The following is a 104,315-nucleotide window of genomic DNA, read 5'->3' on the forward strand; positions in this document are numbered from 1 at the left end:
TTGATCTCTGGGCTGGGATGATCCCCTGGAATAGGAAATGGCAACCCACTCTAGTATTCTTGCCTGGAAAATTCCATGGACAGAAGAGGCTGGCAGGCTACAGTCCACGGGGTCACAAAGAGTTGAACACAGCTGAGTGAGCACAGCAGAGCATCCATTCTAAATGTATTGAAAACACCTGACTGCAAATCTGTTTGCAAAGCAAAGTGATGAGGCCATATGGAGGATGTGCTTGAATGAAGGGGGATATCATTTTGTCATTTTACCATGACACACTACAGCATTAGTCTCCTGTAGCTGCTGTAACAAAATAACACAGGCTAGGTGGCTCAAAACAACAGAAATTTATTCTCTCACACTCTGGAGGCCAGATGTCCCAAGTTGGCATCACTGGGTGGATACCAAGTTGTCAGCAGGACCACACTCCCTCCAGAGGCTCTAGAAGAAAATCGATTTTTTGCCTCCTCTAGCTTCAGGTGGCTGCCAGCATTCCTTGACTCACAGCCAGTCCAATCACTGTCTCCATGGTCACATTGTCCTTTCCTTTTCTGTTTTGAATCTCCTTCTGCCTCTCTTTTATGTGGACACTTTTTTTTTTTTTTTATTGCATTTAGTGCTTACCCAGATCCAGGGTTATGCCCCCATCTCAAGAGCCTTAACCATATCTACAAAGATACAACATTTACCAATTCCAGGGATTAAGACTTGATACATTAATATTTGGATGGCCCACTATAATCACATTTCCACATTCCCTCTTTCCATCCTGTTTTACATCGTTTGTTATAAAAGTAATAGGTGTTTGTTACAGAAAATCAGAATATATGGGTAAACAAAAGAAGAAAATTTAAAATTATCCCCAAGAGATAAGTACTGTTTATATTGTTGGTGCCTATCTTTATAGTTTTTCTCTGTGAACATACATTTACATATGGATTTAATTAAAAGTTCAAAAATCCAGGCTGATAGCACAGCTCCTGGTCTCACTTCAGAGAAACCCTTCTCATAAGTTGGGAAACACTTGTTAATCCCATAGAAAACCAAGAATGTTGAATTTATTTAGGGTAAAACTTCAGTGTCCCTCTATATCAGATAAGTTAATGTCAGAAAGCTCTTTTTGAAATAAGTTTTGTAACATAAAAAGTTCCTGATTGTGCCAAGGTAGGGGAAACATTATGCAATAACGGCATTCTAAAGACAACTGCTGGGGGAAACGTCTCCATTACTGAAGCCTGGTGTAAACCTGCTTCCTGGAGCTTGTGCTTACAAGCTCTTAATGTGTATGTACAAGCAGGAGCCAGTGACTCTTCAAAGTCAGGAGGATGCCCTGAATACCATCATGGGACGGATCAACGGTGGTGGTCCATTTGCTCTGTGTTAATCTTGCTCAGGACTCTGGTGACAGAAAGTATGCATTTGCTAAAGTCTCCTGGAATCCGAGGGCTTCTCAGGTGGCGCTGGTGGCAAAGAAGCCACCTGCCAGTGCAGGAGACATAAGAGACACGGGTTCGATCCCTGGGTCAGGAAGATCCCCTGAAGATGGGCATAGCAACCTACTCCAGTATTCTTGCCTGGAGAATCCTATGGATAGAGGAGCCTGGCAGGCTGCAGTTCATTGGGTCACACAGAGTTGGACACAACTGAAGCGACTTAGCACACACACACTCTGGGACCCAAGGTATAGATGATAAGTATGACTTTGGCTGTGGTAGCAACAAACTTTAACTAACTAAATCAGCTCATTTCATTTCTCTTGCTTTCTGTCTTGGTTAACAATAAAATTAATATACATTAAATGTTCAAAACACGTTATTTTCATTTTAAGCTATAGAATGATAAACTAACAGCAACAGGACTCACATTTTGTGAATAAACAGGGAAAAAATGAGTAATTCCTTTCCTGATGTGAATTTCCAGATTTGCATCTTTTAAGCTCATTTCACTTGTACTTACACTCATCTTCTCTTTTTGAACTGGAAGTTCATACTGTGTCCAAACCATTATTACGATGCTTTGAAGAAAAAGAGGAACTTGTCAGTGTTTGCCCTTCCCTTACAATCCCCTGCCGGGAGTGGAGAGACTTCGGACCTATAAGAATACTGGATTTTGTGATGAAACAGAAAGCAAATGAAAACAAATTTTATTTTCATTTTTAGCCACACGATGAGAAACTTTTATTTTAAAAGTGTCTTTTGATCCATCAAGAAGAGGGCAACCGGATTGCTCAGCCAGGTACTGTGGGGACAGAGAATGGGGTATTAAGTGGGTTTTGGAACCAAATATTGACATTTGGATTTACATTCATTTAAAGTTTGCTTCTGGTGGGTATGAAGCCTTAACTCTAAAGAGTGCAGTGTTGCATGACTGGTTGGATTTGCAAGCCGGGAGACTTTAGGAGTCAGGAGTCTGGTCTGCTGGGGTTTCATCCAGTTTTTCAAAACTGAGGTTTAAACTAACGTTAAGTCAGAGGGGTGCATCTGTGTTTACTGTGAGACACAGTGAGGGGAAGGACTTTAAAAATACTTTGGGGCTTTATAGATATGAAACTTACTCTCATTCATGAGACTTCTGTTACAGTTGCAAAAGTTCAGAGCTGAAAAGCTGTGGGGGCACTGCTCAGTCCATCCACTCCCCTGAATTAGGAGAAAGCTGCTATCTAGACAGAGAAGTGAAGGATGCTTGGAGGACCCCTGTTATTGATAGGGTCTTTACAGACTTTATCTCAGTTAATCCTTACGACCCTGGAGGAGAGAGGTGGAAAATGCAGACAGACGTCAAGTGACTTGCTGCAGATTATGCAATGATTGTCTAAAGAATTGTCTAAAGATGGGATACGACCCCACTTCCTGCCACTGTTCTCTTAACAGTTCAGCGACCTTCTATAATACTAATTGTGTTAGCCTGCTCTGGCTGCCATAACTAAATACCACAGACTGGGTGACTTAAACAACAGAAAGTTATTTTCTCACAATCCTGGAGGTTGGAAGTCCAAGGTAGACAGAATGTTGGCAGGTCTGTCTTCTAAGGCTGCTCTCTTAACTTGCAGATGGCTTCCTTCTCCCCGTGTCCTCCCATGATCTCTCCTTAGGGCATGCATCTCTCAGGTCTCTTTGTGTGTCCAAATCTACTCTTCTTATAAGGACACCAGGAAGATTAGAGCTTCAACATATGGATTTCAGGGGGGTGGGGTGAACACAATTAAGCCCATAACATTAACAGCAACAGTAATCTGTGAGATTTCTGGAGTCTACTGGAGATCTAAGTACATTCTAGACTACAACCTTTTTGCTCAAAAGGGAGACAGATAATACCCACTGGTCAGCTCTGTCCCAACTGCTTTCCTGTTTAATTTTATTTATTTGTTTATGACTGTGCTGGGTCTTCGCTGCTGCGTGGGCTTTTCCCTATTTGTGGTGAGTGGGGCTACTCTCCAGTTGCGGTACATGGGCTTCTCATTGCTATGGCTTCTCTTGTAGAGCACAGGCTCTACGGCTCTCAGGCTTCAGTAGCTGAAGCACATGGGCTCCGTAGTTGTGGCTCCCGGGCTCTGGAGCACAGGCTCAATAGTTGTGGCTTAGTTGCTCTACGGCATGTGGAATGTTCCTGGATCAGGGATCGAACCCATATCTCCTGTATTAGCAGGCAGATTTCAATTCACTGTACCACCAGGGAAGTCCTAACAGCTTCTTTCTAATTTTATCCATAAACTGTAGAATGCTCCATAGACATGAGTTTTATGGGTCCTGAGGAAATTCAGTTCTCTAAAGAACTCATGTAACCATTTTGAAGAAAATACGTGTTTTTAGAATTAGTCTAAATATTATTTTCCAAAGCACAAATATAGGAAAAGGACTTCTTCTATGTAATTCAATTATTCTCTGGACATTTTGCTTCAGGGTGAGGGCTGGGGGTGTTCAGAGCTCTAGTCAGGGTCCAAGGGAGCAGCTGCTCACAGTCTTATTCTTTATGCCAGTGGGCAACAGAGTGGGTGACCTGAGCTTTGGACTACAGGCAGCATTTATTCTTGAGAGAAATAAGTAACAGGTCAACAGTCTGACTAGGTTTTCTAATCTAGTCACAGACTTCTCTGTGGGTAGGAAGACTCTCCAGTATCCAAATTGAATATGAATTTTTAACATCTTTAAAATCAGCTGAGATTCCTGCCTGATGATCCACGTAAAGTTTTAATCACTTTTGCAGACAAGGTGACTGGATGGCTAACTTTGGGTCTAGTTTATTCTGTTTATATATGAATATAAAGAACTTCTTGGCTCATTCCTGTATCTTCTTCCTCTTTTTTCTGTTCTCACTTAAACTCTGACCCATTCAATGGGAGTCTGATCCACCAAGGGCTGTGTAGGAAGGGAAGAAAGAAACTATAGCAGCTGTTATCCTTTCTGTGTACCAGTCACTATCCCTTGATTGAGGATTCCCAGCCTGTCAGTGCTAGAGCTGGAATTTACCTCAATCCAGGCATCAAAATACAAAATAGGCCCTTGCTCACACTCAGGAGTTGTCCCAATCCTTGTTTTCAGGCTCTTTTCCCCATTGCTCTTACCCTGTGCAATTTCTTCTGCCTAGAAATAGCCTTTCCCCTTTCAGTTCAGATCAGTCGCTCAGTCGTGTCCAACTCTTTGTGACCCCATGAATTGCAGCACGCCAGGCCTCCTTGTCCATCACCAACTCCTGGAGTTCACTCAGACTCAAGTCCATCGAGTCAGTGATGCCATCCAGCCATCTCATCCTCTGTCGTCCCCTTTTCCTCTTGCCCCCAATCCCTCCCAGCATCAGAGTCTTTTCCAGTGAGTCAACTCTTCACATGAGGTGGCCAAAGTTACTGGAGTTTCAGCTTTAGCATCATTCCTTCCAAAGAAATCCCAGGGCTGATCTCCTTCAGAATGGACTGGTTGGATCTCCTTGCAGTCCAAGGGACTCTCAAGAGTCTTCTCCAACACCACAGTTCAAGAGCATCAATTCTTTGGTGCTCAGCCTTCTTCACAGTCCAACTCTCACATCCATACATGACCACAGGAAAAACCATAGCCTTGACTAGACGAAACTTTGTTGGCAAAGTAATGTCTCTGCTTTTGAATATGCTATCTAGGTTGGTCATAACTTTCCTTCCAAGGAGTAAGTGTCTTTTAATTTCATGGCTGCAGTCACCATCTGCAGTGATTTTGGAGCCCAAAGAAATAAAGTCTGAAACTGTTTCCACTGTTTCCCCATCTATTTCCCATGAAGTGATGGGACTGGATGCCATGATCTTCGTTTTCTAAATGTTGAGCTTTAAGCCAACTTTTCCCCTCCACTTTCACTTTCATCAAGAGGCTTTTTGAGTTCCTCTTCACTTTCTGCCATAAGGGTGGTATCATCTGCATATCTGAGGTTATTGATATTTCTCCCAGCAATCTTGATTCCAACTTGTGCTTCTTCCAGCCCAGCGTTTCTCATGATGTACTCTGCATATAAGTTAAATAAACAGGGTGACAATAAACAGCCTTGACGTACTCCTTTTCCTATTTGGAACCAGTCTGTTGTTCCACGTCCAGTTCTAACTGTTGCTTCCTGACCTGCATACAAATTTCTCAAGAGGCAGATCAGGTGGTCTGAAATGCCTCCCATCTCTTTCAGAATTTTCCACAGTTTACTGTGATCCACACAGTCAAAGGCTTTGGCATAGTCAATAAAGTAGAAATAGACGTTTCTCTGGAACTCTCTTGCTTTTTCCATGATCCAGCGGATGTTGGCATAGCTGTGAAAAGAAGAGAAGTGAAAAGCAAAGGAGAAAAGGAAAGATATAAACATCTGAATGCAGAGTTCCAAAGAATAGCAAGGAGAGATAAGAAAGCCTTCTTCAGTGATCAATGCAAAGAAATAGAGGAAAACAACAGAATGGGAAAGACTAGAGATCTCTTGAAGAAAATCAGAGATACCAAGGGAACATTTCATGCAAAGATGGGATAAATAAAGGACAGAAATGGTATGGACCTAACAGAAGCAGAAGATATTAAGAAGAGATGGCAAGAATACACAGAAGAACTGTACAAAAAAGATCTTCACGACCAAGATAATCACGATGGTGTGATCACGCACCTAGAGCCAGACATCCTGAAATGTGAAGTCAAGTGGGCCTTAGAAAGCATCACTACAAACAAAGCTAGTGGAGGTGATAGAATTCCAGTTGAGCTATTCCCAATCCTGAAAGATGATGCTGTGAAAGTGCTGCACTCAATATGCCAGCAAATTTGGAAAACTCAGCAGTGGCCACAGGACTGGAAAAGGTCAATTTTCATTCCAATCCCAAAGAAAGGCAATGCCAAACAATGCTCAAACTACCGCACAATTGCACTCATCTCACACACTAGTAAAGTAATGCTCAAAATTCTCCAAGCCAGGCTTCAGCAATATGTGAACTGTGAACTTCCTGATGTTCAAGCTGGTTTTAGAAAAGAAAGAGGAACCAGAGATCAAATTGCCTTTCCCCTTTATAGCCTGGTAACTTTAGTTTCATTTAAGAACATTCAAAACTTACCCCTTCCAGGCAGTTAAATATCCCTCCATGGAAGACCTGCTGCTGCTGCTGCTAAGTCACTTCAGTCATGTCTGACTTTGTGCGACCCCATAGACAGCAGCCCACCAGGCTCCCCCGTCCCTGGGATTCTCCAGGCAAGAACACTGGAGTGGGTTGCCATTTCCTTCTCCAATGCATGAAAGTGAAAAGTGAAAGTGAAGTCGCTCAGTCATGTCTGACTCTTTGCGACCCCATGGACTGCAGCCTACCAGGCTCCTCTGTCCATGAGATTTTCCAGGCAAGAGTACTGGAGTGGATTGCCATTGCCTTCTCCGATGGAAGCCCTACTGACATTCAAACTTTTATTGACTTCAATTCACAATAAGTAAGACATCACTACCCAGTGCCAGGATATATAAATAACTGAAACAAAACTTTCACGAAAAAATATAGAATAGTTACAGCATTCTGATAGTTTAAATTTTATTTCACTTTTTAAATTATATTAACCATAATAAACTTCAGAAAATATCAGTTCAGTACAGTCACTCAGTTGTGTCCAACTCTTTGCAACCCCATGAACCACAGCAGGCCAGGCCTCCCTGTCCATCAACAACTCCCGGAGTCCACCCAAACCCATGTCCACTGAGTCGGTGATGCCATCCAACCATCTCATCATCTGTCTTCCCCTTCTCCTCCCACCTTCAATCTTTCCCAGCATCAGGGTCTTTTCAAATGAGTCAGCTCTTCACATTAGGTGGTCAAAGTGTTGGAGTTTCAGCTTCAACCTCAGTCCTTCCAATGAATATTCAGGACTGATTTCCTTTAGGATGGACTGGTTGGATCTCCTTGCAGTCCAAGTGTCTCTCAAGTCTTCTCCAATACCACAGTTCAAAAGCAGCAATTCTTCGGCACTCAGCTTTCTTTATAGTCCAATTCTCACATCCATACATGACTACTGGAAAAACCATAGCCTTGACTAGACGGACATTTGTTGGCAAAGTAATGGCTCTGCTTTTTAATATGCTGTCTAGGTTGGTCATAACTTTGCAAGGAGCAAGCGTCTTTTAATTTCATGGCTGCAGTCACCATCTGTAGTGATGTTGGAGCCCAAGAATGTAGTCTCCTACTGTATCCACTGTTTCCCCACCTATTTGCCATGAAGTGATTGGACCAGACGCCATGATCTTAGTTTTCTGAATGTTGAGTTTTAAGCCAACTTTTTCACTCTCCTCTTTCACTTTCATCAAGAGGCTCTTTAGTTCCTATTTGCTTTCTGCCATGAGGGTGGGTTCATCTGCATATCTGAGGTTATTGATATTTCTCCCAGCAATCTTGATTCCAGCTTGTGTTTCTTCCAGCCCAGCATTTCTCATGATGTACTCTGCATACAAGTTAAATAAGCAGGGTGACAATATACAGCCTTGACGTACTCCTTTTCCTATTTGGAACCAGTCAGTTGTTCCATGTCCAGTTCTAACTGTGGCTTCCTGACCTGCATACTGGTTTCTCAAGAGGCAGGTCAGGTGGTCTGCTGTTCCCATATCTTTAAGAATTTTCCACAGTTTGTTGTGACCCATACAGTCAAAGGCTTTGGCATAGTCAATAAAGCAGAAATAGATGTTTTTCTGGAACTCTCTTGCTTTTTTGATGATCCAGTGGATGTTAGCAGTTTGATCTCTGGTTCCTCTGCCTTTTCTAAAATCAGCTTGAACATCTGGAAGTTCATGGTTCACATATTGCTGAAGTCTGCTTGGAGAATTTTGAGCATTTCTTTGCTAGCATGTGAGATGAGTGCAATTGTAGGGTAGTTTTGAGCATTCTTTGGCATTACCTTTCTTTGGGATTGAAATGAAAACTGACCTTTTCCAGTCCTGTGGCCATTGCTGAGTTTTCCAAATTTGCTGACATATTGAGTGCAGCACTTTCACAGCATCATCTTTCAGGATTTGGAATAGCTCAACTGGAATTCTATCACCTCCACTAGCTTTGCTCCTAGTGATGCTTCCTAAGGCCCACTTGACTGCACATTCCAGGATGTCTGGCTCTAGATGAGTGATCCCACCATCGTGATTATCTGGGTCGTCAAGATCTTTTTTGTATAGTTCTTCTGTGTATTCTTGCCACCTCTTCTTAATATCTTCTGCTTCTGTTAGGTCCATACCATTTCTGTCCTTTATTGATCCCATCTTTGCATGAAATTTTCCCTTGGTATCTCTAGTTTTCTTGAAGAGATCTCTAGTCTTTCCCTTTCTGTTGTTTTCCTCTATTTCTTTGCATTGATCACTGAGGAAGGCTTTCTTATCTCTCCTTGCTATTCTTTGGAACTCTCCATTCAAATAGGTATATCTTTCATTTTCTCCTTTGCTTTTTGCTTCTCTCTTTTCACAGCTATTTGTAAGGCCTCCTCAGACAGCCATTTTGCCTTTTTGTATTTCTTTTTGTTGGGTATGGGTTGATCCCTATCTCCTGTACAATGTCACGAACCTCCGTCCATAGTTCATCAGGCAGTCTATCAGATATAGTCCCTTAAATCTATTTCTCACTTGCACTGTATAATCGTAAGGGATTTGATTGAGGTAATATCTAAATGGTCTAGTGGTTTCCCCTACTTTCTTCAATTTAAATCTGAATTTGGCAATAAGGAGTTCATGGTCAGAGGCACAGTCAGCTCCTGGTATTGTTTTTGTTGACTGTATAGAGCTTCTCCATCTTTGGATGCAAAGAATATAATCAATCTGATTTCAGTGTTGACCATCTGGTGATGTCCATGTATAGAGTCTTCTCTTGTGTTGTTGGAAGAGGGTGTTTGCTCTGATCAGTGCATTCTCTTGGCAGCATTCTATTAGCCTTTGCCCTGCTTCATTCCGTATTCCAAGGCCAAATTTGCCTGTTACTCCAGGTGTTTCTTGACTTCCTACTTTTGCATTCCAGTCCCCTATAATGAAAAGGACAACTTTTTTGGGTGTCAGTTCTAGAAGGTCTTGTAGGTCTTCATAGAACCATTCAACTTCAGCTTCTTCAGCATTACCGATCAGGGCATCGACTTGGATTACCGTGATATTGAATGGTTTGCCTTGGGAATGAACAGAGATCATTCTGTTGTTTTTGAGATTGCATCCCAGTACTGCATTTCGGATTCTTTTGTTGACCATGATGGCTACTCCGTTTCTTCTAAGGGATTCCTGCCCACAGTAGTAAATATAATGGTCATCTGAGTTAAATTCACCCATTCCCGTCCATTTAAGTTCACTGATTCCTAAAATGTCAATGTTCACTCTTGCCATCCTCCTGTTTGAACACTTCCAATTTGCCTTGATTCATGGACCTGACATTCCAGGTTCCTATGCAATATTGCTCTTTACAGCATTGGACCTTGCTTCCATCACCAGTCACATCCACAACTGGGTGTTGTTTTTGCTTTGGCTCCATCCCTTCATTCTTTCTGGAGTTTTTTCTCCACTGATCTCCAGTAGCATATTGGGCACCTACCAACCTGGGGAGTTCATCTTTCACTGTCCTGTCTTTTTGCCTTTTCATACTGTTCATGGGGTTCTCAAGGCAAGAATACTGAAGTGGTTTGCCATTCCCTTCTCCAGTGGACCACGTTTTGTCAGAACTCTCCACCATGACCCATCCGTCTTGGGTGGCCCTACATGGCATGGCTCATAGTTTCATTGAGTTAGACAAGGCTGTGGTCCATGTGATTAGATTGGTTAGTTTTCTGTGATTGTGGTTTTCAACCTGTCTGCCTGCCCTCAGTTGATATCATGACCTGCTAATGAGTTCAGCAGTTTGAAAAATTGTCCTCAAGGACACTCTTTCATCCTTTGACAGGTTTTCTTGCTTCTCTTGTCTCTGAAAGCCACAGATGCTTGGCACCTCACACAGGTGCAGTGGGGTCCAGTTCTCTGGTGTCCCATACATTAGCCATCTAAGAAGCTCCATTTTAATCTCATTTATTTGTCCAGTGATGAAAAGTTTGGCCCTAAGAGCATGACTATTTGTATCTTAGCTGGGTGTTCGTCACATATTTGACATTTAAACAAATCATTTCAGACACCTCCCTCCTTTATATAATTTAATTTTTAATAATAGTCATATGACAGGATTAATGATAGTAATGGCAAAAAGGAAACTCAGTGACAATTTTCTTTTTTTTAAATTTAATGTGGCAAAATACATGTATGAGGATATCTACCATCTTAACCATTTTTTAAAAATAGACATTGGATTTTATTTTATTTATTTTTTGGCCACGCCATATGGATTGTAGGGTCTTAGTTCCTGGAACCAATGCCTCTGCAGTAGAAGCAGAGTCTTGACCACTGGACCGCCAGGGAACTGCCCTATCTTAATCAGTTTTAAGTGTACAGTTCAGTAGCAGTTATGTATATTCACACTGTGGTAGAATCTCCAGAACTTTTGCATATTGCAAAACTGAAATTGTCCCATTAAGCAAGAATGCCCCATTTCCATTCTCCCATTTCCTGGCAACCACCATTCTACTTCCTGTTTCTATGAATGTTTTGGCTACTCTAGACATTTCATGTAAGTTAAAACACACAGTTTGCATTTTTTATGACTAGTTTATTTCAGTTAACATCATGTCCTCAAATTTCAGCAGTATTGTAGCTTATGACAGTAGCTTCCTTCCTTTCCTTGGGACAAGATAATCTCTAAATCTGTCCATGTTGCAGCAAATAGCATAATTTCATTCTTTTTTATGTCTGAGTAATATTCCATTGTGTATATATACTACAACTTCTCCATCCATTCCTCTGTTGATGGACATTTAGTTTGCTTAAACCTAGGAATACTATTCAACCATAAAGAATGAAATGATGTCATTTGAAGCAGTATGAATGGATCTAGAGATTATCAGAGTAATTGAAATAAGTTAGACAGAGAAGACAAGTATCATAAGATACCACCCATATGTGAAATCTAATTTTTTTAAAAGAGATATAAATGAACTTATTTACAAAACAGAAACAGACTTACAGATAATGACGACAAACTTATGGTTCCAAAAGGGAAATGTCGGGTTAGCAGGGAGGGACAAATTAGGAGCTTGAGATGAACATACACACCAGTGATCTTCCCAACCCAGGGATCAAACTCAGGTCTCCCACATTGCAGGATGATTCTTTACTGTCTGAACCACCAGGGAAGTCCCAAACATTCACGCACTACTATATGTAAGATAGATAACCAACAAGGACCTACCGCATAGCACAGTAGGTTCTACTCAATATTCTATGATAAACTGTATGAGGAAAGAATCTAAAAAAGAATGAATATGTGTATATGTATAACTGGATCACTTAGCTGTAGACCTGAAACTAACACAACATTGAAAATGAACTATACTCCAATAAAATTATAATATTTAAAAATAAATAAAATATGATTCCAAAAAAAAAATATGATTCCAAGGTTTCAGGCATCAGTCCCAGTGTTCTGTGTCTTGCATAGCCCTTTCTGCCCTGAGAAATAGAAATTATATAACTTGTTTTCTACTACACAGACTAGGGAGGATTCACAAGTCTGGCCTGGTGAGCTTCCAGGAAATAAATTTTAAGTGTTTATATAAAGCTTATTCACACTTTCTTGATCTAGAAGTTACACAAGAAACAGCAGAGAACTGAAATAAACCAGGCTCTGAAGAGAGGGAACTCTAAATGTAGGCAGAAGGGTTGAACTGCGACACCCCATAGCATCCACAACTTGGGAAACAGGAGGTTTGATTCTAGGCCTTAGGTGCTTTAGGAGCTGCATCATGATTAATGTTCACCATCATTTCCTGTTTCTCTGTTCTGATTGCTTTTGCTATGTAATAAACTGCCTTAACTTGGACGGTAAAAATAAAACAAAACAAAATAAAATAAATATGGGAATGCAAACAATTCTCAAAAAGAGAAAAATTGAAGAATTTACACTACCTGATTTCGAGAGTTACTATAAGGATACAGTAATCAAGACAGTGTGATATTGGCATAAAGACAGACATAAATCAGTGGAACAGAATAGAGTCCAGAAATAGATTCACAAATTCAATGGGTAAAAAATATTCTTCTCAACCAGTCATGATGGAAACATTGTATACCCCAATGGAAAAAAAGTGAAACTCAACTCCTTATCTCACATCATAACCAAGAAAATTATCTCACAATGGATCAGTGGGGATTTCCCTGGTGGTCTAGCAGTTAAGAGTCTGTCTGCCAGTGTAGGAGACACAGGTTCAATCCCTGGTCCAGGAAATAAAATCACACGTGCTGTGGAGCAACGAAGCCCACGCACGACAACTACTGAGCCCACAAGCTCTGGAGCCCATGTGCCGCAGCAAGAGAAGCCACTGCACCAAGAAGCCCACGGATCACAGCTAGAGCACAGCCTCCACTTGTTAAAACGAGGGAAAGCCTAGGAGCACCAACGAAGACCCAGTGCAGCCAAAAATAAGCAGACAAATAAATGAATGGGACCCAAATAAAATCTAAACTTACAAAACCTCTAGAAGAAAATAGGTGAAAATCTTTGTAACTCAGTATATGAATGCTTTTGTTGATAGGACACAAAAAACATGAATCAAAGAAGAAAAAATTAGTAAGTTGGGCTTCATAAAAACAAAAATGTTTTGCTCTCAAAAGATGCAGAAGAATAAAAGGCAAACCGTTGTACTAATCATATTTTTTATTTTCCATATTTTATGGAAATAGAAACATATGTTTATAAAGATACTTGTCCATGAATGTGCATAGAAGCTTCATTCATGACACCGAAAAACTGGAAACAAACCAAATGTCTATCAACAGAACTAATAGGTAAATGGAACTTTTCCAACAGTGAAATACCGCTCAGCCATTTAAAAAGGACTGAACTATCAACATCTGCAAACAATAAGGCAAAATTTAACAGCACAATAGTAAGTGAAAGGAGCCAGACACAAGAGTAACACTACATTTGTCCATTTACATGAATTTCCAGAACAGGCAGGGGGTTCCCAGGTGGCTCAGTGGTAAAAGAGTCTGCCTGCCAATGCAGGAGACTCAGGAGATGTGGGTTCCAACCTTGGGTTGGGAAGATCCCCTGGAGGAGGAAATGGCCACCCATTCTAGTATTCTTGCCTGTAAAATTCTACAGACAGAGGACATAGGTGGGCTACAGTCCATAGGGTCGCAAAGAGTTGGACACAACTGAGCACACATGTTGCCCTAATGGTCTGGTAGCAAGCGATGAGAATGAAGACAGAACACGAAATCCGGTGCAATGGGTCAAGGAACCTGCAGCCTCTATTGGACTGAGGTGCAGAGTCCACTCTGAGTCCAGGTTTTATTCCTAATTGCAGACTACAAGACTTTCTTTGATCTTATCTTTCTCAAGACACTACACTGACATAGTCCAGATCTCCTTGTTTTCCCACCCCAGGCCTTCCCCTTCTCAGCTAGTCTTGGACAATTAGCAAGTGTGTAGGCAGCATTCACGGAGAAGGCAATGGCACCCCACTCCAGTACTCTTGCCTGGAAAATCCCATGGATGGAGGAGCCTGGTAGGTTGCAGTCCATGGGGTCGCTGAGAGTCAGACACAACTGAGCGACTTCACTTTCACTTTTCACTTTCATGCATTGGAGAAGGAAATGGCAATCCACTCCAGTGTTCTTGCCTGGAGAATCCCAGGGACGGGGGAGCCTGGTGGGCTGCCGTCTATGGGGTCACACAGAGTTGGACACGACTGAAGTGGCTTAGCAGCAGCAGCAGCAGGCAGTGTTCATGCCTGACTCTGACCCGGTGTTCCAAGGTCCATGCTTTCACAATCCCAGTCATACTCCCTTCTGGGTCTGGTCTTGGGGTTTGTAACAAGGCAATTATTCTAAGAAAAACATGAAAGATAATCATTAACACAGTTTCTTAATATATGCTGTATTTCCAGGTGCTATTTCTGTGAAATTTCTCAAGGCTGTGAAAGTACATTATTAGGAATTCCCACTACACACACACACGTGCTAGAATGGGCAAAAGTAATTTATAGTTAAAGAAATCAGATCAGTGGTTGCTTTGATGGGGACTATAAAGAGGCACAAGGGAACTTTCTGCACTGATGGGAATTTTCTAAATCTTGACTGGGGTAAAATTAACTTTGGTGTGTACATTTGTGAAAGTTCCTTATATTTTATTGCTTGTAAAGCATATGTCAATGGGATTGATTTTTAAAACGAGGCAGTTTTGGGACTCCCCTGGAGATCCAGTGGTTAAGATTTTGCCTTCCAGGGCAGGGAGTGTGGGTTCAAGCCCTGGTCAGGGAGCTAAGACCCCGTATGCCTCGGCCAAAGAACCAAAACATAAAACAGAAACAGTGTTGTAACAAATTCAGTAAAGACTATAAAAATGGTCCACATCAAAAAATCTTAAAAAAATAAATGAAGCAGTTTAATACTTAACTGGTACAGAAAGGTCTCAAAAACTTCAGTAGATGAAAAAAACAGATGTCAAACATTATGTAATCCGTGTTCTTCTTGGTGTTGGAAAAAAAGGACAGTGACAAGGGTTGCCTCCTGATAGTTTCTGTCTTGTTAGTTTTACAGAATGAGGAGCCATTTTACAGAAAGAAGAGGATAATATTGGAGTCATTATTGGATTTCTCCATTTGGAAATAATATTGTCTTTTAGATACAGAAAGCTGGGAAGTTTTTATTCAGAAAAAGTAAGTATACTAAAAATCAAATCTGCCTGGTTACATAGTGTGCTTTCAAATATGGGTGGTATTGAATAGAAAAATCAATTCATGCCTTCCTTCGATCAGTTATATATGGAATTCCCATCATATATTCTGTGACTTGGAGAATTCAGTTATAAATATGGTGGCCTGTGATAAATGGCAGAACCACAGATAAGCCACAAAGAGTGATGGTTTTAAAATATTGGTTCCCTGCCATCACCTGCTCTAACATTGTGTAGATCTAAGTGGCAACCAAAATGTAACTCTTTCCACCTTGATGACAATGTCTAGAGTATGCTGTCCAATGTAGTTAGTAGCAAGTAGCCATACATGTCTATTTAAAATGTGAATTTAAATAAACAAAAATTAAATAAAATTTAAAATCCAGTCACACAAGCCACACTTCAACTGCTCAATAGCCACATGTGACTAATGGCTCCACTGCTAGACAGAACAAGTATAGAACATGTGTACATCTCAGAAAATGTGGTGACATTCCAGCTGAGGTTAGCAGTAGGGATCAGCAACAGAGACAAGGGGGACCTTGGATGGGACTCTGGAGGTCTGAGCACCCAACGATGCAGTTCAGATCAGAGGCCTTGGGGTGTTTGGGAGCAGATATCCATGTGGATTTGTCAAGAAAGATTTGAAAAGCAGGAGCTGCCTAGCCCGGGAGAAAAGTAATGCAATGTCTGAGAGTACGACACCAGAGAGACATTTCTCAGAGCTGGCAGGGACTGCCTGGGAGAGTTAGATCTTGGCAAATCAGACATGAGACAGCTTTTCCAGAGAACCTCACCATGAGAGATGAGAGTTTTGCAGTGATACTCTTCAGAAAACACCAAATTTCACCTCAGATAAAATGTGCTACTCCTTTGAGTGGTGGCAACAGAATAATGGCTAACAATAGTAGCTAACATTTATTGAGCTATTACTTTCTATGAAATACTATACATGAATTCTCACTACAACTTCATAAGTAACTTCTCAACTCCATTGTACAGATAAGGAACCAATGGTATACTGGAGCTGGTTCTTACTGTTTTATGAGATCTGATTGCTGAATGTTTATGCTTTATGCTAGCCAGCTGACATCCATTGTTAGCTTGAAATTGGCCACAGTGGAAATATTTATAATGTGCACATCGGTATGTGTTATATATGAATTTGGGCCTTTACCCTCAGAGAGGCAGTGTTTTCAATGGTTAGCAGCACAGCACTGAAACAGGCTCAGAGAGGCTTAGCAACTTGCCAAGGCTTCCCTGTTGGCTCAGATGGTAAAGAATCTGTCTGCCAATGCAGGAAACCTGGGTTTGATCCCTGGGTTGGGAAGATTCCCTGGAAAAAGAAATGGCAACCCACTCCAGTATTCTTGCCTGGAGAATTCCATGGACAGAGGAGCCTGGCGGGCTACAGTCCATGAGGTCACAAAGAGTCAGACTTGACTGAGCAACTAACACTTTCACTTTCTCAAGGTTACACAGACAGTAGCAACTGGCAGATTGTATGCCAGTCTCCTTGTTTGAAAGCCCAACATCTTGCCCCTCTGACCTTACTCTTGTACAGCAAGGACAAGATTACTCACTTTACTTTGTTATCAGAGAATAAAACATCTTGTTCACCAAGGACTCTGATGTTAGGAATGAAGGGCTTTACAGAGCTCTGCTTGAAGGCCTGGAATTCAAGCATTCAGTATTCCCATAATTCAAGATAGGTCCAAAGGAGGTGGTGGTGGGTGGACAAATGACCCTAATGCTCTGGCAACATGATGCTAGTATACATATTTTGTATAAATGAATAAATATGTGTATTTCCTCTTACTCCCTCAGTGAATTTCATAAAGGAGAACAGTCAAGTTCTCATTCAAAGGATGGGAATGACTGTGATAAAGCAAATTTTGGATGAGCTATTTGTATGGAATGTTATGAATTACGAAGAAGTAAATGTCATTTGCGGCGAGAAGTTTGAGCAGGACGCTGCGAGAGGGGTCATTCACATGATTTTGAAGAAAGGTTCAGAAGCCTGTAACCTCTTTCTTAAATCCCTTGAAAAGTGGAACTATCCTCTGTTTCAGGAATTGCATGGACTAAGTAAGTATCAGTTTGCTTTTATATTTTCTACAAATAGAATAAACCATGAAGAAGATCCATAATCCCCATGACAGAGCCTCTGCTCTCGTCCCTTTTCATATTCCTGGGCTGTGAGCTTTGGTCACATTCAGGAAAAGCTCAGACACTCTCAGGAAAAAGAAAAACACTCCCACTAGATTACTTGATGGTGAAGCCAAATAAGAAACTCCAAGGTCAGGGAATAAATGATTTAGCATAGTCTGACTTCAGAATCAAACTGGATAATGAAGGTACTTAAGTAGTCAAAGCAAGGACTCACCTGGCAGTTCAGTGGTTAAGACTCCACACTTCCACTGCAGGGGGCACAGGTTCAATCCCTGGTCAGGGAACTAAGATCCATCATGCCAAGTGCCCACACCCCTAAAAAAGAGGAGTCAATGCAGTAGTAGTTTTCAACATTCCTCAATCTGATGAGGACCATCTTTGGACAAGTGGCCCCATGACTACCTACTCTGATCCAAGCTCCATGCTAAAGAGAGCCTGACTGACTAAAGCAGCATGATTCTGCTTTTCATGAAATATTAATCAAGGTTAACTCTTGATTTGCTGGGTGTCACCCCAGGCCATCATTCTAAGCCATTTCCCCACTAGACTCATGTACTTTCCTTATCCCAAACACTGGCTCCTCTCCTTTCCAATCAGCTGCTACAAAGTTTGGTGGTGGAAATGAAGAAACAGAAGGGGAATGAGGGTAAAGGGTAACAGGGAAAAGCAGGAGTAAATATCTGGAACCCTTTCTGCCAGTCCAGAACTGGGGAAGGAAATTAAAGTCAGATTCTCAGCACCACCCTTTCCTTCCTCCTCCTGAACGCTAAGTTCTGAGGAGACACAGAACCGGGTCCTTTTTAACCTCACCTCTTCTCTAACAGGTCTTTTTCATCAGATGTCAGAAGAAGACTTAGATGATTTGGCTCAGGAATTAAAGTACTTCTATCAGAGCCCATCTTTTCTCAACTTCTATCCCCTGGGTGAAGATATTGACATCATGTTTAATTTGAAAAGCACCTTCACAGAACCGGTGCTATGGAAGAAGGATCAACACCATCACCGCCTGGAGCAGCTGACCCTGAGCGGCCTGCTGGACACTCTTCAGAGCCCCTGCATCATCGAAGGGGAATCGGGCAAAGGGAAGTCCACTCTGCTGCAGCGAATCGCCATGCTCTGGGCCTCTGGAGAGTGCCAGGCTCTCACCAAGTTCAAATTAGTCTTCTTTCTTCATCTGAGCAGGGCCCAGGGTGGACTCTTCGAAACCCTGTCCGACCAACTCCTGGATATACCTGATGTGATCAGTAAGCAGACTTTCATGGCCAGGCTGCTGAAGTTACGGCAAAGGGTTCTTTTTCTGCTTGATGGCTACAATGAATTCAAGGCCCAGAACTGCCCAGAAATTGAAGCCCTGATAAAGGAAAACCACCGCTTCAAGAATATGGTTATCGTCACCACCACCACAGAGAGCCTGAGGCACATCCGGCAGTTTGGGGCACTGATTGCCGAGGTGGGGGATATGACTGAGAGCAGTGCCCAGGCTCTCATCCAGGAAGTGCTGAGAAAGGAGTTCGCTGAAGGCTTGTTGCTCCAAATTCAGAAATCCAGGTGCCTGAGGAATCTGATGAAGACCCCTCTTTTTGTGGTCATCACTTGTGCAATTCAGATGGGGAAAAGTGAGTTCCACTCTCACACACAAACCACACTGTTCTGCACCTTCTACGATCTGCTAATAAATAAAAACAGGCACAAACGTAAAGGGCTGGCTCCGAGTGAAGTCACTCAGAGCTTGGACCACTGTGGAGACCTAGCTCTGGAGGGTGTGTTCTCCCGCAGGTTTGATTTCGAACCAGACGACTTGTCCAATGTGAACGAGGATGTCCTGCTGACAACAGGACTCCTCTGTAAATACACAGCGCAACGGTTCAAGCCAAAGTATAAATTCTTTCATCAGTCATTCCAGGAGTACACAGCAGGACGCAGACTCAGCAGTTTACTGACGTCTGGAGAACCAGCGGAGGTAACCAAGGGGAATGGTCACCTGCAGAAAATGGTTTCCATTTCAGACATTACATCCAAGTACAGCAACTTGCTCCTGTACACGTGCGGCTCATCTGCTGAAGCCACCCGGACTGTTCTGAAACACTTGTCATCAGTGTATCAACATGGCAGTCTCCTTGGACTTTCCGTCACCAAGAGGCCTCTCTGGAGGCAGGAATCTATGCAAAATATGAAAAGCACCACTGTGCAAGAAATTCTGAAAGCCATAAACATCAATTCCTTTACAGAGTGTGGAATCAACTTATTCCATGAGAGTATATCCACATCTAGCCTGAGCAAAGAATTTGAAGATTTCTTTCGTGGTAAAAGCTTATATATCAACTCAGAGAATATCCCTGACTACTTATTTGACTTCTTTGAAGACTTGCCTAACTGTGCAAGTGCTCTGGACTTCGTTAAACTGGACTTCTATGGGGGAGCTGTGAGAGACATAAGCGGGAACCAGGATCAAGAGTTCTCAGGAACCTACATTCCCAGCAGAGCTGTGTCTTTGTTCTTCAACTGGAAGCAGGAGTTTAAGACCTTGGATGTCACACTCCGGGATTTCTGCAAGTTGAGTAAGAAAGATATCAAATATCTGGAGAAAATATTCAGCTCAGCTACAAGCCTCAGGTTGCACATTAAGAGATGTGTCGGAATGGCTGGAAGCCTCAGTTCAGTCCTCAGCACCTGTAAGAACATTCATTCCCTCATAGTGGAAGCCAGTCCCCTTACCCTAGAAGACGAGCAGCATATCACATCTGTGACAAACCTGCAGACCTTGGGTGTTCATGACCTACAGATTCAACGGCTGCCAGGTATTGTGAATACCAGCAGTTTAAGCTGTAATCCAACCTGGTTATTTACTGCAGAAATATTAGCCATCATTTGTTTTGCCTGAAATTTTCCAATAGTTTCTACCAGGAGTCAGGACTTAGAAGGGAAGTGGGAGGGCTTAAGAGAGAGTTCCTTGCTGGGAGAAGGCTGTCAGGTTGGGAGGCCCTAGGGTGGATTCCCAGAACTGAAGCCCTAGAGTCTGACTGCATAGCTATGTGGTAGCGTGTATGGTGGTGTGTGAGTGTGCGTGTGTATGTAGGTGTGTGTGTGCATGTGTATGTATACAGTAGGTTAAGCTTGTTTTCTGTGATCCCTCCATCTTGTCAGCATCTCTGTCTCAACCCAACACTCACTCCTTTCCTACCAAGTAGCACCTGTCCTTGGAGAAGGCAATGGCACCCCACTCCAGTACTCTTGCCTGAAAAATCCCATGGACGGAGGAGCCTGGTGGGCTGCAGTCCATGGGGTCTCTAAGAGTCAGGCACGACTAAGCGACTTCACTTTCACTTTTCACTTTCATGCATTGGAGAAGGCAATGGCAACCCACTCCAGTGTTCTTGCCTGGAGAATCCCAGGGATGGGGAGCCTGGGGGCTGCCGTCTATGGGGTCGCACAGAGTCAGACACGACTGAAGCGACTTAGCAGCAGCAGGAGCAGCAGCAGCAGCACCTATCCTTCTTTGAAGTCTGGGAGGAAAACCACCCATTAATCGATCGCCTGTAGAAGCTAGTGGCCAGTCGTGTCATTAGACTCTTAACTAGGACATTGCAGCACACACCCAGTCCCACCTCCACCTCAAGTATCATTTATTTTGAAAGAAAATTTGGGGAACAGGTTTTGTCTAACATGAAGAAATTTGAGACATCAGACACAATACATATGGGGTAAATCTTTCTGGGTAAAGGGGAGTTTTCACCAAATTCAAAATAGCACTAAAGGTCTACCTGTGTAGACCCTTACCTGTGTAGACCAGCCACACCTGTGTAGATCCCTCCTGTTGACCAGAGCAGGGGCTGCTGAGTTCTGTGTAGTTATGGGTGGATAGGAGCCTTGCTTTATGTGCCTGTAATCTGAGATTGGTTTTCATCCGCAAATGATTTCCCTTTTGGCTCTGCCTCACTTGTCACCACGTAAGGGGATAAGCTTTGCAACCTTCTATTCAATGCAAGAGTCCCTTCTATGAGGTTCTGGATAGTTACTCAGACTATTAGTCTACCTTCTGTGCTAGAAGGCTTACCGTCTCCTCTTGATGGCAATTCCTTTGTGCCAATTTGGCAAACTGGTCACTTATAGGCAGAATTTGATCTACATACTATTTAAAATTTATTTTTTAATGTTGGCCAATATTTTGTTCTTAATAGTTTACATTTATTTTTTGAGTAAGGTATTCACATGGTCCAAATTATAAAATAATCTATAATGAAAAGTCTCCTTCCTTTCCCTCTCCCCTCACAATGATTCTTTTCCTTGAAGGAGCTGTCAGCATTTTGAAGTTGGGAGATGTCATATGAAAATACAGGATTTTCATTTCTCTTAAAACTTACAGACTTGACAACTGCACTTGGTAACAACTGGCTAGAGCTTCATGATCGGATCCTATGCTCTTTGGACAAGACACATACTCTCCAGTAAGACACAGAGGTCACCTGTTCTACTTCTTGTAATAACATCATCTCTCTCACCCTCACTGACATTTGAGTTTGTAATCAGCACTTATTTTTTCTTACAGCTAGGATCTAGTCACTCGGAGAAGGCAATGGCACCCCACTCCAGTACTCTTGCCTGGAAAATCCCATGGATGGAGGAGCCTGGTGGGCCGCAGTCCATGGGGTCGCTAAGAGTCGGAGAAGACTCAGCGATTTCACTTTCACTTTTCACTTTCCTGCATTGGAGAAGGCAATGGCAACCCACTCCAGTGTTCTTGCCTGGAGAATCCCAGGGACGGAGGAGCTTCGTGGGCTGCCGTCTATGGGGTCGCACAGAGTCAGACACAACTGAAGTGACTTAGCAGCAGCAGGATCTAGTCACTACTGAAGGGCATGTAGGTTATTTTCTGCTGGGGCAATTATAAGTAAAGCTACTATAAACATTATTATGCAAATTTTTATGTAAAAGTCAGTTTTCAGTTCACTTGGGTAAATATTTAGTGCTGGAACTGCTGAACCATGCGACAAGTGCTTGTGTAACTTTGGAAGAAACTTCCCAGCTATTTTCCACTATGTAGCTTTTACATTTTCAATAGCAATACATGAGAAATTTAGTTGTTCTGCATTCTTACTAGCACTTAGTATTCTTCCTATTTGTCTCTTTTTTTTCATTTTATAATAATAATAAAAAAGGAAACAATAATACCAAGTGCTGCTGAGGATATGGAGAAACTAGAACTCTATGCATAATGTTGTCTCATCAGAGTTGGCTGATAAAAGTTGAAAATTTTTCATGCACTTATTTGCCAACTTAGTGAAATGTCTGTTCAAGTTTTTCCCCATTCTTAATTGGGTTAATTTGTTTTCTTAGTGTTGAGTTTTAAGTGTTTTTTTTAATACATTCTGGATATAAGTCCTTTGTCAGATAAGTGATTTGAAAATATTTTCTCCCAATCTGTAGTCTTTTCATTCTTTAACAGTGTCTTTCATAGGACAAAAGTTTTATTGCCGTCCACTTTTTCTCTTTGTGAATTACGCTTTTGGTGTCATGTCTAAGAACTCTTCGCATAATCCCAGGTCAACATGATTTTTTCCATATTTTCTTTCGAAGTTTTACGTTTTACATTTAGATCTGTGATGCACTTTGAGTTAACATTTGTGTAAAGTGGTAAGTTTAGATCAAAGTTCATTTTTCTTCCCTATGGATATCCAGTTATTCTGTTTATTGAAATGACAGTTCTTTCATGTTTGAATAACCTTTTTATCCTTGCCCAAATTATTTGGCTATAGTTGTATGGGTATAATTTTGAATACTATTTTCCACTGATCTTTCATTTGCCAATACCCATGCCTATTTCTTGTCAATACTCCATTGTCTTAGTAACTTTTGCTTTACAGTAAGTCATAAAATTGGATAGTATTATTTCTCCAAATTAACTTTCCTTTTTCTAAAAAATTACAAAATATTCCAGTTCCTTTGTTCTTCCATATAAATTTTAGAATCACTTTTTTTTTGGCTAGGGCTTGTAGCCTGTGGGATCTTAGTTCCTCAACCAGGGACTGAATCTGAGCCCTTGGTAGTGAAAACATAGAGTTCTAACCACTAGACTGGCAGTGAATTCCGAAGAATCACATTTATATCATCAAAAATTCTTCCTGAGATCTTGGTTGGAATTACATTGATCTATAGACTAATTTCGGAGAAGGCAATGGCAACCCACTCCAGTACTCTTGCCTGGAAAACCCCATGGATGGAGGAGCCTGGTAGGCTGCAGTCCATGGGGTCGCTAAGAGTCGGACACGACTAAGCGACTTCACTTTCACTTTTCATTTTCATGCATTGGGGAAGGAAACAGCAACCCACTCCAGCCTGGAGAATCCCAGGGATGGCGGAGCCTGGTGGGCTGCCGTCCCTGGGGTCGCACAGGGTCTGACATGACTGAAGCGACTTAGCAGCAGCAGCATACACTAATTTGGGGCTCTCCAGGTGGTAGAGAACATGCCTATCAATGCAGGAGATGTGAGACACTGATTCAATCCTTGGGTCCAGAAGACCCCCTGGAGGAGGGCATGGAACCCACTTTAGTCTTCTTACCTGGAGAATTCCATGGACAGAGGAGCTTGGAGGGCTACAGTCCATAGCTTCATGAAGAGTCAGATATGACTGAAGTAACTTGGCACACACATGCATAGACTAATTTAGAGAGAACTGACATAATTTTTATGTTGAATATTTCAACCTATGACCATGGTTTCTCTTTCCATTTATTTAGATTTTTCTTAATTTTTTTTCATTATTTTGAATTTTTCATCATGTTGATCCTGTATATGTTTTATTAGATTTATACCTTTTACATTCTTTTGGAGCTATTGTAAACGGTATTTAAAAAAATCTGGTTAATGGGTTTTCCCTGGTGGTCCAGTGGCTAAGACTCCTTGCTCCCAATGCCAGGGGCCTGGGTTCAATCCCAGGTCATGGAACTAGATCCCAAGTGCCACAACTAGGAGTCTGCAGGCTGCAATGAAGATCAAGATCCCTTGTGCTGCAACTAAGACCTGGTGAAGCCAAATATAAATAAATACATATTTTTTAAAAATCTGGTTACCAAAAAAAAAAAAATCTGGTTACCAATTATTTATTGCTACTACAGAAATTCAGTTCAGTTCAGTCACTCAGTCGTGTTTGACTATTTGTAACCCCATGGACTGTAGCACACCAGGATTCCCTGTCCAACACCAACTCCCAGAGCCTGCTCAAACTCATGTCCATTGAGTCAGTGATGCCATCCAACCATCTCATCCCCTATCATCCCCTTCTCCTCCTACTTTCAATCTTTTCCAGCATCGGGGTCTTTTCAAATGAGTCAGTTCTTCACATCAGGTGGTCAAGGTATGGAAGCTTCTGTTTCAGCATCAGTCTTTCCAATGAATATTCAGGATTAATTTACTTTAGGACTGACTGGTTGGATCTCCTTGCAGTCCAAGGGACTTTCAAGAGTCTTCTCCAACACCACAGTTCAAAAGCATCAATTCTTCAGTGCTCAGCTTTCTTTATAGTCCAAATCTCATATCCATACATGACTACTGGAAAAACCATAGCTTTGACTAGATGGACCCTTGCTGGCAAAGTAATGTCTCTGCTTTTTAATATGCTGTCTAGGTTGGTCATAGCTTTTCTTCCAAGGAGCAAGCTTCTTTTAATTTCATGGCTACAGTCACCATCGGCAGTGATTTTGGAGCCCCGAAAAATAAAGTCTGACACTGTTTCCACTGTTTCCCCATCCATTTGCCATGAAGTGATCGGACTGGATGCCATGATCTTAGTTTTCTGAATGTTGAGTTTTAAGCCAACACTGTCACTCTCCTCTTTCACTTTCATTAAGAGGCTCTTTAGTTCTTCTTTGCTTTCTGCCATAAGGGTGGTGTCATCTGCATATCTGACGTTATTGATATTTCTCCTGGCATCTTGATTCCAGCTTGTGCTTCATCCAGTCTGGCATTTCGCATGATGTACTCTGCATATAAGTTAAATAAACAGGGTGACAATATACAGCCTTGACATACTCCTTTCCCAGTTTGGAACCAGTCTGTTGTTCCATGTCCAGTTCCAACTATTGCTTCTTGATCTGCATACAGATTTCTCAGGAGGCAGGTAAGGTGGCCCGGTATTCCCATCTCTTTCAGAATTTTTCAATTTGTTGCAATTCACACAGCTAAAGGCTGTGACATAGTCAATAAAACAGAAGAAGATGTTTTTCTGGAACTCTCTTGCTTTTTCGATGATCCAATGGATGTTGGCAGTTTGATCTCTGATTCCTCTGCCTTTTCTAAACCCACTTGACCATCTGGAAGTTCATGGTTCACATTCTGCTGAAGCCTGGCTTGGAGAATTTTGAGCATTACTTTACTAACGTATGAGATGATTGCAATTGTGCTGTAGTTTGAGCATTCTTTGGCATTGCCTTTAAAGTGACCTTTTCCAGTCCTGTGGCCACTGATGAGTTTTCCATATTTGCTGGCATACTGAGTGCAGCACTTTCACAGCATCATCTTTTAGGATTTGAAAGAGCTCCACTGGAATTCTATCACCTCCACTAGCTTTGTTTCTAGTGATACTTCCTAAGGCCCACTTGACTCTGCATTCCAGGATGTCTGGCTCTAGGTGAGTGATCACACCATCATGGTTAATCTGGGTCATGAAGATCTTTTTTTGTATAGTACTTCTATGTATTGTTGCCACCGCTTCTTAATATCTTCTGCTTCTGTTAGGTCCATACCATTTCTGTCCTTTATCGTGCCCATCTTTGCATGAAATGGTCCCCTTGGTATCTCTAATTTTCTTGAAGAGATCTCTAGTCTTTCCCATTCTGTTGTTTTCCTCTATTTCTTTGCACTGATCACTGAGGAAGGCTGTCTTATCTCTCCTTGCTAATCCTTGGAACTCTCCATTCAAATGGGTATCTCTTTCCTTTTCTCCTTTGCCTTTAGCTTCTCTTCTTTTCTCAACTATTTGTAAGGCCTCCGCAGACAACCATTTTGCCTTTTTTCATTTCTTTTTCTTGGGGATGGTCTTGATCACTGCCTCCTGTACAATGCCACGAACCTCTATCCATAGTTCTTCAGGCACTCTATCAGATATAATCCCTTGAATCTATTTATTACTTGCATTGTATAATCGTAAGGGATTTGATTGAGATCATACCTGAATGGTCTGGTGGTTTTCCCTACTTTCTTCAACTTAAGTCTGAATTTGGCAATGAGCTCATGATCTGAGCCACAATCAGCTCCCAGTCTCATTTCTGCTGACTGTATAGAGCTTCTCCATCTTTGGCTGCAAAGAATAAAATCAGTCTGATTTTGGTATTGACCATCTGGTGATGTCCATGTGTAGAGTCTTCTCTTGTGTTGTTAGAAGAGGGTGTTTGCTATGACTAGTGCATTCTCTTTGCAAAACTCTGTTAGCCTTTGCCTGGCTTCATTTTGTACTCCAAGGCCAAATTTGCCTGTTACTCCAGGTGTTTCCTGACTTCCTACTTTTGCATTCCAGTCCCCTAAAATGAAAAGGACATCTTTTTGGGTGTTAGTTCTAGAAGGTCTTGCAGGTCTTCATAGAACCACAACTTCAGCTTCTTCAGCATTACTGGTTGAAACACAGACTTAGATCACTGTGATACTGAATGGTTTGCCTTGGAAACGAACAAAAATCATTCTGTCGTTTTTGAGATTGCATCCAAGAACTGCATTTTGGACTCTTTTATTGACTATAAGGGCAACTCCATTTCTTCTAAGGGATTCTTGCCCACAGTAGTAGATATAATGGTCATCTGAGTTAAATTTGCCCATTTCAGTCCATTTTAGTTCACTGATTCCTAAAATGTCGATGCTCACTCTTGCCATCTCCTGTTTGACCACTTCTAATTTACCCTGATTCATGGACTTAACATTCTAGGTTCCTATGCAATATTGCTCTTTACAGTATTGGACTTTACTTCCATCACCAGTCACATCCACAACTGGGTGTTGTTTTTGCTTTGGCTTCGTCTCTTCATTCTTTCTGGAGTTATTTCTCCACTCCTCCAGTAGCATATTGTGCACCTACCGACCTGTGGAATTCATCTTTCAGTGTCCTATCTTTTTGCCTTTTCATACTGTTCATGGGGTTCTCAAGGTAAGAGTACTGAAGTGGCTTGCCATTCCCTTCTCCAGTGGGCCATGTTTTGTCAGAACTCTCCACCATGACCTGTCCATATTGGGTGGCCCTATACAGCATTGCTCATAGTTTCATTGAGTTAGACAATCGGAGAAGGCAATGGCACCCCACTCCAGTACTCTTGCCTGGAAAATCCCATGGATGGAGGAGCCTGGAAGGCTGCAGTCCATGGGGTCACTGAGGGTTGGACAGGACTGACGGACTTCACTTTCACTTTTCACTTTCATGCATTGGAGAAGAGAATGGCAACCCACTCCAGTGTTCTTGCCTGGAGAATCCCAGGGATGGGGAAGCCTGGTGGGCTGCCATCTGTGGGGTTGCACAGAGTCGGACACGACTGAAGTGACTTAGCAGTAGCAGTAGTAGTGGTCCATGGGATCAGTTTGATTAGTTTTCTGTGATTTTGGTTTTCATTCTGTCTGCCTTCTGACAGATAAGGATAAGAGGCTTATGGAAGCTTCCTGATGGGAGAGACTGACTGTGGGAGAAACTGGGTTTTGTTACTGTGGGAGAAACTGGGTTTTGTTATGGTATGCTCAGTAAATCTATAATCCAATTTTCTGTTGATGGGCAGGACTGTGTTCCCTCCCTGTTGTTTGACCTGAGACCAAACTATGCTGGAGGTAATGAAGATAATGGGGACCTCCTTCAAAGTTCCCATGCTCGCACTGCCACAGTCAGTACCCCTGAAATGTACCCCTGCAGGGAGTCAGTCGCTACCCTGCAGCAGAAGTACAATTGATTTTTGTGTGTGTTGATATTGTACTCTGTATCTATGATAAACTTATTTCATGTCCCCTCCAAAAAGAATATCTTTATTTCTTCCATTCCAATTTGTATACTTTTCATTTCATTGTCTTGCCTTATTGCATTATGACTTGCAGTACATAGTGCTGAACAGAAGAGATGAGAGTGAATATCCTCCCTTGTTTCTGATCTTAGGGAGAAAGCATTCAGACTTTCACTATTAAGTATGACATTCATTGTCAGTTTTGGTTTTTTTGAGATGCCTTTTGTCAGGTTGAGGAAGTTTCCTTCTATTCCTAGGTGGCTGAGAGTTTTTCTCATGAATAGTTATTAGATTATGACAAATATTTTCGCTGTGTCAATTTATATGATCATTTCATTTTTCTTCTCTAGACTATTAATATAGTGAATTACATGGATTGATTTTCAAATATCAAAACAATCCTGCGCTCCTGTATGAAGCTCACTTGGTGGTAGTATAATATTCTTTTTATGCATGACTGGACTCCTTGGTAATATTTTGTTGAGAATTTTGGCTTCTATGTTCATGAGAGATACTGCTTCAAAGTTTTCTTTTGTTTTATTTTCTTGGTCTGAGTTTCACGTTGGTTAATGGTAGCTTCATAAAATGAGTTGGGAAGTGTTGCCTGTGTTTCTGTTTCCTGATAGTTATTGTGTAGAATTGATGTTATTTCTTCTTTGAATGTTTGGTAGAATTTGCAAGTTAAATTATCTGTGCTTGAAGCTTTCTTTTTTGAGAAAATTTTAAACTACAAATTCAATGTCCTTAGTTACATAGGACTATTCAGGTTATTTATGTAATGTTGGATAAATTTTAGTAGCTTGGGGCTTTCAAGAAATTGTGTAGTTTTCAGTGCAAGTTTGATGTATGAAGCAGGGTACTCAAAGTCGGTGCTCTGGGGTGAGGTGGGGAGGGAGGTAGGAGGCAGGTTCAGGACAGGGAGACACATGTGCACCCGTGGGTGATTCATATTGATGTATGGCAAAAATCACCTCAATATTGTAAAGAAATTATCCTCCAATTAAAATAAATTAATTAATTAAAAAAAGAAATTGTGTAGTTTTATCTATAAAAATCCTATGGACAGAAGAGCCTGATGGGCTACATACAGTCCACGAGGTCACAAGAGTCAGACACGACTGAGTGACTAAAACACACACATCTGTGTTGTCAAATTTATGCATATTTTTCTTTGTTCTTTTAACATCTGTGATTTCTGTATTGTTATCTTCCTTTTCTGATATTTGTAATTTCTTTTTCTTCATTTTTTATTTATCAGTCTTGCTAGAAATTTATCAAATTTATTGATCTTTTCATGGATACAGCTTTTAATTTACATTGATTTTCCCCTATTGTTTATGTTTGCAATTTTTTATTGATTTCTGCCCTTTATTATTGCATTGCTTCTTCTTCCATTGGGTTTATGTTCTCTTCTCTGTCTAGTTTCTTAAGTAAGCTTAGGTTACTGATTTGAAAATTTTCCTTATTTCTAATATAAGTATTCAATGCTCTAAATCTCCCTTTAAGCAACTGTTAATCTGTGATTTTGATATATTTTAGTTTTTAAAAAATTTTTTTCAAAATATTATCCAATTTTCCTTGAGACTTATTTGATGCTTGTATAGAAGTGTGTTGTTTAATTTCCACCTGTTTGGAGATTTCCCAATTACCTTTCCAGTGTAATTCCATTATATTGGGAAGACACGATTCTATCTCTGACCAAAAATTATATATTTGTGTTTCAATTTCATGAACATTTCTTGCCCATGGTAGAACAAAATTCTTTTGATTGGTCACAGAAATCTAGTAAATGACAGCTGAACACCAATCCCTTTTCTTTTGGCAGGTGGTCTGACTGACAATTTAGGTAATTTGAAGAATCTTATGAAGCTCATACTGGATAATATTAAGATGAATGAGGAAGATGCTTTAAAACTAGGTCAGATTTTTGTTTTCTCTATTATTTTTATTAATATAAGTTTAATAATAAGAACAGTTAAGACTCTGACACTGTGTTTATACACTGCAAGAAGGCCTTTATGTACTTGCTGTCCTAATGCATTTCCTTTCCATTGGTTTGCAGCTGAAGGTCTGACAAATCTGAAAAAGATGTGCTTACTTCGTTTGACCCACTTGTCTGATATAGGGGAAGGAATGGATTACATAGTCAAGTCTCTATCAGCTGAACCCTGTGACCTTAAAGAAATTCAATTAGTCTCCTGCTGCCTGTCAGGAAATGCTGTGAAAACCCTAGGTAACTGCTGCCTATAATTGAATGAAAACAGTGTAAGAAAACATGTGATATGTTTATACCAAGGCATGCTAAATCTCTCAAATGGAAATTTAGTCTTTAGAGAAATTGGAAAGGATAATAAAGACTGCTAGGTAATATCTAACCTATTTTTATGATCTCTGTGATTGGAATGAAAATTTATTATGGATGAATAATAGGAGAGAATTTTGGGATAATTGAAGATGTCATTTTAAGAGAGGGTAAGTGAAAGTGAAAGTCACTCAGTTGTGTCCTACTCTTTGAGACCCCATGAACTATATAGTCCATGGAATTCTCCAGGCCAGAATACTGGAGTGGGTAGCTGTTCCCTTCTCTAGAGGATCTCCCCAACCCAGGAATCGAACCCAGGTCTCCCGTACTGCTGGTGGATTCTTTATCAGCTGAGCCACCAGGGAAGCCCAAGAGAGGGTAAAGAGGAAGAAAATAACAAATGAGTGATTGAAACTTGGCACATTCTGTTATATAATAACTGCTTAATAAAATTTTGATTGAATGGATAAATAAGTGATTGAGAAGCAGAGAGAGAAGGATTTTCTTAAATGTTCTCTGTCCTAATTCTTACCTATTGCCTGGTTAAGATGGAGGTAATATGCATCAATATAAGAGCTGAGTCTTGAGTTCCTAAAGGGTGTATATACCAAGTATGGAGAAACTTTTGCATATTTCTGGATAAACTAGATATAGTCAATTTAGATGTTTTTTTTTAATTTAGGATTTTGGGGAAAAGATGGTCTAACCCTTTAAAAAACAGAATAAACAACTGCTAAGAATCTGTAAACTTTCCTAAGAAAATTATGTATACACCAGTGTAAACCAAAAGTTGGAGATACCTAGGGATTAGAAAAGGCCAGACAAACAATGAGAGGCATAAGAATGATGAGCACACTCCTTTACTTCTTCACTTGCCCTGGGGAGAGACAGGTTTAGAACTGAAAATACTAGCTGTACCCTTTTTAAGAGGAGCTCTGCAGGTTTTAAAAAATTATTTATTTGTTTAGGCTCTGTTGGGTCTTTGTTGCTGCTTGGGCTTTTCTCTATTTGCCATGAGTAGGGGCTACTTTCTAGTTGCTTTCTTACTGAAGTGGCTTCTCTTGTTGAGGAGCACAGGCTCTGGGGAACACAGGCTTCGGTAGTTGTGGCTCCAAGGCCCTAGAGCATAGGCTCAGTAGCTGTCGTGCACGGGCTTAGTAGTTCTGTGGCATGTGGAATCAACCTGGACCAGGGATGGAATCCATGTGTCTTGCATGGGCAGGCAGATTCTTTACCACTGAGCCACCAGGGAAGTCCCAGGCTTTGTATTTGAAACCAAATCACAGAAGATACTTTACTCTAAGAAAAGGGTTCATATGATTGATTAAAAATAATAATAGCTAATATTATAACAAGAGTATGTATTCATTAAAAAACTGACTAATTTCTAACGGGGATATTTCCAATCAGTCTTGATAGGAAAAACTTCAACTAAATTAAACAACCATGATAAATATATGAAAATGAAGAAAAGAATTAAGCAGTTCCTCACTAGAATGATAGTGTCAGGAGAGTGTAATTTCGTCAGTTCTGTCTTGCCGCAACAAAGATTTGAAATGGTGGACCAGTGTTACAGCTCAGAGTTGTATTCAGCAAACAAAGGATAGTACACCCTTGAGGTGTGAAGGCGGGCTGACCCCAGAGGAGAGGCCCCACCTGTTTTGACTCCCTCTTTTTCACGTTTTTGTCTCCTACCTTCTGAGCCTGCCATATGCAAATTAGGGCTAGCCAGGAAGAGGGTGTGTTTGTTTCACCTGAGGTTCTCACTCCAGTCCTCAAAATTTTCCTTTGTTCCTTTTTCATGGGCTTTCCCCTTTCTTGGACTCCTTTTTCCTATTCTAACCGCCTAACAATGGCATTTATGATTAATGTTTACATGTAATATAGTTTCCCAAAATTTTAACCTCAATATATTTGTATTTTTGTTATTAAAATACCTCTCTTATAGATAGCATGGAGTTGGGTCTTGCTTTAAAAAAGAAAATCTAGTTTTATTCATCTTTGTCTTTAATTGGAATGTTTAATCCCGTTAATATAATTATTTATATGAATAGATTTCCAGCTGCCATCTTGCTATTTATTTTCTGTTTTTCTCATCTGTCTTTTTTGAATTTCTAAGTTTTTATTATTAGCATCACAACTATGACATTAACAAAATTACCTAAACTGAGTACACAAAGAACAGCCCATCTTATCTGGTTTTGTTCCTTTGTTTCTCCTGCATGATAGGGTATTTAGAATTGTAAGCAACCTCAAGAGTTTATCCATTTCAACTTCCTCATTCTAATGATGAAGCTGCTGAAGCCTAGAAAAGCAGAGTGACTTTACTAAAATGACATAAAAACTGTCTTCCAGGCTGCATTAGGCTTATGGTGAATTGAAGTTTTTTAATCAGAACTTAGGACCAGGAAATATATGTGCATCAATCATAGTTGTGGCAAGCGGGGGTTAAATCTTTCCAGAGACGTTTTTGGAATAATTATATTAATCAAGTGAAATAATGTTTTGTATGCTGCCAACAAAGAAAACAAGGACTCAGAATTCTTCTAAGGATATTTTAAAATGCACTTTAGTTCCCTGAAAGTCTTGTTTTGGATTGAAATTTCTTTTTTCCAGCTCAGAATCTTCATAACCTGGCCAGACTGAGCATTCTTGATTTATCTGAAAATCATCTGGAAAAGGATGGAAAAGAAGCTCTTCAGCAACTAAGTAAGAATGACAATTTAGCCAAAACCAAATACTCAAAAGGTCAGAAAAGCAGAGCCTGACTCCTGCAGTTTCGTTTATCCACATACGCCTTACTAGATGGACCTCAGTGAAAGTGAAAGTCATTACATAAGTCAATGTAGCCCTTTTCTAAACTACTCTTGAAGAATACGGGCCAATGGTTTTTGAGTTATTAGTTTTCCCATATCATTGCACCTGAGATTCCCACTTGCTTGCCTCCTTCCAGGGAGCTAGTGTCTGAGAGTGACATTCCAGGCAATTTTGCTTAAGAAGTTAGTAATAAGATTTTTAAGCTGTGATAACAATTCTGTGATTATGTTAAAATAAAACAACCTGGTACTTACTGTCTGAGATTTGTTTCAAAATAATATAGAAGGGAAGGAATTTGATGACAATGAAACAAGATTATCCATGATTTGGTTTTTGTTGAAAGTTGGCATATTAGTACATATAGTTTTATATATTTTTGTATATTTTTGAACACGTCCCATAAAAATATTAACAAAAAAACAAGTAGATTCTTGTTGCCCACTGAGCAGGCTTCAGAGATAATAGTCATTCCTTCTCTCACATCCCTTCATCCTTTATCAATTTTGAGATGGATCCAATTTCTGAAACTGCTCCCTCGTTCTTCAAGTTGACAGGCTGCATATCTTAGAACAGCTAACCGTTCTGATGCTGCCCTGGTGTGGTGATGTACGAGTCAGTCTGGCCAGACTGTTGGAGCAACTGGAGAGGGTCCCACAGCTCGTCAAGCTTGGGCTGAAAAACTGGAGACTCACAGATGCAGAGATAAGAATTCTAGGTAGGTATACATACAGAGCTAAGAGAAAGGAAGTTAGCCCTCACAAAGTTCTTCAATTGGCTTGTTCTATTTAGTTAGCTAGCATCTGATTTGTTTATTTGACTCCTCTTTTTTATACAAACATATTGGAAGAGTGTTCACATATGTTAAAGAGTAAAATGATTGAAGACACTAGCCTGTCTTCAAGCATTTCACCTAAAGTGTTTAAAGGAAAAACATTCACATTATCTGATAAGATGTATTATGTTAGGAATTGCTCTTCCTGGCCTTAACTATCTGAAATTCAGCAAGGCCCCTCCAATCTTGGGAAATATGTTTAAGTCACTTGTTGGGTATTCAAAACAAGTAAGGAAAAGAAAGAAAGAATGTGTTAGTCGTTCAGTCGTGTCCAATTCTTTGTGACCCCATGGACTGGAACCCCAGCCTCCTCTGTCCATGGAATTCTCCAGGTGAGAATACTGGAGTGAATAGCCATTCCCTTCTCCAGGGGATCTTTCCAACCCAAGGACTGAACCCATCTCTTATGTCTCCTGCATTGCAGGCACATTCTTTACCATCTGAGCCATCAGGGAAGCCCAAGTGCAATTTTAATGTAAATGGGATCATGGAATACATTTAAGAAGCTGCAAAATTTCCCAGGAACAAAAAAAGATACATAGATGACTGAAGACACAACAGCCTCGGGCAGTTGAAGTGTCCCCACGCTCTCTGTATTAGTTATCATGTCTGTGTAAGATGACTCCAAAATTTGTGGCTTAAACCAACTATAAAACAAACAACTATAAACATTACCTCACATTGCTGTGGGTCAGGAATTTGGAAGCAGCTTAGCTGGGTGGTTCTGGCTTTGTGTCATGAGGTTGCAGTACAGATGTTGACTGGGGCTGCCGGAAACCTGCTTCCAAGGTGGCTCCTCACTTGGTTGGCAGCTTCGTGCTGGCTGTTGGATGGGGCATTAGTTTCTCATCCCTGGACCTCTCCATACACTGCTTGCATGTCCTCAGAACACGGCAGCTCACTCTCTCTAGAGCAAGAGATCCAGAAGAGAAATCAGTTAGACGTTGCAATACCCTTTATGACCTAGCCTGGGAAGATCATTCTGGGGTCATCTCTGCTGTGTCCTATGGTTACTCATGTCAGCCCAACCCAGTGTGGGAGGGGACAACACAGAAGAGTGGATACTAGGAGGTAAGGGTCACTGGAGCCAACTTGAAGGCTGACTACTATATTACCTAAGGCAAAGGATTGGTGAAAACAGCCTTGACTGCCTTCATCTCCCTCACAGATTGTCTAGAAAGTACTAATAGGATACATATCATAAAACTTACCATTTTAACCATTTTAAAATCTACAGTTTTGTGGAATGCACGTTCTTAAGCAACCACCATCACCATCCATCTCTAGAACTTTTTCATTTTCCCTGGCTGAAACTCTGTACTCATTAAAGACTAACTCCCTCTTTTAAAAATTTCTCTTAGAGAGGTGTATGTCTTTAATTCCTTAGGCTGCCCAAAGATTCTGCAATTCTTAGTGGTGCTGAGATTCTGGGTCTTTCCTTCCCTTGATTCTTTTATTTATTTTTGGTTGCACTGGCTCTCTGCTGCTGTGCTTGGACTTTGGGGCTACTCTTGGTTGCAGTGCGTGGATTTCTGATCATGGTGGCTTCTCTTGTGGGACACAGGGTCTAGGGCACAGAGGCTTCAGTCGTTGCGGCTTGCAGGCTTAGTTGCTCTGCAGCATGTGGGATCTTCCTGGATCAGGGATTGAACTGTGTGCTCTGCATTGGTAGGCAGATTCTTAACCCATGGGCCACCAGGGAAGTCCTCTCCTTCCTTTAATTTCTAACTCCACTTCCATCTCCTCTACCTGCTCCCTTAACCATCAAATCATATCATCCTGGGTGTCATTCTTTCAGGACCTTCTGCTATTCTGGGTGATATTGGAAGCAGGTGGGGTTTCTGTGACAGGCTAATTAGCTAATAAATAATCCTTCTCAGGTAACCTCATACCTAAAGCAAGTAGGAAAGGTTATGTCTTTTCAAGGAGGCTGTTGGGAAGTGTGTAGAATTAGAATTACAGGTGAGGGAAGGCATTTTTACATAGAGACCCTTTATCATCTTTCATATCTGTAAGTTGGTAGTTGCTTAACTTGCCCACTTCTGAGGCTGACTACTGAGACCAGAGAAGGAGATGCTGTGGTGGGTTTATTAAGAACTAAGCTAAGGGAGTAGTTTGCCATTTCACTTTAATAGCCTAGTGCCTAACAGTGTCCATATGTAAATGAGAAATATAAATATAACAGAAGACAGCTGACTCTTGGGAATTTACCTGTAATGATGTACCCCAAGATGCAAGTGAAAAAATGACAAAATGAAGAACTAATTTATTCTCAAAGTGTTTTTAAAAAGAATTGTGGAATTACCATTATATACCTAATAAAACATAACTATTATCCCTGTTTTATAAATAGAGACATGGAATCTTCTCGGCAGTCCAGTGGTTAGGACTCTGCACTTCCTCTGCAGGGGCTACCAGTTCCATCCCTGGTTGGGGAATTAAGATACCTCATGCCATGCAGCAAGGCCAAAAATTTTTTTTTAAAAAAGAAGCAGAGACGTAAGAAAGTTGTCAGGCCAAAGCAGGGAGAGGGCTAGAGACAGAAGAGTTGATGAAAGGAGCAAGAGAGTACAGGTGCTGGCATGGCTCCTCTCCAGCCATTTCCTCCACCCTGCAAAGGTATAAGGGCTTCCCAGGTGGCTCAGTGGTAAAGAATCCGCCTGCCAATGAAGGACACCCAGGTTCGATCCCTGGATCAGGAAGATCCCCTGGAGTAGGAAATGGCAACACACTCCAGATTCTTGCCTGGAAAATCCTATGGACAGAGGAGCCTGGTGGGCTAAAGTTCTTGAGATCGCGAAGAGTCAGACACAACTGAGTGTGCACACACATGCAGCTAGAGGTATAAAAAGCAGTCTGCTTGGATGTGAGGCACTAGCTGAAGAGTGAGAGCCAAGCATTCTCTGCCTTTGGTCTCTAGCCAGGTGAAGAGACTGCTGTCTGTCAGTCCCCTCTAGAGGCTCCATCATTATGAAGTGGTTAAGTGAATTAGTTTTAGAGTCAGACAGACCTACCCATCCCTTCCACTTGATAGATGTATGACCTGCAGCAACTTCAAGCTGCTGAACCTCAGTTTGCTCATCTGTCAAATGGGGATAATTACAATGCCTACCATATGAGAGGTTATTATACTAATCCATAATTGAGCTAATGAATAGTAAGAAGTTCAATATTGATTCGTTGTATATACTCAATAAATGGTACTGTGATCATTATTCTCTGGCAGCTTCAAGGGGAACCAAATGCTAGGGTCATCTTTCTTTAAAAAAGAACTTCTTCAGGCTGCTCACTTTTGATGTATGAGATCCTTCACAATAGAGCCCCAGTCCACTTTCCTCTCCATCTTCATCTTCTGCATGCCTCCCCACCTATGTGAGGCTTCATCCTCATGAACCTCTTGCTAGTCCTCCAAAATGCCTTTGTACATGTGCTCCCTCTAGGAAGTCCTTCACCTCCTCTACAGTCCTTTAAGACCTAGCTGATGCATCTCTTTCTTGGTGAAATAGTCTCCTTTTTAAAAAAATTTTATTTATTTTTAATTGGATGATAATTGCTTTATAATGTTGTGTTGGTTTCTGCCATACATCAACATAAATCAGCCATAGGTATACATATGTCCCTCCTTCTTGAGCCTCCCTCCCACTCCATCTCACCCCTCTAGGCTGTCAGAGAGCACTAGGGTGAGTTTCCTGTGCTACACAGAAGCTTCCCACTAGCTACTCTTGGTAAAATAGTCTCCTTATGCTCGCTCTTCTGCACCCCTAAGAGTAACCTAGACGTTGTTTTAAGCCTCTTGTCCAGAGTCTTTCAAATTTTTTTGACTATGACCCGTATTTTAAAAGTATATTTTATCTTGTTATCCAATGCACACATACACATACATTTTTATAGTATTTACATATACTTGAAAGTCTTCTTAAAACCACTAAAAAAAGGGAAAAGATGTGGTACATATATACACTGGAACATTAGCCATAAAGAAGCATGAAATGCCATTTGTAGCAACATGAATGGACCTAGAGATGATCATGTGAAGTGAAGGAAGTCAGACAAAGAAAGACAAATATATGACATCACTTGTAAGTGGAATATAAAAATGATGCAAATACTTATTTACAGACTCTCAGACATAAAGAAAATCTTATGGTTACCAAAGAAAACAGCAGGATTGGGGGCAGGTGGAGAATTAAATTGGAAGTTTGGGATTAACATATACACACTGCTGCTGCTGCTGCTGCTAAGTCGCTCCAGTCGTGTCTGACTCTGTGCGACCCCAGAGACAGCAGCCCACCAGGCTCACCTGTCCCCGGGATTCTCCAGGCAAGAACACTGGAGTGGGTTGCCATTTCCTTCTCCAATGCATGAAAGTGAAAAGTGAAAGGGAAGTCGCTCAGTTGTGTCCAACTCCTAGCAACCCCTTGGACTGCAGCCTACCAGGCTCCTCCGTCCATGGGATTTTCCAGGCAAGAGTACTGGAGTGGGGTGCCATTGCCTTCTCCAAACATATACACACTACTATATATATAAAATAGATGGGCAACAGTACAACACAGGGAACTTTCAATATCTTACAATAACCTATAATGGAAAAGAATCTGAACAGGAAAAATATATATACAGAATTAAGTCACTTTGGTGTACACCTGAAACTAACATATTATAAGTGAACTATACTTCAATTTAAAAAACGATTTTAAAAAAACTGCTCTAATCCATATGCTAGATCCAGGGCTCTGTTTCCATGGTCCCTCCTGGCTCTGCACTTCTGTTTTTGTGTGACTCTGGATCTGTGTCAACTTAACCCCTGTGGTGTCCCTTTCCCTATTCTCCAAGTTACTCAGATGGGGAGAGTTCACTTATCCTTAACATTTACAAGAAGGTCCCAGTATAACTACAGATGTAGCAGATTTATTGAATGGTTATAAGTATTTGTAAAGGGTGGACTTACATGATAGCTCTGAAGAGCACTTAACTTTAATATTGGCACTTCCCCTTTCTCAAATAGATGCAAGACTATTTCTGCCAATTCAGGCTCCAATTGCCTGTCAATTACCCTGTCCTATTTCATCACCATCTCTTACAATCCCTGAAAAAAAAAAAATCCTTCTATGTGATTATGATCTATGTGATTATGAAGAGTAACTCAATTACATCTAGCCCCCTAATACCAAACTCAGTTCAGGACCTTCCTTCACATTGTTGTTCAGTCGCTAAGTCGTGTCCAATCTTTTACCACACCATGGACTGTAGCCCGCCAGGCTCCTCTGTCCATGGGATTTCCCAGGCAAGAATACTGGAGAGGGTTGCTAGTTTCTTCTCCAGGGGATCTTCCTGACCCAGGGATGGAACTCGGGTCTCCTTCATTGACAGGAGGATTCCTTACCACTGAACCACCAGGGAAGCCCTTCCTTCACATAGCCAGACTAATGTGCTCTATGAATAACAGGCTTACATTCAGGTTTCTCCTCTTCCCCTCTACTGCTGGGCTCTATTAACAGCAGAGAGAAGAACAGATTTATTTCCTCCATAATACAAATGATGTTAAAAGGCAGAAGAAGCCAAAATCAGGGTTCCTTTTGGTTTTGTGTTTTTTAATTGACGTGTAACATACCCACAGGAAAGTGTACAAATCCTAAGTAGATAGTACAATGAATTTTCATAAGGTTCATATACCCATGTAACTAGTACCCAGATCAAGACGTGGAAGAATAAAAAAAAAAGAAAGAAAGAAACAGAAGATTCTCAGCTTTGTAGCTTCCTTCTCCCAGCTTCCTAACTTCTAACATCATAGATTAGTCTTGGCTGCTTTTTAATTTTACATAAATGGAATCATACACTGTATATTCTTTTGAGTTTTCTTTGGTTCAATATCATGTGTATGAAATTCATCCAATTATTATGTGTATACAAGATTCATTCATTCTCATTGCTGTAAAATCTATTGTATGAACATACTTCAACTGGTTTTTCCCATTCTACTGTTGATATTTGAGTAATTTTATCTTTCGAATACTATAAATAGTGCTGCTATGAACATCCTTGTGTACATCTTCTGGTGAACATATGGGCACATTTCTGCTGGGTGTCTATACAGGAGTGGGTTTGGGTTACAGGTAAAGCATATATTAAACTTTGGGCTTCACTGGTGGCTCAAATTGTAGAGTCTGCCTGCAGTGTAGGAGACCTGGGTTTGATCCCTGGGTTGGGAAGATCCCCTGGAGGAAATGGCTACCTACTCCAGTATTCTTGCCTGGAGAGTACCATGGACAGAGGAACCTGGTGGGCTACGGTTCATGGGGTCATAAAGTGTTGGATGCAACCGACTTTCACTTTTCATATGTTTGGCTTTAATATACATGTCAGTCTTCCAATGTGCTTATATTCAATTCTGGTTTAAAAAAACTGTGGTTTTTATTATTACACACAGACAGCCATTTATTTTTGTTAGCGCACTTACCATTTGAACTTAGAGAATGTATTCATATATCTATCTGCCCCACTTAACTGTGAGATCTTAGAGAACAGGGCTCAGGCATTAGACTTGGTATTGAGTGTATTTCCCACACTCAATAAATATGTTGTATAAAAGAATGAAAGAACTTATAGCACCTCCACTATTTGCCATGAGATATAGGCTAGCTTGGGTTCTTAGAAAACCCATTATAGTAAATGCTATTTTCTTATATATAAAATATCCCCAAATTTGAAAATACATTTGTATGATTTCACAAACTCTTTATGATATCTGAACCAACCAATTCTTCAAACCTCTAGCATAAGTTTCTTGACTCTGGTCCATCATACTTCTCCTGGCTTAGATCTGGCTTTGGGATTCACATCCCTATTTAGTGATGGTATATGTGATGGATGAGATGCAATATGCCTTGACATGGGATAATAAAATTCAGGCTAGTAATAAGAGATGGGGAGTCTAATGAAATATAGGCTACCAAGGAAGAAGCAGGGAGGAAATGTCATAGGAAGTGTTTAATGAAATATGTGGTAGATAAGATGCGCTGGAGACATAAGGTGTATTTTCAGAAAAGTACCTTTTTACCAAGGGTTTTAGACACCTCCTGGTCCTAACTGAAACCTGGCTCTCCCCTACAACTCTCTTAAACAGTCACTTTTATTCTCTTGATCTTTATGCCTCTCAGAGTCCAAAAGGCAAGGTCAGTTTCTCCTTGATTTTCACTGTCCTTCCAGTCCACACCTCCAAACTCATGAAGGATTCCTACTTCCATGTGGCTTAGGCCATTTAACTGAACTATGGCTTGTTCTTATTGCTATGAACTCCAAATTTACTGTCATGTTTTCTTATGCACTGAAGCCTTTGACAACTGTCTTACAGAATTCCTTACCCTCTAATTTTGGTCATCAACTGAGAAGACTTCATTTCTTATGTGAAACTACTCAGCCAACATTCAGGAACCTCTTTTTTTGTCCTTCTCTTCTATTATCCTTCACCCATCTGTGAGGATGGAATTATCAGATTATGATAACTCCACTTACAACTGTTCTACCCCTAAGATATTAAATCCAGATGATTCATTCTCAAACAGCCTTCTAAATTTCCATCCTAGTTACTTGGTGACTCATCACCAGTTCATTTCATTTCACTGGGACATCCAGTCCATTGAGGCCACTACCACTTGCCTACTAAATAGCTCCTGTTTATTTTGACTTTTCTTCCCACCTAGTTTAAATTCCGTCCTTCATCCTGCAAACATTCTTGTCAAAATAGCTGAAACTCTTATGGCCCACAGTATGATAAGTCAATTTAGGCAATGACATTTAGTGATGGCCTGTGTGTGTGACAGATGCAAAAGTGAAATGAAGAAAGTGTAATGAGAGATGCAGTTTCTAAATAAAGACTACTTATTGAGATGCAGGAAGAAAATGAGAGTGGAGGTGAGGTGTGAAATTAGATACAGTGGTTAGGGTATATTTGCTGGCAAAACTGAAAGCCTGGATTGTCCTCAATTTTCCACTTGTTCTGTACCTATACTCAGACCATTGGGAAAAATCACACAATTTGGCAGATAGGTACATTTCAGGTTTATAGTAACAAATTTCAATGAAAATACTTAGAGAAAATGGTAAGAAAGCATTATATATAGAAACATAGCATGCAGCAAGAGCAGGGCTTGAATAAAATGCTTGTAGTCTTACATACTTATATTAGAAGAGAAGAAAGGCTGAAAATTATTGTTTCTAATTTAAGAAGCCAGAAAAAGAGTAAACTCAAGACAATAAACATAAGAATATAAATCAATGAAATAGAAGACAAAAATACATTTAAAGAAAGATTCAGTTCAGTTCAGTTCAGTTCAGTCGCTTAGTTGTGTCCAACTCTTTGTGACCCCATGAATCTCAGCACACCAGGCCTCCCTGTCCGTCACCAACACCTGGAGTTCACTCAAACTCATGTCCATCGAGTCGGTGATGCCATCCAGCCATCTCATCCTTTGTCGTCCCCTTCTCCTCCTGCCCCCAATCCCTCCCAGCATCAAGGTCTTTTCCAATGAGTCAACTCTTCACATGAGGTGGCCAAAGTATTGGAGTTTCAGCTTTAGCATCAGTCCTTCCAATGAACATCCAGGACCGATCTCCTTTAGGATCTCCTTTAGGATGGACTTGTTGGATCTCCTTGCAGTCCAAGGGACTTTCAAGAGTCTTCTCCAACACCACAGTTCAAAGCATCAATTCTTCGGCACTCAGCTTTCTTCACAGTCCAACTCTCACATCCATACATGACCACTGGAAAAACCATAGACTTGACTAGATGGACCTTTGTTGGCAAAGTAATGTCTCTGCTTTTGAATATGCTACCTAGGTTGGTCATAACTTTCCTTCCAAGGAGTAAGAATCTTTTAATTCATGGCTGCAGTCACTATCTGCAGTGATTTTGGAGCCCAAAAAAATAAAGTCTGACACTGTTTCCACTGTTTCCCCATCTATTTCCCATGAAGAGATGGGACCAGAAGCCATGATCTTAGTTTTCTGAATGTTGAGCTTTAAGCCAACTTTTTCACTCTCCTCTTTCACTTTCATCAAGAGGCTTTTTAGTTCCTCTTCACTTTCTACCATAAGGATGGTGTCATCTGCACATCTGAGGTTATTGATATTTCTCCCGGCAATCTTGATTCCAGCTTGTGCTTCTTCCAGCCCAGCATTTCTCATGATGCACTCTGCATATAAGTTAAATAAGCAGGGTGACAATATACAGCCTCGACGTACTCCTTTTCCTATTTGGAACCAGTCTGTTGTTCCATGTCCAGTTCTAACTGTTGCTTCCTGACCTGCATATAGGTTTCTCAAGAGGCAAGTCAGGTGGTCTGGTATTCCCATTTCTTTCAGAATTTGCCACAGTTTATTGTGATCCACACAGTCAAAGGTTTTGGCATAGTCAATAAAGCAGAAATAGATGTTTTTCTGGAGCTCCCTTGCTTTTTCAATGATCCAGCAGATGTTGGCAATTTGATCTCTGGTTCCTCTGCCTTTTCTAAAACCAGCTTGAACATCTGGAAGTTCACGGTTCACGTACTGCTGAAGCCTGGCTTGGAGAATTTTGAGCATTACTTTACTAGCATGTGAGATGAATGCAATTGTGTGGTAGTTTGAGCATTCTTTGGCATTGCCTTTCTTTGGGATTGGAATGAAAACTGACCTTTTCCAGTCCTGTGGCCACTCCTGAGCTTTCCAAATTTGCTGGCATATTGAGTGCAGCACTTTCACAGCATCATCTTTTAGGGTTTGAAATAGCTCAACTGGAATTCTATCACCTCCACTAGCTTTGCTCCTAGTGATGCTTCCTAAGGCCCACTTGACCTCACACTCCAGGTTGTCTGGCTCTAGGTGAGTGATCACACCATCGTGATTATCTGGATCATGAAGATCTTTTTTGTATAGTTCTCCTGTATATTCTTGCCACCTCTTCTTAATATCTTCTGCTTCTGTTAGGTCCATACCATTTCTGTCCTTTATTGAGCCCATCTTTGCATGAAATGTTCCCTTGGTATCTCTAATTTTCTTGAAGAGATCTCTAGTCTTTCCCATTCTGTTGTTTTCCTCTATTTCTTTGCATTGATCGCTGAGGAAGGCTTTCTTATCTCTCCTTGCTATTCTTTAGAACTCTGCATTCAGATGCTTATATCTTTCCTTTGTTTCTCTTCTTTTCACAGCTATTTGTAAGGCCTCCCCAGACAGCCATTTTGCTTTTTTGCATTTCTTTTCCATGGGGATGGTCTTGATCCCTGTCTCCTGTACAATGTCATGAACCTCAGTCCATAGTTCATCAGGCACTCTATCTATCAGATCTAGGCCCTTAAATCTATTTCTCACTTCCACTGTATAATCATAAGGGATTTGATTTAGGTCATACCTGAATGGTCTAGTGGTTTTCCCTACTTTCTTCAATATAAGTCTGAATTTGGCAATAAGGAGTTCACGATCTGAGTGACAGTCAGCTCCTGGTCTTGTTTTTGCTGACTGTATAGAGCTTCTCCATCTTTGACTGCAAAGAATATAATCAATCTGATTTTGGTGTTGACTATCTGTTGATGTCCATGTGTAGAGTCTTTTCTTGTGTTGTTGGAAGAGGGTGTTTGCTATGACCAGTGCGTTCTCTTGGTAAAACTCTATTAGCCTTTTCCTGCTTCATTCCGTACTCCAAGGCCAAATTTGCCTGTTACTCCAGGTTTTTCTTGACTTCCTACTTTTGCATTCCAGTCCCCTATAATGAAAAGGACATCTTTTTGGGGTGTTAGTTCTAAAAGGTCTTGTAGGTCTTCATAGAACCATTCAACTTCAGCTTCTTCAGTGTTACTGGTTGGGACGTAGGCTTGGATACCGATTTTTTTGGGGGGGTGGTGCGGTGGCGGCAAGAATACCAGAGTGGGTTGCCATTCCCTTCTCCAGGAGATCTTCCCAAACCAGGGATTGAACCTGGGTCTCCCACATTGTAGGCAGATGCTTTACCGTCTGAACCACCAGGGAAGTTCAAAAGAAAGATTAGTAAAGCTTAAAATCGTTCTTTAAAGAGTAACAAAGGAATAGAGATGAAAAATTAAGCAAAATTAATCAAGAAAAAGCAGAGCAACATAAATAATAAATAATTTCATTTATCAAAGTGTAGACCTAGGCACATGAATGTTTGTAGTGGCTTTATTCATATCACATATCTGATAAAGGACTACTATTTAGAATATATAAAGAACTCCTACAACTCATTGATAAAAAGACAACTTGATAGAGTTTAGAGAAGACAAAGAATCTAAATAGGCATTTCTCCAAAGAAGATATATAAATGGCTAATAAACATCAGAAAAAATGCTCAGTATCATTAGCCATCAGGGAAATGAAAACCAAAGCCACAGTGAAATGACTCTTACCAACCACTAGGATGGTTACAATAAAAAAAAGGACAGGTAATAAAAAGTGTTGACAAGGACATAGAAAAAGTGGAGCCCTCATGTGCTGGTGGTTGGACTGTTTCCTACTTAGGAAAACATTCTGCCACCTCTCCAATGGTTAAACATAGGATTATCAATTCTACCCTGAGGAATCCAAGAGAAATGAAAATATATGTCCATACAAAAGCATGTATAGCAATGTTATCGCATATTTTATAATCCCGAAGTGGAAACAACCCAAGTGTCCATCACTGCTAAATGGATAAACAAAATGTGATATATCTACAAAATAGAGTATTATTCAGCCGTAAAAAGGAATGAAGTGTTAGAACACACTATAACATGGATGAACCTTGAAGATATCATACAAAGTGAAAGAAGCCAGTCACAAAAGACCATATATAGTATGATTACATTCATATGAAATGTCCACAATGGGCAAATCCATAGTGACGAAAAGTGGATTAATGGTTGCCGATGTTGCGGGGTGGGGTGAAAATGACTGCTAATGCTGTGGAGTTCAGTTTTGGGGGTGATGAAGATGTCCTGGAACTAGATAGTGGTGTACAACTTTGTGGATATACTAAAACCCACTACGTTGTTGCCCAGTCGTGTCTCTTGAGATCCCAATCCCATGGATTGGGATTTTTCAGGCAATAATACTGGAATGGGTTGCCATTTCCTTTTTCCAGGGGATCTTCCCAACCCAGGAACTGAATGCGAGTCTCCTGCCCGCATCTCCTGCATTTCAGGTAGACTCTTTATTGCTGAGCCGGCGGGGAAGCCCCAAACCCACTATAAGTTCAGTTCAGTTCAGTCGCTCAGTCGTGTCTGACTATACCACTATAACTATAGTGGTATAGTTATACTTTAAAATGTTGAATTTTATGGTATGTATATTATATATCAAAAAGACCCTAAAAGTATATCCTAAGCAACTGTATTTACACAGTACTTGTCAAAACTGTATTTTTTAAAATACAAAAGAATGACAAACTCTAAATCAGAACAGTAGTTTCCGTGGGTCAGTGGGGACAGATGTGTGCAACAGGAGGATACCACATAATAGATCCAAGTTTTCATCCATGTTCTTATTCTCAGGTTAAGTGATAGATTCATGAGTGAATAGGTGAAATTAGTGATCTATCCACTTCTGAATAAACAATAAACACAACCTGTCAACATTTCCTGACAATCTTACTGTGCCTCTGTATGCAGCTCTCTCTATATAAACAATTTTAAACTTGATTCTCCTTAATCCATGTCTTTCTCTATTTCACAATGAATGTGATTCCCCCCTCCCACGCCCCGCCTTTCCTTTTCTTATTACATTATAGTAGGTCTCTCCCCCTTTAAGGGCAGTCTCTCTGCTCTAGCCTTGACTGAGATCCCATCCCTGCCCTCATCCCTGTTCAAGATCATTTCACCAATTATGCCCTTCTTTACTCTTTCCTATCAGTTTTTAAAGGTGCTCAGGTCTCTCTCATTTTATATAGAACTCTTCCTGACTCCTATCTTCCTCCTATGACTATCATCCTCTCCCTCCTTCCCTTCAAGGCAAAAATTTATGTACCCTCAACACATCTCCACTATCTGACCATCCTCTGCTTCCTACTTATTCCAGCTGACTCTACACACTTGCAACGACTCAATGGATATTTTCCCAAAGTGTTTAACTTACCTATGTAAAAGTTGATGCTGAGTACTCTCTCCTTTTCAGAATGTTCTCTTGACTTCCGTGCTACCTTGGTAACTTCTCAGTCTCCTTTGCCATGGCAGTTCCTCCATACAGATGTTAAACGCTCCCAATTTTCCTTAGAACCTAGTCCTAGGTTCTCCACTCTTCTTCCTTAGATTACACTTCATCTTAAAGCTGTAATTGCCATATTTAAATTTTGACTCCCCAAATTTTGTTTCTTCCTGATCAGCAATCTGGGACTATTGAATAGGAATCATTGTGAGCTCAAGGATCTACTGCACCTGTCCTCACTTACTTTTTTAGGTGACATAGTTTGATTTAAATGTTTGAGGCTAAACTCACAATTTAGCATGTTCTCAAACAGGCATCACATCTGAACTCCATTACCCAATTTTTTCCTCAAAAAAAAGAACCACCACAGACCATACTTATGTTCTAGCTCAGTGGTAAGTTCTGGGCCAAATCATTCTGCCAAATGGATCCTCAGAATTTTGCAAGTGCTCTGTTTTGCTATCTACTTGTAATTTTTTTAAAATAGCATCTTATTTTTATTGTTAGACACAGTAACTTTTGGGGGTCTCTGAAAAAAACTAAATTTATGAAGTTCATTTTTCCTGATCCCTATGTTGCCTCATTTCTTGGGAGCTTTTTGTTCGATTTTTTGTCTGTCTTTAGTTCCTTGTTGGAGGCTGTTCTCAACTGTCTGATATTCCTGTTCTCTTCACATTTTAGAGTGAGGCACAAGTTGGTAGGAAGCTCCCTGCACCTGAGGGAGGGGCTTAGGCTCACTGTGGGTGGTCAGGAAAGAAAAACAGCTCTTCCTGTGTAGGGCCTTCCTTGGAGGCAGTTCAATTTTCCCTGAGAAGGATCCTTGTCTTTCTCCTGGAGCATGTAAGCGCAGCTGCCACTGCTCTGCAAACAAAGTGGGGCTGGAAGGTCTATTGCCTTTGTGTGTTCCCAAGGCACCTGGACCTACCACAGCACCTATCTTCCATCCAGTTACTTCATTATGCATGTTTTCACACTACAGGTAAGCCCAAGGAGACAGAGACCATATGTCCTTTTACGTTATCCCCAGCACTCAGCACAATCCAGGATACATGGTAGGCACTCAAAACTGTTTGTTGAATGAATAAATGGTAAGAGCTCTGGCTCAGGGGAACTATAGGGTGGTCTCTTCCACACTAGAGCTTTGTTTAGGTTGTAGGAACCCTTCATGGATCAGAATCCTTCTACCCAGAGAATCTGAGATTTCTGCCTGGAATTAGGATCAAGGCACTTGCATTCTCCACAACCCACATACAGCCTACAGAGCTAAATGTCACTGATTCCTCTTCTCTCAGAAGTAGTCTGCTCCTCATGATGACAAAAACGCCAGATTCAATGAACAAAATGTGTGCCCTTGTGAATTACATTGCTTGTTCTTGGTTCCTGTGCTTGTGCACATTCTGGTAATTATCCAAAAATCTCTCTAATTGATACCATTCTTTAAGCCTGGCAGGTAGCCTGTATAAATAGCTTACCCTTTGAGGGTGGGGTGGGCTTGAAATTCTTCGTTAGAGTTCCTTTCAGGTGATGCAATCTGTTCTGGTAATTAAGAAGGAGAAATGAAGTTGCTTTTTGTGGAGGAAGGAGCTTTATATGCAGACATGCTAACTGGCAACCAGTATTTTGACTGAGCACATACTTTGCTGGGAAGAACCTGGGAACGAGGCAGAGACAGAAAGGACTTGAGAATGAGGTGTAAGAAGAGAAGGGAGAAACCTATGAGGAAGAAAGAAGGGCTCATTATGGGAAGGAGGAAGAAAGGAGAAAGTGAGGCCCTATGTATGGATGAGGCTGGGCACAGGCTATGCTGGTCTAAGGAGACCCAGCCACACCTTGGCTTACAGAGCAGAGCTATATTCCCCTCTCCTGTAACACTCAGGAGTGTGCAGTCCAGGCAGGTGGAGTGGCTTTGCTCTGTGCAGTCTTTCAGACTCAGATACCTACATGTTCTTTACTCCTCCGTTACTTAGGGTGTTACCTTTGACTTCATGGTAATGGCTAGGATATTTACCTTTCCATTGTAGGAGTACTTTTTTAAAAAATAATTTTAAACATTTATTTATTTATGATTGTGCTGGGTCTTTGTTGCTACACAGGCTTTTCTCCAATTGCAGAGAGTGGGGATTACTCTCTAGTTGCAGTAAGCATGCTTCTTCTTGCAGTGGCTTCTCTTATTGCAGAGCATAGACTATAGGGTGTGTGGACTCAGTATTTGTAGCTGGCAGGCCCTTGAGCACAGGCTTAACAGTGGTGGCGTATGGGCTTAGCTGCTCTGAGGCATGTGGGATCTGCCTGGACCAGGGATTGAAACCCTGTCTCCTGCATTGGCAGGTGGATTCTGATCCACTGAGCCACCAGGGCAGCCTTGTTCAGTTCAGTCACTCAGTTCTGACTCTTTGCAACCCCATGGAGCGCAGCATGTCAGGTCTCCCTCTCCATTACCAACTCCTGGAATTTACTCATGTCCATTGAGTCAGTGATGCCATCCAACCATCTCATCCTGTCATCTCCTTCTCCTCCCGCCTTCCATCTTTCCCAGCATCAGGGTCTTATCAAATGAGTCAGTTCTTCGCATCAGGTGGCCAAAATACTGGAGTTTCATCTTCAGCATCAGTCCTTCCAATGAATATTCAGAACTGATTTCCTTTAGGATGGACTGGTTGGATTTCCTTGCAGTCCAAGGGACTCTCAAGACTCTTCTCCAACACCACAGTTCAAAAGCATCAATTCTTCAGTGCTCAGCTTTCTTTATAGTCCCAACTCACATCCATGCATGACTACTGGAAAAACCATGGCTTTGACTAGATGGACCTTTGTTGGCAAAGTAATGTCTCTGCTTTTTAATATGCTGTCTAGGTTTGTCATAACTTTTCTTCTAAGGAGCAAGTGTCTTTTAATTTTATGGCTCCAGTCACCATCTGCAGTTATTTTGGAGCACAAAAAAAGAAAGTCTCTCATTGTTTCCATTGTTTCCCCCTATATTTGCCATGAACTGATGGGACCAGATGCCATGATCTGTTTTCTGAATGTTGAGTTTTAAGCCAACTATTTCACTCTCCTCTTTCATCAAGAGGCTCTTTAGTTCTTTTTCGCTTTCTGCCATAAGGATGGTGCCATAAGGGCAGTCCTTGGAGGAGGTATTTTAGAGTGCCCTATTCTATAAGGAAATTCCTGAAGAGTTAAAAGAGGGTGAAAAATAACAACCCCAAAACTCTTTATCTTGAGATACTGAAGGAGTTTACTTACTGAAGTTTACAGTTTGGAACATTTCATACCCAAAGAAACAATCGTTAGGTAGCGTATGCTTCTCCAGAAGAGGAAATGACGTAATGTTGCCAAAGTCTGACTCCAGTTTTGAAAACAGGTACTGAATATTTCAATTGTCTCTCCCACGTTTCAATTTTTACACAATTTATCTTCCATTACTTGGAAAAGTCAGGAAAAGAGAAAAAATATATGTCATTTATATTGGTTTCCTATAATTGCTATTTATCAGATTCCCTTACACTTTAGGAAAAATATAATTTGTAAATATAATGAACCAGGTCTATAATCACTTTTCTAATTACACAGAGAATTTCTTTCTTAAGCAAAGCACTAGTCCAAACATAGCCATTTCTCTTAAAAAAAAAACAAACAAAAAAACACCTTTTTTCCAGTTAATGGATTTATTTCTGTTTTTATTCAGGTGTATTTTTTGAAAAGAATCCTCTGGAAAACTTCCAGCAGTTGGATTTGGCAGGAAATTGTGTAAGCAGCGATGGATGGCTTGCCTTCATGAGTGGATTTGAGAATCTTAAGGAACTAGTGTTTTTTGACTTCAGTACGAAAGGACTCTTACCTGATGCATCATTAGTCAGGAAACTTAGCCACGTGTTATCCAAACTAACTTTTCTGCAAGAGGTTCAGCTTGTTGGGTGGCAACTTGATGACGATGATGTCAGTGTTCTTAAAGGTGCTTTTAAACTAGTAATTGCTTAAATAAAGGGTACCCTAAGCCTCTGAATGCTCTGGGGACTCCATTACTTTCAGCCTGGTGATTTAAAAATCTTTGCTTAAAAAAACTGCCCCAGGTGCCCTGCAGACTTATAAGAAATGTATGCTTACTGTTGTAAGTTACCGAGATGTTTGGATTGTTTCTTTAAATTGCATGATTGCAATAAAGGCCTGGCTAATAAAAATATGGAACAAACTTTGCTCATATACTTCAAGGGTCTGAAAGTAAACAGCAATCCACTATATATCTAAAAATTATCCTTCTCAAGAGTGTGTGTCTAACTCACCCCTTCTAAACGTTTTCTTCTTTTATGGATATCAGGATGATGTGGAGCATCATCACCTTCTTAGCCGGCCTCTTCCATGGAAATCAACTTTCTTAATTTCATCACTCAAATAAAAAGGAGACAGAAAACAGGAGGATGCTAGGAAACTGAGGCCAAAGAAGAGGAAGTGGGAGGGCGTTTAACTTGATGACATGTATAAACAGGTGAATTTAACTCAGATGACCATTTTATCTACTATTGTGGGCAAGAATCCCTTAGAAGAAATGGAGTAGTGATCACAGTCAAGAGTCTGAAATGCACTACTTGGATGCAATCTCAAAAATGACAGAATGATCTGTTTGTTCCCAAGGCAAACCATTCAACATCACAGTAATGCAAGTCTATGCTCTGACCAGTAATGCTGAAGAAGCTGAAGCTGAACGGTTCTATGAAGATCTACAAGACATTCTAGAACTAACACCCCAAAAGATGTCCTTTCCATTACAGGGGACTGGAATGCAAAAGTAGGAAGTCAAGAAACAAACATCTGGAGTAACAGGCAAATTTGGCCTTGGAGTACAGAATGAAGCAGGCCAAAGGCTAATAGAGTTTTGTGAAGAGAATGCATTGGTCATAGCAAACACCCTCCTCCAACAACACAAGAGAAGATTCTACACATGGACATCAACAGATGGTCAATACCAAAATCAGATTGATTACATTCTTTGCAGCCAAAGATGGAGAAGCTCTATACAGTCAGCAAAAACAAGACCAGAAGCTGACCGTGGCTCAAATCATTAACTCCTTATTGTCAAATCCAGACTTATATTGAAGAAAGTAGGGAAAACCACTAGATCATTCAGGTATGACCTAAATCAAATCCCTTACGATTATACAGTGGGAGTGACAACTAGATTCAAGGGATTGTATCTGATAGACTGAGTGCCTGAAAAACTATGGATGGAGGGGTTGGTGACATTGTACAGGAGGCAGGGATCAAGTCCAAGAAAGAGAAATGTAAAAAGGCAAAATGGTTATCTGAGGAGGCCTTACAAATAGTTGAGAAAAGAAGAGAAGCTAAAAGCAAAGGAGAAAAGGAAAGATATACTTATTTGAATGGAGAGTTCCAAAGAATAGCAGGGAGAGATTAGAAAGCCTTCCTCAGTGATCAATGCAAAGAAATAGAGGAAAAGAATAGAATGGGAAAGACTAGAGATCTCTTCAAGAAAATTAGAGATACCAAGGGAACATTTCACGCAAAGATGGGCACAATAAAAGACAGAAATGGTATGGACCTAATAGAAGCAGAAGATATTAAGAAGACATGGCAAGAATACACAGAACTATACAAAAAGATCTTCATAACACAGATAATCATGATGGTGTGATCACCTAGAGTCAGACATCCTCGAACGCAAAGTCAAGTGGGTCTTAGGAAGCATCATGATGAACAAAGCTAGTGGAGGTAATGGAATTCCAGTTGAGCTATTTCAAATCCTAAAAGATGATGCTGTGAAAGTGCTGCACTCAATATGCCAGCAAATTTGGAGAACTCAGCAGTGGCCACAGGACTGGAAAAGGTCAGTTTTCATTCCAATCCCAAAGAAAGGCAATGCCAAAGAATGCTCAAACTACCGCACAACTGCACTCATTTCACACACTAGCAAAGTAATGCTCAAAATTCTCCAAGCCAGGCTTCAACAGTATGTGAACCGTGAACTTCCAGATGTTCAAGGTGGATTTAGAAAAGGCAGAGGAACCAGAGATCAAATTGCTTACATCCACTGGATCATCAAAAAATCACAAGAGTTCCAGAAAAACATCTAATTCTGCATATTGACTATGCCAAAGCCTTTGACTGTGTGGATCACAACAAACTGTGGAAAATTCTGAAAGAGATGGGAATACCAGACCACCTTACCTGCCTCCTGAGAAATCTGTATGCAGGTCAAGAATCAACAGTTAGAACAAATGGACATGGAACAACAGACTGGTTCTAAATCAGGAAATGTACTGGTTCCAGTACGTCAAGGCTGTATATTGTCACCCTGCTTATTTAACTTATATGCAGAGTACATTGAGAAATGTTGGACTGGATGAAGCACAAGCTGGAATCAAGATTGGCAGGAGAAATATCAATAACCTCAGATACACAGAAGATACCACACTTATGGCAGAAAGCACAGAAGTAAAGAGCCTCTTGATGAAAGTGAAAGAGAGTGAAAAAATTGGCTTAAACCTCAACATTCAGAAAATTAAGACCATGGCATCAGGTCCCATCATTTCATGGCAAATAGATGGGGAAACAATTGAAACAGTGAGAGACTTTCTTTTTGCGGGTCCAAAATCACTACCGATGGTGACTGCAGCCATGAAATTAAAAGACGCTTGCACCTTGGAAAGTTATGACAAACCTACACAGCATGTTAAAAAGCATAGATACTATTTTGCCAACAAAGGTCCGTCTAGTCAAAGCCATGGTTTTTCCAGTGGTCATGTATGGATGTGAGAGTTGGACTACAAAGAAAGCTGAGCGCTGAAGAATTGATGCCTTTGAACTGTGGTGTTGGAGAAGACTCTTGAAGAGTCCCTTGGACTGCAAGGAGATCCAACCAGTCCATCCTAAAAGAAATCAGTACTGAATATTCATTGGAAGGACTGATACTGAAGCTGAAACTCCAATACTTTGGCCACTTGATGTGAAGAACTGACTCATATGAAAAGACCCTAATGCTGGAAAAGACTGAAGGTGGGAGAAGACAGAGGATAAGATGGTTGGATGGCATCACCGACTCAATGGACATGAGTTTGAGTAAACTCTGGGAGTTGGTGATGGAGAGGGAGACCTGGCATGCTGCAGTCCATGGGGTCACAAAGAGTCAGACTCGACTGAGCGACTGAACTGAACTGAACTGATAAATAGGTCACTTCTATCAGCTACTTGAAGGGGATTCCTGTTTATCCTTGTATTCTCTTCAGTCTCAAGAATAGCAGGTCACCAAAATTTATATACTATATGCACATTTACTTAGTACAGTGCATGGCATGTACTATACTCCTGACGAGCATTTGCTGAATATGAGATAAAGTTACCAATAAATAGCTATTGAAACAAACAGGCCAAAATTATTTAAAAGCAGAGAGAAAGTTCACGAATGTTCTTTATTCAAATAGTTTAATTCAAACAATTTGGAATGTAAAAGTATTTTCTTGTATAAAAAGCAGATCAGGCTCCCCCCGCAAAATCAGCAATCTTTAGTTAAGCAAAAAATTGGCAGTTTATGAGTAGCTCAATCAGATGCTTGAATGAGTAGCTAAACCAGTTGCTGATACATGTATGCAATTCCATCTGTGACTTCAGAGATTAAAGAAGAAAAAATGGATCCCATTCTTTCGTACCCTGTGAAAGGTAAGAGTACCCTGTCCTAATCTTTTCCCCAACACCTCCCAAAATAATCCTTCCTCACAAAGAAAGAAGTCTAAGAAAAATCTGTTTAAGCTAAACAGATTTAAGTTGAGGCAACTCTGAAATACACAAAAACCAAATGTCAGCCTTTAGTTTACTCTCTGTTCTCATGGCACCTCAAATTAATGGCTTGGGTGTTGGCATAGGTAACACTTGGCCTCTATGTTGAGGTAGTCACTAAAAAGAAATTCTTGGTACAATATTCTATTTCACAAGTGGATATATTTTCTGCAGATTTAGTAATACAGTTTTAGAGCTGACAGTTTATAGATCAACTACTTCATTCCCCACCCTAACTTTACAGATGAGAAAGCTCAGAGGAGTTAAATGACTTACCCATGGTTATAAAACTACTCAAACAGTGGCAGCATCAGGACTGGAATCCAAATCTCTTGTCTTCCAGCCCAGTGTTTTCCTCCATTATAAAACAGTAATTTCTCAAACAAGATTAATCACACTCCATGGAACTTGCTCTTAATCACAAACCATGGGTCAAGTTTTTAACTCAAACGTGCTTCCTGGTCTAGCTTCATGTAACTCCATGGCAAGATTTACCAGTTAGGCTACTAAATCAAGGCTTACGCTGGCCAAGTTTCTTATTTTCATATCCAGAACCTATCCAAAGGTTGGCAAATAAGACTTCTTTATATAATAATGCCTGGAGCAATGCCACCTGCAGCAATTGGCATTATCAAATTTCGGCAAGTAGAGCCAACCCTTCAAGACCCACATGCAACTTCTCAAGTAGTGCAGTCGGTTATCAAAGCACCTTTGGAAGGACAACAGAACAGATGTAACCTCTGAATGAGTGTTGAGGAAACAGGCATTTAACCTTGTACAGAACTGTGTTTAGTACCCGGGCACTTTAAAAATCCCCTGGAGACGGAGAAGACATGCATAGAGTGGCAGCACATACCTCTTAATCATCATTCAGTACAAGGCAGTTCTTCAGATTTCACGCATGACCCAAATTCACATTTAGATGAGATCAATGGAGGAAAAATCACCCTGTAATAGTAGACCAATAATAGGTATAGAAATAGTTGGAGGACGAAAGATAAATGTCAAGGAACAGGTTGCCTTATCACATTTATGTTTCGTTTTCCCCAGCGGTCAAGGTGGCATGGGCTCTATTTCTTCAGCAGGTCAAATGGCTGAACAGGGCTGCAAATGTCAAAGACAACGATCAACTCCTCATCAAGCAAAAGTTACTTGGGACCTGGTCACTTATTGTCACAGCGTGACTACAATTCTACTTGACAGAGATGGCTTCTTAGATGTTTATTACTCCACTGTAAAGAAACAGGAATTTGGGAGGGTTGCTTATATTTAAAAGAGGATGAGTTGATTGAAGAAAGTTGCAAATTAAAAAAAAAAAACAAAAACACTTCTCTAGATAGTTGCTGATGGCTGGAAATGTCACAAATCTCCAGGAGTACTGAATTCTAGAAAAGCTGAATCCACTCTCAAAATCCAATTTTAAAACCTAAGTATAAAATGCATGATAAAACGAGAAAAAAAAAATCATAGGTAATTTGTGACTGTTGCTTGTTATACTTTTTATAAGTAATACTTGCCATGTTGGAAAGTCCTTAACATTTGCATTTGGAAAATAATTTAAAAATAAAATAATCTACATGATTCTCACACTTCATTATAAATGTTAACAATTCACTATTTTCAATAAAGCAGAACAAAATAAATTAGAAACTGCCTACTGCAGATCTAACCAGTACTTATAAACCTAAGGTGCACTAGGTTTTGGCAAAATTACATAATTTAAATTCAAATTGTTCATGCAACTTTGAAAAAAGGATCAAAAAGTACTACATTGCATGTAATTCCACATATTTTGGTAATATATGTGATATTTTGTTAATAAAATGAAAAATCAAAGTCAACCAATAAAAAGGTGACAGGAAGGATAAAAATCTATCATTATCTCAGTATTTAATTAAATGTAAGACTGAAAATTGGGATTCCTTCACTGCATATCACTTAAGGATAAGATGTTTATTTAACCAAAATAAGATATTGTGAGACTGATGGGTCACTTACAAATGTATTGAAATTTTTTAATGAGAAAAACTATTAAAAAACTGATAATTAAAAATTTTTAACTGTGCCAGATAGTAAAATATGTTTCAAAATTTCTGATAAAAATGTTTGCTTTTACTTTGCATACCACAGGAGGACCTCAAAGAAAAATGTAGCAATTAAGTTTGGAAAACCTATAAAAGAGACTTTTACTTTTAGAATAGACATTTTTTTCCTTTCCTAAAATGTGTACTCAAGAAGCAAGTTTATAAATTTCACTGAAGAAAGCATTATATTTTTAATAATGTGACAAATCTACTCCATCAAGTGGTTCTCTTATAAAGGTAATGTTATATCACGCTGCAGTCAACTACAAAACCAAAGATAGCAAAATTCAAATTTAGAGAACACGCTTTCTAAAGGAAGCCTATTTAAAGTCTATAACATTTAAAAGGTTCTCACTGCCCCAAATGTTTTACAAAAATATAGTTTCATTGGTTTCATGAAATGTGAACAAGCCTACTACTCTCTAACATTTAGAGTAAATGATTGAACAGTCGATGCAAAGTGGATTACTAAATAAACTGAAACTCAAGGAGTCAATATTCCTCATAAAAATAAATTAAATTATAGTACATCATGGTCTTGGTTGTCCAATTCTATTGTTAGTTCCATATCTACTCGGGATATTTGTAAAACCAGTCCTGAATCCTTGGGTTGCTCCAATGCCTGGAACTCCAAGTCCTTGATTAAGCACGCTGCTATAAGGTGCGTGTCCATGATTAAGACCCAAACCGTAAGGTCTTGTTTGCGTATTTAGAAGAATAACTGGGCTCACATTTTTTCCAGGGGTGTTAAATGAAAATTCTGGAGGTGGACTACTAGGTTTAGTTGGAGTTGATGTGACAGGGTTTGAATCATCAGTACCCTTAAGAGGAGGCATTGGGATTACGTGATGATCTGTAAAGTTTAGGACATTGGCTGCAACAGGCCCAGACAGTAAGGCAGGCCTGATCCAATCATCCTTGAATATCTGAACAGTCAGAGTAGATACAAGCGTGTACAGCCTGTTGGTCACATGAGCAAGAACCATTTGTTCATTGGCATCTCGTCGAATTCTCACGTGAACTGATCCAGCCTAAAAGGGACAAAATCATAAGAAAAAGACTGCTTACAATTATACTACTGAAAATTCCATTGGAAAGAAACATTTTATTGATATTCCTTAAAAACTACTTTAGTAGTAATTGTTGATGTAAAGAGTTAATAAAATAATTTATGACTCTAAATAAAATATAACATTAAAATATTAAAAAAAGAAAGAAATCCATGTAGGAGGAAGGCAGGTATATAGCAATAGAAGGCAGAACACAAATGAAGTATATGGAAAAATGCACTGCAAGGGCAGAGAAGGTAGCTATTAATTCCAGTTGAGGAAGACTTCAAAAGAAGATGGCATCTGATCTAGGGCTGGGGATTAAATGAAATCTCAAAAGGTAGAGACAGGCATTCTAAGCTGGGGCAACAGTACTTGAAAACATGGCATGTTTGGGCAAGAATAAGCAACATTACTATATAAAAGAAGTACAGTATTTCAGGAGGCAGAAAAGAAATGAAAGAGAAAAGACAGGAAGAAAAGGAGGAGGAAAGGAGGAAGCAAATAAGGACAGGAAGAATGTAAAGAAGAAAGAAAGTTTAGGTAATAAAGTTAAAAAGAAAGGCTAGCTGTAGGGTTCTAAAAATCATGAATAAGGAGTTTTAGTTGCAGCAATCCAACAGAAGTAAGGTAATCAGAGTTCAGAAAAATTACAGTTATGGATAACTGCTAATTATTTAGGAATTGACTAAAACAGTCTAGGTTAGGAATGGAGAGGCCAAGATAGGACAGCTATAGTGGGACTACAGAGGGACAAATGATTTCATGATATTCCAGGGGTTGGATAGAAGTGGGAGACTTTGATTTCAACTGGATATAAATAATGAATGAGGGAGATGAACTTATCAAAAGACAATCTCAAGGTTTCTAGCCTAGGTTACCAGGAGGATAGAGAGCCCAGGCATTAGAATGACAGTCAGAAGTATGTTTACTAACTTGATAAAATGGTCATTACACATCTTGTCTTCAAAAGATAATAAAATAGTAGATACAATAATTATATTTTGATTAAAACAAACAAAAATATCAAGAATGGTATCATATGATCATCTTAATGGATGCAGAAAAAGCACTTGGCAAAATTCAACACCCATTCATGATAAAAACTCTCGACAAAGTTGGTATAGAGGAAACATACATCAAAACAATAAAGACTATTTATGACAAACACGAGGGCTTCCCAGGTGGTTCAATGGTAAAGAATCCACCTGCCACTGCAGGAGAACAGGAGATGTGGTCCACAAGATCCCCTGGAGAAGAACAGGGCCACTCACTCCAGTATTCTTGCCTGGGAAATTCCATGAACAGAGGAGCCTGGTGAGCTATAGTTCTCAGGGCTGTAAAGGGTTGACATGACAGTGACTGAGTATGCACGCATGCATGCACACATGCATGACAAACACACAACTGACATCATACTCAATGTGAAAACCTGAAAGCTTTTCATCTAGGATCAGGAACAAGACGAGGATGTCCACTCTTGCCACTTGTATTTAACATAGTACTGTAAATTCTAGCCACAGCAATCAGAGGAGAATAAGAGTAAGAGGCATCCAAAATGGAAGAGAAGAAGTAAAATCATTACTGTTTGCAGAAGACATGATAATATATATAGAAAATCCTAAAGAGTACACAAAAAACTATTAGAACTAATAAATGAATTCAAAGTTTCATGATATGAAACTAATATGGAGAAATCTGTTGCGTTTCTATATACTAAAATCAAGTATCAAAAAGAAAAATCAAGAAAATCGTATTTACAATTAAATCAAAAAGAGTAAAATATCTAGGAATAAATTTAACCAAGCAGGTAAAAGACACACTCTGAAACTACAAAACTGATGAAAGAAACTAAAGATGATACTAATAAATGGAAAGATAGTTTGTGTTCGTAGACTGGATGAATTAATATTGCTAAAATGTCCACACTACCTAAAGCACATTCAGCCATGACATTTTTCACAGAACTAAAACAAATAATCCCATATTTTATGTAGAACCACAAAAGACCCCAAATAGCCAAAGCAATCTTGAGAAAGAAGAAAGGTATTATGCCCCCTGCCTTCAAACTGTTAGGTAGCTAGAATAGGAAAAAGGAGTCCAAAATAGCGGTGGCCAAAAAACAAAGAAAGGAAAAAGCCCGAAAAAATAGAACAAAGGAAGGTCCAGGGACAGGAATGAGAACCTCAGGTGAAACAAACAGCCCTCCTGGCTAGCCCAATTTACATAGGGCAGGCTCAGGAGGAGGAGGAAAGAACATAAAAAGAAGAGCCAAAATTGAGCTCCTCTCTTCTTTTGGGTCGGCCGGCCCTCACACCTCAAGGATGTGTTTTCCTTTGCTTGCCAAATAAAACTGAGCTGTAACCAAGCTGTAACACTGGTTTGCCATTTAAACTGAGCTGTAACTGAGCTGAAACACTGGTCTGCTGCTTCAGATTTTTGCTGTGGTGAGACAGAACCGAGGAAATTATACACTCCCCCAACATATCTGGCTCCGTGACTTGGATTTAATTTGGCTGAAACAATCTTGGCTCGGTCTCCCCAAGGCGGAGGCCAAGCACACCAGAAGCCCAACTTGGTGAAAACTCACGTGATGGAAGCTGAACATGAAGAAAACCCAGCGCAGTGGCAGTGACAAGAAGCCTAGCGTGCTGGAAACCAGGACAGCAAAAACAAACTCGACAGAAAGCGCAAGCAGCTCAGTCTCAGATTTCAGAAGACCTCTGGTTAAGGAGGTCTTTGCTCCGATGGCTGGAAGGACATATGGCTAACAAAATCTAAATTCCTTTACAATCTCTAATTTCTTGTTTCCCCGAACCCCGTGAATGGCAGTGGGTGCAACTGAGGGACTCTGCTAGGGGCTAGTCCCCAGTGTGTCCCGAAGGCTCTACTGTCGGTTGCACCTTGTAGCTGTTGCCTAAGTGAGTGGGGGTTCTTCTGTCCTTAATCTTTTTTGTGCCAAGGATCAGGCCAATGAAAACTGTGAACACAGGTCAGATATTTAGCAGATTTTCCAGCAGGTTATGAAGGGGATTCCTCGGCATGTTTTTCCCACTGCTTTTTTCCTCCTGTCCTTCAGCTCCTCTCTCCATCTATGCCACTGCTTACAAAGTATTGGGCAGATCATCATCTTTCCATTTCTGAAAGTTGTGTTTGAAACTGTTTACCTAAGACTGGGAATCAAACCCACATGGCAGGGATTCTGTGCTATGCTTAGTCACTCAGTCATATACGACTGGGACTTAAGCCCAGCCAAAACCCAGGGTGCCTGGTTTCAGGACCTAATGAAGCTCAGGGTCTTGATGTCTCATTGCAAAAAAATTCAGTGAGAGACACAGCAATAGGTAAGAGGTAGATTTGTTCGGATTCAGAGAGATGCACAGTCCAGAGTGTGTGATTTCTTATGCTAAAGAGGGAGGGTCATTCTAACAATTGGAGAACCACCCACTCCTCCATCTTTTGATAGTGCCTTGGAACTGTCCTGGTGCCTCTGGGTGTGTCATTAAGCTTGCAGATTGAGAATCAAGGTTTAGTTAAATTTGTCTTGGACCCATTTAATTTTAATCGGTTTATGTTATGCCCTTGGGCTACGTCATTCTCTCAAAAGTTGCGCCCTGCCCCCTTCCCTCCTATTTCATGCTCTTTTCCTGAGCCCTGTCTGCACCCACAATGTTGCCTCTACTATCTTTGGGAGAGACAACCAGAAAATAGCTGGCCCTTGGGAGGGAAAATACTACATAATATCCAATCCCTCTAGATAGTCAGGCCTTCATCTTCCATGTTTCCTACAAAATGTGCAACAACAGCAGCTCTCAGTGAACCTGCTAGGGCAGGTGACAGGTGCCTACTAGAAGTCTATCTGTTGGCGGTATCCATTCAAGGGCAATTGGGCTTCCAGGGACAATGTCTGCCACTTTGGGAGTCAGCCCTGTAGGCCATCTGGCCCAAATCCTTATCACCCTTGTCCTAAGTTACAAACATAGCCCCAGATCAAATCTACACTCTACTTTTATGGAACATCTAGTCTATTGCTTCTTATCAATTTGTTCTTAAACCACTTACTAACTCCTACAACCAGGACTCTGCCTCCTTGTAGGCAACATAACTCCATCCCACTTATATTAAAATACTCTTGATGAACTACGGACGGAGATTCGTGACATTGTATAGGAGACAGGAATCAAGACCATCCCCAAGAAAAAGAAATGCAAAAAAGCAAAATGGCTGTCTGAGGAGGCCTTACAAATAGCTGTGAAAAGAAGAGAAGTGAAAAGCAAAGGAGAAAAGGAAAGATATACCCATTTGAATGCAGAGTTCCAAAGAATAGCAAGGAGAGATAAGGAAGCATTCCTCAGCTATCAATGCAAAGAATTAGAGGAAAACAATAGAATAGGAAAGACCAGAGATCTCTTCAAGAAAATTAGAGATACCAAGGGAACATTTCATGCAAAGATGGACTCAATAAAGGACAGAAATGGTATGGACCTAAGAGAAGCAGAAGACATTAAGAAGAAGTAGCAAGAATACACAGAAGAACTGTACAAAAAAGATCTTCACGACCAAGATAATCACAATGGTGTGATCACTTACCTAGAGCCAGACATCCTGGAATGTGAAGTCAAGTGGGCCTTAGAAAGCATCACTACAAACAAAGCTAGTGGAGGTGATAGAATTCCAGTTGAGCTATTTCAAATCCTGAAAGATGATGCTGTGAAAGTGCTGCACTCAATATGTCAGCAAATTTGGAAAACTCAGCAGTGGCCACAGGACTGGAAAAGGTCAGTTTTCATTCCAATCCCAAAGAAAGGCAATGCCAAAGAATGCTTAAACTACCGCACAATTGCACTCATCTCACATGCTAGCAAAGTAATGCTCAAAATTCTCCAAGCCAGGCTTCAGCAGTACGTGAACCGTGAACTTCCAGATGTTCAAGGTGGATTTAGAAAAGGCAGAGGAACCAGAGATCAAATTGCCAACATCTGCTGCATCATCAAAAAAGCAAGAGAGTTCCAGAAAAACATCTATTTCTGCTTTACTGACTATGCCAAAGCCTTTGTGTGGATCACAATAAACTGTGGCAAATTCTGAAAGAGATGGGAATACCAGAGCATCTGATCTGTCTCTTGAGAAACCTATATGCAGGTCAGGAAGCAACAGTTAGAACAAATGGACATGGAACAACAGACTGGTTCCAAATAGGAAAAGGAGTACGTCAAGGCTGTATATTGTCACCCTGCTTATTTAACTTGTATGCAGAGTACATCATGAGAAATGCTGGACTGGAGGAAGCACAAGCTGGAATCAAGATTGCTGGGTGAAATATCAATAACCTCAGATACGCAGATGACACCACACTTATGGCAGAAAGCGCAGAAGTAAAGAGCCTCTTGATGAAAGTGAAAGAGGAGAGTGAAAAAGTTGGCTTAAAGCTCAACATTCAGAAAACTAAGATCATGGCATCTGGTCCCATCACTTCATGGCAAATAGATGGGGAAATAGTGGATACAGTAGGAGACTATATTCTTGGGCTCCAACATCACTACAGATGGTGACGGCAGCCATGAAATTAAAAGACGCTTACTCCTTGGAAGGAAAGTTATGACCAACCTAGACAGCATATTAAAAAGCAGAAACATTACTTTGTCAACAAAGGTCCGTCTAGTCAAGGCTATGGTTTTTCCAGTGGTCATGTATGGATGTGAGAGTTGGACTGTGAAGAAAGCTGAGTGCCGAAGAATTGATGCTTTTGAACTGTGGTGTTGGAGAAGGCTCTTGAGAGTCCCTTGGACTGCAAGGAGATCCATCCAGTCCATCCTAAAGAAGATCAGTCCTAGGTGTTTATTGGTAGGACTGATGTTGAAGCTGAAACTCCAATAGTTTGGCCACCTGATACAAAGAGCTGACTCATTTGAAAAGACCCTGATGCTGGGAAAGATTGAGGGCAGGAGGAGAAGGGGATGACAGAGGATAAGATGGTTGGATGGCATCACCGACTCGATGGACATGGGTTTGGGTGACTCTGGGAGTTGGTGATGGACAGAGAGGCCTGGCGTGCTGTGGTTCATGGGGTTGCAAAGAGCTGGAGATGACTGAAAGACTGAACTGAACTGAATGCCCCTAACAGGCCAAGATAACTCACTCCTTTGTCATTACTTCTGTTATTACCTAAAGTGCGTCTATGACACTGAAATATTTACCATTGGAAATACCCTAAACTGCTCTTATGGAGGACTAAGGGAAGAAACCAGTGACTTACATTCCCTCAGAGCAATAAGAGGATAAGGCTGATGGTTGTTTCACCAGGTTTCCAGTCTCAGGGCACAGGCTTGGATTGCTTTACATCATGATATCTATTCCCATCTGCAGTGGACAAACCAGCAATGAGTTAAGATTACAACCCCTTAATCCTACCCAGCACTGGTCAGGCTGGAGACCTTGGGGACGCCCAACCCCAGCTAGGGGTCCCACGAGGTTGACCTACCTCGACCTGCCTAGGGATTTGGTCCTTGGGAGGCTGTCATGCCTCAACCTGCTTGGAGATCCACCAGTTCAGGGGTCCCAGAAGGTCGACATGCCTTGACCAATGCCAAGGGACCCAATTCTCAGGAGGCCAACCTGCCTCGATCTGCCCAGGAATTTGATCTCCAGGAGACTGTCATGACTCAGCCTGCAGGGGATCTGCACCCTGACCTGGGGACACCCGGCTTTCAGGTTGCAACAATACTGAGTAGGATAGGCTTCAGAAAGACTCACCCCTAAGGAAGTCCACCCATAAAAATAGAAGTAGGACTATTGGCTTTTTTTTTTTTCCTTTCTCTGTCATCACTGTCTTTCAGATGGAAAATAACCAATCCACTTCCTAACAGATACCCTTGAGATGCATTCTTGATAACTGGAATCTATTTCAATTCTCAAACTCTAAGGAGAAGTTGCTTAAAATTCTTTTGTGCCACTGAGTGGCCATGGTATCCTCTAGGGGACAAGGAACACTGGCCTGAGGATGGGAGTTAAATTACAACACCATCCTCCAGCTAGACTTATTCTGCAAAAGATAAGGGACATGGACAGAGATCCCCTATGCCCAAATTTTCTTCCAAGAGATATGAAGGAACTCTGTGTTAAGTATGGGATTGTTGTATGGCCTAAAAGTGAGCCTACCAGGCAAATGGTGTTAGGCACAGACAACCAAGAGAAGGAAGCCCCCTGTGAAGGCTCACCTCCCATGGCTCCCAAGTTGCCTGGTGCTCCTTCCTTCTATCCAAACGTGCCCCCATATCCGGGAGCACCCCCTCGACAAAAGCCAACTTGAGTACGTCCCTTAGTTGAAACTAGAGAATTTGGACCAGTCCAGGTCCATAAGCCCTTCTCCCTCTTAAAACTAAGACAGATCAAACAAGACCTGGGAAGCTATACAGATGACCCAGCAAATATATAGATATATTGGAATGTGATACATTCCAACACATTACTTTGGCCTTTGACTTGATGTGGAAGGACATCAATGGTCATATTTAGTCAAACTTTATCTGACCCTGAGTATGCTAGGGTCTTAAAGGAAGCCCAAAGGTATGCTATGGGGCTTCACATGTCAAGCGAAAATACCTGGTGGGGGAAACTGTGGTTCCTTCTTCAGATCCTAATTGGAATTATAACGACCCTGAGCACATCTGGGAAAAGGATCATTTTCTGATCTGTGTAAAGGCAGGACTAAAAGCAGCCCAGCAAAAAGTAATCAGCTATGCCTGGGGGTCAGCAATAACTCAGGAGCCCAACAAGAACTCCACTTACCAATCTGGACTGAGACACTTAAGAGGAACAGGTGATATTAAAGGACAAATTCCTATCCCAGTGTGGATCAGACATCAGGATAAAGTTACAACAGCTACAGCAGCAGGACTCTGCTGCCTCTTTAGATGAGATGGTCCAGACTCCAGCCACCAGACTCTAGCTTTTATAACAGAGAACAACAGGAGAGAGAGGCCAAGGCCCAGGAAACGGAGAAAAGCAAAGAGACAAGGCATGCCCAGATTCTGGCTGCCCTCCAGGGAAGCCCTATGGCAAACTCTGAGTCCTTAAAGGACAAGGCACGAGGCAAATGCCTAATCTGTAGACAGGCGGGACACTGGGCCAAAGAGTGTCCAAATCTTGACAAGTCTCCTAAAATGGCTTGCTACAAATGCCATCAATTGGGACACTGGGCGGCACACTGCCCTCAGGACCCAAAAGCCTCAAGGTCAAGTGCCAAGCCTTCCCTCTACAGTTCAACAGGACTGAAGCGGCCCACTCCAGCCAGCCTGCCTGTCACAGATAACCATCACAGGGCTAGAGCCAAGGGTGCAACTGGATTGGCAGGTAGGTCCAAGAATCTCTTGGTTGACACAGGGGCTACCTACTCTGTCCTGACCTCCTACTCCAGAGCCTTCTCCTCCCAAACCTGTACCATTTTGGGTGCTATAGGAAAAACAATTACAAAAAGATTCACCCGAGCACTTCTTTGTTGCTGGGGTGGACAAATATTTTCCCACCAGTTTCTGGTGGTCCCTGTGTCCTAACCCCTTATTGGGAAGAGATATACTCACTAAACTGGGGACCACCCTTGTGATGGGAAGCTTTTCAGCCCCTAGAGCCCTACAGCTCCTGGTTACTACTGAGGAACCTGTTACACCCTCTCCAACAGGGAGAGACCAAAAACTATGGGAGGACAAAATTAACCACAAGGTGTGGGACCAGGGGACTCCTGTATGAACCCACAAAGCTGAACTGGTCATCACTGTCCTCCAAGATCCCACTGGTTTCCAAACCAGAAACAATACCCTCTCAGAAGAGAAGCTCGAGGACTACAGCCTCTAAAATAAATAAATTCCTTGCCTGTGGGCTATTGGTCCCCACCAATTAGCCATGTAACACCCCAATCCTCCCTGTAAAGAAAAAAGATGGGACCTGGCAAATGGTTTAAGATCTCCAGATCATAAATGAAGCTATAGTCCCTCTCCTTCCCACAGTACCCAATCCCGATGTAATCTTGGGAGAAATCCCACCCAGTGCCAAGTCGTTTACAGTCTTGCATCTCAAGGATGAATTCTTTTGCATACCACTGCCTAAAGAATCCCAGTATCTTTTTACCTTCGAGTGGGAATCTCCAGGAGAAAAACACCAACAGATGACTTGGACAGTATTACCTCAGGGGTTCAGAGACAGCCCCTACCTGTCTGGGCAGGCTCTTAGCTGGTATCTCCTAGATCTGGACCTGGGATCTAATGGGAAAATACTACAATATGTAGATAACCTACTAATCTGTTCTCCAGCTGAGAAAAATGCCCAACATGCAATTCAGGATCTAAACTTTTTGGCAGAGAGGGAATATAAAGTCTCCTGTGCTAAGGCACAGATGATTGAGACAAAGGTCACTTAGCTGGGAGTTCAGATTACACATGGCTGTCCTCTGATCGAGTATAGGGAATCCTCCAGTTGCCCTCCCCCCCAACTCGAAAACAACTGTGAGCTTTCCTGGGGCTAACTGGGTATTGTAGAATCTGGATACCCAACTATGGTCTAATTGCCCAGCCCTTATATGAAAGCTTGAAGGGACAGGATGATTCAATCCCACTGATATGGGGAACTCCTCAAAAGAAGGCAGAGGGTACACTAAAACAAGCCTTAACTCGAGCACCCACCTTGAGGTTCCCAGAGCTAGAAAAAGCATTCCAACTTTATGTCCACGAAAAAGAAGGAAGAGCCTTGGGAATGTTAACCCAAAGACTGGGACCTGAGCCCCAGCCTATAGCTTGCTTATCCAAGAGGCGTGAACCAACTGCCCGAGGCTGGCCTTCCTGCCTTCGAAATCTTGCAGCTATTGCAGTCCTGATAGAAGATGCTTTAAAACTCTCTTTTGGGGAAAAATTATTTTTACCAGCCACCAAGTGAAACAACTCCTGAATGGGAGAGGCCATTTATGGATGTCTGATCAAAGGATCCTCAGATACCAAGTAGTGCTGATGGAAAATCCAGGTCTGACTATATCCCCTTGTGAGATTCTTAACCCAGCCTACCCCTGAGGACTCTCTCCCCTTCCACTCTTGCCTGGAAACCTTGAGAGGGATTGTCAGAAGACCCTCTGACCAATCCTGAGGAAATCTGGTACACTGATGGAAGCAGCTTTGTCTTGGATGGAAAAAGAAGATCTGGATATGTAGTAGTCTCCAATTTTGAGACCATAGAGGCCAAACCTTTGCTACCAGATACTTCAGTCCAATTAGTTGAGCTCATGGCCCTGACTCGAGCTTAGAGCTGGGAAAAGGAAAAAGAGTAGCCATTTACAGACTCCAAGTATGCCTTTCTGGTGGTACATGCACATGCTGCTGTTTGGAAAGAGAGAGGCCACTTGATCATCTGAGGGTCCCTAATTAAATATGGTGATCAAATCCTTAGGCTCTTGGAGGCAGTCCATCTGCCCACTGGAGTTTCAGTCTCCCATTGTAAAGGACACCAAAAAGGGAGCACAGAAGTGGCTCGAGGGAACCAAGCAGCTAATGAGGCAGCTAAGAGAGCAGCATTACAGAACAATGACCTAATTACAGAACAATGACCTAACAGGGGTTGCCACCCTAGTTCCACAGACTAATTTGCCAGAAACTCCTTCATATACTGAATGTGAGACTATTAAAGCTAAGAGTGAGGGCTTTCAAGAAGATCATATGGGGTGGTTCCAAAAGGAGGGACTCCAATGGAAGTTGGTTAACTCCTTACATGCCACCACTCATTTAGGGGAGAAGGCCCTCCAAAGATTACTAGAAAGGTCCTTCAGAGGAATAGGCCTCCAAACAAGTATAAGGCAAATCGTCTCCTCTTGTCCCACTTGCCAATTAAACAGCCCCCAAGGAGTGCGAAGACTCCAACTGGCCCAGCCTGTCCCAACAGCATGGGACCTACCCAGGAAAGGGCTGGCAGATGGACTTCACCCAGATGCCAGTTTCTCAAGGGATTAAATATCTACTAGTTATGATAGATAAAAAGATAACCCAGGAGACCTCCCTGGGATGGAAGGAGGCTTTACCAATAGCTCTTCTCCGTACCCGTATTGCCCCTAAGGAAGAGGTTGGTCTTAGTTCTTATGAGATGCTATATGGGAGACCCTGTAATACTTTCTACACCCACAGCAGTCAAGGTACCAGGACACGACTCCTGGATTCACTACTCACGAGTCAAGCCATGGAAGAAAACAGAAGAGGACACTCAATACACCTGTGAGCCCCTGGGAGATCTCAGATACCTATTCAGAACTACAAATGAGGGTCATTCTAATAAACACCCCCAAAATCAAGTTTCTGGGGATAAGATTTCTCAAGTCAGCTCTAAAGAGCCAACACAGCTTGGCAGAGGTTGTACTCCAAAACAGACAGGAGATAGATCTCCTGATCCCTGAACAAGGAGGGACTTGAGCCATCTTGAATGAGACATATTGTTTCTGGGTAAATACCTCCAGCTAAGTTAAAGAAAGTCTCACAGTCCTCAAGAAAAACACAGTCCTCAAAAAAAAATCTCCTACAGAATCTCAAAGAATGAGCTAGAGAGTTCCTGGGGTGGGTGGCTCCAATCCCTATTTGGTGGATCCTTCTCCTGGCGAGGGGGAATTTGGAGTTGGCTAATGCTCCAACTAATCCCTGTTATCATCATATTGATGCTGCTTATGATTGCTCCATGTATTATCAATTGTCTAACCCATTTTGTCTCTGCCCAGGTCAACAAGCTACAACATGCGGTGCCAGTTCAACAAGGATATATAAAACTACACCTGACCGTGGAAAATATCACTCACCCTTAGATGGATACTGCTATAAGAACTCTGAGGCTTGAGATTAGCAAGAGGGGGAGGCCCAATGCCCCTCAATGTCCCAGCTCAGCAAGAAGTGCCACAGAGACCTTGATGCCCCTATTCCTAAAGAACTGGGCCTCCCATCTCTTGAGGGGGGAATGTTAGGTAGCTAGAATAGGAAAAAGGAGTCCAAAATAGTGGTGGTTAAAAGACAAAGAAAGGAAAAAGCCCACAAAAATAGAACAAAGGAAGGTCCAAGGACCAGAGTGAGGACCTCAGGTGAAACAAACAGCCCTCCTGGCTAGCCCAATTTACACAGGGCAGGTTCAAGGGGAGGAGAAAGAAGATTAAAAAGGAGCCAAAATTGAGCTCCTCTCTTCTTTTGGGTTGGCCCATCCTCCCGCCTTGAGGATGTATTTTCCTTTGCTTGCCAAATAAAACGGAGCTGTAACTGAGCTGTAACACTGGTCCACTGCTTCAAATTTTTGCTGCGGCGAGACAGAACTGAGGAAATTACACACTCCCCTGACAAAACTGGAGAAGGCAATGGCACCCCACTCCAGTACTCTTGCCTGGAAAATCCCATTGACAGAGGAGCCTGGTGGGCTCCAGTCCATGGGGTCGCTAAGAGTCGGGCATGACTGAGCGACTTCATTTTCACTTTTCACTTTCATGCATTGGAGAAAGAAATGGCAACCCACTCCAGTGTTCTTGCCTAGAGAATCCCAGGGAGAGAGGAACCTAGTGGGCTGCCGTCTATGGGGTCGCACAGAGTGTTGGACATGACTGAAGCGACTTAACAGCAGCAGCAGCAGCTGACAAAACTATACTACAAAAACTATAGTAATCAAAATAGCACCGTACTGGCACAAACCAGACACACAGATCAATGGAACAGAACAGAGAACCCAGAAATAAATCCACACACATACAGTCAATTAGTCTACAGTGAAGGAGGCAGAAAATACAAAGGGGAAGAGACAGTTCCTTCAACAAGTAGTGCTGGGAAAACTGGATAGCTACATGCAAAAGAACAAAACTAGAACATTTTCTCATACCATGTACACAAGTAAACTTAAGAAAACACAAGCAGTAATAAGCTCCTTGACATCAGCCTTTGCAATATTTTTTTGATCTGTCTCCTCAGGCAAGGGCCACAGAAGCAAAAATAAGCAAACGGGACCTCATCAAACTAAAAGGCTTTTGCAGTGAAGGAAACCATCAAAGGCAGCCTACTGAATGGGAGAAGATATTTGCAAACAGTATGTCTGATGAAGACATAAAAGAACTCATTCAACTCAACATCAAAACCCTCCATCCCCAATTAAAAATGGCCTTGATCCTGTATGCTGCATAGCACAGCTAAGGAAAAAACAAACAAACAAACATATATTAGAGGACTGATTAAATAAAATATGGTATATTCATATATTGTAAAATTCTGCAGTCATTATTAATTATGCTGGGATTCTTGAAAGACAGAAGCATTGGTAGCATTTTTTGAAATGTCCCGAATATCCCCATAAAAACAAAAACTAAAACAGCAAATTCAAATACCTATGGACAACACCTACCCAAAAAAAAAAAAATAAATAACACAACACCCTAAGAAAACCCAAATACAAACTGTAAGACCTGTAAGGTATCAGCATCTGTGGAGGAGGATACAATAGGGCATCTGATTGACCTAAAAACCTCACAATAGGTAACTAGCTCTTCATGGAAATCTAGGACAGTGAATTTGAGAAAGGCAGCCGGGAAATGGAAGGTGTTTCGCACATTTCAGTACTGGGTGAATGCACTGGGTCTGCAACAAGATATGAAGGACTGGAGTAGTGTGACCCTGTGAGCTCTCAAAAGTAACCAAGCAAAGCTCCCTTCCAGCACAAAGCCCCACATTAAGAAGAAACAGCTGGGAAGAGAATCTAAATTGAGCAGCAGAGTAGAAACAGAAGATAAAGAAGGTTCAGATACAAATGGGAGAGGAACAGAACCAGGAGGAAAAAAAGCTTTCACTTTACAGACTCATCAGAAGAGGGAACTCTAGAACCATGAATTTAGATACACTACCTTAAACCATTTTTTATTTTAAAATTCAGGAAAACGAATTTCACATAAAAAGGAGCAAAAGCAAAGAACTGAATCCAAATCCTACACATAGTTATTATAAGAAAAAAGGAGAATACAGAATAGATCATAAAAGATTGGAAAGATTTACCTACAAAACTGATGAGAACTATGACTTTCTTTTTCAAATCAATTTTTGAATTGATTAAGAAGAATATAAATCAAAATAGAAAACCTAGAAATGGAGTGGCAATTAGAAATACATGAAAAAAAATTTTTTTCAGGGAATTCCCTAGTTGTCCAGTGGTTAGGACTGGGTCCTCTGACTGCTGTGGGCCTGGGTTCAATCTCTGGTCAGGGAACTAAGATGTGGCAAGTCATGCAGCATGCCCACTCCCAAATTTCTGAAACAAAGATTAAGCTAGAAAAGCAATAAACATACAGGTATATTATGAAAAAAAAAGATAAAAAGAGAAGTTTTAAAAATCAAAGGAAATTGAGATACTAAGTAACTGAAAGAAAATAACAAATATGAAAGAAAGGTAAAGCTCCACCATGCTTATAATAGGCATTTCCAAAGAAGAAAATCAAAGCAAGAGAAGAGAATATTAAGAACTTTAATTAAAGAAAACTTTCCTGAAAGTTTTAAAGAACTGTTTCTAAAATAACATTATACAAGGGTATACTGCATCCCTGAAATAACTGACCATCAACACCAAGACACATTCTAGTAAAATTACTGGACTGAAAAAATATTTTAGGCATAGAGGTAAAAAGATCAAGTCACATATCAATGGGAAAAAATAAGACTGAGTCTTCAGGGTTTATCACAGTAACGTCTTATGCCAGAGGTAAGAAACTCAAGAAAATATCTGCTCAGGATGTTATATCCAGCCAAATGATTTTCAATAATATTCACAACTGTTTTCAACATGAAAAAATTTAGGGAATATTGTTTGCAAGGGCCTTTTCCCTGAAGAATTTACTAGAGAATGAGTTTTAGATATCCAAAATAATGAGTGAGAGAGGGGAAGAGAAGGAGAAGGGAGAGATGAAGTAGCCATTTTTCCATTAAAAGCGTGTAAGTCTGAACTAAAGACTGCAAAGCAGTGATATCATTGAGCTGTTGGACCAACCCTAATCTGCCTCTAAAATCTATGTTACAAAAGTCAAATCCTATGTTTTTTATTTAAAACTGGTACTGTAGAAGAGTAATATTTAATAACATGGAGAACTGTTTATGATATATTAAGTGAAAAGAACAAATTATAAAACAGCATGACTTCATTTTCTAAAGAGTTTAAGTATGTGAATATTAAACCAAAAAATCAATGGCAGTTTTCTTCACATGATACAATTAGGGTTGTTTCAATTTTTTTTTCTGGGTACTTTCCCATATTTTCTTCATCATTTCTGACATAGGAATAAAATCATGCCATAATAAAATCTCTTTGGTAATAAGGTCCAAAACTGGATTAGAAAAGATGGAATTTTATGCTGAAACAGCTATTATTATAACTCTTTAACATATTCAGCAAAAATCTCCAAAATCAGAACTGTAATAAAAAAGAAAATAAAAGCACATTTTACTTTTGTAACATTTTCATATTTAGGAATGTCTGACTATGGATTTTTCTCTTTTGAATAGCCCAGTATTAAGATCATTTAGTTTGAAAGGAAAAAAATGAAAAAAAAAAAAACCCCTTAATTAATCTCAATTAGGTTACTGAATCCATCTACATATTTTACTTTATTGAACAGAAATGGGAATCAAAGGACCCATAAAAATTTTAAAGAAACACTTTTCTCAGTTTTAAAAATTATAAACTATGCTTTAAATTATAACTAAAGTAATATATATAGTCCATGGAATTCTCCAGGTCAGAATACCAGAGTGGGTAGCCTTTCCCTTCTCCAAGGGATCTTCCCAACCCAGGGATCAAACCCAGGTCTCCCATACTGCAGGCAGATTCTTTACCAGCTGAGCCATGAGGGAGCTGGTAAAGAGCCTAAAAATTATAAACTATGTTTTAAATTATAACTAAAGTAATACATAGAAAGCATACCAATGAGCCAAAACCTAGGGTCCAAAAATGCTCATTTCGGACTTCCAAAACTCCATCCAAGGTAGATACCTAATCAAAAACATAGAAATAGGGTTTTTGTATTTGACATATCCAACACAACTCAGTCAAATTATGGATTTGCTCTACACCTAGGAATGACATGGTCAAACCCTGCATGAAGACACTCATTAGCCAAAAGAAGTGCCAGACCATTCACTCAAGATATCATTTCTTCTTGTTCCATACTGAGCCAGGGTCTGTTTTTTTTTTTCCCCAGTTTCTTATCTGCACCAATCTCTCTAGAATTAGGTCTTTACTTCCCTCACCCACACCTTGTTCAACAGTGTGTAGTTCTTTTCATCTTGTTAGTATAGTATATGTTTATATCCAGTACTTGAGGTATCAGAATCTTTGTCTTCTCAATGATTTCTTCCTCTGGATTCTCTTTCAACACATTTCTGTACAACATAGGATGTTATTTGGATTTGAGCCAAAAAGAAATTCCAAGGACAGTGTGTAGCCCATTGGTACAGTGGCACAGACTCAGCAGCTGAGACAAGTGGTCAGCTACACTGATCAAAGTGGCCTCTGTGATAGTGACAATCAATAGTTTTAATTACTCTCAACAATCAAATAATTTGATTATCTTATTCCTTCATTAGTTAACAGGTGGAATTTTATAACAATACAAAATCAAAACCTACTATGTGGTGAAGCAATCACCATGTCAAAGTGGCCTCTGACTTAATCAAAACCCTAAGTTTGAATAGGCTTTGTGTGTGTGTGCGTGCTTAGTCTTGTTCGACTCTTTGCAACCCCATGGACTATAGCCTCCTCTGTCAAAGGAATTTCCTCAGCAAGAATGGAGTGGGTTGCCATATCCTCCTCCAGGGGATCTTCCTGACCCAGGGATCAAACCTGCATCTCCTGTGTCTCCTGTACTGGCAGTTGGATTCTTTACCACTGAGTCACCTGGGAAGCCCAGATTTGAATACAGAATCACAATTACCATCTACATTTATTTCAAGTGAATTTGGCTTCCAGACTGAGCAAGTGGTCAAATTTTTCTATTTTTGTCACTATGTTACATAAACTTCCCTAAAATTCTAGAAAGAGCCTGAAATTATTTGTACCCACTCTTTGTATTCTCTAATCATAAATTAAAATGATTTTATTTATTATTCCATCTTACCTCTCTGATAAGTTTGTCCAACTGACCAATAACATGGGGTGGTGTTGTCTGGGGGAAAAAAAATAAAATAGAACATGAATCTAGAGAGATAAAAAATCTTCCAACAGTGGTCCTGAGAGTAAAAAAAAAAATGCATTTTATACCAGCCTTGGCTTTGTTTCACATGTGCCTTCACATGGTTTAGGAAAGAGAGGTTTCAACTGACTCACTCATCAAGCAACATCAGAAATCCATCCATGCTTATTTCTTATTTTGCAAAGAAGCTGCTATTTCTGTAACCAAATAAGCCTTAAAGGACCAACAAATCAACAAAAAAATCTTTAAGAAAGTAAAATTTTGTATAAGACATAGCACTAGTAAACTAATTGTTATTGTCGCTTCTCGAGAGGGAGATACAACCCATATGTTTTAGAGAAGACATGTGGGAAAGGCATAATGAGAAGTAGAGCCTATATATTCATCTAGTCCTGGGAAACCATCTTTCTAGTCAGGTGTTGTCTACAGGTGTTCCTATTGTTTCAATAAGGAGTGATTTTAAGTTTGAAATTTAGAAGTCTCACTAATTCAAGAATAGGAAATAAGAAAACAATCATAACTGGATTATATAATAGCCAAAATACATTTATCAGGGGAAAATAAGTATCTAAAGAGATTTTAATTAATATTGTTTTTACTTGAAATATTATTAAAGGCAAAGTTTCTCATTTATGCTTTTGTCTTATATATAAATATATGACGACTCATTTGTGCCTATTTTGTACACCAATATAACTTCATCCGGTTCTTACTATACAAATTTCAGAGGTTACTATTTGGCTTCATCTCCAACAGGACCCTCCTAAAAATTTCATAATCTGGCAGATGAACACGTTTATTTTTATAATCTGGTAAAAGAACATGGCTAATTCTAAGCATGCATACTGAAAGATGACCATTACCTGGAGTAACACTTTCCCACTGTACACGCTCATGGGATACATAGTGCCGAACGTCATCAGAGCAATGGCAATGGCTGACGCAGTGTCTACAGCAAAGTAATTACTAAAAAGAAAAAGCAATTCTAAATCTTAAATGTATCCTTCACTAGGCTTCTTACAATTTAATCCACCAAACTTTAATTATCTCAAGCAACAGGACTATTTTAACACAGCTGGCCACTACTGCAATGAGAGCATCTCAAAGGAAAAAAGAAAGTTTTCAGAATCCTTTCTTGCCAAAGTTGAAGGGAAAATAACTAATAATTATGTTAATTAGTGTGAAGAGAGATGATGAAGAAAAAAATATATTTCCCTACAATGTACTTTTATCTACTTGTCAACTGTAAATATGTCATATATATTTATCTGCTGCAACAAATAAAAACCTTTAACTAGTAATTTCTGATAAAGACCAATGGAATTCATCTGTGAGTCTATCAATTTGCTGTAAACATGAACTTTCCAATAATTAGTATTAAAAAATGTCAAATTCCCCAGGAATTTCATAAGATGAGATTCTTAAGAATCTGTTACAGTGAACACTGTGACTGAAGTACAATGGCTCATCAGTAGTTCACAGCTCTATTAACAAGAGAGACCAAAAATGCCAAAGGTTACAAGCTAATCATGTACTCTTTTTCACTTTTTCCTATCAGCTGGGAATAGAAACACAAATAAAGACACAGTTCCTGCCTTTGAAATGACAGGAAACACTCATGTGAAAAATACAAGAAATGACTTTGAGTACAAAGGAGAAGCCCTACAGGGTATCATGGCTGCACAAAGGAGTAAGTAGTGAGCCTACAGGGGTAGGATAATCCAGAAAGGCTAAATCAAAAAGAGGTGACATCTGAGCTGAGCCTTCAAAGATGGCCAAGATGAGGGGGACAGGACACTGTAGACAGTGACAGCAGCATGTGCAAGGGCATGAAAACCCTAACGCAGTGAAGAAACTATGAACAGTTAAGTATAGGCAGATGGATGGCTAGTAAGGTTGATAGAGGCTTCATCATACTAACAACTTTTAATTTTGTTAGGTATAGAAAGGAGAGGATTTTGAAACAGGAAAATATTATGTCTAGATTTGCAGCTTTTAGTGATCACATCCGCTGGATCATGGAAAAAGCAAGAGAGTTCCAGAAAAACGTCTATTTCTGCTTTATTGACTATGCCAAAGCCTTTGACTGTGTGGATCACAATAAACTGTGGAAAATTCTTCAAGAGATGGGAATACCAGACCACCTGATCTGCCTCTTGAGAAATTTGTATGCAGGTCAGGAAGCAACAGTTAGAACTGGACATGGAACAACAGACTGGTTCCAAATAGGAAAAGGAGTACGTCAAGGCTGTATATCGTCACCCTGTTTATTTAACTTATATGCAGAGTACATCATAAGAAACGCTGGACTGGAAGAAACACAACCTGGAATCAAGGTTGCTGGAGAAATATCAATCACCTCAGATATGCAGATGACACCACCCTTATGGCAGAAAGTGAAGAGGAACTAAAAAGCCTCTTGATGAAGGTGAAAGTCAAGAGTGAAAAAGTTGGCTTAAAGCTCAACATTCAGAAAACAAAGATCATGGCATCCGGTCCCATCACTTCATGGGAAATAGATGGGGAAACAGTGTCAGACTTTATTTTTCTGGGCTCCAAAATCACTGCAGATGGTGACTGCAGCCATGAAATTAAAAGATGCTTACTCCTTGGAAGGAAAGTTATGACCAAACCTAGATAGCATATTCAAAAGCAGAGACATTACTTTGCCAACAAAGGTTCGTCTAGTCAAGGCTACGGTTTTTCTTGTGGTCATGTATAGATGTGAGAGTTGGACTGTGAAGAAAGCTGAGCCCCGAAGAAATGATGCTTTTGAACTGTGGTGTTGGAGAAGACTCTTGAGAGTCCCTTGGACTGCAAGGAGATCCAACCAGTCCATTCTGAAGGAGATCAGCCCTGGGATTTCTTTGGAAGGAATGATGCTAAAGCTGAAACTCCAGTACTTTGGCCACCTCATGCGAAGAGTTGACTCATTGGAAAAGACTCTGATGCTGGGAGGGATTGTGGGCAGGAGGAGAAGGGGACGACAGAGGATGAGATGGCTGGATGGCATCACTTGACTCAATGGACATGAGTCTGAGTGAACTCCGGGAGTTGGTGATGGACAGGGAGGCCTGGCGTGCTGCGGTTCATGGGGTCACAAAGAGTCGGACACGACTGAGCGACTGACTGATCTGATATGATCAGTAGCAAAATAGCAGGTAATTAAAGATGTATGAGAAGAAAAATTTTGAGATCAGGAGACTATTCTAATTAGGTCAAGGAAATGAAGATAAGGGCCTCAATTTAGGGAACAGAATGGGAAGAAGGGAAAGATAAAAAAGAAAGATTAAACAAGAGTAGGAGATAAGACTATCATTTACTACAGCCAAGACATGGAAACAACCTACGTGCTTATTGACAGATAAATGGATAAAGAAAATGTGGCATATAGAAAGTGAAAGTGCAAGTTGCTCAGTTGTGCCCGACTCTCTGCAACCCCATGGACTATATAGTCCATGGAATTCTCCAGGCCAGAATACCGGAGTGGGTAGCCTTTGCCTTCTTCAGGGGATCTTCCCAACCCAGGAATCAAACCCTGGTCTCCTGCATTGCAGGCGGATTCTTTACCAGCTGAGCCACAAGGGAAGTCCAAGAATAATGGAGTGGATAGCCTATCCCTTCTCCAGAGGATCTTCCCAACCCAGGAATTGAATTGCGGTCTCCTGCATTGCAGGTGGATTCTTTACCAACTGAGCTGTCAGGGAGGCCCCGTGTGGCATATACATATATATATATACAGAAGTATGTACACTAGTGGAATATTATTCAGTCATAAGAAGGAAATCCTGCCATTTCTGACATGGATGGACCTTGAGGACATTACGCTAAGTGAAATAAGCCAGATACAAAAGGACAAATATGTATGATTTCATTTAAATCAAGTACTCAGAATACTTCATAGTGACCAAAAGTGGAATAGTGGTTGCCAGGGGCTGGAAGGAGGCCAAATTGGTAGAAGTTATTTAATGAGTACAGGTTCAGCTGGGGAAGATGAAAAAGTTCTGTAGATGAATCATGATGATGGTTGTACAACAAAGTGAATGCACCAAATGCCTGTGAAAATACTAAACTGTATGCTTGAAAATGGCTAAAATGGTAAATTTTATTTTACGTATGTTTTTTATGCAATTTAAGAGTGGAAAGCAGGGCTTTCCTGGTGGTTCAGAGGTAAAGAATCTGCGTGCCAACATAGGAGACACGGATTTGATTCCTGATTCAGGAAGATCCCACATGCTGCAGAAGAACTAAGACCATGCACCACAGCTACTGAGCCTATGTGCCGCAACTACTGAAGCCTGTGCGCCCTGGAGCCCGTGCTCCACGACAAGAGATGCCAATGCAGTGAGTAGCCTGAGCACCACAACCAGCCCCCACTCACAACCAGAGAAAAGCCTGCGAAGCAATAAAGACCCAGCACAGCCATACATAAATAAATTAAAATGAACACACAAAAAAGTAGAATGCAATGGAATAGATGGTGGTAGCAGTCAGTCTCACAGGAAATACAAAAAAAAAAGCAGTTTAGCAGATGGGGAAAACAGGTTCAGTCGAGGTGGACATGAACAGAAGATAGGCTTTGAGATATAGAGATCTGGGCTAGAAATAAAGTGAAGGAATCACACAAAGGTAGAAAATACAAACAATGGTATGTGATGTCCTAGGAGAGTAGGCAAAAGGGTAGGGAGTCAAAGAATAATGTCATAACATTAAACTTAAGCTTGCTAAAGACTATTTCTTAATAGGCTTGCTTTAAAAAAAAACAAATTGGTTCACATCTACTCCTCTTTCCTCATTCAGCAACAGTACCTGTGATTTATGAGTCTCTTACTCTCCTCTTCTGTTTCACTCATCTGGCCAGCAGAAGGGAATTTAAATAGCTTTCCCATCTGCATTATAGATTGTAGTGAAGATTTCTTATTGAATCCAACCCCCCTTAATTTTTTCAGATGAAGACACTTGAGGACAAGACTTGACCAAAGTTGCACAGGTCATAAACATGCTATAAACTTAATCCGCATGCGTCCTAATGCCCTTAAAAATCAAACCCCAGGAATGGAAATCCACTTGAGAGCAATAAAAAATACTTACTTAATTTCAATTAGCATATAAGTAATACAAAGAGCAAATGCTCCAGCAAGATCAATCAAAACAAATGGATTCATTCGGGGAAGGAAGATACTGCTAAGTCCTGGAATAATTCCACACAAGCTATGAAAAAACAAACAAAGAGTACTCATTACCAAAACTTATGTAATAATAATGAAAACTGAATAAAAGATGACTTGCATTTTAGTATCATAAATCATTTAACAAAGAGGATTTGGGAACAAATCTCTCACTTGTAAAGTTTTCTTTTGTATCATCAATTAAAAAATAAGAAAAAGCCAAGGGAAAAGAAGAATCTGATCTGTGAGATTCATATAGTAACCTCAGCAACGAATAATGTTAAGTTCCCATAACAGATGTGTTTCCTGTGCATTCCTTTAACAATATGTATTTTATGAAACCCCAAACATCTTACCTTCTACTAAGATCTGCAACATGCTCTTGAAGCCAACTAGTACTTGCAGCTTTAAAAAGAAAATACTTAAATTATTAAAATTACCAGAAATAATTATTAAATTACCAGAAATACTTGATTCTTAAATTTAAAAAATAAATTTCATGATGACTATGTAACAGTACAAAGGGATACATTATACCTAGAACTTTTTTCTTTTTTATGCCTTTAGGATACTAAATGAAAAGTAGTTTCAACTACAATACATAGCTGATCTGATGGAATCAATGAACTTACACATGTCATCGTTACTATTAATTTGAAGTTTTAAAGGCTTATTACACTGCAAAGCAAAGCTTCCTAACCAGTGTGTTGAGAATGAGTTGCAGGTCCACCAATTACTAACTCTCTTAGCTTTCAGAGAGGCCAGGTATCTGGCTACATGCAGATGCCAGTCAGTGACTGACCCTGGACATGTAGCCTCCAGGTGCAAGCATACTCTTACATTTACCCCAGGGTGCTACAGAAATTCTCATTTATGTGCACCATGATGTAGAAAAGATTGGCAAGCCATATAAACAGTGGCCTAGAACAGCAGTTAAAGCAGACTCTGATGCCAGGATACTTGGCTTCAACCTCAACCCTGCCCTTGACTAGATATATAGCCTGAGACAAGTGACTGAATCTCAGTGCCTCAGTGTAAAGTGGGGAGAATAAAACGATTTACCTTATATGGTTATAGGAAGAATTAAATGGGCTCTGTGTAAAGTACTGAGCACACTGCCTGGCAGAAAGTGCTTTAATATTTTTTTTCACTCAAATTTCAACTCATGTTGTAAATCTTGATATTTCTGCGAACTTTCATTTCCAGCTAATAAAAATACAAACTAGATGATTTTTCTGGAAATAAACTTGGCAATATATATCAAACACTTATAATTTTTTCTCTGAGAAGATTAGAAATGCATACAAGAAATCTGATAGAAAAAAGGTGGTTATAGTTAAAAGGAAAAGTTGAAAATGTACATTAGACTAATTTTTTTAAATATTCATGACAAAATGTTATGCAAGCATTCAAAAATTATTTTTCAAAGATTATTTAATGACAGGCAATATTCAAGACATAAAGTTAAGTGAAAAAAGCCAAGCATAAAATTTTTAACTGATACAATTCTAAGTATGTAAAAAAACATACATATGTGCACAGAAAAAAAAATAAAGGAACAAAACAGAAATGTTAATAGATGTTATCTCTGGCTCATGAGATTACCAGTACTGTTTCCTTCTTGTATCTTTCTGCTCTTCAGGGAAACATAGTTTGTAAATCTTTGTACCTTCTTAAAATTTCAAGAATGAGCATAATAGTATTTTAATAAAGTTTTTTCAAAATAATTCTGATGATCATAAATATCATTATTTAATTTTCCAGTTTATGCAGTAATTCTTAAACTCTAATTCATACAAATAAATTCATACTTCATGACACTTAGGAAGTTGTTTAAGCTTGAATGGGTATTTCAGAAAGCTTTCTTCCCCTGGTTATCTTGGTATTCAAGTCAGTGAGACTTAAAAAGACCTTCCCCTATTTTTCCTTCAAAGTGCAGGTGTGTGTACACAGCCCGCTTTTGTTTTTATCTCAGTGTAAAGTGAGGTAAAACTCCTCCAGCCATCCAACAGCGGTTAACCTGGTGTGGGGGAGTAGGACTCCAAAACACTGAAATTAGTGAAAAATGTCAATACTTTAGACCACTAAAATGAAAATTCTATCTGAATTTTTAGACTTGAAAGTAAAAGAATTTATCAAAAGGACTAAAATTTGGATACTTTCAAATATATGCCCACCCATCATCGCCCCAGAGAGTTCCTGGGAATGAAGTCAATTAACAAAATACAATTATTTGCAATGAGCACATCAACTATATGTACGCTGATGCTTCTAAAATGCATTCTTAGGTAGTTTATACACTTAAAATTTCATTCATGTTATCTGGTAAATGTAATTTTTTATCTCATGTAATTTAATATGTCAGTTCTGCTTGTTTTTAAGGAATATGTTATTTTAAAACTTAAAAGTTAGATTCTATTTCTTAATTTTCTGCTTTATAAGTTTCTGAAGACTTTAGAACTTTAGGGGGAGGTAGTTCTCTCTTTCCCTCAGGATACACTTTCTCATTGATTTATGAATCAATGAAACAAACAAAAGACTTGTTGCTATCAGAAATTAATTGGATTTTTATTAATGGTAAACAAAAACATACCTTCAGAAACATAAGCAAAAGGTTTATTCCGAATTGAAAGCATTGTGAACAGGTTGAAGGAAAGAGCCACAAAAGTACCAACTAATAATCTTCCCCTAAAAAGAATAACACTCATTGTTATTTTTTTCTTGGTAATATTAATATGTAATTTCAGCATGTAGTGTGACTAGGAGATGAGGGAGCAGAGTGGTCTGCTTCAGTATTTGCAGTCAGAATTTGAACTTGGTTTCTAGCTTTATGACCCATGTTCTGCATATGGTTGCTCCATCTTACATGGGATCCCCACCCCTCCAAAAAAGACCCTTAGCATTAACAATATCTTCTTACAGGTAATTGCTGTTATAAATCTTTAGAAATGCTACAGATATTTGGTTTATAGTCTGCTGGCTAAGTCAAACTGTCCTGAATGAAACTGATCAGAACAGATCCACACAGTTAGCATCTTTGTTGCAGCTAATAACACTTCCATCTCTTCTAGAGATGCTACTAAAAAATTTGGGGGATCTAAATTATAGAAGACAAGACAGGGCTGGTTTAGCATGTTTGCCTGGATTTGGAAATACTGAGGGACCCGACATCAAAGTAGAGAGGCCTTTTTGTTCCGTATAAAAACGTAGGGGCTTGGGAACAGTTAAGGGTGAAAAGAAGGAGTCTTGGGACTTGGGGATTTTGCTTGTGAAATATATATTACCACACTCTGAACTCTAGTATGGGCCAAAGTAATCATTATTTCATAATATACCAATTAATCACTGGGAATCAAACTTAATAGTATATTGTATGTCAAAAGTAGAATCTTACGTGTGTATCTCGGGCTGCTCCAAAAAGCGTTCTGCGCTAAAAGAAAGAAATAATGTTAATGTATTAAAGAATTAAGTTAAAAAACTTTATTAAATACATAATTAATCTAATAAATTCACAAAACTTTTAAATATGACCTGTTGATTACTAGTAGTGATGAGACAAGCAGACCCACAAGTTATCCTCAAGGTGCAATGTCCAATCCTTCTCTAACAAACCTGAATATGTCTGACTGAATCCCTTCCTTTTATTCACATCTACTTATGACTGGATTTAGTAGTATCAAAGGTAATAAAAGAAGGGTATAAAGAGGGAGAAAAGTCTGAAACACAAAGAAACTGTACTATCCAGCATTGTTCATATTAATTTGTATACCCTTTTAACCAGAATGTCTCACTGGATTCTTTCATATTTCCAAAGGTAGCACAGGTAGAATTCGCAGTGACAGAAACATCATATACAAATGTACCTTTCTTTTAAAATAAAGAGAGCTCCCAACTGTGCCAAGACTGTGGAGGCAAATACAGCCAGGACTTCTAATCTTTCAAATCTGAAATTGGAAAATTAATTAAATTAGCATAATTTTTTCAATTCACAAACTAGCATCTGTAAAACACATTCACTCACTCACTACAAATGTAACTACTATAAGCCAAACACTGTTTAAAAAATCTAGTTTCTAGAATGATAATAAACAGTGAATATCTTAGATTTTAGAAAGAGTACCTATTTATAAAACATATATTCTTTATGGCTTTTTTTCTCTAGAAATATTCATTATCATAATAACAGCTAACACTTAATTGACCCATCTTATGTTAGACACCAGTCAAAGTACTTAACACATTATCTCATCTAAATCCTTATGAGGGGTCATTCTATCCCTCTTTAAAAAAATAAATAAGTAAGAGATAAGGATCTTGAAGCCCAAAAGTAAGAGTAACTGTTTAGAGTCATATAGCTAGCAAGTGGAGGAGTCAGATTTCCAAACTCAGACACTCTGGCTCTAGTGTTCATGACTTTAATCACTACGATAAAGAGGAGAGTGAAAAAGTTGACTTAAAGCTCAACATTAAGAAAACTAAGATCATGGCATCCAGTCTCATCACTTCATGGGAAACAGATGGGGAAACAGTGGAAACAGTGTCAGACTTTATTTTTCTGGGCTCCAAAATCACTGCAGATGGTGATTGCAGCCATGAAATTAAAAGACGCTTACTCCTTGGAAGGAAAGTTATGACCAACCTAGATAGCATATGCAAAAGCAGAGACATTACTTTGCCAACAAAGGTCCGTCTAGTCAAGGCTATGGTTTTTCCTGTGGTCATGTATGGATGTGAGAGTTGGACTGTGAAGAAAGCTGAGCATCAAAGAATTGATGCTTTTGAACTGTGGTGCTGGAGAAGACTCTTGAGAGTCCCTTAGACTGCAAGGAGATCTAACCAGTCCATCCTAAAGGAGATCAGTCCTGGGTGTTCATTTGAAGAACTGATGTTGAAGCTGGAACTCCAATACTTTGGCCACCTGATGCGAACAGCTGACTCATTTGAAAAGACCCTGATGCTGGGAAAGATTGACGGCAGAAGGAGAAGGGGACGACAGAGGATGAGATGGTTGGATGACATCACCAATTCAATGGACATGGGTTTGGGTGACTCCGGGAGTTGGTGATGGACAGGAAGGCCTGGGGTGCTGCGGTTCATGGAGTCACAAAGAGTCAGACACGACTGAGTGACTGAACTGAACTGATACTGCCTGTCACATTTACATATAATTGCAGTTAATTGAATATGTCTTATTATCCCTAAACTATCAGCTGGAGGCCATGGACTGCTGTCTTATTTATCTTGGTTTTTACCACTATACACAGTTTAATGGCATTCAACATTTGTAGTATGTACGTACACTAAAATTTCTCAAGGAAATAATTATGTTCAGAAAAGATAATAAATAATTAAGGATGTTCATCACATTACTTTTTTTCTCCTCAAATCAGCTGGTTTAATTCCAGGAGGTACAAAATTCAGGAAATAATAAAATAATTAAGGACATACATCATGTTGCTATTGGTAATGGAAAAATGTTGGAATCAACAAAAGACCATTATGTATTACTAAAAATATAACAAATGTATTTACTGACATGAAAGGAAATAAATGAAGAAAAGTGGGTTATAGGAGGGTATGGAAAAAACAGTATGTAAATGCAGCAATGTTATCTGTAGATATTGATAAGTTGATACTAAAGTGCACATAGAAATGCAAAAGGTGAAGGAAAGCAAAGGTCTAAAGAACAAAGTAGGAAGATTTCCACTACAGTATTCCACTGCAAGATTTCAAACTACAGTAATTAACACAGTACAGAACCGATGCAAAGACAGACAAATACACTTTGAAGAGAAAGGAGAATCTAGAAACAGACCAACATATACAGTTACTTGATTAATGAAAAAGTAGCACATAAAAGCAATAAAAAGAAAAAAACTGATTCAATTAATGTTTTATCAAATTGAATAGCTGTATAGAAACCAATGTGCCTTGACCTCTACTTCAAACCATATACAAAAAGCAAATTCTAGTTTGATTGTTAAGCCTATATGTGAAAGGTCAAATTGTAAAACTCCTAATGACAGCGAAGAGTATCTCATGATCTTGGGCCAAGATTTCTTGACAAGTACACAGAAAGTACTAACCATAAAGGAAAAGACTGATCAACTGAATTTATCATTGAAATTAAAAACATTCCATGCATCAGAAGATAGCTTTAAGAGAATGAAAGAGAAAGAACTCCTATGGATCAATAAGAAAAAATAAGCAACCCAATATAAAAATGGATAAAACACTTTAACAAGCATTTCAGAAAAGAGGTAATCTGAATGGCTAATAAACATAAGAAAAAGTGCTCAAATACTCATCAAGAAAATAACTTAAACCTACAATGAGATACCACTGCACATCCTAGAATGGCTTTTAAAAAAAAGGCAATACCAACAGTTGGTAAGGACCTGAAGCAACTAGAACTCAGATATACTGCCAGTAGAAATGTATACTGCCAGTAGAAATGCAAAACCACTCTGGAGAACTGCTTGGAATTATCCTATCTTCTAATGACAAATATATGCAAGTCCTATGACAGTAATTTCACTCAAAGACATATGCCCAACATAAATGAGCACACATGTATACCAAAAGAAAAGTACAAAATGAGCATATGTAGTTTTATTCATAATAACAAAAAGGTAAAAATTATCTAAATTTCTTTCAATAGTTGAACATATAAACGTATATTGGCATATTGGAATATTAGAGCAAAGAACAAGAATGAATTACTGCTATATGATGATACATATTACAATCCCATTTATATGATTTCAAAACTGGCAATAATAATCTGAAATGACAGCAATCAGAATACTGGTTACTTTTCTCGGCATTTGACTCAACCTTAAGTCATGAATGGAGGCTTTGGGGGAACTTATAATGGTTTATATCATGATCCAGATAGTAGTTATACAAGTATATTTATCTGTTAAAATTCATCAAACTGTACAAGGATATAAGAAAAGAATAAGATAACAGTCCATGCTACCAAGAAATTTATATTTAAAGGGGGAGACAAAAAAACAAATAACTGATAAGTTCTATACAGAGAATTATAGTAGTCTGGTGTGTAATGTTAGTCACTCAGTCGTGTCCGACTGTCTGCAACCCCATGGACTGGGTTGCAGCCTGCCAGGCTCCTCTGTCCATGGAATTCTCCAGGCAAGAAGACTGGGAGTGGCTTGCCATTCCCTTTTCTAGGGGATCTTCCCAACCTAGGGAATGAACCTGGGTGTCCTGCATTGCAGGCAGAATTTTTACCGTCTGAGCCACCAGGGAAGTCCAGTCTGATGTGACAAAAGACTAACTAGGTGATCTATTTCAGAATTCATTGTAGACTGCGCCCAGTCACTTAATGATATTAGCACTTGGTAATATTAAGACTGGAATAACAAAACTGGGCTTATCTTGAAAGAATCAGGTGAAGAGCATCTCAAGGAGAGAGAATAGTCTGTATAAAGATCCTAAAGCAAGAATAAGTTATATTCAAATTATAGACACAAAGACAGAGTGCATGACAGTGGTAACTTGAAAAGAAGTAGGTTGGGTCTAAGTCATACACAGCCTTTATAAACAAGGGAAAGGAGTCAGGATTTTACTCTCAATGTGATAGGAAACAACTGGATGGTTTTAAGGAGTAGAATGATAGCATGATTTAGGCTTAAAAAAAACAAACAAACACTGGTTGCTACACAAAGAATGGACTCCAAGGGTTGGGAAAAGCGAAGTATGCAGACTAGTTAGGATTAGGATGCAGGATGTTGCTGAAGGCAAGAAATGAAGGTAGCTTGGTTAGGATGGTAGTACTGGAGATAGAAATGGGGGTGGAGGCAGATTCTGGATGTGTTTGTAAGTTATCCTGACATAACCTCCTGATGGATAAATATGGGTGATGAGAGAATAATCGAGGATTTTGCCTGAGCAACTAAGTGGCTGTGTATTTACTAAGATGGGAAAAACTACAGAGGAACAGATGTTGGGGAAAGAAAACAAAACAGGAAATTTAGCTTGAATTTAAGACATCAATTAGGCACCCATGTGAAGTTGGCATGAAGGGAACACTGACATGAGATAAATCTCAGTGCTACAGAACTGAATTTTGGAATTATCAGATATAGATGATACTTCAAGCCATGCAACTGACTGTAATTATATTTAATTGCTCTCTCGTTTCCTATTCTCTAAGCAATGAGACCAAAATGGGAGCTGTCATGTCTTTATTAAACCTTGTATCCTGGCCACAGGAGCTGAACTAAAAAGACTAACATCTATACCAAGGCGGAAAAACCAACAGCTCTTTCTCATTAATTTTCAGAACAAGAGCTGGGGAAGAGTCCTTTCCTGTCTAGGAGGAAGGTGAGAAGGTTCCAAGTCTTGCTAGAAGTTATCATTCCAGCAGAGTGGAGAAAAATGGTCTGAGAAACCGAACCTGACATGCAGAGAAAAGCAGGCCACTGAGGTAAGAGAAAGACAATGTCCTGAGTGTCCCTGTGCCAGCTTACCTCAGTCTTCCCACACAGGTATATTATCATTTTCCCACCAAATTAGTTTGAATTGGATTTCTGTCACCACCAAAAGCCTGACTCAAGAGTTAAGATTTCCATATACAGATATGTATTCTCTACAAATGGTTATCATAGTAACAGTCCAACTCTATTAAATTTCAGTGACACACAAATATTTTCATTTTGCATTAAAATTTCATGTTCACTCTGTCTTATTATTTAAGTAAATAAAACCTGATTTTGTTCAAAAGAATATAATCCCAATGAATGGTATGGAAAAGAAAGTTTAAGTTTGGTTCAAGAGTTTCTTCACCAAGGTTAAATTTTTCTTTCTAGTTCTTTCCTTGAATCTGAAAGGAATTCATTTCTTTTCCTAATATAATAAAAACATCCGGGACTTCCCTGGTAGTTCAGTGGCTAAGACTCTGCACCCCCAATGCAGGTGCCCTGAGTTCGATCCCTGGTCAGGAAACTAGATCCCACATACTACAACTAGGACTTGGCCCAGTGAAATAAATGAATAAATATTAAAAAAAAATCCTCTGATGTAAAAGATTATTTTCCAGCTTTCAGCAATTTCTAAACTATAGACACAGAAATCTCAAAATCTTTGTCAGTTTGTTGCTATCACAAATCTAGTCTTATGGGAAAAATATACCTCTACCACTGCATTAACGTTAAAGTGTATCCCACTTACTTTAACATCTAGAAGATACATACACAAAAATCCTTTGTACTTTCTCTAACTGAAATAAGAAATTACCAAAGACCTTAAAATGAACATTTTATGTTAAGATTTGTTTTGTAAAATAGCAAAGAACCTAATGTGAACATTTTACTGTAATATGATTTAAATTTAATCATCTATGTTTCTTATCTAGAATCCTCTTAGAAGATGCTTTTTAAAATCTAATTTTACTATTTATCATTATCACACTAAACAGGCAATACTTATTTTCTACAAATATTCAAGCTAGCTCTTTAGTAGTTTAACTACTAATTTTAATAGCAATAAGTTAGCAGAAAATAAAGTAAATTGAACTTACCCAAATGAATAGGCAGGGCTAGGTTTCCTCATCATCACCCAGTAACTTACTAAACAAGTTATCAAACTAAGTAAAAAGGCAAATAAATACAGCATTAGAACAAGAGCTAGAAGACATACAAAAAGAAATTTGGTTTTCAGAATACCTGAGTTGTTAAAAGTAACAGTGTTCACAGGCTAACAACAAATTATTCTAATGATTTATAATCTAATCACAATAAACACCCTAACATGTGAGTTTTAACATGGGGAGAAACAGAAGAAGTTATGATATACCATTAAGACAGTTAAATAGAATACTTTAAACTCATATTTTCTCTACTCAGTAAGTTATCCACCCTAAATGGTTTCCATAACTGAGCCTGCAAAAAATAACATAGTAATAATTAAGAATATTTACTTGGTTCTAGGCATAAACTGGAGAAGGAAATGGCAACCCACTCCAGTGTTCTTGCCTGGAGAATCCCATGGACGGAGAAGCCTGGTAAGCTGCAGTCCATGGGGTCACACAGAGTCGGACACGACTGAAGTGACTTAGTAGTAGTAGCAGGCATAAACATTTCAACTTTGATAAACTTTATTTAATCTATGTTAAAAGTTAAACTAAATATTAATAACACCTTGACAATATTCTAGATGAGGTAAAGTTATGGTTGCTTTCCAGGTATAGTGGAAATTCACTCTAAGACAATTTACTACAGTGTGAAATTCAGGTAACAACTATCTGTTTTAGATCCATCAAGAAGATTTAGTTATGTGACTGATGAAAAGACATCCTATAACACACCTATGGCACAGATATTGGAGACATCATTGTCCAAGCACTTTGTAATCTTTATTGGAAACATGGGACTTCCCTGGTGGCTCCGACGGTAAAGAATCTGCCTACAATGCGGGAGACCTGGGTTTTATCTCTGGGTTGGGAAGATCCTCTGGAGAAGGACATGGTAACCCACTCCAGTATTCTTGCCTGGAGAATCCCATGAACAGAGGAGCCTGGCAGGCTACAGTCCATGGGTCTCAAAGAGTCGGACACCACTGAGTGACTAAGCACACACACACTGGAAATAAGAAAGGTCCCCAAAAGCAGGAGCCGACAGGTTGTCTCTCGATCTCACAATCACATACTTGCTTTGCAGTTATTAACCCCTCATTTCTTTTCCCATCTACACAGTTCCAGTGGGAACTGGTATGCTCTTACATGTTCCTGCTCCCTAGCAGGAACCTATAGCTGACTCATCTATAGGTAGGCAACTGACCTAACATCTGGGTATTTTTCTGTTGCTATGTAAATGGGATATCTTCTTCCAGCATATCTTCTAATTGTTTTTATTTGTATACATGATCCATGTTGATAATTTTACTTATTTCACAGATTGCTGCTACTATTGCTAAGTTGCTTCAGCTGTGTCCAACTTTGTGCGACCCCATAGACGGCAGCCCACCAGGCTTCCCCGTCCCTGGGATTCTCCAGGCAAGAACACTGGAGTGGGTTTCCATTTCCTTCTCCAATTTCACAGATTACTTTCCTTTAATTAAAGAAAATTTCATAAATTCAGTGCAATAAACTCTTCTTTTATTTTTACTGTTTTATTCCAAATAGGACATTTATACAGAAATGTGCATGAAGCACATATGTACATTTTAACAAATAGAAAAAAAAAACCACCCATGTAACCACAAATTAAGGTCAGAAGTAAAACAACGGGGAAGTTTTCTGGACATCTCTTTCTTTTTTTTTTTTAAATGAAGTATAGTTGATTGACAAATTCTATATAAGCTTTAAAACATTAAGGAGAGTTTTTAAAACTTACCTAAAAAGATCAAAAATGGTCAGGTAAGTATAGGCAGTTAAAGCTGCAAAACAACAGAAAGACTGATTAAAATGTTACTGAATCCATGGTTAGGAAATACAACAAATAATGGTACATAAAAATATAAGAGGTTTTTAAAAACACAAGAAAGATATTAAGAGGTTTTACCTTTTAAGAAAAACTCAATAAACCTCAAAATCTTATTTATACACTACATAAATTGAAGAACTAATCTATCACTAAAAATACCTCACAAAGATACATGCACCCAGTGTTCACAGCAGCACTAGTTACAGCAGCCAAGACATGGACGCAACCCAAGGGGCCATCAACAGACACAGAGGCAGGAAGGAGGATTACTCATCCATAAAAAGGAGTGCATCTGCCATTTGCAGCAACACGGATAACCCCTAGAGTATATTCTGCTTGGGGAAATAAGCCAGAGAAAGACAAATACTATATGGTATCACTTATATATGAAATCTAAAAAATAAAACAAACAAATGTATTAATCTATAGCTTCCTCACCAAGGGAAGTCCCTATAGTAATTTTGAGTGGAGTATAATCTATAAAAATACTGAATCACTATGCTGTACACCTGAAACTAATAACATAAATCAACTATACCTCAATTAAAAAATAAAAAGAAACCTCCGTTTTTCAAATAGATTTAAATCTTTTGAAAAAGCTCATTTTAAATAATGCCTAACAATTGAACCAAATTTTATAGTTTACAAGGTACTTTTGAGGGACTTCCCTGGCAGTCTAGTGGTTAAGACTCTGCACTGCCACTGCAGGGAGCAGGGGATCAATCCCTGGTTGGGGAATTAATATCCCACATGCCAAGCGACAGGGCCAAAACAGAATATAACAAGGTACTTTTGGAATAGATTCCCTCATTTAAATCTTTCAAGTTGTATTTCAGAATAATATATTCCATGTTAAGGAAGACATACCTTTATTTAAGATGAGAACAATAAAAGTGAAATTAATAATTAACTATAAAAATAAGAACAGTGACATACCTATACTATTAGTGGAACTGCACCACATTAGCAGGAAGCCAGTACATGTTAAGTTTATTGCACCAAAGAGCAGTATCTTCCAGGACTGTGAAAAGGAAAATCATTCTTACTTGTACAACACCGATAAACTTCTTTGGGTCCACTCAAGTTTGAGGATTCATACTCTAATATTCAAAGGAATAAGCACAACCTGTTTTAAAAAACTGAAGGGTTACAGTTTCTAAAACTTCCCAAAAAATTCATCAACCAAGTTATTATCACAATATATAAACCTAAAAAAATTCGAGAAGGGGAATTATTCAAGAGAAAATAAATTCTGACATATAAATTCTCAAATAGTTGAGAAAATAAGATGACATTTGAATATAATTTTGACTCTATAAACATATATATGGAGACAATGATAAAACAAATGGGGCAAAATATAAAGCAACTGATGCATCTGAATAAAGGGTATAAGGGAATTCGTTACACTAATCTGAAAACTTTTCTATAAGCTTGCAATTACATCAAAATAAAGTCACCCTGCCCATCCACCCACCAAAAACAGAACAATGCTTGGTTATTTACCAAATAGGTCATAAGAAACAGGACTGCTAAAAAAAGGAGATTACCACAGTTTAGAAGTTCATAGAAAAGGGAGGATTTGAGATATACCTTGAAACAGCTATGGTTTTTCCAGTGGTCATGTATGGATGTGAGAGTTGGACTGTGAAGAAAGCTGAGCACCGAAGAATTGATGCTTTTGAACTGTGGTGTTGGAGAAGACTTGTCAGAGTCCCTTGGACTGCAAGGAGATCCAACCAGTCCATTCTGAAGGAGATCAGCCCTGGGATTTCTTTGGAAGGAATGATACTAAAGCTGAAACTCCAGTACTTTGGCCACCTCATGCGAAGAGTTGACTCATTGGAAAAGACTCTGATGCTGGGAGGGATTGGGGCAGGAGGAGAAGGGGACGACAGAGGATGAGATGGCTGGATGGCATCACCGACTCAATGGACATGAGTTTGAATGAATTCCAGGAGATGGTGATGGACCGGGAGGCCTGGCATGCTGCGATTCATGGGGTCTCAAAGAGTCGGACACGACTGAGCGACTGAACTGATCTGAAACAGCTTGGATTTAGTCAGAGGAAGGAAGAATTGCATTCTAAAAATGAAGGAAGACGAGATCAAGTGAAGTGTTTTTTACTTTGTTCTGCTCCAATCCCTACATAGGGAGACCAACACTTGTTTCAAAGTATAGATGAAATAGTGGAAAGGTTGTTATTTGGAAATGTTAAGTTTAAACATATAATTTATATTTATATATTTAAATAGATAAGGTCAAATAAGGTATGGGAAAGGTATGGGATAGGATGGTTTTATAATACAGATGAAAGCTGTAGGTCTAGAAAGGAAGACCACCACCAGAAGTGAGAAGGATAAGAAGGTAACTCAAGAGACAGAAATCATAAGGCAGAAAGAAGTGACAGTCATGGAGCACAGAGGTAACAGGCTATAAATCTAAGGAAGAAACAAGCCATTTCCTAAAACTAAGGCATATGGTAAAGTAGGACTGGACACTTAAATACAGAAAAAATCTTCACAATAGCTGTTATGGTGAATACGTTACTGAAGCATCAAAAAGAAGAACAATAATTCCCAGCATAAATTTATGGGAGACACCATTCTCGAATTTCCTCCTCAAGGAGGAGCAAAACCAGAAGAGCAGGTGACATGGGGATGTTAGAAACTTGAGAACTGATACGACAGGTTAACAGGACGAGGGACTGTATGCCCAATGAGGACATGACTGGACAAGGGGCCTAGTCAGGACAGGGATTCAGTAACAGTCAGAAAAGGCAGATAAAGCATGTAATACATGCCGTTCTCATGCCAAATCAAGCTGTTAATCAAACATTTGAGTATCTATTTTGTAACAGATAGCATTTGAGGCACTGGAGATACAGCAGTGAATGAAACATGGACCTTGTAATCCAGGTGGGGTGACAGACAAGAAGCAAATATAGGAAGTCAGGTGGTGGTAAGTGCTAGAAAGAAAAAATAAAGCATAGTAAGAACACAGTAATGGAAGATACTAAAGAGCTGCTCATCTAGATAGGGTGGTCAGAAAAGAACTCTCTGATAAGCTGACATGTGCCCAGAAATCTGAAAGAGGTGAAGATGCTAAGCATCCAGACATCTCAGAGAGAAAACGGAAACCACAGTGAGATAAAAGAGGGGCTGAGGACAGCTAGACAGGAGAGGTGAGAGGAGTCTGGGGCTACATTAAGCAGTGTCATGTACGCCAGGAAAAGAACTGGGATGTATTCCAGATGAGATGGAGCAGTGACTTAGCTTTCATTTTAAAAAGCTCATTCAGCTTCTCAACCTGGAATATGCTGCACAGGGGCATGGATGGAAGTAGGAAGACCATTAGAATGTGCTTGCAATAAACCATGTGGGGAATGATGGGAGCTTTGAAGGTGGCTGTTAGAAGAGTCAGCTTCTGTCCTACTACGAGGACAGAGCTGGCAATTACTTATAAAACAGCTGTGAGGAGTGAAGGAAAGAGAGGGGTAAAGGTGACTCCAAGGTTTCTGGCCTGAGCCATTTGGTGAAGAAGTGATAGAAAATCAAAGTTCGGGTTTGATCTTACTAAATTTGAGATGGCTATTAGATATTTGGGTGAAAATGTTGAGAAGGCCATTATATATAGGAATTGGAGGTAGGGAAGAAGGTAGAGGCTGAGATATAAATACGGGGTCATCAGCATATGGTAGTGAAAGTCTCACCAAGACAGAATGAGGCAAACAAGAGAGGCCAGAGTTCTCTAAGTCCTGGGCACTCCAAACTCAGAAGTCAGAAAGATGGGAGGCGAGTAACAAAGGAGACTAAAAAATAAAGACTAAGAAGTAAGTGGGCCCCCCCAGGTGGCACTAGTGGTAAAGAACCCACCTGCCAATGCAGGAGACGTAAGAGATGTGGATTCGAACCCTGGGTCAGGAAGATCCCCTGGAGGAGAGCACAGCAACCCACTCCAGTATTCTTGCTTAGGGAATCCCATGGATAGAGGAGCCTGGCAGGCTACAGTCCATGGGGTCACAAAGAGTCGGACATGACTGAGTGACTAATACTTTCACGCTTTCAAGTAAGTAGGAGGAAAATCAAGGGTGGCAGTTCAGAGTCCAAGTGAATAAAATGCTTTAAGGAGGAAGACTGATTCAAATGCCATTGAAGGCCAAATAAGATGGGAAATGAGGATGACCATTGCTTTTGGCAACACAGAGGTTATCAGGTACTTGTAAAAGCAGTTTCTGTGGATAAGTGGGGACCAGAGTTAGACTGGTTTTGCTTAACAGAAACAGTGAGAAGAGAAACTGAACAAAGAGAGTAAAGACAACTCTAAATAGTTTTGCTTCAAAAGCAAGCAGAGAAAGGAAGCAGCAGCTGAGAGTGGTATTTATGGCATGTAATTATGATGTGAGAAGGAGAAAGATTAAAGAAGGAACAACAATGCAAGAGAAGAAGGAATGGTTCTAGGAACCCTGGCTCTGAGTAAGGCAACAATGGAGGGATGGGCCTTATGGACCAGATCAGACAGTTCATTCAAAGAAATGGGAGGGAAGGCAGAGTGCCGGCAGATGTGCTAATGACAAGGTGCAGAAGTTTTCTCCTGATTGCTTCTTTTCCCTCAGAGAAACAGGAAGCCAGACCCAACAGGTTAGAGTGAGGATGAACAAGTTTTGGGGAGTTCGAGGATAGAAGTGAAAGAAAATGTCACTTAAGAACGTGGGAAATTGAATAAACTAGGAAGATACAGTATGGGCAGTGCAAATGGCATACTTGATCATGAATTTAAAGTGAGACCAGGGGCTTCCCTGGTGGACCAGTGGTTAAGACTCTGTGCTCCCACTGAAGAGGGCACAGGTTCAATCTCTGGTTGGGGAACTAAGATCCCACATGTGGCATGGCGTGGCAAAAAAAATAAAAAACAAAAACAAAGTAAGACCAGTCAGTACGGTTTTGTGTTTAAGGCTACACTCAGTTGCTTGCATGGGGTACAGAGTAGAGTGGACTTAATAAAGTTGAGGATTTGCCAATAAAGTATGATAGACAGAAGATGGAAACAAAGGGGTTGAAGGCATGTGCAAGAAAATGAAAATGATGGACCAGATAATCTAAATTGATAAGCAAGCAATTGACAATAAGAGACGTGAAAAAACAGTGAAAACACAGCAGAGTCAATGAACTGGAGGTCCTGGTAAGAGAAGGGGACTGGAAAGACAAGAGACGGTGACTGATGAGTAAAATGCTTGTAACTGAGACAATGGGAAGATAGTTATTGTGAATGATAAAGTGTATGGCATGATCAGGCTTCCTTGGTGGCTCAGTGGTAAAGAATCTGCCTGCCAAGCAGGACTCGTGGGTTTGATCCCTGAGTCAGGAAGATTTCCTGGAGAAGGAAATGGCAATCCACTCCAGTATTTTTGCCTGGGAAATTTCTTGGACATAGGCATATAGTAGGCTTCACAGGGTCACAAAAGTGTCGGACATGACTTAGTAGCTGAACAGCAGCAGCAGCATGGTATGATCATAGGAGTGGGCAGTTGAGAGGAACACAGGACAAGATTTGTGGTGAGGAATTGAGAGGTAAGGATCTTTCATATGAAATATGCAATCACTAAGAACTAAGACAGGAGAAGTAATGAATAGCGATGAGCCAGGTGGATCTCTTCAGATTTAAATTATGATACAGGTTGTCTGTATAATCCAGGTGCTCCTGTATCAGTTTTGCTCCTACTACCTATTCTGTGGTGTACGGTGTTTCACTGAAGTGTGCTTAAAGAACTCCCTGCTTACTTCTGCAATAGAGTTGTTTTCCATCAACATCATAACTGTCTGTTCTCAAGAGAGCATCCTAAATGGACTAGATACATAAGTAGGTGAGTTAATTTCCTACCCTTGGCTCTTGAACTTTAACATCTAGAGGTGAGAATATTTCCAAATACTAGAATTACTGGCTTCTGATTATATCCCAAGGTTTTATAAACAGGAGATAAAAGGGTAAAAAACAAAGAAGTCTTTAGTATCACAAGACATGGTCAATATTATTGCTTCTGCTTATTATGTTACATAAAGCTAGCATTATTTAAAATTTTATTTTATACTTTTATTAAAAATGTGAGCAAGAGACACATAGTCACTACCCTCAAGGAACTTACAGTATAAATGAGACAGTAATGAGAACAATGAAAACAGAATAATAACTAGAAAGTCTACATTGGTGACCAAAATGGGTACCGATTATTTCTTTATAGTCTCAAAGTTTAACTTAATGAAAAAACTTGTTTTCTGCCTTACATACAAAATGAGAAAACGTGGCTTCAGACCACATCCACTTAATTTGTGAAAAAACTAACAACATAAGGCAATCACCAAACAATTTTTCTTCAAAACTCTTTAAAATCAGAAAAAAAACTAATAAAAGCTGAGTTTCCTCCCAGGCATAACAACTGTATACTAAAGTGCTGTGATTTTACATTAACAAATTACTTATCCAACAAAAAAAATAAAAACACTGTGATGAATTGAGAGTGATTTATATTTGTCTTAAAAATTACCTTTTTCAACTTTATAATATTGTTGATACAATAAATAAAATTAGGATTAAGAAATAAAAATAACTTACCCTTCGATCAGCTGCTACAAGTCTAAATTCCTGTAATAACTTGCCAAAAAAAGATCTTTGTGGTTTTCTAAAGAGATGAATTGTCCCCTTTAAAGTAAACAAAAAGTATACAAATCAGCATTTAAGTACCTAAGCTTCTGCACTCCTGTGATATAGTAAATCACAACTAACATTTCTTGAATGCTTGATACACGACAAGCAATTATTCTAGACACCTTACATGTATTTGTCTATTTAAGATTCACAATAACCTATGTGGTGGAAATAATTTTTAGTAAACTAAGTACACTTAAAATTCAACATTCAGAAAATGAAGATCATGGCATCTGGTCCCATCACTTCATGGGAAATAGATGGGGAAACCTTGGAAACAGTGTCAGACTTCATTTTTTTGGGCTCCAAAATCACTGCAGATGGTGACTGCAGCCATGAAATTAAAAGATGCTTACTCCTTGGAAGAAAAGTTATGACCAACCTAGATAGCATATTCAAAAGCAGAGACATCACTTTACCAACAAAGGTCCGTCTAGTCAAGGCTATGGTTTTTCCAGTGGTCATGTATGGATGTGAGAGTTGGACTGTGAAGAAAGCTGAGCACCGAAGAATTGATGCTTTTGAACTGTGGTGTTGGAGAAGACACTTGAGAATCCCTTGGACTGCAAGGAGATCCAACCAGTCCATTCTGAGGGAGATCAGCCCTGGGTGTTCTTTGGAAGGAATGATGCTAAAGCTGAAACTCCAGTACTTTGGCCACCTCATGCAAAGAGTTGACTCACTGGAAAAGACTCTGATGCTGGGAGGCATTGTGGGCAGGAGGAGAAGGGGACGACAGAGGATGAGATGGCTGGATGGCATCACTGACTAGATGGACGTGAGTTTGAGTGAACTCCGGGAGTTGGTGATGGACAGGGAGGCCTGGTGTGCTTCGATTCATGGGGTCGCAAAGAGTCGGACACGACTGAGCGACTGAACTGAACTGAAGTACATAGTGCTAGTAACATCTGAGCAGGAATTCAAATCTAGGAGTTTTAGCTCAGGACCAAAACCTCTGCTGTAAAATAGATTGCCTAGGCAATTTTGAACCGGAAAAGCAGTTTCCAAGTAGCTCTAATTTCCAAGATATTATACCATTCACCTAATTAAAGCTTTATATATGAAAGGTTTGGCAAGTATTACTAGAATCAAACCTCTGAGTTTCTCTCTTAGGCATTCAAAGTATGTGACATCTATCTAGCTTCCGTGGTCCCTGCTAGTATGCAGTACGGTACTAGCAGATAAAGAACACGGCAGTGGTGAGCACTGAGGGATTTGCCACTCAAGCTCAGGAAACAGTGTAAGAAAGCCTTATCATAAAGGAGCGCTCAACCACATATAGGAAATTAGCCTGAAATTAAGGTAGTATCCAACATCAGTAGGAGAAAGTATGGGTTATTCAATAAATGGTATTTGGAAAAAGGCAAAGATGGGTCCTTACTATACTTCTCAATCTAAGTTTTCAAATATAAAACAATAGTACATTTGAAGAAACTCATGGATGTATAAGAAAGAAAACCCAAGAAAAATAAACTGAAGATCTTTGTTATTACAAAGGTAAAGTAATTGTTTCTAGAGAAAAAAATATCCTTCACAATTTTCAATGGGTCATACACAGTAACTTGACTACTAAGTGCCATGCACTTAAATATTTGGATTTCAACTTTAACAAAACATTTTCCTAGATGGTAAAGGCCACAATCACTATACCACTATACCATAATGAGGCATTTCTATCTCATTAAAGTTGGCCAATTTGACTCAAACACTGGCTTTTCACAGACAACAGAGGAAATGGGAGTTAACAGATAAAAAATGTGAAGTTTCAGATCCAATACAAGCAGAAGTATGATTTGCCTACAGGCAAATACATTTAGAAACATCTCAGTAGCTATAAAATGATATATTCCATTTCTTTAAGTTTGACATGTCATTAGTTGCATTATGTTGAGACTCAGCGAAGGCAGAAAATAGGCTGAGTGCTAGAAATGTGGCACAACAAAAACAGCAAAATGCTGGTAACTGTGGAGGCCAAGTTACGGCTACATGGGGACTTCATGATATTCTCTCTACTTTTCTGCATGTTTGAAAGTTTACACAATAAAAAGTTAAAGATATACTTTAAAATGTAAAAATAAAGCATCAAGAAAAAGGTATTACCAATTTTGATACCCAAATAAAGATCAGTGTATGTGAATAACCTAAGGCTCTGCTAAGTCAATTCAGTTGAAAAGGAACAATATGCTATTTTAATCTGAGATGTTACTAAATGTTAATGTTAATAAACATACTTTATTCTTAAAGAATTATGAGTGGGATATTTTGGTCCCAAAGATAAATTCTGCTTACTACTGGTATTCTTGAATATCTTCTAACTTCTAGCTCATTTAAAATTATTTCAGTTACTTTAAGTTTCAGGTTAAGACAATCAATAAGGTTTCTAAAAGGCAGACGTCCATTTCTGATGCCATTCTGATAGTAGAGGAACAACTACAAATACCCTAATCTTAATGTCACTCTTTCTAAAATTATATTGGCTCTCCACTGTTATCAAAATAAACACCAAATTTTACAACCTGGAACTCAGTGTGTTCAGTGAGTTAGCCTGTTTCTTTCCATTTTCTCTCTTGCTCAATTTCCACTATTGAGGAAATTGCTCTCCTCAATTTCCACTATATTGGTGTACTCCTTGTCTCATGATCATATCGATAATTCTACAGTGAAAAGATCAGACTGGTCTAACCCAGGCACTAATAGCCCTGTAGCACTTAGCAAGTTATCTGACCTCTCTGTTTCCTCACCCAGAAGAGAGTAATGAAGAGTAGACTAAGAGACTGGAATAAAGGGACAAAGTACTCAGTTCACTGGTTCACTTCCTGCAAGAAGCCGTATTACGTTATTTAGATGAGTTTTTTTTTTTAATGCCACTTGTTTTGTAATTCACCACAGGCTAGCCTTCATACTGTCATCTTGCACGGTAAGTTCATTTTCAGTAACTTCACCAATAACAAGGGCTATATTTCCCCAACATTTTCTAAGATAGCACTATGCTTTGCACATAGTATATGTTATTAAAATGAATAATGGGCAATTTTAAAAATAAAACTTAAATGCTAGTATTTCCCTTATTACTAATGTTTCAAATATAAAAATTTACTGCCAAGGTTACTTATTCATCATTTTCTGAAACAGATATTTATTGAAAACTTCCTCTGGGCCAGGCACTGTACAAAAGACTCTGGGAATATGACAGTGAATACGTAGGTTCTGCTCTTAAAGAGCTTATAGCCTAAGAAGTGAGAAAGACAAGCAAGTAAATACACAATCGTAACACAGTCTGCTAAGGGCTACAGATGCTACTGGTAAAAAGCAGCCTCACAGGAGCCTAAAGGAGGCACTTAATAGGACCTTGAGACATGACAGAAAGGCTCAGGAAAGAGACTAAAGGACACGTAAGGGATGGAGAACGATTCTTGCAGATAGAACAGCACATATTAATTCAGTGCAAAGGTCTAATTCTTAGAGCACAATCCCCAAGCTGTTGCTGGTAGCTGGAATATGGATATACGTATGTATGCGTGAAAAAAACCTGCAAACGTAAGAAGCTAGACTACAGATGTCTTTGCTTGCCATACTAAACAGGTCTTTAGCTTGTGGGCTAAAGAAAAAAAAAAAAGGAAGAATTTTAAGCAAGGAACTGGTATGGTCAAGTTTTAGAAACTTAACTCTGCTACACAGTGGTGAATGTTCTGATGTTGAACACAGAGGCTATTTGGTCAGCCAAAACAGTAAACTTTTACCTATTTTCTACATGTTTAAAGGAAAGATTACAGGAAATTTAGAAAATATTTAAGTAGATAAATAAGACATTTTTTCCACCATATTCACTCAAGGAAAAAATGGAATGACAATACGTAGACACAGAAACATGGTCGTTCTGTCATATACAGGCTATCAATAAGAGATCCATAAATTTTTCTGATAAAATGGTGTGTACCTCTTTTGACACTGAAATCACAATCCACTGCTTACCCTTAGATAAAATTCAGAGAGCTATATACTTGATTTATTAAAGAATAAAATAACTAACTTGTCTAACAAAATTTAAACAGCACATTCCTAAAGCCCTAAGGTATACTGGGATCTACAAAAGCACCAAAAAAGCTGCAGTAAGAGGAACGGCCGACACCTTGACTTTCGCCAATCTTTGGCCTTCTCAAAGTTGTGCTGTACCCGGCTATCTGCACTCAATAAAACCAATTTGGAGAGTGGGGCGTCAGCTTCAATAGCCTATTAATCGTGCTGTTCATTAATGCAACGTTATCATCACTGCTGTACGCATCACTAATACGGTCGTCGCTACTGTGGACTTGTTTTCAGATCTTTTGTCGGTGTTGTGGTTACTGACACCAGCAAAGACTTTTATTTCTGTATCAAGGATATCACGGCAGGGAAGAGTCATACACTCATCAGAGCCGAAAAGTCGTTCTGGAGCGATGCCGGTGTCCCGAGACGCAAAGGAACCGGGTGAGGGAGCAAGGGGGCATCAGAGCTCTGAGGGCACTCTCTCCGACGCTAGAGACTCCTTCCGGGGACCTCGAGCATAATTCTGACGACCCCTCCTCTGGGCAGCTGAAGCATTTCTAGGCCGCTTCGGAACCAGAGAGAATAAGAAGAATCACAAAAGAAACCCTCATTCCCCTGGCCAACTCACCATGATAAGGAGCGGCACAGCTCCCACCGGAAGACGCTCTGGGAGCTGGTAGTTCCCTGGAGCGGAAGGGGCGTGGACATCAGAGGCCGATTGGTTGCGAGCGACGCGGGGGGCGGAAGTGCGTGCACTGGCCTCCTGGTCCGGCGCCCCACTTCCCGGCTGCCCCTGCTTTCTATAGAGGCGAAGGCGGCGGCTAGAGCGACTCTTCCAAGCTGGCGGAGGTCTGGGTGCAGATTTGCCAGCTGAGGTCTTTAGGTTTAAGGAGCAATTTGTTTGTAACTAGAAAAATTTCTTTGAGTCCTGAAGCTCTTTGACCTATGTTGTGTTTTTTAATTTTTGCAATACCGTATGAAATAGGTAACATTTCCATTTTTCAAGTGAGGAAACAGGATCGAGAAACTTACCCAGAGACCACCTAGTTTGCCATAGCAGCTGTTGCTCAGGCCGACTAATGGGATTTTTCAGGCAGGAGTACTGGAGTGGGTTGCCATTGCCTTCTCCAGTGACAGAGTATTATGTAGTAATTCCTAAAATAATACGTAAATTTTATAGGATTGATTTTACTTTAAAAAGGAAAATAAAACACATTGAAGTATAATTCATTCAGCAAAAATTGAATATGAAACACGTGTGTATCAGGTATCGCCCTCATGAAAAGGATATTCTTGTGGTCGTGGTTAAGTAGCTAAGTCGTGTCTAACTCTTGCGACCCCATGGACTGTAGCCCGCCAGGCT

General features: G+C 39.9%; 2 protein-coding genes across 6 annotated transcripts; one reads left to right on the plus strand and one right to left on the minus strand.

Annotated features, from left to right (window-relative positions):
* The first annotated feature begins 2,053 nt into the window (after positions 1-2,053).
* On the plus strand, positions 2,054-51,688 carry NLRC4 (NLR family CARD domain containing 4). Of its 3 annotated transcripts, XM_070379764.1 has the most exons (9): positions 2,054-2,232; positions 15,086-15,212; positions 17,057-17,317; positions 18,226-20,199; positions 30,190-30,282; positions 30,427-30,597; positions 33,283-33,375; positions 34,031-34,198; positions 51,165-51,677. In XM_070379764.1, coding segments are annotated over exons 2-9 (3,054 nt in total). In that variant the 5' UTR covers positions 2,054-2,232; positions 15,086-15,211; the 3' UTR covers positions 51,458-51,677. The 3 variants fall into 3 exon arrangements, with proteins under 3 accessions (XP_070235865.1, XP_070235866.1, XP_070235867.1); XM_070379765.1 differs by lacking the exons at positions 30,190-30,282; positions 30,427-30,597 and having other exon boundaries at positions 51,165-51,682; XM_070379766.1 differs by lacking the exons at positions 30,190-30,282; positions 30,427-30,597; positions 33,283-33,375; positions 34,031-34,198 and having other exon boundaries at positions 51,165-51,688.
* Positions 51,689-54,936: 3,248 nt separating this feature from the next.
* Positions 54,937-103,686, minus strand: SLC30A6 (solute carrier family 30 member 6). 3 transcript variants are annotated; one of them, XM_005893007.3, is made up of 14 exons: positions 103,581-103,686; positions 98,834-98,920; positions 93,161-93,245; positions 92,135-92,177; positions 90,322-90,387; positions 84,641-84,721; positions 84,172-84,207; positions 83,371-83,465; positions 81,134-81,182; positions 80,701-80,820; positions 76,473-76,575; positions 75,535-75,582; positions 74,343-74,411; positions 54,938-58,379 (listed from the first exon to the last, which is right to left on the minus strand). In XM_005893007.3, the coding sequence occupies exons 1-14, from the start codon at positions 103,581-103,583 to the stop codon at positions 57,879-57,881; spliced, it is 1,386 nt and encodes a 461-aa protein (XP_005893069.1). In that variant the 5' UTR covers positions 103,584-103,686; the 3' UTR covers positions 54,938-57,878. The 3 variants fall into 3 exon arrangements, with proteins under 3 accessions (XP_070235868.1, XP_005893069.1, XP_070235869.1); XM_070379767.1 differs by lacking the exon at positions 103,581-103,686 and having other exon boundaries at positions 54,937-58,379; positions 93,161-93,324; XM_070379768.1 differs by lacking the exons at positions 90,322-90,387; positions 92,135-92,177; positions 93,161-93,245; positions 98,834-98,920; positions 103,581-103,686 and having other exon boundaries at positions 54,939-58,379; positions 84,172-84,202; positions 84,641-84,717.
* Between the last annotated feature and the right edge of the window lie 629 nt (positions 103,687-104,315).

This window comes from Bos mutus, chromosome 11 (assembly GCF_027580195.1).
Source record: "Bos mutus isolate GX-2022 chromosome 11, NWIPB_WYAK_1.1, whole genome shotgun sequence".
Lineage (NCBI taxonomy): Eukaryota > Metazoa > Chordata > Mammalia > Artiodactyla > Bovidae > Bos > Bos mutus.

Excerpts from the sequence above, each read along its gene's own strand:
- NLRC4 (XM_070379764.1), top strand. Across the intron at positions 30,598-33,282 it reads AAATGCTGTGAAAACCCTAG|CTCAGAATCTTCATAACCTG; the intron begins GTAACTGCTGCC and ends TCTTTTTTCCAG. Across the intron at positions 34,199-51,164 it reads TGCAGAGATAAGAATTCTAG|GTGTATTTTTTGAAAAGAAT; the intron begins GTAGGTATACAT and ends GTTTTTATTCAG.
- SLC30A6 (XM_005893007.3), bottom strand. Across the intron at positions 90,388-92,134 it reads ACCATTTTTGATCTTTTTAG|TTTGATAACTTGTTTAGTAA; the intron begins GTAAGTTTTAAA and ends CTTTTTACTTAG. Across the intron at positions 81,183-83,370 it reads TTTTGCTTATGTTTCTGAAG|CTGCAAGTACTAGTTGGCTT; the intron begins GTATGTTTTTGT and ends TTCTTTTTAAAG.